Raw genomic sequence first — 142,253 nt, 5'->3', positions numbered from 1 at the left:
CTGCTGACAGCAACTCTCGTAACATTATTTGACTAAACATTTACCAGGCAATTTGACAGACAAGAGGGAAAGGAGAAGGAAACGAAAGAGGGAAATATGAAAGAACCCCAAGCGTTAGTGATCCTCTCTGCTGCTAAAACCAAGCATTTGGGTTTAAGAATCAACAAAAGAACATGAAAACAAAAGAAAGCCCCTTTCAAGATACTGTATTCTCTATTCATACTAGCACATAAATACCACACCTAATAGCCAGCTCCTACCTAGGCTGCTGTACTGGAAAGTATGAAATTATGGATTATGTCTATTCTAGGGCGATTATTTTTTGATGGTGGCAGTTACAACAGCATGCCATTACAATAGCCCCAAGGCAGGCAAGTGGGTGTGAAAGAGGGAGAGAAAGAAGAAGGAAAGCAGACTAGCTAGCTGAACTTGACATGAGAAGTTGAAAAGGAAATGTAGAAATCATTTGAGGGTGGGAGTGGTATAGACATGAGACTGTTATCCTCTCTTCAAAGTGCATCTAAGAAAAAGATGGAAATATAAAAGTGTGCTGCTTATATATTGCTCCATCATGCTTCAAGCTCTCTCTGGGCAGTTTACAATTTAATTATGTAGGCGACACATTGCTCCCATCCCAGAAAGATGAGTACTCAATTTACCACTCTCAGAGGGATGGAAGGCTGAGTCAACCTCGACCCACGTACCTGAGCCCAGGATCCAACTCAGGTAATGAACAAAAACTTGTGCTGCAGTACTGCCATTTTAACCACTGTGTTACGAGATTCTTATGAAAGACACCAGATACTTAATGAGGTCCGTCTTAGTGAATCATTTGAGTATGCCTAATGGTGTAGCACTGACAAAACTCAACAGGCCTATGTGTTGGATCAGAAGATCCCTGGGAGCCCCATGTAGGAGTGTGATACAAGTAATACTCATATGCATGCACTTGAGCTAAACAGACCCAACAAACTGCACCACCTTTTAAGATTTCCTTATGAAAAACAGCCTATAAAATCACCCAGAACAAATCCTCAGGCAGAACTGATGCCTACATGTTCCACCTCTTCATTCTCATTCTCTACATTTAAAGGTCTTCCAATTTTCAAAAAAGGATAAGAAACGTTTTTATTTTTAAAAAGTATGGAAAGAATCCATAAATGAACCCATGATGGTAGAGGTGACTATGTAGTAGAGGACAGCTAATCTCTTTTCATGCACGGCAAAGCCAGAGGCACATCAAAGACCCTTTCACAGTGCAAACTTATGTACTGAGATTCAGAAATAAGACCCACAGCATAACGTGGCTGACGCCGTTAAGTGTGTACACTGGTGGGTCCCCAGATGTTTTTGGACTACAACACCCAGAAATCCTGGTCAGTACAGCTAGTGGTAAAGGCTTCTGAGAGTTTTCTTCTGAGAGTTTTAGTTCAAGAACATCAGGCCACCCAAGGTTGAGTAATCAACATATTTGTGTCAATTTCCTCTTTGTGGAATATTCTGATTAGGGGTGCAACACTTAATCCATTTTTCAGAACACTTGATTACAAAACACTTAAATGAATGAAAAACTGCCAACCCCCTCCAATATTATTTTCAAAAGAAGCACTTATAAAACCTGTAGTGGTAAACTCATATTAAGGGGTGTTCTCCTTTCTTCCACACCACGGAAGAATGATTCTTAAGATGTGGCTTTCCAACATGCATGTGCATTGGGTGAAAACAAGAAAACATGCCCCTTGCTTTAGAAATATTTTTAACCAATATACAATTGACTGACAAAGCTTGTACAATGGCTGACTAAAATTTAGTTGCAGCCCATTTTTGAATAGGATTTTCATCCACCCCAAACACACCTTGCTTCCTACTCTAAGGCAGCCCATGTTAACAATTAAGTCAGTGGCACTCATTACAAAAGAAGGAGCATACTTCTGTATCCTTCTCCCTACAAGCAGTTCACAGTTGCATCGGCATTTCATTCAATTCCTTTGGACATAATAGTCAATAACCCTTCTTAACATTTAATATAAAACCATATCCTATGTGCTATCGAACATTCGGTTAGGACTGGCCAACAAGTCAGCCAAAAGTTACGGACAAACCGATGCAACATTCTATACTTCATTACAAAAGTTAGTTGAATTACTAGGAATTCAGACGTCACAGTGTATACTTAGCAGTTTAAATACATTGTGTTTACATAAGGTTCTTCAAGAAAACAATACAAAATGTGCAGAAATAAATGGGCAATGAGCATATGGATTAAGGCAGCAGATTGCAACAGGGTCCTTGTAGCCACAAACGCTCCTACACCATTAGAGGGTGGCTGAGTTGATCCGGAGTGCAGGAAGCCAGCATTATGGCCGGGTGTACAGAGAAGCACGGCAGGCACCTCATGCTGTCCACACCACAGTGGGCGGCACAGAGTTGTGGGCCACAACTTTTACTGTTGCCGCAGGTGGCACCAAGGCAGATTAGAGAGGCTATGGCTCAACCCAGTGATGTTTTCTGCTTGGATGCTAGAATATTTGACTACTGGCCCAAAGGGACAATCGGCCACCTCCACCACTGAACGCTGCATTGCTAAAGAGACTGCCCGATACACATAAAGAGGGAATAGTGAACAGGATGGTGGTTGTACTTATTTGGGTAGTTTACCTGAATATTGATGTTATTTCAGAAGGATCGCAGAACAAGATACAGTAGGACCCCCGTGGAGACCGAAAACTGTGGATAATGGCAAACGTAATACATATCAGTCTCTGGCTCCCTCTACTGGCCAGTTCTGGTAACAACATAGTGGAAATACCATATCTGCCGGTGTATAAGGCGACTGGGAGTATAAGACGGCCCCCCAACATTTCCATTCAGAATGTAGAGTGTTATATACTTGCTGTATAAGACTACCCCCTCTTCCGCATGCGTGATTCTGCTTTGGCTGCATCATGGGGAGAGTTCCTTTTGCCCCTTTTGGTTTCTTTTCGGAGGCGGCAGCCATTTTGGAGAGGCAGCAGCCATTTTGGAGAGGCAGCAGCCATGTGGTCGCATCTCAAAATGGCTGCCGCCTCTCTGCTGTTCCGACAGTCAGCTGTTCAGCGCTAGAGTCAGGCTGTTCCCAGGCTAGGAGCGGGGCTCTACTGGGTCTTACTACCAGGTAAGTGACTTCGCTGGGAGAGAGGGAGGGTTTGCTACACATGCACCTGGCGTACAAGATGACCCCCCCACTTGGAGGCATCTTTTTCAGGGCCAAAAAGTCGTCTTGTACGCCGGCAAATACGGTACGTGTTTCTGGGACTTTTAATATTTTCAGGCTGCAGGTAAGTGAAACCGTGCATCACAATCCCATGTGTTATGGGAATTGTGATCCACAGTTTCCTACTGTGCTGAAGGCAGAGATTTACTTGGTTTGGATTACGTATATCTACACAACCTGCAAGTTGGCCTGAAAGCCACATTGCAAAACAGCCACTTCATGCAACAGCCCAAGACTTTCGCCTGCAATAACAGCAATATTCAGGTAAAATAAATGACCAATTCGGGATGATCCATAAACTGATTATAAAAGGACAACACTCTTCTTGAAAAAGTGATTAAGACTATGATTTTTGTTTATTTTTTGCAGGCGGGTGCAAGTAGTTTTACAGAGTTGATCATCTCAACTTTGCTGTTATTACTTCTGCAGCATTACACAGATACTGAGGTACATACAGTGTCTGTTAATCATTTCAAAACTTCTGCTAGTGTAACCATGAGGACTAGAAGGTTGTATATTTTAAAATAAGGTTAATAGGTGGGATTTTCAGAATTTGAACAGTGTCAAGGTACACAAGAATTAAGGAGTACATGATGCATACCTAAATTTCATTACTTGTCATCATTGAACACCTTGAATTACTTGCCCTAAAAACCTTGAAAGTATCTAAAATCCACACCATGGATTTTAATCATGCATCTGTAACTGTCACTGTTCCCAAATACAATATGGTCCACGGTTATTTTGGTCCTGGGGGAGAAGGGGGGGAGGACATTAGGTAGCACACAACCCTGTTAGTGGTACTATTAAGAATGTGACATTTCTTTTTTCATTAAACGTTTCACTATATTCCCCCAGCCTCATACAACTTTGGGAAGAAACAAAAATCTACAGCACCATCTTCTAAAAAGGCACTTTGAAGACTGTTTTGCTTTTTCATAAATAAATCTCCTAATATTTAGATGGCAGAACTGCTTTGCTTTTAAGCGTCTCTTTATATCTATGTACCTGCCAGAGGTCATTCAAATATGATTCTAATCTGGAAATGGGGCTGAGATACCTGGAACTGGCATTCTCCATTAATCATCTCTTACCTCCTGATATTCAGCTCCATTTTCAAAGAGTAGCTTTTCCCATCCCTCGGTCCGCTTTCTCATCCAAAACCCAGACCCTAAAGGCTATTTAAACCATTAGAGGCAACAAAATTAAAATTAAAGACAATCTGCACAGAAACCACAATGGAGTTTTCTGTCTCTTAACCATCTCATCTCTCAAGACAGCAGAATCAAAATCCCTGCAAATGTAATTATTTACAAATAAGTACCAGAATGCTTGCAAATAAGCCTGGAGTGAATTGTTCAATTTTACAAACAGGTTTTAAGGGCTCAACCTATGTTTCGTCTCCATCGCAGGACAACCTGCAAACTGCTTTTCTGAGACTTTGCTGTACTAGAAACAGCAGAGAAAAATCTGCCTGGTGTTTAACTTGTGACAACGACTGATAACACATGCAAACCATGGCCTGATGTTGCATCAATCAAACAATCAGCACGCAGGTGTGAACTGGACTTCAGTGAAAAATGAGAAAAATGTAGATCTGTCTCCATCACTCAGGGACACAAGTAAACCATCCCCTTTTAATGCCAATTTTCCAGTAACATGCCTGGAAAGGAAGCTAGTCTGGGTAATGTGCTAGGTGGATTTTTGGATCAGTTTTACAAAGGCTTGGAAAAGTAATTTCCTCTCTGTTCCTTTTTTTTTAAACTTCATTCAGTAAAGCTCTTTTTTTTTAAAGTAGAAAATATTGTAAGCTTTCAGAGTGTTGCTGCCCATATGTTTACCCACAACTTGATTCCTAAATTCAGGGTGTCTTGGAGCAGACGGACACTGCTGGGAATGCAGCTTGCTGTTTGGGGGGTGCTACTGGGAGAAGCCTCCCAAACTAAAGCTTTGAGAAAGAGCCTCGCTGTGGGTTTTGAACACGATTCACTTAAACACTCCTGGAGGTTTGGTTCTCCTCCTTCTTCTGAATTGAAACACCATGGTTTGAAAAGACATAAAAACACAACCTGAAAAGCTCCCACAGGATGAACCTTGAGGACTGGAACCTTTAAAAGTGCACCTCTTGACAGAGCTGCTGCCGCCGAGCGCCTCCACAAGCCTGGCCCATAAGGTTGCCATGAATTTACTATTGCTAGCCATCAAAGAGTAGGAAGGATCGTTGCTCACACAAGTCTTGTTGAAAGGAATGGAGGTTGTGCCTGACAGATCGCAAGCCCTATGGCACCAGGGGAAAGCCGCTCTCCCCCTTTGGCAGACCACAATGCACCAGAGATGTATCGCTTCCGGAACCGGACTCTCGGCAACGCCAAGCACCTCTCGAGTAAGCCAAGCTTGGGGGAAAGAGACAGTGGCACTTGCAAGCACAAGTGGGATCCGGGAAGAGTTGGATAAAAAGAGTCACCGTTTTAGGCAGGAACACGCATACTAAAATCAAGGCCAAGCTGGACAGAGAAGGCCAGGAAAGAACATTAAATTCAAGAAAGCGTATTCTTTCTTTCTTTTTTTTAAACTAACAGCATGTACAAAAATAAAAGTCCATATACTCCTGTGAAATATATACTGGAAACTGCCACCACAGATGAGGTACCATTTATTTTACCCCCATCCCCTTTATCCACTGCAAACATCAAAATATATCTCTTTTTTTTAAAAAAAAAAAACACACACAAAGGAAGAGTCCCTGGCTATTTCATAACCTTGGTTAAAACAGCACCCGTTGTTACATCACACGATTAAATTGCTTTTGAAACAAAACCGAAGCCGGAATACCACATCTTAAAAAGAAGCCTGATGACCTGCCCCTAGTGCAGTAATGGTTCACCTTCCATTTAAATAAATATAGCAGCTACAGTATTGTAAGAAGTGTGGCCCTCAATGCCAGGTAAGTTGATATTGTATTACAATGTTTTATCGGCACTTTATGAAGAACAGCTTCCAAAGTAGAATATGTTCAGTTTTTTTTGTTTTTTAAAGTGACCAACTACTCTCCACATGAAAACTAACGCTTTGAACTCATGTTTAGAGAAGTGCTTCTCCAACGAGCTTTAAACTGGGTTTGCTTGCGCTGTGGATGAGAATGCTGAACGTAACAGAGAAGGCTGGGCTTTCTGAGCCAACCTTCTGGAGGGCTGAGGCAGGCAGGAAATAAATGGGATTGTGTGCCCTGATGTAAACATCTGAAAAGGGTGGGGGTCAAATTAGGAAGTGCTTTGGGCGTGAGGATGCCCACTAGAACCTCTAGAAATGTCAGTGGCTTGGAAGAAAATAAAACCACCCATGCCTCTTCGAGAATAACTGCAACAACTCTACAATGTGCATTCATGTTAGTACTGAAAAACCTGACCTAAGCTTCAAGGGAGGTGCAGCGGGCTGACTGGACAGACAACAAGAAGTGCATGTTGTTTTGACATAAAGGGATGACGGACAAAGGGGTGAGGTCTGAATTCATTCATTATTCTCTATTCTGGATTTCCTGCAGCCATTTAATGCAAGAAAAGCCAAGGTAAATGCCCTGGAGTGTCAAGAGAACCACAGTTTTCTTTCATTTAATATCCTACCTCCCAGCAAAAGAAAGTGATTTCCTCGCTGTAGTTCTTTTAAGTGCACCTTGATTCTTGCTCTGCAAAGGCTTCAAAAAGCACTGTACCATAATTTGACTGAAACCGAGAGTAAACTTTGCTACACTAAAGCACTCAGAGACCCTATGAGCAGCAGCGCATGCCTGCGCAAGAAAGTGTACAGTAGTACCTCGACTTACGAACATCTCCACTTGTGAACGTTTCGAGTTACAAACGGCTCCGTTCACAAAATGTTGCTTCGACTTGCGAACGGAGACTCGACTTATGAATGAAAAAACCTTTCCTGCCCTTTTTTTGACCTAAGTTCATCTTAGGTCAAAAGAAGAAAAAAAGTAAAAAAAAATTCTCCCCCTAGTGGTAGAGGACGGATGAACCAGCTTTGCATTAGTTCCTATGGGAACTAAAGGCTCTACTTACGAACAGCACCTCGACATATGAACGAAAAACATTGAAATGGTTTTCAATGTATTCCTGTGGGAAATCTTGCCTCAACTTATGAAATTTTCGACGTACAAACGCCGTTCCAATACGGATTAAGTTTGTAAGTCGAGGTACCACTGTATAGAAGGCAGTACTTTGTGTTTTTTGGGGGGGGGCAGGCGGGTGGGGATAGGCTGGGATGGAGAAAAGAGAAATAGCAAAGGCTTGTGTTTTCTGGAGCAAAATGGGCTCAGATTTTTCAGCTCAAAATACAGTAAAATAGGGCAAACAGTGGCTTGCTTAAAGACAGCGCAGAGTTAAGCAGGATGCTGCAACCGATTCAGTGGTTTTCATGTGGAGAATGGTTGGTTTATTTCAACAGGGCTGGGTTTACGAACAATGCCCATAGGAACCTCTCTGCATATATACTATAAAACCAGTGCAAATAAAGCAGTCAAAATGCAGTTCATGTGTTTACAAAGTGCAAAACAACCCCAAATCCCTGCTACCGAGTCAACATGCTCACTTTCCAACGTCTCGTTAAAACACTTTTGCTTCAGCTTCAAAGTGGAATGAAACAAAACGAGGTCCATTGATCTGATTCACATTTCAGTGATCTTCTTTAAGAATATTCCCAGCCCTCTGAGCTTTATTGGTAAATGACATGAAGCGCTCAGTTTCAAAAGGAAAGTCTAGACAATCCAAAATTGCTTTTTAACCGTTGTGGTCTTTTCCTCGTTTGCCCCAGTTTCATCTGGACAGAATTAAAAACCTAGACATCCTCTGTGCCGGAGGGAAAAAAACCTATGCCCACCAACCCCAAGAAGTGGCAGAGCCAAATACCTTAGGTTATAAGCCAGTATTAAAGCTTGCAGACTGGACTGCTAGCAGCATGAAGGGGCTCTTGGTTCTTGATTAAAAAGACTCCCCCACCCCAACCCCCAAGACTTTCCTTTCAAAATTAAGGCTAATTTTGTCCTCTTAAGTGCACGGACGTATCCATTCTCTCACTCAGAGGCGGTGCAAAAACACTGCTGCTCGTATACAGCAGAAACAAACCGTTTCTCTCCTTTGCAACAGCTTATTGCACTAAAAGATAGCAAAAAAACAAGTTGTCAGTTCGTTTCAACAAAACAGTTGCTTTTAAACATTTTAAAAAAATTGATGTTGCCAGTACACAGATTTAAATTAAAGCATTATTACTCTAATAAATATAAAAGAGAAAGCTAAACCTCAAAGTACATGTATATATAGACATAGATATATGCTATCACTTTAAAGTGAAAGGCAGAAAGTCAACTAATCTCTGTGCTGTCTTTAAAAAAAAAAAGAGAAATCTCAACTCTTAGTATCAGTATTTGAGTGGTGACATGCCACCCAGTGAAATGGCGGAATCTGGCAGCACGAGAAGCTCAGAAGATATACGCACAGCACGCAAGATGGGTACTAGCTGGACCTTCCAGACAAGGAGAAAGCAGCAGCTGCATTAAATTCATTGGGTTGCATCGCTAACTGCTGGCATAAAAGCATATGATTTAGTTTTGTTAGAGAAAGAGACTTGAACCTAGCAAATCCAAAATATGAAGACAGACACAAAGGGTAGCAGCTAGATAGACTAAATTGGGATGGGTGGTCTGTGTGAGCAAACCACCCATGTCCTCTCCCACACAGTATCCTCCGGGGCTGTTCCCTCAAATAGACACTTGAGGCGGTCACAGTCAAGTGCCGACGACCACGGAGCAGAAGCCGTCTGCAACCCACAGGGGTGAAAAATAAAACAGAAATGTTTTTGCACATTTTCCTTCCCGAACATCTGTGCCCACCCCACTTAACAATCACTTCTGATTGTTCCTGTAAGCTTTAATACCATAATAATAATTTTGCGCTTTTTTTTTTTGCTTTTGCTTTTCTTTCTTTCCTTTTTTTTTTGCAGAAAGAGTTGTGCTGCTGAGCAACTTGAGGTAAAGGCATAAAAAAGGGTTTGACTATCAGAAGAAATACCAACAGACAAAAAGGAAGAGACAATAACAATGAGGGCAGCGCTACCCATAGGAGGCTGCTTCGAAAGCAGTTGGCTGGTTTCATATTGCATAATAAGTGCCGTGTTCTTGGTGAAGTAAACAATCTTCCTTGCATCAAAGCAAGGATAAGGCCGACCACCCCCACCCCACCCCAGCTTCACCAGTGGCAGAGATATTCCCCCCCCCGCTCCCCACGAACTGACCGCTATGGAAACATACACTGTATGTGGCTTAATTCTGCAGTCCTTCCTTTTGTGAATACGCTCCGCTCTCACTGAATTTTTTTTGTTTTGTTTACAATTAGGCAAAGTACATGGTGCGTAAGGTGTCTTGGTGAATCTGTACAGCCTTCGCAAGCGCTTGAGGATCTCTTCCGTTGCTCTGTCCTGAAACATGGCTTCCTTCGGCACTGCAAGGGTTAAAACAGAGAGAAGTGTCTTAGCAAACCTCCTGACAGCTGAGGAGGAGAAGGGGACGACAGAGAACAAGATGGGTTGGACAGGGTCATCGAAGCGACCAACATGAATTTGACCCAACTCCGGGAGGCCGTGGAAGACGGGAGGGCCTGGCGTGCTCTGGTCCATGGGGTCACAAAGAGTCGGACATGACTTAACGGCTAAACAACAACATGTATAATGGCCACGAAAGCCTTCACGAATACAACATGTATAATGTTGAAGGCTTCCCACGACACCTCCGCAGAGACCTGGTGCAGGCTGACGAAAGACATGCGTATTATCATTGTAGGAAACTCTGGTGTGCCATGACTGAGCCTCAATTCTAATTTTAAAGCAAATGATGGCTTTTGCAAATGAGAATTCAAACTGGCTCCGAGCAATGAGCGTCACATCACCAGCGTTTCAGCGGCTTCCGCTCTGCCCACTTTGAACCACGTCCACGTAATGGTTTGCTGCTTGGGAAGGGGGAGAAAGGGAGAGTGTGGTGCCCCGGAGGGTGGATTCTACAGCTGGTCTCTATGTCACATGCAGATCTGTACATGGATGCACTCACACTCCCTTCCCTAGAGTGCCCAGGGCTGCTAATACATAATTTGTCTTTCTATCTACATTAAAATAATAAATACGAGCACTGGGGACAAGCGGCCCCTCCCCCCCTTTTGCAGACACTGTTCTTCTTAAAGGAGCAGAAAAATGCCTAAACAGGATAACCTTTGAAATCACAATGGGCTTCAGAGTTTATGAATACTGTAGGCTAAAGGGGGGGGGGGGGTTAAAGACGGAAGACACATATATGGGGCTGCTAATTACTTTTCAGAAAGTAGGAGGAGGCCAGGAGGCAACACCGCACAGGGGAAGACATGCATGCTCAATAATCTCACAAGAAGGTCAACCCTCTGGGTTTTCATGCCCAGACCTCAAAGCAAGCCACCCAGATGGCTCTCGTGCCCGACCACGGCACGGCGGTCACTGACGCAATCCTCACCTGTCATGTTCCTTGTCCACGAGGTGGTATCTTGCTCTGAACGCCACCAGGTGAGCATAATAAGCTGGTGCAGGGATAGACACGGACCGCGTGCAGCGTACATAGGTGTGGCAGAGCTGGTAAGTTAGCAGCTGAAGTTCATCCGCAGTAAAACAGTTATCATCCCACAAGACGTGATAATGGGAGGGACGGCTGGTACCCTACGGGAACGCAACAGGAGGCCCAAAGGACCAATTCACCACATAGGTACTACACATTGTTGTTTTTATAAAAATCTAACATTATAGCAAGGACGTCTGCTTGTTGGAATAGGCAAGGGAAAAAGAAGCAAACGGTAAAAGCAGACGTCCAGCCATTTTTAGTTTCAGTAGGTATAGAAGGACAGGATACTTACCTGACCCTGTGGTTCTTCCGAGTGGCCATCTGTGAATTCACACATTTGGGTTTCCTCTGCACCTGCGCAGAAACCTTTGGAACATTCGAGAGCCTTAAAAAGTGTGTCTGTCCACACTCTGCCCATTGAGCTTGATGCCCACCCTGTAGCTAATCCTCGGTCCCTCCAGCTCCCGGCTGATTGAAATGTGAACTAGCGTGGCTGGCTGAGAGAAGGATGAGTGGGATGTGTGAATTTACAGATGACTCCTCAGAAAACTACAGTCACAGGTAAGTAACCCGACCTCCTCCTTTGGGGTCTCTGTGGATTTGGGTGACGGACAAGCTCAACTACTGGCTTGTAAGGATGCCATACAAGAACAGAAAAAAGTGACTGCTCTGTAGAGGAAACCCCAATGTGTTGATTCACAGAGACCACAGAGATGCACTGGAAATGACCACCCTTGCTTTTCTTCATGGGGGCCCGACACCAGCTGACTTCAGTTTAGAAAATGCAACCATACTGGCTGCTATTTGTTTTTTGTTTTTTTCCTGCAGCAGCAAAATGGGACACAAATAAATGCCAAAGCATAAGCTGAAGCTGCAAATGGATGGACTGAGGAAGTTTCCTGCTGAACGGCTTAAAGCAGGTCTTGCCTGCTTGTCTTTTTAGCCTGGGTAGTTCAAGGAGTGTAGGCTTTCCACTCCCACCGGGGGCAGTGTCACTAAGTGGTGCTAAAGATCAGGAGCTGAAGCTATGTGTTTTGTTCCTTACCTGTATTCCTGCATGGCTACAGAGATAAAAATCAAATTCGTAAGGATGTGTTATATCTGTATCTACTGTTGTTCCAGCTGGGATGTTCCCACTTCTTCCAACCTAATGAGAAAAGAAAAGTAAAAAAAAGTAAAAATGATTAGCATGTAAATTCTTATAACAATTCTTAGAAATGAAAAAAGGTGCAGCAAAAATTACTTCCATTTGCACCAATGTTGTGAATTCACTTCTCTATTTAAGAGAAAAATTAGATGTAATCCTTATATTACACTTAAAGGGTGCTGCTTCTATACCTCCCTCCCCAGCAACCTGGGTACTCAGTTTACTGACTTTAGAAGGATGGACGGCTGAGTGTACCTTGAGGTGGCTACCTGGGACTAAACCTGGGAGTGAGTAGAGTTTTGGCTGCAGTACTGCAGTTTAACCATTGTGCCACGAGGCTCCTTTAGCAGATCATTGGCCATCAGTTAACACAGAAACATCATTTTCAATTGTCAACAATGCAAGCTTACTATCCATATAAACAATGCTGTTCTGGCAGTTTTATTAAAGGATAGGCTATAAACTGTTAAAATGAACTGTAACTATATTTTTAGAAAACATTTAAAAGGTTATATGGAGTTTAATGAGCATATTCTACATTTTATATCAGACAGCTTTTCATTTATTTTATTTATATAAAGTGTAGGGTGCCCTTCATGATGAAGTTTTCTACACTGTTTACAGATGCTAAAAGTACCACAAAACAAAAGAAAATAAACACCATTTTCAAATAAAAAAAAATACTTTCAAACAGAAGAAACCTGACAGCAACAAACCAATGTAAAAGTGAAGTGAAGCTGAAGCTGAAGTGAAGCCAGAGGATTAAAGAAGTATGAAAGCATAATGTTACCTGAAAAAGTCATGACAAAATAAAAAAGCATCTTTGTTTGTTACCAGAACACAATGGCCACAATCCTGCGTTCACTCAAGGTTTAGGCAATTTACTGCTGCTAATTCTGGCTAACGGATAAGGTGATTAGCCAGGTTGATTGCGCAACCCAGATCTAACAGGACACCTTGTCGATTAGCAGCATTTAGCCACAGAGAGTTAGGCAAGCCTTATGTGCAAGTACCAACAACATTCCACACACTGCATTTCTGGAAGAAGGCCAATGCAAATCCAAAATGCTGGTAATTAAAACTTCACTCTTCCACAGACACCCACCATACTTGACTAAGTATGAGTGCTGAGAGAAAGGTCTGAGATGATGATTTATTCATTTCACCACCAGGGTTGATGCATGTGGGGAAAAGTGGGCAAAGTGCAACCCTTCTGGCCGCCTCTGGTTCTTTCCCTGGGTCCTATTCCCTGCACTCATGTAGAGATTACAGTACACAGAATTCTGCAGGATTTTGCAAGAACTCTAAGGTGCCATTTTAAAGGCTAAGAGTGATAATGATGGTTACTGTAGGTTTTTCAGCCTTCAGAGGACAGGAGTTAGAACAGGAGCTCTAACTCCTGTCCTCGGAAGATGTCAGCCACAGAGATTGGCGAAACGTTAGAAAGAACCACCTCCAGAACACAGCCAAACAGCCCGAAAAACCTACAACAACCATCGGATCCTGGCCATGAAAGCCTCTGAGAATACAATGATAAGGATATTTTCTTCGGCCATCTCTTTGAAGGCAACACCACTGCAAAGGGACTAAAGCTTACCCTTTCTGTCCTGTCAGCACAGAAAAGCCTCGTATGATGCCTCTTCTGAACCACAATATATGTGATGCCCGGCTGGTAGTCCTTCTCCAGACTGATACAGGCCTCTCTGATTGCTAGCAGCTCATAATACAACACCTATAATTCAGATGCAAAAGGGTGAGTTTACTCTCAAACAGCAAATACGCCAAGATGTTTACATTGTTTTCATTCTGAGAAGCCCACACTTGGATTCTCAAACTATGGTTTTCATTACTGCCCATAAGCAAACATAGTAGGTACAGTTATCAGAGAGGGATCAGCAGTTAGAGAGAGAAATGTTGTTGAGAGCAGGAGTAAACAGATAACTGCCACAACAGATGGAAATAAGATCCACAGTCCACTAAAGTTCATTATTCAGATGGATGCATTTTAGCTTATTCAAGTACCATCTATAGTTAGGGCTGAGGTGCCCAAGTCTTCCAATGGTGTCATATTACCCTGGATAAAGGAATAAACAAAGGAAAATGCTGGGAAACTCCTTTTTGAAAAAGCAGCCCAAGGGGCCGTTCTGAGTTTTCACAGGCTTTCTCCCCCCCCACCCCAAAATTAGGTGTGCTCCTAAAAGATAGGTAGCTATCTCATACACTATGGCTGCTTTATTACACAATGCTATTTTTACATTTCCCGTTAGCTGTTCCAAAGACCTTTCAAGATCAAATACATGAGCTACACATTATACAAAGCAAGTAATTAAGACCTGTCGAAACTGTCCTTCTGATACTCCGTCTCGGTAGAAGATGATTCGTGTGGGTTTGAAACGTGTTGACTTGTAGAACTGAATAAGAAGCTCTCTAACCATGGAGGCCAAATCTTGGATGATCTCTTGGCGGGGTTTTTGAACTCTCACTGTGGCACAGTACCTGCTTGGATGGGCATCCATGCTACCTACAACCTAAAGACAAGAAAAGGGCACAAAGACGGTGATTCCACAAGAATAAGGCTTACAAAATGCCTCCTGTCATCAAGGGAAAGAGATACGGTTCTATCGTAAAGGGCATCATTTCAGCCTTTAGAAAGTGACAAAGAAATGACTGCAGGCTGTTGAAAACCATTTATATTATGGCTTGTTTTCAGAATGGATTGTTGTATATTTATGTGAGAGACCTTAACAGATACTATGTACTTGCTAGAATCTTCAAAACAGAATTTCTGTTTGCCTATTTTAAGTACGCTGGTGAAAGAATGATAGAATAATGTGCTACTTCAAAGACTTGCAGTTTCATTTCAGTGTCGGCTTTTGTGGATCAAACTCCAACAAAATACAAGAAAGTGGATTTTGACCCACAAACATTCACAGTGAAATTAAATTGTGAGTTTTTAAAGTGTTGTGTTATTTTTGCCTTCCCTCCCCCCTTTTTGCCAATGTACTTCCTCTGTAGAAAAAAACTCAATGGGCTGTCCTTTATCACTCCTTGATAGTTAATCCCCTCTTATGGCACAGTAAACACTTAACCTCACAGCACTGGGGATACTAATGCATGGGTGAGTGATCTTGGTAGGGCTGAGGCCCATTTTGTTGGACCCGTCAGCAACCCAATTACAATCCTCTGACCAAGAATGGGCTAATGGGAGTTGTGCGATCAAAGGAGGTCGCTTGCACATTGATGATGACGATGTTGGTAAAGGTTCCTGTCATTGGTTTCTATCTGCTGAAATCCTGCTGCTCAGTGTAGCAGTTTTGTGGACCTTACAGAGGAGGTGATGTGCTGAAACCCCACTGCTCTACTTGCAATGCACTATGCAAAGCAACAGAATTTTGGCCATTAATTGAAAAATGGGTTTAACTTTAAAATTTTTTTTTAAATCCATTCTGCCTTTCAGTGACCCAGATTTCAAGAACTGAAAAAATGAAGGGTGTGCAAGGACCTTTGGGTGCTGATAAGCTATCCAACCATGGCCAAACTGCCTTGCTCTCAAACCTTCTAATGCTCAGTGACACACCACCCCCTTTTGCAGTGTCAAACCAGAAGGTGCAGGACTCCAGAGAATCCCCTTTTCTGACACAGAGTTTCCAACCTTCCTTCTGTTGTCAGAAACTGTTCTGCTTGAAATCCACCCACGAAGAGGGAAGGCGGAGCCTGTGCAAACACTGGGCGTGCTGAATAAACCCAGCTGGTTCATAATAACACCAATGCACCTCTTCAGCCTAAACCACTCTGGACATCTTTTTATATCAGGGAATAGATACAACATCCGGAGACCAACTGGAAAGGAAGAATGACTGAGGCAAGAGTCAGGGACCTAGTTAAGGAAGTCTAACCTCCCAAAGCATGTCCCTCTCCCCGCTCCCTCAGCCAAGCATTTTGACAGAAAACAAGCACAGTAATATCCATGCAACTTACAGCAGCAATGGAGGGCTTCTTTCCATCCCCAGCGGGCGGATGGGTAACATCTGCTCCCAAGAATATCACTGGTTGTTGGAACACAGACGGTCTTTAAAAAAAAGGGACAAGTCAACCTCAACCTCAGTATTTGTCTACCTCACTGCTCAGTAGGTCCTGCGATTATTCACCTCGTGTTCTGGAAGATAAGAAAACACTCCTGCCATGTCCTGACAGAGCCTAAAAGGTCTTCATGGCTACAATCAACCTCCACATTCCTGTACGCGACCTCTTGGAATACTCTGACTTGTAGTGGAAACTCTACGAAAGGAGAGTTTATAGTAAAGACTCTGCCCTTGGCAGACCCTATGCAAAACCCAGGCTCACATAGAACCACTGGGAGTCACAATTATCGTATTTTCCCGTGTATAAGACGCCCCCATGTATAAGACGCCCCCCACTTTTCTAATCCAAAATTAGGAAATCTAAGTGGGACTTGGCAAGGGTAGGGAGAAAGGGATCAAAGCACTGCAGGATCGCTTTGATCCCTGCTTTCTCCTCCACTTGTTTTTGGTTCTCTCCTCAGCTTACTTCCATGTATAAGACGACCCTCAATTTTTATTCTAAAAATTTTAGACAAAAGTATAGTCTTATACATGGAAAAATACGGTATGTACTCTGGGCAGCCTTTTCTGAAGTCACTCAGAAATAATGTTCTAGGTTCCTCAAAAACGACACTTCAAATCATCTTGGCAAGCTTGAAAAGGAGGCTGCTAGGAAACAGGAGGGGCAGCAGAATCGTCTTGTGTGACCCAATACCAGATGAAATCCTAGAAGACGTCCTAAGAAATGGAGATGGAGAATGACTAGAAACAAACTATGGTGGCCCTGCACCGAATAGGTCAGGATGACTCCACACAGCTCACTTGGCCAGGTCTCAATAATACACATCAGCTCTGTTTTATCAGCCACAAAAAAATCATGGATGAGCACGGCCTGACATTTAACAACAGAACTGCAAGGCTAAAAGGCACAATGGATGAATGACGGGGAACCTGAAAAAAAAGGTGAGAAATATTTTAATGCGAAGAAGGCATTCTTACCGTTGATGAGGTACAAGGATATTGTTGATTCCTCCCAGTTTTACATTTATCTTTAGGCACAGGTTTGATAGAGTTTGTGGAGATGTTTTTATGACATTCTTGACTTGAACGCACTGCGTGGCCATCCCCAAAAGGGTGTCCCCCACACGCTTCACTTCCGCTGAGAAAAAAAAAAAGCATTGATGGAAAACGACTTGAGTGCATGGTGGGACAATCCTAACTCATCCTGCTGGTTTATCTAAATTATGGCTACCGTTTTCGGAGGCCGTTTCCGACATGAAGAAAGCAGCCCGCTTGCATAGACTAATATGGCTACCTCTTCTACATCTGGAACAAACTTAAGTCACATACAGCTTTCTGATTATTTACCATACACCGGTGTCTTCCCTGGTAGAATAACAATGATGAGCTGGAGCCCAGAATAGGTGTTCTTGAGATGCCGGAACATGGGCTCCACGCTGTCCGCACCTTGTGCATATTTGCAGAAGCACGGCTGGCCCTGGATCGGCATCCCCGCGTCCTTGGAGATTTTGCGCAGCTGGTCTGTAAAACCCCTGGCAACAAAATGAGATCACTGTGAGGGAGAAATACGACAACCCACGCTGAGAGCCTCTGCATCCAACAGACCTAAAACACATGCACCCACCACCCTCCAGCATATTTGACTTGGGGACTAACACGGTGATTCTCAACCTTGGGTAACCCCGGGGTGTTCTTCACCAGAAGCTTTCGCCACTAATTGTGCTGGCCGGGGTTTCTGAGAGTCGCAGCTCAAAAACATCTGGGTAACCCAATGTTGGGAACCCCTGGACTAAGAGATCACATCCTTCACTCCTTGGTCTGCAGCTTTCATCTGGGCTCAGGATTGCAGTGCTATTGCAACAGTTTCCAAAATATGTACTTGCCAGTCTGTTTTGTGTGTTCTGTGGCATCAAGTCAGAACCAATTTATAGCAACCCTAATAGGACTTTTAAGGTAAATGGGACATTTAAGGAGTGGTATTGCCAGTTCTACTCCCCCAAGTGAGTTTCCTTGGCTGAGCGGGGATTTGAACCATGGTCTCCAGAGTCCTGGTCCCTCACTCTATCCACTACACCACACTGGGAATCCCGAGTCTGTTTTAGCAAAAAGAGTACACTGGCATCTGTAACACTAATAAATTAATTTTAGTACAAGCTCTTCTGGATGACAATGAAATAAGTAAGGCATTTTTGCTATTATTTATTTATTGCAAGTATAATTAATGCTCACAAGGACGTATTTTAACTAAAATTTGAAGTAATCTCAAACTGAGGCTTCAAATGCCAATGAAAGGTGATCACAAGCTGCCATTCACCCTGGTTAGCAATGCCACTGAGACCTAACCATAGAGAAGGCTAGTTGATATGCCCAATCAAGAGGAAGGGCTAGGGTGATGCAACATGCCAGATGCAGGGAAGTGGGATCAGGAAACAGGTATCTAGTTGTGTGCTCCCAGAGGCATTTGGTGGGGCCACTGTGAGATACAGGAAGCTGGACTAGATGGGCCTCTGGCCTAATCCAACAGGGATATTGTTATGTTCTTATGTAACATGTTGTCACATGGCCCATACCCTTGGGCAGGTATCAGGGATCAACCATTTAACATATGTGTAGCATCTTACACCTGCAGTCAAGAACTCAAGAGGACAGAGATATGTCAGTGAAAGGCCTTGAGAACTCTTTGCTGTACCTGTCTGAATTGTAATCATGTCTGGAAAATGACCCAGAGAACTTCAGGAATAAACAATGGAAACAGGCAAAATGGACTATCAGAAGGGAAACAACTTTGGGTAGCAAACAAAGCACAGAACTCACACTCTTCCCCCACCCCCAGTTTTTTCCAGTCTGTGATCAGCAACGCCATGAGAAACACACAAGATGAGGAGAAAAACTCACTGTCTTAACACCTGGCTTACTTTAATATTTCTTCACGGCATTGTCTCTGCGTAGCAAAGCAAGCAATGGCCCACATCTTGATTTCCACACCGGTATGGAACTGCTTCCCTCGCATATCCCACACACCATGGCTGGGTGTCGCCACTGTCCGATTCTGAGGAATTTAAAAAAGAATCAGATTTTGAATCAAAAACCATACAGTGATCCACACATGGGAAACCCACACCCTCTGCATCAGTAGGTTATCCCACAGAAGTATAAGCCCAGACAATTACACCAAGGCAGAGCTGTTCATCAAGAGGAGCCAAATTTACAAGCTCATCTAACACTGCACCAAGATAGAAACAAACAAGGGTGCCTTACCCGCCCTCCGTACTGTAGCATGGGAGCTGGGAGCACACGGCCGGTCACGTGAGCCATTTCATCACGGACTTTAAACTGAAATTCCTGAACAAATGGGTCTGCATCGTAATTTGCACTTCTCACCTGGGATATATTTTTTTAAAAAGGAAGAAGAAAAAAACCAGCCTTGTTGAATAGAGGAATTTGCAGCTACAGAAGATCTAATACAGGTGTTACCACTTTAAGCCAGAAGTCAACATTATATTCACCTAGGAATCCCTTGTCACATTTTTACTATTTCACTCTCCACATGTTCATATATAAGACTGAGCACTTGTAACAAGGCCCAGACAGCTCAGCGATGCCTATTTCCTAGACTACGATTACAAAAAGAAAGCAAACATCTTTTACTGGGCTCCAAAGAGATCTGATTTTCCCTGCAAGAGAACATACCCAAGTGCTTCCAAATTCAGATATCCCATTAATGTAGGAGTTAGAGATATCTAAACCACAGACTAAGGCATCTAAGGCAAAATAATTAATTAATTAAAAATCTAATGGGAAATATAAATTTTGGTCCTTCGAGGTTACTTGACAAAACCCTTTTCTAATTCAGGAATAAACTAACCAGCCTGCTGATTTCTTCCTGTCGATCCGGAGCTGATCTCGCAGTTGCTTTGATCATAGTTGATGTCTGATTGTCTGTTAACTTCTTGATGCATCGCTGGCCTGCCACGATATTACAAACCTGTAACAAATATGACGCGTCACTCAAACAATACAGATTTCTTCTTTCACTGCGGAGCCATGCTTCTGTATGCAGTGGATTTGTGAACTAAATGAATCTAGCTTGTGTCGTGCTAAAAGGTCCAGTTACAACACTGGAAACATATGCACAGAAAAGAGCCATTAGTGCAAGAGATCTAGATTTCATTCTTTATAGGGCACATTCTAATGGGTAAGTGCTCCAACTGAACATGGAAAATAGTTATGTCCTATAAGCCTGACTACTATCTGGCATGAGCTGCACTGCAAAATCTTATATAAGTTATGGGAGTCCTATAGGCACTATTTCTCAAATCAGTGTGGAAAAGCCCTTGGGAACACAGTCATTACAGAACAATGTCCACATGGCCATTTGCGTTTCACACTGCTTCAAGTGGATGTTCTGGAAATGTCTGTCAAACACCTCAGGCTTTTCAGAGAACCAACGGGTAAAAATGTAAAGACCAAAATCCTATTCAATATTTATGTACATACAGAAAGACCCACAGAAGGTGCCATGGCTAAGTGCAGCTAATTGCCAATGGGCAAGGCATGGGCCAGCTTCATGACTGGATCTGAAACTGACACGTGACCAGCACTTCATCAATTAGCAGCAGCCTTCTCCTACGTGTGTACCTCCCCAGCAAGATCCCTATTCATTATTATCATCATCATCATTTTTATTAGTATTCACAAGTGTTTTATACTCCTCACTGATTAACACATCCTTCTTGGTGTAAGCTTTTGTGGACCTGAGTTCACTTCATCAGATGCACAAAGAACAGAGATACACACAAACATATGGAGAGATCTGTTTTTCAAAGCATATACGAAGCTTGAATGTTTCCAAGCAAAGAATGATTATCAAAGGTTTTATAAAATCTTCTGGGCTAAAAGAAGACGAAGAAAAAGGAGAAGAAAATAAAAGCTGAAAGGCTCAGTACTGTTTGGTGCACATGGAAAAAAAAAAGAGTAACAGAAGGAGGTCAGGTATAAATTACTTCAAGAGGCAGGTAGGTGTGTTTCTGCTCCTGGCCCACTTGCAGGCAAGGAAGGTGAGGGTATTTCAGTTGCAGGCTGTACTTCTCTCTGAAGTACTGTGCTACGGTTCTCTCCACAGTCTGGCCATTTTCTAACTGCAACGGGAAACTGAAAAGACAATGTATAAGTAAATCAAAACAGAAGCAAGAGCTTCTGTGGTGTTCTTTTCTTCTACACCTTCATTACTACAGCCAACGCTTCTAATTTCAAATGACCCCTTACGTTTGATGACTAGCTGGTCTCCTCGTCACATTACAGACACGGTACTTCCGTCTCATTGTTCCACAGTGAGTCACTTCAACCTTCAGACCTGTGTGAAAACAAAAGGCGAAAGTAACATTGACAGAAAAGAAGGGCTAGATCCATAGAGGCTGTGCAATTGAGACAAAAACAGTAGGACTAAAAAAAAAATTCCTATAAACAAAGTATATGCAATAACAAAATTTATTTTTTCCTTCAGAAAAATGTGTGTGTGTAGATGTTACACTACACACCACAAAACTAATAAAAATGGTCCAAATGATATTTCAGGTGTAGCTAATCAACTCTATGGCTTGTTTTGCTAGGGCCCTGAATACCTGAAGGACCGCCTCCTTCCATATGAACCTACTGGGCAGTAAGACCTAGCCAGGGGGCCCTTTTGAAAGAGCCGTCCCTCAAGAAGGTAAGAGGGACGGCTTGCAGACAAAGGGCCTTTTCGGCAGCTGCCCCCAGACTATGGAACGCCCTCCTCCCAAGGGAGATTCATCTGGTGCCTATGCTGATGACATTTCGGCACGAGGTCAAAAACTTCCTGTTCCAGAAGGCTTTTAACTAACATAATATCAACTGTGGGTCTTGATGATGGCAATTTTTAGAGTATATATTTTAATTATTTTATCTTTTTTACTGTAGTTAAATTGCTCTAAGCCGCCCAAAGACCTTTGGGTAGTGTGGGCGGCATATAAGTTAAATAAATAAAAATAAATAAATTAAAAGTGAATACAAAGAGATTGTGTTACATGCCAAATAAAAGTATGCTTTCACTATAATCTATGCAGATTAGCTTGCAAACTATGGAACTTGTTCTTGTCAGGAACCAGAATCGAAGGAACAGGAAGAGAACATTAGAGGTAAGGAGTGGCAATACTGAGATAAATTAGCTAATGAAACAAAGATGCAAAAGGAAAAAAAAGGCTTATTTCTGCTCTTTGGAAGCTTCCAGGAACAATGGTTTAACTTAAACAGTCCCTTGAGCTCGCTCATTTCTGCCTCAGACTACGGAATCTTTTGGGAACATTTATTCAATGTGAGGCATTGCAGAATGCCTCACATGGGTTGAGGTGAAAATTTTCAAAAATTCAAATTCATTCCCAGAGTATCTATTCTACAGATACAGATACATATGTGGTACAAAAAATGAAGCATTGTGGTAGGCAGTTTTAACTAGCACTCCTCTGAGATTCAGGATGATTCAGCACAAGAAGAGAAAAAGCTTCTAAAAGCAAGACGTGCGCGCTATTCTATCTGGCTGAGGGCTCTTTTCTACTCACCTTTTATCTCTTTGGTGAATTTTACCCGGTGAGAATCAGTTAGAGGCCGTGGCTGCTCATCAATGTTGTGAATATCAAGAACTTCACACATGAACTGAATTACAGGTTGTGCTTTGTAGAAGGCAGTGGCAGAAACTAAGAGAAAATGTAAAAAAAACAGTTAAGAAAATGCAGGTTGCCAAGGCTTTTGAGAGAAAAGCTACCTTTTTGAAAACTAAAAATGGTCTACATCACGCAACAGTCAATTCTGCAAATGGGTTTTCAAAGCTAACCTGAAATTTTGTTAAGTTTGGGAACACTCTTCTATCCCACACTCCGGATTTAAATTTGACTCCATGTTTTCATGAATTCAGGGACAAAATACAGCTTCCTGGTTCCTCAGCTTTTAGTTTAATTTTAAAAAATGTTTTTGACCATCAGTTTTCAAAAATGTCCAATAATATTTCCAGATTGTGTGAAACCTCCAGCACACAACTCATCAACTCTCTCCATGAGAGAAGTAAAAACAGAACTGTGCAAAACAATATACTTTTAGCACAAGCTATGCCAAATAAGGACAAATATACATTCAATAAAATATGATTAACTCCAGTTCCAATTAGATTTAGCTTTGTTCAGTTTCTCCCTGGGAGGCAAAGGGCACCCAACATGCAGAAACATATTCATTACCATGCAAATGTCTTTGTTTGCCTGTTGGCCAACGGTCTACTCTAACACACCACACAACCTATTCAGATTCTACAAGCAAGCAATTCAGCAAACCTGTTAATCCAGTGTTCTAACAATGACTTACCAGGTACCCAGAAAAGTTTAAACAATTATTTGTTATGCAACTGTCTTTCTCTTCCATTCCAAACCAAATTTCACTGCACAGACAGGTGCTTGAGCAGTATTTACAGGTATTTGAAGGCTTGGTAGGTAATAAATGATTCAACTTAGTAATGATGAATTTTGTCCCCAGTTTTTTCCAGCCCTAGCTGAATGCACGGCAGGAAAGCAATACGTTTCAAGTGCTTTCCATACAGCAGGATTACTAGACTGTGAAACAGTTAATGAGGCGTTTCTGAGGTTCCCAGGCCTCAAGTGCACCAAACAGAATGTCCCCATACAAATGCAACAAAACATTCTTCAGACATGCGTCACCACCAGGAGCCGGCCAACTTCACATGACGCATGTTAGTCAATGCCTACAGATACAGCTTCACTGAATGAGTACAAATAGTTGCACACCCACTAAACCCCCCCCCCATCTGCTGCAGTTTGTCACCACAGTAACCATGTCAAAACCAATTAGAAAAGATCTCATAAGTACCTAGCATAAGATGGGCAATAGTTAACTGTTTTAGAAGACCTCTTGCATACAGTATTTCATCTTCAAACTAGGGGTATGTTGTCTGTGCCATGGTTTAATTCCTCAAACAAAATGTTCCCCATAAGCATTTCATCAACTAAGTATCAACCAGCCTGTTTTTTTGCTGTGTTTACTGTACTTTTGTTTATTCAGAGCAACAGGTTAAGAAGTAAATGTTTCAGGTCAGAGACTGGGGTGAGGAAAAGGATATTACTGTTAAGAATTATGAGCATTGCAAATATCTCTGTTGTTAGAACTCCTTCCCCATCCAATCATGCTGAAATCAGGGGCCTATATTTGAATCAAATTACTCCAACGTCATTTGGCTTCAACATGTGTCATGCATGACATGCAAAGACACTCTGTCTTGGAAAGAAGGATTTGATTTAGTAAAACCTACTTTTACTTCTATTAACATACAATACTCATAGTTACTTTTATCATATATATTTTTGTCTGTGGTGCCAATCTGAAAATTCTTCATTTTCGTCCCCTGCTATTACGTATCAGCATTAGTTAAATAAAAACTGCAAATATAATTGAAGGAAGTCATTTTGTGAAAGTGAGTATCAGAATAAGGAGAAAAATTACAGAATGTCAAATTCAAGTCATTGCATATCCAAAAGAGAAGCACATCTAAGGCAGAAATCCAATATAGTTGACTGCTGTCCACCTTGTTTAAAATGGACAGAACGTCCCATAGACCAACCGTTTAGAGCCCAAGACTGTCTTGCAAAAAATGCTGAACTACATCAACCTTGGCTTGTTCCAGTAATCCACTCCTTAAAGTTGTTCCAAGTATATCATTAGGATCTATTCAGAGTGGGAAATTCCATCTTCGCTTTTATAATACCCCTGGAATATATCCTTGCTTTCTTTACTTGAGCAAGACTGATTGACCACAACTGTTACAGTAAAAGAGGTACTCAAGTGAAGACATTCCACTCCTGATTTAAGGAAGGGTCATCAGGATTGGTTTAAAGATCAGCTTGGGAAAGTGAAGTGAGCAAGACTTGCAGACTGGATGAGATTAGCAGGGCTTAGAACTGCAATGATTTAAATTCCCATCTTCCCTTGCTTCCACCTCTCCAAATTCAGTTGCAAATTCTTCTTCTGCCTCTACTTATGCATCCTTGATATTTACCATCTTGAGGCTAGATAGTGTGTAGACTGAAAGTTGATGGGCTTAGCTTTGTTTGCACATTCAAAAAGGTTTGTGTCTGAGAGAGAAAGTGAGGAGAGAATATTTGCAATATTGCAAACCTGTTTACTGTGTGGGATGGGAAGGAAAAAATAGATTTTTAAAAAACACGGACACTTGCGGGAAATCTATTCTGATTAAATAAAAAAAATTGCTACAATGAATTTTACACACACACTATTTCACTCGAATACAACTGCCATTATTGGTACATTACAGCATTCTGGCGCATGCCCTCTGTGTGGAACTTTTTGCTTACCATCAATATTTAGCATCATTTTCCACATTGCAGGTCTAACAGATTGATGAAATCCAAACCAGACTTCCCTGCCGCCTCCCAGGGGATGATCATAGCCTTCTGGAGCAGAGAAAAAGGAGCGGCCTACAGGGGTATACCTATGTTTAAAAAAGAAGTCAAGTAACGCTACTTCTGTCTGCACAGATAAATATTCTCTTGCAAAAGGGGGTCTCCAAGCCTACCAAAAACATTCTGGTATACAATGTAAGCTCAAAGTATTTTTGCTGTGTGAAGTGAAGGATTCCATGCACCCTACACCTCATCTGAGGACAATACATTCGTTTAAGAGGCACACAAGCAGGTCATGCACCCAACAGGGCCCAATGGAGAGTCATTTCCGGGCTTTGTCACCCTTTCTTTTCAACTATCACTTTGCTCTCAACCATACAAACCTGATAAAAAAGAAGGGAACCCACTTATTATAAGATCCAGCTTTTAATACAAAAGGAACACAGTGTTCAAATTCCTTAGAAGCTGACCAGTTTCTTAAAAGCAGGGACTAGGAACAACCAGCATTTCTAGTTTAGTGGTTTTGAAACCCATTTTAATACCACTTAGAATATATTTGTAGCTGCTTGTTTGTAGCTTAGCGTTTTCAGTCCTTGACATACGTTCTTACACTCAGACATACAGCCTCATAAAACATGTCGTTTATTTTCCCAGCACTTGGATGACTGAAATGCAGAGAGAGGTGACTTGCCTCAAGCCACCTAAAAGCTTCACAGCAGACGATGAATTCAAACTGAGCGCTTGTTTTTGTGCCTCAGACTCTGACTCATCCTGAAGTTTCATTTTCACCTCTGAAATCCATGTCTCACAAGAGTGGCTTTGACATCATTGACCAGAATTCTACCACTCTTGTCGGCTAGCACTACAGCCTCACTGCATATGAAGTCAGCGAGATATGCCAAATGGCAAGAGATTACACACCACCCACTTATGAAAGTGAAAGTCTCATGGTTTCCAATCGGTCACTCTGCATATCACAATCCAGCCGTTCATTAAATTTATACTGTCTATCACCCGTCTAGGAAACCGCTACTATGGGTGATGTACAACAAAAAAATATAAAACATAAATTAATACAGTTCCTATAAGGACTAGACAATACAAACTCAAAGATTGCTTGAGAATAGCAGAGTGCTCCACCCTTATGAATAGGACAGTGGCTGTCATTTCAGTCTGCCTTATGAGCACGCTGAAATGACAGTGTGCTAACCCACAACCAACTTCTAACACTCTCACGGAGATCATAACTGCACCTCAGTTTATGGTCAGTGACTGTAAAGTCACTTGCACTGCTTAGGTTCATTCCACACGGAGGCAATCTGGCATCAAAATACATTTCATAAAGCAACAGGATTTTTTTAAAAAAGAAATGGAATATTCTCTGCTGAAAAATTAAGCACGGAAATATTTTCTCGCGCCCCCCCCCCCCCATTGCTGCTGTCAAGAGAATGTGTTCCAAGCACAACAGATAACCTACTTCATGGAGGGTAAATGTCGTAGCACCACATCGACGGCATGTACAGGGTTAGTGCTGATTGGCTTGTCTAATTCCAGAGGCTCAGGTAAAGTCCGTCCTGTAAGCACCTCATGCAGCAAGTGCCAGCTCACCCGGGAAACAAACTTTATTGACACCTTGAAGGGACGATCTTTGCCTCCTTCACCCGGCAATGTTACATCCAAATCAACCTGTTCGGAGGGAAAAGCCACAGGACAACACCCAGAAAAGAAGAATCCAAAAGTCAGCCTAAAAATGTACATACAGATTTAGAAATTGGACAACTACATGAATGACAATGAAATTGCACTGCAGGTTAAGTTCAACCAATGGCAAAAGGTAATAAAAAACAACACAAGGTCCAACGTTTATGTCTTGAATTTTAAGTGAGACTGAACGTGGAGTTTTACTCTAAAAATTCTGTTCCTCAAATTTTGAACTCTTTGTATTCTCACACCTTGCGTGTGATTTTCTTGCACAGTTGGTCTTACAGAAAAGATGGCTTTGTTTATCAACAACTATCAAAAGAGATCACATTGTTTTATTAAAATGAAGATGTGTTGACAGGCAATTTATCATCAAATGTTTGACCTCTTTATGGTCACACCTTAGTGTGAAAACAGCCCTGCACAGCTCAGTAATTTTGCTCATATTTCACACCATGGGTTCTAAAACAAGCACTAGCACATCCAAAGAGCAGATCAACCAACGGGCATGAACAAAAGCCACCGAGAAGCCATTACCTAAAGATTCCTACAGTCAAATCCAAATGTTCTGCCTTCAATGTTTTGATTAACAAAACGGATGTAGTCAGCTACCCCTCCATCTCCCGTCAGAAAATTTAAACTAAGTGTGAACACTTCTAGATTCTGCACTGGAGATTTGGCACAACTGCAAACATGAAAATCTTTAAACATATTCATCCCACCTCTTAGGACCACACTAGTCAATGCATGAAATGTGTGGTTACATTTAATCTATGCCTGTGGTTGTATTTAAATAGCAAATGGGTTGGAGCAATTAGGATGACAGTGTGCAGAGTGAGATTAGATGTGTTGCTTGTCAATGGCAATACCTAACAGAAACTGCCCACTGCGAAGTCCTGGCGTGTTCAGAGAATCAAACTGTTGGTGGTGCTAAAGGCAACGTCTACCTTGGGAAACAGACACTCTGGGAAAACACTTTTGGTCTGGACAGGAATAACTCCATCATCCCACAGTCCTCATTCCATTCCTCCAGTGTGGCTGATTTTTTTTAATGAAATGTACTCATACATTCCATCAATCACCAAACTTAGTTAGAAGACATGATTCAGCCAGCATGCCAGAACCCACACACATTGAAAGGGCTACATCAACCATGCACACTGAACAAATTTTACAGAAAGTTCCATGTGATTTCTACTGTATGTGTTAGTGGCTCATGCACACTAGACTAATCATTTGAATTCTAAGAACGTGGCCAGGTAACTGTCCTGTTCTCCTTATAAACATACCGAACCCTTTAATTCTTAGCCTAGAGTAAAATGAGCTGAACTACATTTATGCAGCTTTATCTCATTTACTGTGCTTCTTCCACCCTACCCCCAATCACTTATCCTCCTAGGTCTCCAGCAGCCCTGGAAATGCAATCCTAACTCAAAGATGCACTGGCTACACAGGGTTAAGATCAAAGACAAGCCACTTTGGATGGCAAAAGTGCCTTCTGCTTGCAGGATCATCTTCTGGCTGATTTCAGAGGTCTGCTGAAAGACCTAGATGCCAGCAGAACTGCTTGGCTTACTAACTAAAATGTGTGCGCAGAGAAGGGGTAGACGAAGAGGAGCACAAAGGAGGAGTTGATTTATCATGGATCTAAACTCCCTCTAGGCAAATGAAACATCCATGCCTCAAAGTTAGGCCAGTGTAAGAGGAATCGAAGATAATTTCCAGAATCCCTAAACTGGAAGGAATATGGATTCAGCACAACTTCAGCTGATTGAACATCAACTCATTTCACTCTTGGCTATTCTGAGTAGAGAGAACTGAAGTCTTAGATTGCAAACTCTTCTAGGAAGGGATCTTTTCTTCTAAACTTGCTTTGTAAAGTACCATGAACAGCCATCAGATTAAACAGTATTGACATAAATTGACAAACATCCTAGGAAAGGAATTCCTTTAGCTTATAAACAATTAGACCTTCAGCAAAGACAAAAGGACATTACCCCAGTTGTTGCCACAGGGAGTGGGTTGGCTGTATAAAGGCTTCTTTTACCATCATAAACCGGTCTACGGTCCCCAAATATTGTCACTTTAAAATGCTGCACCATTGAATCTACCACTTCCCTAAGAAAACAACAAAAGTTTGTTTGAATTTAAACAGCATGGCTTAAATAGGAAAAAATCAAGTTTAAAAATCTGTTACATTTCAAGATTGTTCAGCTCAACCTTCCCTAAATATTGTCTTCCAGAGGGGCTAGATAACAACTCACACCATCATCAAATAGCATAGCCACCAGCATATGATTATTGGAGTTAGTCAAATACTTCTGGGGGTACCAGGAGAGGGAATGCTGATTTAATATTTCCCCGATGGTTACAGAGCTGCCTAATCACCAATTAGCACAAGGAATCACCCCTGAAATCTGTAACTGAACAGTTAATATAAAATAAAGGCTGGATGTGCAAATGTTGGGAGAACAGTTGTTTCCACAGTACCAACTGTTAATTTAAAAAAGAAACTCAACTAGCAAATAACTTGCAGTATGTGTTCAAATGCTGCAAGAGACATACCACCTCCCAGTACTTTCCAACCGTCTCTTTATTCGCTTGTGCAAAACAGTGGACATTCCTGTTATTTAGACTAGCCAGTAAGCACTCGCTGCTATTTCAACCGGATGTGACAGACCCTAGTAACATCATCACAAAAAATATCTTCGGAGGCCTTGCAGCTGCATCTTATGCTACTGTGAGTCACTGTTCTCTAATACCACGGAAAATAAGGTCTACATAGGAGAAATAGCTTATTTTCATCAAATTTTATTGTCATGTTACTGCAACAAAAGAAAAAGAGAAACCACATAGCTTGCATCATGAAGATTTTCCCAGTAACAGCATGCACAGACCAAAATTAAAAAAACCCGATTACAACAGTAGCAATGTTCATGCAATCACTTCTACCGTCACAAACACTATAACTAACCTAACATTTTCCAAAGCGGTACCCATATTAATCTATTGCAACAAAATAATGAAGACTCAAATAGCACCCCCAAGATTTAACAGAGCAGTCATCCACGCCGTAGTCGCATCACACACTGACTACTACACAATAAGGTCTGCATAAGATTTATGCTTAAAGAGCCTCCACGAGCTTTTGCTGGTGCCCAAATGAGCACCTCACCTGCCAACTGGCTTGTGGCATTCAATTCATATTATTCTGATAATCAAAGTTATGCCACAGTTGCAAATTGCTTTCTGAACCCAACATGCAAACGCTACCTGATGAAACTCTTTAGCAGGTATGAAGTCAGCTGGTTCCAAAAACATGAGTTCACAGCAAATGACGGTTGTAGAGCCTACAAGGGCTACAGCGGAAGTCATCTGCCTTTCCAGTCAGTTACATGAGATTAGTTTGCTTTCTACGTGAACAAACACATGTTGTATGAACTACCAACAAACCTGGTATCTCAAACGATCTGGTATTAAAACAGCCCCATCCTTAAGGACTTTTAAGAATTACTTGACTTCCTTGCAAGTTCAGGGGCAGTCACCTTTGTGACCTCTTGTCAACCCAGTTGATCAGAAAAGAGTTCTTGCTTATCTGGATGCACAAACTTCCATTCCATGTGAGTAAAGGTACTGATGTCTGTAACATGTAGCCAGTTTGACTACAAGGATCAGAATAAATAAATGGAAAATAAACTAAAGCACTGCATGAAACAGGCTTTTCTTAATATTTTTTCCTATTAGTTAGGGAAATGATGAAGATAGGAGAGTATCTGTTTGCATTGCCATATTTTAAATACCATTTCAATAGTATGTTGAAAGAGGAGATGGTGGGATTATCTTTCACACCAGAAGCAGAAGGAAGATTTAGGTTTAAGTGTGTTAAATACATTTAATCTAAGAAACTGACTACACTCCCCTATGAAGAACTAGCTTAGGGTCATTGATTTTATAAACTGCAGTTCACAGACAGACACAAACCAGAACTAATATGAGACCACTTGATTTTCTCCCCACAGAGCCACAATCCTCAGAAATAAAGGACCCTGCTTATGAACTTAATAAAGCCAGACATAATATTACAATACCCAACACAGATATAATAGCCAAAGCAGAAGGAAACGAGATCACTTAGAGGCCTGTTGTAAAAATTTAGGTATAAAAGACTGTTGTTGGTAGAGATAGTTTTAGATTCACACTGAAATGCTAATTCTTAAAAGACTGTTTTATTTTCAGATTAAATTCCAGGTATTCCCTATTTAGCATGCTACTTGCCTCTAAGAATAATAACTTACACCAGATACCACCTTTATAACAAATACATAACTTTCACAATGGATACTTAATATACTTATTTAATGAGTTTGGAGTTTCCATCTGAAAGAATACATATTCTGTCCACAAATGGCTCTTTGGCTTAGTATCTTATCCAATATTATCATTTCCAGATGCAATAATCCAGATGAAAAGGTACTTTAAGTATCAAATAGATGGAGTAATAGCAACCATTCGGGCTTACCTGTTCACTCTCCGAGGACACTTATCTGGCTTAATATCTACCTCATAGAGGTAGACGTCAATCTTTGGGATTTCAACTTGGAAGCAATTGGCCAGCAGTTTAATAGGTTTGCCCATGGTGCCATAGCCAGGTCGTCTGGGCACCATGAGCAGGGGCTGAGCCCCAACGGGTCCTGCCAAAATAGAAGCGCAATTTAGAGACACAAACAGGGAAGTGATATCATGTTCAATTGCTATAGATACATTGCATAAAACACCTATGAAGCCCATATGTCATGGAAAAAGCTTGGCTAGTACTGTATCCTATTGGCCCACTCTGTGCATGTAAATCACCACCTGTCCACCTCCACAGCAGGACCTCTTCTCAGCTGACTGTGTCGCTAATGGCTGGCTTTGAGGGCCTTCAGGACCAAGAGCTTGTGGGAAGGATAGTCGAAAATACTCCCCTTGGCTGCACCTTTCACAATGCCTCAATCCCAAAGATCCCTGAAATCAGGCACTGTGCACAAGTTGGCTGAAAATCAGCTGCTCTCAGGAAGTGAGAAGGTGATGACAGGAGGAGGAAAAGCACCAAAATCACCCTCTTCCACACAGAAAGAACTGGAGAGCTTCTTACAACACAGGATGGGGAACGAGCCTTGATGGTATTACAGCACTCATGTTCTTTCAGTTCTTCTGCACTGGCTCCTACATCAAATGATATCCTAGGGTTAGAAAGCCAACAGATAGCCTGTTTCTCTTTTCCCCTCACTATATTCTCTCAAACACTTTCTCATCCCCATCCTTGTGCTTAAATCAAAATTAGTGCAGCTTAAGCCCTTCCCAAGTTCATTCTGCATCTCTGTTGTCCTTTTGCTTCTTAAAGTGATTAGCTTTAAATTACTGCTCTCTGATTAATATACAAACTGAATCAGAATACACATTCAGCAAGGATCAGAAAAGTATTGAACTTTGAGGCCTCTACAAATGGGAAAGTCTTGGTTTTAGTATTCTGGATTAAGCCTCCACTACCGAACATAGATTTTTGTGGATAAGTCATCTTCTACTGACAGTTTTCAATCCTTAAACCTGAGTGCCACAACAGCACTACCACCCTAGTAATACAAATGGACTAAACACTTCTATTTTGTATCTGCTACTGGGAACATCAAAACAAGTTGCTTTGGAAAAATTCTGCTGCCATTGGAAGAGAATTTTCCATGAGACTGTACTCCAGTGAGGATTCTACTTCTTCTGACCACCAGGTATGGCCAGAACAAACATGCAGGGTTAGTGCAATACCAAAATCCATTATTCTGTTTTGCTGAAGTAAAGACTGACACCAGCTCCACATTTTTCTAGCTTACCACAGAAACCCGAGTGCTCAGATATAAAGACTGTATTGATTGTTTGGCAGGGGACTCACTATTTGTTTCAAGCTAGCCATGTTTTTACTTCTGTGAATGGGGAAACCATGCTGTATTCAACTGTTCTATTTATGTTACAAGTTCTGTTCATGGATGAGTTACCACTGGATCCAACCCCTCTAGTTTCTCAAAGCAAACTGGGCATGAAATGGTTTCACAAATTATCGTCAGTCACCAACGAGAAGAAAAAGAATTACTACATTCTAGCCAACACTTGTTTTTGTAGGAGAAGGAATTTGCCCATTTGCATCCAATGAAGAAGGAGAATAAGTAAACCAGATATGAAGTGTTCCAGCTAAAACTGAGGAGGTCCAAATGAGATATATCATCATTAATGCTGGTGAATTTCAGTGGTTTAAGCAGTTAATGTGAGGAAAGGAAATACTATCAAAGCAACAGGAGAACACATTCTTCTCACTATGCATAAAAAAAGCTAAAGGACCTGAACACTTTGTGCTGTTCTTTTTTTGTTTCCAATATTTTGTTTGCACTTTTGGTAAACGTATCTGCACAAAACATAGACAAGTACTGACAATCACATTTCACTGTCTTTGTTTGTCCTAAACAAAAAGGGAGAGATTAGGAAAAAAATATACACTGAGAAGTACTCCGAAGTTCTGGAATGACTCAGACGACAAGCATCATTACTTAAGAGACATAATGAAGTCAACTGCTTTCCAATCTTTTCTTACTCCTACTCAGTGACAGAGGTTGTATTATATTCCCACCTACCAACTTCAGCTGTCAACAGTATCACATATGTGCAGAGAGAATACCAAACGGAAGAAGACAGAATTATATTTCTCATTCCCAACACTGAAATGTGTTGTGCCCAAGATTTAAACAATTGTATTCAAGCTACTTTGCGAAGAGCTTACAGAATACACACCATTAGTTAAGACCAGTATCATGTCATGTGAGAAAATGCTTTTGCATCATGATTCTGCCTGGAAACAATGATGATTTACTCACACACCAAGATTATCAAAAACTGTAAAAGTCAAGGACTCAAAAACAGCTGTATTTGCAAAGAAAAATAATTCCTGGAAATTTTCTCGCCTTCTTTATAAGCTGGGTTGCCACTGGGTTGATTTGCTTGAGTTTTCGAAATTGCTACACTCTTACTTGACTTGGCACTTTAAGCATGATAATCCTTGCTCACCTCTGATTACTCCTACTGATGAACAAGCTGGATAGAGGGGCAGTTGGTGCTGGAATCTTTATGTATGGTGTAGAGGTGGACTGATGCATGGAGAAACACGCCTTACTATAGAGGGTTGGACTAATCTTTGAACTAGGCTCTAGAACTGTAGTCAAAAAACACACCCAAGACATCACATCAGTGGCAGGAGTATCCCTAGGCTGAGTTCCTAATCAACTTGCATAAACCTGCAGAACAAACGGAACTTGCTTTCCTGATCAAATCCTATCAGTGTACAGACCTAGTCAAGCGAATGGTTGAAATGCACAGCCTTCCCTCAAGAGAATAATCGGCCTGCATTTTAACAGGAAAGGTCAGCCTATCTGTGACAAGGTATGTGTCAACTGTTTGTTTGTTTGCTTTAAAGAAGGTATGAGAGTCCTATCTTTTTCATGAGGACCCCAATAAATCCAGTGACTAAGAGGTTTAATCATTTTTTTCTCCAGCCATGACCCTGAGTGTGATCAGGAACCACACCACAGTGTTGTTATTAGCCTTGCTGCTGGTGGTAGCGGGGAACCTAAGTCACTAAAAATGGAAACATTTCCCCTAATAGCGGCACAGGAAGGGTGATTTACATGAGACAGGCAGCTGGGGAAAGGGAAGCTGCCCACAAACACACATGCCAGCCCTGGTGAACATGAGGGTTCCAAGGCCTGCAATTTTTTTTAAACCGCTGACACACTTCCAAGTGACGTGACCACACTCACTTGTGGTATTGCCTCAAAATTCAGTATGTGATGGACCAAGTCACTATATTCAATATATCTAGTAGAGATATATTGTTATGTCCTCCGCAAAGGAGGACATAACAAGGGTCCAGCCCCATGGGGCTGGACGGTCCACTCATTGATCCACCACAGGCACCATGGATCCTTCCAATAGCTCTGAAGATTGCGTTTGGCTTGCCACTTCTGGAAGGAGGCGGGACAACAATCCTCTCTGCTAGGTTTGAATAGTGGCTCACCAAACGTGATCTCCGGAGCCATTCTTGAAAATTAAAGGCTATGGCTTCTTTTACTGAGTGAACCCTTCTCATTCCAGGTGCACCTCTTTCCCTACTCCCTTCCACTTTTCCAAGTTGACGAATATGCATTTAAGAGATTCAACACTGAAAGCACTATACAACTTTGCCACCTATCTTAGCCAATGGTAAGAAAGGTTGCCAAGAACAAGAATGGGGGCTTCTCTGCAGTGGTACCATCCCTGTGGAATGCCCATTCCAGAATGTACACATGGGTCCCAGTGATGGCTTTCAAACCTGAATTAAAAACTAAGAATTTTCAGGCATTTTTAATAGAATTTAAAAAAACAAAACCTTTTTCTGCTGTCATGGGATTGTGGTTCTTTTAAATTTTGTTTGTTTTTACAGTTTTACTCCATGAATTGACCTGGAGAGACACTGCTTTTAAAGGCATACATTTTGGAAGGTTCAAAAAAGATAATACAAAAAAATCCTGTATTACAAGGCTAAATATGCCTCCCAATTGCTGTTTTTAACTGCTTTTACAGTTTCTGTGCTCTACCCACTGTGAACTAGAGACTAAAAAGAGAAATAATAAAACTGACAGATGCCAGCAGTTTAGTTTTTTTAGTGAATAAAATTGTATGGTCCAGAGGAACATGAAACAGCAATCTCACTGAAATTTAACAAATCTGGTTAGTGCTTGGATGGATGATTGTCTCACAAACCTATGCACACCATCTTAAATTCCATCAAGGAACACATGAAGGGCACAACTGCAATCAATTTCTTTCTTTTTAAAAAAGTAAACCACTATGTGGTTGATATCAGACTATGATGCCGTCCGCCTACAGCAGCAAAAATTTTTAAACACACATTAATGAATAAGAAAAAACCTTTTCCATGTACAGCATAGAAGCCAAGTAAAAGACAACCAGCCCACTGATATATTTTGCATCTTTCACCACAGACATGGGTCTGGCTAACTGTTTATCTTAGGCAAAGGGCTGACTACAGGATTGATACAGAACACAATCTCTTGTTTTCATATACCCCGGAACTTAGCCAATGAGCACAAAAGGACATCAGGGGTATCCAGACCAGAATTTAAGGAAATCACTTCTCTGGACTACAACATGCTGATTCAGGGTTTAGACTTACAGTCCAAAAAACATCTTTTACAGACTCTTGTTCCAGACTTTCAGGGATAGAGATAGGAAGGCCTGGAAAAACCCCGGAAAAATTTCCAAACCCATTTTATATGGCTTCAAAATTTCCAGAAATTATACATCTCAGTTCAGGGATAATTTCACGCTTATGTGCACACCTCTGATTTTCAGCCATGTGTTGTCCCATTGAAAACATGATGGCACAAAAAATGGGAAGGCAAATTTAGCAGAAAACTTCAAATTTGTAACTAAATGTTTCACAGAACAAAGAAAATAGTAAAGAAAAATGAACTGTTCTCTTTTTTTACTGCTTGTCAAATGCACACACTGAAATTTTAATGTGATATGCCACCGCCTGAACCACAGGTTCTTCCTTACTACTGTATCTGATACCAGAGCAACAGCTTCAAATTCTACAGCATCCTAACTACCTGTTCTGTGCAAGGATATGGCACAATGAGAAACAGAGAACTGACAACTAAGAGTTACTTGTGTGTATATTTTCTTATTACTTATATACTATTTCACACAGGACTTTAATAAATGTTGTCCAGACATTTGTGTCTGAAGCTTTACAGTTCATCAGAATAAAATAAATTATTTTAAAAGGCAGGATTACTGGAAACATGTAATTTTATCAGTGACTCACAAAAGTCGTCAGAAAGTTAAAATCAGAAGTCTGCTTCCTAAGCTAGATCCATGCATGACAGCTCAAGCTGTAAACATCCTAAAGGCTCATGAAACATGTTCTACTAAACTTGCTATGTTTCCTCAGTGGCTTCCTCTTCATCACATTCCTCCTCTTACTTCTGTTACTACGTGCATACTCTGTTGGTTTTACATTCTTATAAGGCACTGCAGTATGAGGGGACAACAGAGGACAAGATAGCTGGAAGAGTCGGACACGACTTAACTAAACAACAACAACACACTGCCAGTTTTTGAGAAATATTATTCTAAGCACAACATGGCTCAAATGCATACATCGGCCTGCAACAATTGAGTTGTTCTGAGAAACAACAGATATGTAAGCAGAGGAGAACATACTCACTCTGTCCCACTTGCAAAGAAACTGACACCACTCACCAGGGGAAGAGGAGGTAGGAAACTCCATTCTTGCTACATGAAAATTACCACCACCCAATTCCAGCACTGATGCACTTTCATCTTCAGTCTCTCAACTTGTACAATCAGAACTGGCATTTGGGCCAGTGGAGGAAATGAGAATAGTTTTAACACCTCAAGCTTATACTTAGTCTTCCAGAGTTCCTCCTTAATATTAAGATACTTGCTCTTGTTGTTTAGCAGGTCCGAGTGTTAAATGAAGCTATTGTGAATCAAACAAAGAGCTACCTGAAAAACACATAAAGTAGTTCAGTGTTCAAAACTCACAGGGTTAGCTGTGAAAACAAACACTGAATGTATAGACCCACTGGGATAGTAATTCCACTCAGGATCCAACTTCTTTCTAATTTTCTAGGAAGAGAAAGTAGACTCACTCACCACATACGAAACTTCCATTTTCAACTTTCTACTCTACATCTAGAGCACTGCTTCTCCCACAAGCATCTGAGTTCCCATGGCAGAACAATAAGGCATTATGCTATCTCAGATCTTCCAGGATGCAGGCAGCCCCAAACAGATCTTATGACCCTTCTATTGAAACACAACACACACACACACACACAAGGGGTGTGTGAGAGAGAACATGAAGGTTGTACTACAGAGTTAAGAACCCCGAGCTCCCCAACGGATCCTATGAATCCCACAAAACACACACATACAGGTACAACGCCGGACTCCCATAAGCTCCACTGAAACCCTAGAAGCATCCGAAGCACTTTCAGGATAGCCTGATTCAAATGAATGGGGCTCCTCCTTTAAAGAAGCGGAAGGATCAGGGCAGAGAGAGAGAGAGGCATCCTAGTGCAAGGCAGGAGAGAGGCGGCCCTATCAATGAAAACAAAGACAGTAATTAAAATATAGAGGGCTTCGAAGCCAATCAAACCCAAGAGTTAAGGAGACAAGCGACTGAATTCGTCCTGGCAACCAGCAGCCTCGGCTTCCAACCCACCCCCCCCCCCCCCCCGGCCAAAGGGCTCAACTCTCCAGAAGCCGACAGGACCACCCTGCCTCACAGCTCCATCCTTCCCCCCCCCCCACCAGCCCAGCCATTCCTTCCAGGCGGACTCCCGGATTGTTCCCCACCTCAGACCCGAGGGGGCTTCAGGGCGACCCCCGGGCAGCCTTCGCACTCCGGGGCGGCGCAGCCCCAAATCCTGGTTCGAGGGAGGGAGGGAGAGAGGGACAGGCTGAGGGGGCGACCGTTGGGCCTGATCCTGCCCGGCGGGGGATGGGCCACGACGGGGAAAGGTCCTCCTCCTTTCCTCCTTCTCTTTTTCTCCCGGGCCTTCCCGCCCAGGACCTGCGGCTCCGCTCGGGATCCCAACCCCGGAGTCCCTCCCGCGCCTCACCTGGGCTGCTGGTTTCCATTCATGGAGCTCGGCGGGGCCGCTCTGAGGCGACGGCGGGGGGGAGCGGGGCAGGCCTGGCTCTTCTCGGGCGCCGGACCGGCCGGGCCTGAGGAGGAGGAGGCGGCGTTGGCGGCGGCTCCTCTTCTTCTTCTCGCCCGCCCGGCTCGACGCCCGGCCCTTTCTCTCCGCCCGTCGGTTGGGGCTGGGGCTGAGGCGACGGACGAAGAGGAGGCCGGCGTGGAGTGGGTGGGTGGGCAGTGGCGGCCCCCGGCTTCCTCCCCTCAGCCCCGACGGGCGGACTGGACGGAGCCGCCCGACTTTCCCCTCAGCTTCCCCTCTCAGGGGACCAGGCTCCGGCGCTCGAGAGGGGCGCGCGCATGCGCAGGAGCCCGCTCTCCGCTCCTCCTCCTTCTCCCGGAAGTCTCCCCTCCCACCCTCACCCCGTGGTCCAGCAGATTCACAACCCCCCCATCACTCCGGGAAGCCACTGCGCGTGCGTCCCGCCTCCCCGACCGCTCTCCTGCGCATGCGGAACTCTGGCCTGCCGCCGCCCGGAAGTTCTTTCCCGCTTCAGCCTCTCAGGCTCTCGCTCCCTCAGCGCGCGCAGATTGGCGCTCTTTCTCAAACGTTCCATCTCAACTCCTCCCCCCCCCCCACTCTCCCTTCACCTCGGTCGCTCCCGGCATCAAGCCCACGCGCGGCGCATGCGTATTACTACCAAATCGCTCCTCTGCGGCGTATGTAAACTAAGGGGCGGGGCTACGACCTAAGAAGGCGGGGTCAGGGAAGGCTGGCCGCGCGGGTTCGAATCCCGCCTTGTGCAATTAACCTGCCTTGCAGGGTTGTTTTTAGTTATTATTATTAACGCTATTAATAATGTTAACAATAATCCATGATAGATCACCATTTTCAAGGTTGTGCAATGACATTCTTGACGGTAGTTCCAAACTTATGTGCTGTTATTAATGTCCCAAATTTGCAGAGCTGATGATGTTGACACCCAGGTTGGCTTCTTGGGGGAAATGACCGTAAGATCCAAGTTGCTACCAAGCTCCTCCTTAGCTAGTATTCTGGAAGGCATGGCCCACCTCGTAAAACAGAGGACAGCTACAGGCAATCTGGGTTTCCTCATCCGATGAGGACTGTGGCTGGATTTTAATTTGAACCGGGCTCTCCTCTGTTCTAGCAGAACACATCCACCACTACACCCTGCTTTTGACCCTTTGCGGATGATGGCTGGGATCCGCAGCCATTACTTCTGTCCTTGGTACCGGACTCATAAGCCTCCCCTTGGTTCCTCTTCCAGATCATTTTCCCAAGGAAAACCCAAACAGTTTTAGAAATACTGTACACTAAGTGAAAAGAACAGGGCAGTCTGAGCAATGCAAAGAAAGTAAAAAAATAAAATAAAAAAATCAGTGTATTGCTGGCAAACACAAAAGCTACATTTGTAGTTGCCTTGAACCATGTCATCCTTTTTTTAAATCTCCCTCTTTCCCTCACTTACACACACACACACACACAGACAGACACACAAAATCAAAATGTGCCCCTGAAAAAAAGCAGACTCACTTGAGACACCGACCCACAACTCAGAAGCAAAAATAAGAGGAACGTTCCAGCCACAACTATGTGTGGTCCATAAGGGACAAGCAATCAGGGTGATGGATATGGGATAGCCTGGCTAGCAAAGGAGGGGGCCCAGCAAAATCTATTTTGTCCCTCAAATACCACAAAGCTTACATTTTCACGGCTTCCTCTTGGTCCCACCATCTTCACAGGTGTGTTTGGTGGGGACACGGGAGAGGGCCTGTTGTGTGGCTGCTCCATTAGACTCTGGAACTCCCTCCCACTGGAGGCCAGCCTGGCCCCATCTTTGCTTTCCTTCCACAAGCAAGTAAAGACATTCCTCTTCAGGCATAGTAACCAGCTACCTGATGGATTGCTATGCCTTACTGCTTGGACTATGTTTTAAGTACCGATGGCATTTATCGTTTCTCAGGGTGGCATTTGTTTCTTCCTTTTTAATTTTTGTATACTTACCGTTTCTAGCTTTAAATATTGTCTTCTAATTATGTAAGCTGAATGGGGAGTCTTCTATCCACTACCCCACACTGAATCTCTGGTATCGCATATAGCAATGTTACAGACCAGCAGTTCCCAACCTGGGGTCCCCAGATGTTCTTGGACTAAAACTCCCAGAAGCCTTCGCCGCTCGCTGTGCTGGCCAATATTTCTGGAAGTTGCGGTCCAGGAACATCTGGAGACCCCCCAGGATGGGAAATGTTGCCTTAAGGCCGACAAAGGTCTGGGCTAGGTACAAAAACAAGGGGCAGCCACAACAGATCCAACCCATCTTCTCCAAGGTGGCTCTGGACAGAGGCAACATCAGCAGCACCGAGGATGATAGTAGGAGATGCTGGCTGACTTCAGGTCCACCTCCCTACCATGCAAGGAGGCAGCTTCAAAGGGAGACCACTCCTGACGGTACATTTGGGTGGGTTGGTTGGAGCTTCTGCAAGCAGCCAGCCCCGGCGTTCCAAGTCCCGGACGCGGTGGATCATGTTCAAAGATTCCAGGGCAAGACCACTCTGGAACCTCAGACATGAATGGGCTTGCAGGTTTTGGATGCCCATTGACTCCTTCGCCTCCCAATCCAGGGCCGGCAGTCAAGTCCTGCGTCACATTCCTTGAACAACAGTGACCAGAGGCTAGCTTCCGAAAAAGGTAAGCTACACGACATTCTCTGTTAAAATAAAATTAAAAAGCGACGCGTTTGCCTCTCTGGAGAAGAACGACGCGGCAGTAGTTCAAATCTGTTTAATCAACAGACCGTACAACGTTCAACTTCAAATAAAAAACACAAACAAGAAAACAAAACAAACATTAACCCAAAAAAACAAGCCAACCGTCAGTGTGTTGTGTGAACATTCTCTATTTACACTTCCTTGTAACAGGTTTCGTTTTTTTTAAAAAAAGGAAAACAAAAACAACAGTTTTGAACGCAAACCCGATTTGCCACCAATTTAAAACTCTCACAATTATTTGCAAGTGCAAAATTACATGCGCAGGTGCGATAACAGGTTTCGCTTTTTAAAATTATTATTGCTGTTCTGCTGTGTTTGCCCACCATGCGGGAGAAAACACAGCACGTTGGCGCTGGGGGCTGCCAAGATGCTCCATAAACGAAACGCAGAAGGGGGGAAGAGGAAAAATCATCATCATCTTTGTGGAACTCTTCCAAAGGTGATGTTTTTGTACAACACCCAGTTTCTGGGCTCAGCAGCTGCTCTCTTGATCCCCAAAGTTCTATATATATTTAAAACAAAAAAACCCCAAGTATGATTTATCTGTTTCAGGCCAAACTCTGGCAGTTGAAAACCATTATGCAAGTTTCAGAGTCAAGGAGGTGAACAGACAAGAAAAGCCGCCCTTCCTCAAGACAAAAGACAAGCCACTTTTTCCATAAAGATATTTCCACCCAGCTTTTATGATTCCAGACATTTGCCACAGTGCCCGCTTTCGCCGTCTGTAGAGCCAAGGGCTTGATCTACACTACCTAAAGAGTGCTGTGTAACTTTAAAAGCTTGCATCCATTGAACAAAATGAGGGAAATGTTCCAATACCTCTATTTTGAATTGGATAAAATGATATTTTGGGTGTAAGCCTTGGGCCACGGGATTGGGAAAAAAACATATGGTTCCCCCCAAGGTGTCCCATCAACCCCAGCCATGTTGGCTGCAGGGCAGGGACGATGGGAGTTGTGGTCCAACAGTCTTTGGAGACCCATAGGTTTCGATACCTTTGCCATTCACAGCCGAGGGGCAAAGAACCTTCAAACCGGTTCCAAAAAGCCCCGCTGAAATGTAGAGACAGTGCCTTTCGATCCGTGATAGCCCCCTTGCCACCCTGTCCTGCCAAGTTGCTCCTGAAACAGATAAAAATACGTAATTTTTTTTCCCAACAACAGTCTATGGCCTGGTGCCACAGCGGAGACCTCAGCATTTCTCCGGCCTGCCACAAAATTTGGGGAGGCAAGCCTTCCCCTTTGTAGGGCCTCCGAGTTCTTTCGAGAAGCATCGTTCTGCTTTCATCATCCTCTTCCACCCAACTGTCTTTCCAGCCTTCCTTACCCTGGTATCCTCCAGAGGTTTAACGGCTTTGCGGCTCCTATCATCCCACCCTGGACCATGTGCGGCCAAGGGAGTGCTGATTGGATTCGAGCCACACAGCATCCTTCGCCGCGTGTCACCAGCGGTGTGGCTTGTCCGGGGTGGATAGAAACACCCGCAGGACACCTCTGAAGTTCGCCAGGCTGCAGAAAACTGCCTTTTCCATTTTGATGACATCCAAGCACGAAGTTGGAACTAACAGCAGCACCAGTAAAAAAATAAAAAAATATATATTAATAAGCCAACAAACTGATAAGCTACATCATTATGGTGCCTCCCCTCACAGGCACAAACGCACACATCCTGTGGGAATTTAACAACATTTCCAGCTGCAGAAAAGGAAGAGGCACAGAAACAAGACTAAGGTGCTAGATGGGAGGGTGGAACTCGTTCCAAACAGATTTTTACAGCGCTTCTTTGCAGGCTAGCTCGGCGTGGCCAGAAAAGGCCACGGGGAGACTTCGTGGCCCAAAAGAAAACCAAGAGGGAAAAATCTTCCTCCGTTCTGCAAGAGGACAAGACACCGTTGGGCCAAAGCGAAGCAGGAACGGGAAAGGAATTCTTTGTCGCACGGAACATGCAGGCGGGTCTAATCCTTTAAAAAGAATAAAGAATTTTTTTTAAAAAAGGATCTAATGCCAATGAAAGGGGGGAAATCAGAACAAACTAACCAAAGAGGGGAAGAGATTCCCCAACGCAGAAACTTTGTTCTAACGAGGGCGCAGCAATGACGTCATTGTACGGCACTTAGTGAAAACTGCATGCACCAGGTGGGACGTGGAGGAGAGTCGGACCGGGGTGTGTGTGTGTGTGTGAGGTTAAGCACTTTGAAAAAGCAAAGCTGCTCCGAGCTGCTTCTGTCGTGCTAAACTCCCCCCTTCCCTTTGAAGCAGCAATCAAACAACGGAGTGCAAAAAATCCAGACAGGGGGCAGGAAAGTAAAACTGTCCAGCACGGGAATAATTCAAGTCTTGGAGGTTTGTTTTGTGTTAAAGCAATTTTTTCTTTTCTTTTCTTAAACCAAGCAGCAAACTTCTCCGAGATGTGGTGTTGTCTGTTCCATTTTCCCATTCTGCAAATGCCCGGGTTGTTTTTGTGTTGTTGTTGTTGCTCAAAATACTTTGGAGCTCCAGCGCAAACGTTGCAGTGGGCCATGCTGGCAGTCTGAACGAAGAAACGTGATGCCAAGCAGAGAAAGAGGTGGTCAGGGTGAAGAGACAGCAAGAAGACAGCTGGAGATGCATGGATGTGTTCTCACTTAAAAGCCCACCTATGTGTGTGTGTTTGAATCCCCTTTGCGGGGAAAGTCGTGGTAAGACACGCTGGCCCCTCGCCAGGAGATGTTTACGCATGACCCATGCAGGCACTTGGTTAAGCCATTTTGTCTCTCTGCACAGATGCTTTTTGCTCGCAAGACTGCGCCTGAAACAAGAGAGGTCCCAGTTCTGTAGGAGACGGTGCGACCGAGTGAAAGCAAAAAATGAACAAGAGAGGAATCCGTACTCCAAAGAGCCTCCAGTAGATCGGACTTGTGCTTCAAAAGAACAACAGGCAACCACGTATGCACCTTCCCCGAGGGCTGTAGGAGGAACCATTTTACGATCTGGCGAAGCATCCAAAGTCATTTGCAGTATGAAGCGGAGATGCAATACGAAATAAATCAGCCGTCCCGCCAGCTGGAGCACCCAAAGGGTTGGTGGATCCAGACAATCCTTGTGGGTGAAAACAGGAACGGAAAACGCCCGAGTTGTACAAAAGATGATCTGGCTACGTTCTTAGTGGCTGTTCTTTGCATAGCGTTGGGATGGGTGAACACTCTGCCCTGAAATGGCATCATTGGGGGCAGGGGACAGGTGGCGAGAGAGGAAAGGAAGTTAGAATGAAACCAAATGGGACCTTTGACTGGATGCCGGAAGCACAAGGGACAAATTCCGTCCGTACTGGACAAGGTGCGAAGCGTTTCCTTTAAGGGCAATGTGTTTATAGGAAAGTGGCACAGTTAGAAAGAGCCCCAGCACAGGCTTAACTTTGTGGGTTTTCTGAAGGCTGACTTTGGCAGTTTAAGAGAGAACTGCAGAGAACATAAAAGGTCTTTTGTTCTTCCGCCACACAACTGCTTTTGTATTAAAACCACGTCAACCAAACCTGCTCGTTAGGAGTAAAGCTCAAGCTGAAAAACTACCAACCTAGGGGAAGTTAATTTTGGGGACTTTTAGCTCCTAGAAAACCTCAGCCAGGATGACGTGAAATATTCCAGGAGTGACCGTCTCCCATAGAAAACAAGATCTCCCATCTCTGCCCAGACCTTTCTAGGGCAAGACATCGGAGGCAGAGAAAAGGAGGTTGAAAGGCTAGAGGGGAAAAAAAGATTTCTCATTCAAACCCCAAATCGCGAACTACTTCTATGTATTCTGCGAAGTGCAATCGATGCTTTTGAGTGGAAAGAGGTTGGTAGATTTTGGAGGGACATGAAAATTTAAGGAAGATTTCTCTCCCGCTGCAAACGCTTACAAGGTCGTATGCGTGCATGCGTATATATGCAAAGGCAGCTAAAAGGGAAAGGTTCTGGGGCAAATAATAAGAACTCTGTGGATTACAGTGCAATTCATTTAAAAAACCCAATCTCATCCTACTCTTCTCTGCATCCTTCAGATTTCAGGATATAGATGCATCAGCAAAAGTAAGCATAAAGAAATTCGCCTCGTGTTTACGAACACTGCGAATTCTTGGCAGGAAGTGCTAGTGAGAGGGGCATCGTAAAGTAAAAGCTGAGGAATTATGTACGGTTCGAGTACATTTTGGCAACAGACTCAGTATTCGTATAAAAATAACACTCAGTAACAAAAATCTCATCGGTATATATATAAAAAAAATCAGTTGATAATGGAGTTCTCTTTCGCTCCGATGGGGGCAGGCACCCCCATTTGTCAGAAATGAGAGTGGCATTTTTTTTTGTTCCCCCCCCCCCCTTTAAATTAAAAGGAAGACACTCCCTTCGAGAAATACACTGGAAACAATAAAAGATCAATAAAACAAAACAAAACAGGTTTTATCATCAGCAGCTCTCTTAATTCATATGTCATGGTAAAAGTGCACAGGATTTTAACCCATCGTGAGGCCGTGAGCTAATGTGATACTGCAAGCATTGGGAACTTTTTTTAATAAAAGAAATTCCCGGCACCTTCAAAGACGGACATTGGGACCACTGCAGTCTTGTGGGCTTGCTTTTCTCCTTTGAACGGTGAATGAGCGTCAACGTTTACAGTGTTGAAATAAGGCACTTGCCCGCGGATAAGGATGTGGCCGTTTGCATTGAAAGGGTAGCAGTGAATCCACTTTTTAAACAGATGGAAGACTTTAGTTTCATTTTACGGTTTGTGGTAAGTGCTTGGGGGGGGGGTGCCTTACATTATTATTATATATAAAGGGGAGAAAGAAAATCCTTTTTTTTTTTTCCGTTCATGGGGAAGGGGTAACAGTGTTAAAATCCATCTATAAACTACTGGCTTTTTCTTCTTCTTCACCAATTAAAGCATTTTGTATCCTAAAATATTAGTTTTTATAAATCTAGTCATCTGTGTTTTTTTTAAGGCTCTACAAGTCCCTTCGAGTGTCCCACCCCTCCCCCACCCCAAAACAACAAGAAAAGAACATCTTACCGGCGTTTTGAATTGGGCGTCGGAGGACCAGAAGAGCTAATTTTTTTTTTCACAGTCGAACATCTAAATATTGCATTTCCAACCCAACCCACCCGAGAAATGAAAAAAAAACAAACCACTTTTGCTTGGATAGGAAGTGAGATCCCGCTCCGCCCCGCCCCACTTCCGTGGTTTAAACTACTTTTGTGTTTCGTTTCTGTTGGCCGATCGGAAAGTCTGGGAAACGAAGGCAATCTCTCTTGAAATGCAACCGTGGCACCTTCATCTGGAGAAGTGACTCCCTTTTCTTCACCTCAGAGGGTCGCTGGTTTTCCTGCCTCCACCGCCATCCATGCCCTGCAGCTTATTTCGCATTGGATGCCCCCCTCAAGGGGGGGGTCACCCAATGCTTCCTTTTTCTTTTCTTTTTTCCTGTCTGTTTTTATTTTTTCTGTATGGCTCCTACAAATATGAAAGCTTTCTGGAGTGAGGTAAAAAAATCAGGCTCTCAAGCAAAATACATGGTACGTAAAGTGTCTTGATGAACTTGAACCGCCTTGGCCAAGGCCTGAGGGTCGCGGCCGTTGCTTTGGCCAGAGATGTGGCTGCCTTCTCCACTGGAAGAGAAAACGGGGTCGGGGGGGGTCGGAAAAGGGGGGAAAAACATAGCAAAAACGTGAGTTTGTAAGATAGGAAACCACAGCTGTGGCTTCCCATACGGGGGAAACAAGCCTACAAAACACAGGGGCTGGAATCCTGTTGCACCAGAGTAAGCCCATTGAATCACTGGGGATTTGGTGGGTCAACTCCTCCATACGTTCCACTGATTCAGATGGTTCTCCTCCAGCGCCACATTTCAAATATATCATTTCTTGCTTGCTATAGCTTTCTTTCCTATCCAGCTTTCACACCCCTACACGGTGATCTAAAATACAAGAGGGTGGATGATATCTTGGTCTCCAATGACACATCGTTACACTTGATGATCTTTTCTAATTCCTTCATGGCTGCTCCACCGAGTCTCCACCTTCGGATCATCATACCTACTGCTACTACCAGAGATGGGCACCCATCATGGCGCCCATCGGTTCGTACACCGACCACCAGAGATGTCGTGCGTTTTTCTTCCCAACACTGAATCCAGTGTTGGGAAGGAAAAGGTACCGTATTTTTCCCTGTATAAGACTATACTTTTGACTAAAATCTTTAGAATAAAAATTGAGGGTTGTAAGCTGAGGAGAGAACAAAAATAAATGGAGGAGAAAGCAGGGATCAAAGCGATCCTACAGCTCTTTTATCCCTTTTGATCCCTTTCCCCCTACGCCTGCTAAGCCCCACTTAGATTTCTTACTTTCAGGTTAGAAAAGTGGGGGGCGTCTTATACATGGGGGCATCTTATACACGGAAAAATACGGTCTCTATCGCGTTACCCCAGCCCGGCCGCTCACCTGTCGTGCTCTTTGTCCACAAGATGATACCGTGCCCGAAATGCCACCAGGCGGGCATAATATGCTGGTGCTGGGATAGAGACCGAGCGGGTGCAGCGAACGTACGTGTGGCAAAGCTGGTAGGTGAGGATTTGAAGTTCGTCTGCTGTAAACCGGTTGTCGTCCCAAAGGACGTAGTAATGAGACGGTCTGCTCGTACCCTGGAGGAAAGGAAGACCTAGTGTGAGTTTCAGAGGGAAAGAAGCAGGATTTCTGCTGGGAGGCAGGAAGGCAAAGCACAGACGATGCCTTTGCGGCGCAGAAGGTGAGAGCACCCGAAGAGCAGCGTGTTTTTAAGACAGCCCGATCCGAGGGGATCTCGGGAATCCTTCTTCCAGCATTCCTGCACCTGTCCGAAGTACAGCAGATCAGCAGAAACGGAAGGGGGATTTTTTTCTTCCCTGGGTGGCTGAGTTTCTGCCAAGATTGCTCTGCCTGTTACCTCTGAAATCATCATCCTGGATCTGTAAAATTTGCTTTAATTTAGTTCTTTCACCTAGTAATAATCTGTTTAATGCCTTATTCATGGAAATTCCTGGGCAGGCGAATCCCAGGCTGGGATGTTTGCATTTCCTGGCTGGAAACGTAGCCTGGACCAGTTTGGGGCCAGTTCGGTTTCTCAGGGCTGTCTCCACAACGAAAGGCGTTCCAGGCCCTGAAACTATTGCAGAAGCCCCCTCTGGCTTCCAAGGAGGCAGAAGGAGAAACTGGAGGGGGAGGCCCTCTTTCCTGCTGAAAGGAACCAACCAGGGATGGTTTGTGGACCAAGAGAGGGCGATGGTTCTTCATCCCTGCCCTAATTAGGAAGCCCTCCCCCACCCCACAACCAGCACCAGGATGCAGAGGACTGACTCCCAGGGGAAGAATGGCCATTCGATCAGTCCCTTCTACGTTTCCCCATATCCATTATGGAGGGTGTGGGTTCCTTCTTAACACAACCAGTAGCAACTGGAAGGGCCCATCCTGGTTTCTAAAGAGATCGTTGTCAGGGTTGGGGGTTCGAGTCACGGGACTCCCACCCGTGATTCGACTCAGACTGACTCAAGAGAAGGGGTTCAATGAACCCACTTCTCCCTCTTTTTTTTCCCCTGGGGGGGAAAAGCTTATTTTTAATAGGGACTTAAGACTTGGCCCTTGGCGTCAAAAGACTTGGACACGGTGGCAAAGACTCGAATACAGGACTTGGCACCAAACACTCAAAACTCAGGACTTGGACCCAAAGATTTGCCAACGTCCATCCCTGGCGGTTGTTCTAGTGAAGCGGTGCGGGTGGACGGGCAGTTTTAGAAGACAAGGCTTTCCTCTCTGGCTTCTTGGAAGTATAACCCCCCCCCCGCCAACCCACCCCCCTGAAGAGGTGCACACAAACACCCTGAGGCTGCCGAAGGCGATGGGATCCGCACCCTCTGCTTTACGGCCGCCCTTAATAGGGAGGCGACGGGACTGGGGGAACTGAAATGTCTCTAGAAGTACGGTTATATGAATCGGCACTTGAGCGCTCTCTGTGAAAGACAAGTCACCTGAATGCCAGCGTGGCTGCACAGGTAGAAGTCAAACTCAAAGGGGTGAGTAATGTTCGTGTCCACCGTCGTCCCTGCTGGGATGTTGCCACTTTTACCAATCTGCAGAGTTAGAAATGACAAAGGCAATAAGCAAAAAAGAAAGAAAGAAAGAAAGAAAGAAAGAAAGAAAGAAAGAAAGAAAGAAAGAAAGAAAGAAAGAAAGAAAGAAAGAAAGAAAGAAAGAAAGAAAGAAAGAAAGAAAGAAAGAAAAAGTGTGAGCAATTCCTAAGGCTACGGGGCAGATTTTTCTATTAATCCCCATCAAGCGATCTCTTTAGGATCTTGGAACAAGCCGTTGCACACATAATAATATACTAAGAAAACTAAAAATGGAATTTGCATCTAAACTTGAATACACCATCTCAGCCGAGTCCTAGGAGGAAAGACTGAAGAAAAAAAAAAACAGGCATGTTTAGCCTTCAGAAAAAGAAGACTCAGGGGAGGCAGGATACCACTTTTCAAAGATTTGAAAGGCTGTCCCGTAGCGGAGGGGCAGGATCTGTTCTCAGTTATCCCAAAGTGCTGGACACGTAATGATGGGCTCAAGAGACAGGAAGCCAGATTTAGGGTGAATCTCAGGAAAAACTTCTTAACTGTTAGAGCAGTACGACAACAGAACCCATGACTTTGGGAGGCGTTGAGCAGTGTTCCAGCACCAGAAGCCTTCCAGAGAACACCTGGCCTCAGGCGAGCTACGCCATCCCAGAAGAAGGGAACGAGAAACCGTTCTCTACACGGAAAAACCACAAAAAAGGGCCGTCGTAAGTCAGAATGGACTTGACGGCACACCGTTGTTATGACCCGACTTAGCGTTCCAGGCAAGGGAATCGAGACGGCTTTCTCTAGAGATGCAACAAAAAGACCAACAGACGAGCCAGCTCTCCCTGAACCTCACCCTTTCGTTCTTATCGGCACAGAAAAGGCGAGTGTGGTGTCGTTTCTGTACAACGATGTAGGTGATGCCCGGCTGGTAGTCCTTCTCCAGCTTGATGCAGGCGTCGCGGATGGCCAGGAGCTCGTAGTGCAGGATCTGGGAGGACAAAACAGCCACCGGGCTTTATAAAGAAGGAGCCACACAAAGGAATAACAAGGAAGCTACTTCTGTGACCCCCCAAGGAGAAAAGATAGGGTGCAAAGCCTCAGTAGAGATGGAACCAGATTAGGGATATTCCACCCGGGGCAGTGGAAGCCACCAAGAAACAATGACTTCTTTTCTCTCTTCTAGACAGCCATTTATTCACAACTCTGCACTGATCACGTTTAAATTTCTCCCACTGTCCAAAGGGCATTCGTTGCTCTCTGCACCGAGAGGAGCCTCTCGTCTTATCTGACCTGTGGCAGTTGTCCTTCCGGCACCCCGTCGCGGTAGAAGATGATACGGGTGGGCTTGAAGCGCGTGGACTTGTAGAACTGGATGAGGAGCTCTCTGACCATGTACGAGAGATCCTCAATGATCTCCTGCCGCGGGCGCTGGACCCGCACGGTGGCGCAGTAGCGACTCGGGTGGGCGTCCATGCTCCCGACCACCTGCGGCCAAGACAAAGCAAAACGGTGACCTCCCCCACCTTCACTGAAAGGAGAGAAAAGGGAAGAACAGGCCTGGCTGGAGGCGTTCAGCTCACAAAGCCTTGCTCTGTCATGCTTGGGGGGGGGGAACAAGCCGATACAGCTATTAAAAAGGCTGGTGGCAATTGGCACCCGGTGGTTGTTGAAAGGAGCTGTCCAAAGTTCCAGATCTTTTGTGGGGAGGGTACGGCCAAAGACCTTAGCACCCTGGATAGCTCCTATAAGGTTCGGATTCATAGACCCCACATTTTGAGAGATAGCAGCCTGCCCCACCACTCACTCCAAAATACCTTCAGGAGCAGTTCCCGAGGACCTACAGATTTGCCAATTTATAACCCTTTAGCTTGGTCCTCAAGGCAACCCCTTTCGGATGCCACCGTGCTGCCCTGTCGCCCCTGCGTAATGGTAGACCGGCAGCTTAGAAATGGCGTCCATGCACGACACCCATCTTGGAGGCATGACAGAAACTAGCCTGATGATGACGCCCCGTCCCGGAGCCATGCAGGGAGACAAGGGGGCAAAGACATGCAGCCAGATCTTGGGACGGAAAGTCAAGGCTTGGTCAAGATTCACCCGGTCTCCATCTTTCCGTCGATCACCAAACCGTTCCGAAGGGGAAACTTACCGCTGTTATGGAGGGCTTCTTTCCATCCCCGGCGGGCGGGTGAGTTACATCAGCACCCAGGAATATAACCGGCTGCTGAAAGACAGCAGAGCTGGGGAGAAGGGAAGGGATGGAGTGGAAAATTTATAAGGAAGTACAGTAGGGCCCCATATGCCCTTGATTCATCACCGCATGCATGCTTAGCGGCTATGCTGCAGTTCCCAGTGGGGGAAACCCAGTCTACCTGCTCTATGCCAGAGCCGGACAAGGTCTGCAGGAGATCTGGGTCCCGGTTTACTCACTCTGCATTGGAAGTAGACCAGCCCCACCCCACCCCATCCCCCAGAAGCTCAGCCCTTTCGGCCCCCTCTCGCCTCCACCGCCCCGGCCGACCTACCGCTGGTGGGGCACCAAGATATTGTTGATCCCTCCGAGCTTGACGTTGATCTTGAGGCAGAGATTGGAAAGGGTCTGCGGGGATGTTTTCACCACGTTCTTCACCTGCACGCACTGAGTGGCCATTCCCAGGAGTGTGTCTCCCACGCGCTTGACCTCCGCTGGGGGGGGGGAACAGGAGAGGGTGTCAGAGCCAGCGCGCCAGCCGCTGCGCAAACTCCCCCCAGGAAGGCCAGTTGGGACTAGAAACTTGGGAAGTGGGCCTTTTTTAGGGGAGCTTTCCACGTCAAAAGATGGGAGTCGTAGGAGGAGCCTCCCCGTAGGGTGGGAAAGCCTTGTGAGTGCTCTTGGGGGGGTGGGTGGTTCCCCGATCAAAGGCAACACAGCCGGCAAATCTTCCCCTTCCAGAGGCATTGCACCAAACCCACCTATTTCACAGACCCCCCCAACCCACGGGTGTTCTGTGATCCTGAATTAGGAAACACTCTGATATGAACCGAGAAACATCTCAAAAGCCATAGCTTGTTCTTCCTCTTTTTTGACATTTGACAACTGCTGGATTAAGAAGCCTTTGGAAGTAAGAATGACTTCTTTTTCCTCCAGCACCGTCCCACAGCACATACCATACACTGGCGTCTTTCCCGGTAGGATGACGATGATGAGCTGGAGCCCGGAATAGGTGTTCTTGAGATGCCGGAACATGGGCTCCACGCTGTCCGCACCTTGTGCGTATTTGCAGAAGCACGGCTGGCCCTGGATCGGCATCCCCGCGTCCTTGGAGATTTTGCGCAGCTGGTCTGTGAAGTTCCTGGGGCCAAGGGAGGAAGCAAAATCAGGTGCCAGAAGAACCAGCGTCTCGCAAGAACTGGTGGCCGCATCGCCTCCAAGCCTTGGTGGCTGTCTTGATCGCTCAGCAGTGCAAAATCCAGATCTCAGAGCTTGGGGGGGCATTACTTTAATAGATGTTGATTCTGAGAATTTCCAAGCCAGCGTGATCCAAAGGCTGGCAGACCCTAGTTGGCATCTTTAACCGTCCCTACGTGTCGCAGCGGGCTGCCTTAGAGGTCACAGGAAAGGCTCTGTGGCACACTTTTTTCACTCTTCCCAAATTTTGCTCCCACCTCCTACCCTCTGCCTTAGGATTCTGCCTCCCTGTGTCTAACAGAAGGGCCGGCCCTACGGAAAAGTAGCTCGTAAAGGGAGACCTGGAAGGGGTCTATTTTCATTGCACGCCTTGGGGAGCCAGTGAAGGGTGGCTTGACTGCAAACTCTTCCTAGCGGGGCCAGGGAGCTTCCACAGGAAGCTAAGGTGCAGGATCTCGGATCAGTAGTGTTGCAAGACAGGGAGATGACATCCTGAAATGAGTCACTATTTGTCATCTCTTTGTTTTCACTGTGCTTTAAAGAACTTCCTACCCCAGCCTTTCAAGTCTGGTTTCATTTACACCCATGATTCCCAACCTTGGGTCTCCAGATGTTCTTGGACTTCGACTCCCAGAAGCCTTCTCCACGAGCTGTGCTGGGCCAGGATTTCTGGAAGTTGTGGTCCAAGAACATCTGGGGACCCAAGATTGGGAACCCCCCATCTACACTAAGCTACTCCAGAGGTTCCTACTGTTTCTAGCCTGCCAAGGACAAAACATCTCCCAGGTTTCTGCCCAACACAAGGTGTGATGGAAACAACTTGTTTCAGAGGAGAAGGGAGCTCCTCTTTAATCCCGCTGCCCTCCCCTCCATCCGCCCTGCGTGGGCCACCCACTTACTTCAGAACCTCTTCCCTGCACTGCTTCTGAGGGGCAAAGCAGGCGATGGCCCAGACTTTGATCTCAATCCCGTTGTAGAACTGCTTTCCTCTCATGTCCCAAACCCCCTGGTTTGGTGTGGCGATGGCACGGTTCTGCAGGAAAAGCAAATACTTTGGTTCAAAACAACAACAAAAAGTATGTCATACCCCCCCCCCACACACAGAGTTTTATCCTGCTTACCAAAAGAGTTTTAAGAGAACTGTTGTTTAGAGATGGGCAGAAACCGGTTTGGTGGTTCGTGCTGGTTCGTTTACTGTCCGAACAGATGTTTGGCGTTTCCTGGCCCTGCCTCCTCCAGCAGGTGCCCATTTGGAGGCAGCACACAGAGGAGGCGGGGCAGGGAAGCTGGGTTGCTGCCTCTGAGTGGGCGCCCCCTGGAGGAGGCGGGGCTGAAAAGCCCCAAACACCTGTTTGGCCATCCCAATGAAAAACTGCCAATCCAGCGATTTGTGCCCATTTCTACTGTCGTTCAATAATCCGGTTTCTGTTTTGGGCTTTGTTACTTCCTTTTATAATAAATATCAATAAACATTCTGCTTTTCAACCCTCCCCCACCCTAAAGCACCTCACAAATGTCAGGTAAACATTGGACCAAGCAAACAAAAAAAAATCATCCCAAGCGCTGTATTAAAAACCAACAGCTAGCTAAAAACAGTAACAGCAGAGAGAGAAAACAGAAATCAGAGAAACAGTAAGTTTCAGACAGACAGACAGACAGACAGACAGACAGACAGACAGACAGTTGTGCCTTGTTGCTTTTAAATGTGTTCTTGGTGTTGTTGTTTTTATGGTTACCTTTGTCTGCTTCTTTTTAAATATCTGTATACTTAGCTGTTTTTAGTTTTTAAATATTGTCTGTTAAAGATGTAAGAGACCTTGGGTCCTTTCTAAGGAGAAAGGTGGGGGTCAAATGTTTTTAAAAGGAGATTACCATGGCAGTCCTGAAGACCTCCTTACCACCAACATCAGGCTAAAGGAACAGCACCCAAGAGTATCTTCACGGCTTACCCGGCCTCCGTACTGTAAGATGGGGGCTGGCAAGACCCGCCCCGTGACTTCGGTCATGTCGTCCTTCACCTTTATGCCAAACTCCTGTATGTACGGGTCCAGGTTATAACTGGCATTCTTCATCTGTAAAACAAGAAAGGGTTAGATTCCTCTAAACATGCCCATGACTTCCACCAAGTGTAAACTTCATACATTTTTTATTATTATATATAAAAGAAATACAATACATGAGAAATATTTAACAACGAGATGCCGGTCAACAATTTGGAGGCCAGACCAAACCTGGAAATTGCTGATCCTGGCTATAAACAGTAAAGTTTTCCAGAGTCTGAAAATATTATTTAAATAAAAAAAGAACAACGCTGTATTTTGAAAACCTGTCACAGAAGAGACTTTATTTATTGTCTGCCGATTTTATTCACACTCTTCCATTCCGCTTCAGAAACACGACAGCTGGAAGTTTGAGGGTTTTTTCCCCCCTCAAACTTTTAATTATAAGGTTGGAAGGCAGGGTGATATGTATTGCAAGCACTCTAGAGGCAGGAAGCTGAGTTGAGCCTACTTCGCAGTGAGTTGATCGGCAACCCAAGATTTAGGCCAGAGAAGGTCCTGAACTCCTTTGTCAGCCTCTCTAGACCACGAAGCAGCAAGATCTATCACTTCTTCGGCTCTTGAATTCATAAATCACTCAAAGTGACCAACGCCCAAAAGGGGAAAAAACTCACTATTCCCTTCTTCCCTTCCTATGACAGCAAGGGCATGAAAGACACTTACCAGGCGGCTGATCTCCTCTTGTCTGTCCGGAGCAGACCTCGCTGTTGCTTTTATCATGGTGGAGGTCTGATTGTCCGTTAGTTTCTTGATGCACCGCTGGCCGGCCACGATGTTACACACCTGGCCAAGAGATTTTCAAAAGAACCATCCTGACCTTCGGCCCAACGCAGAACCCCCAGCGGCAACCAACGCAAGATGTCTTAAACCCCTTGCCGGAAGGGCCAGGGGAGGTAACAGACTGCAGTTTCAGGACAGCAAGACCTCAAAGCGTCCTTGGGCACCCTTCGCGTTCCCCCAAATCGGCTTTTACCTCCAGGGGCAGGTACGTGTGCTTCTGTTCTTGGCCGACTTGGAGACAAGGCAGGTGGGGGTACTTCAGCTGGAGGTTGTATTTTTGCTTGAAGTACTGGGCGACCGTGCATTCAACCGTCTGGCCGCTCTCCAGCTGCAAGGGGAACCTGTGCAGGAGACAGTCCGTCAGAGATCCATAACACACTCATTCTGGTATCCCTGGAGAGAAAGCTCCAAATTCCCTATGCTTTCTTATTTTCCTTATTTTACCATCTGTACCCAAGAGATGGAAAATTTTAAATTGTTTTAGAAGTGGCTTCTGCAGCTGTCTTTTCTAAATCCCCACTTAGAACGCTACCCAACGAGGGCCAACAGACAGAAAAGAAAAGGCTTCCTGGGCCTCCGGGCCCTTCCGCAAGGGCCCCGATCCTGACTTACGTTTGGTGACTCGCCGGCCGCCGTGTGACATTGCACACACGGTATTTTCTCTTCATCTGCCCGCAGTGCGTCACCTCCACTTTTAAACCTAGGGATATATGTGAGAGAGAGAGAGAGATTGCTTGAGCCGACCAGGAGCTGCGCCATCTTCGTTCAATCTCAACATGGAACTTCGCCACTTTCCCTCTTGTCAGAATTACTCGATTCTAGGCGGCTGGGTTCTCGGACACAAATTAAAGAGCAGGAATCAGGTCAAGTCTTCAAATAGCTATGGCAGCACAGGGGGGAGGGGCTAATAATACCAGCTGGCGCTGCAAAGCATGGGGAGGGAAAACCAGTCCGGGGCGCTCAGTCCTGCCCCCCCCCCCCCAAAAAAATCGTGTACCTTTGATCTCCTTGGTGAAGCGAACTCTCTGCGAGTCGGTCAGAGGCTTCGGCTGCTCGTCAATATTCCGGATATCCAGGACTTCGCACATGAACTCAATCACAGGCTGGGCCTTGTAGAAGGCCGTGGCTGACACTGTTATTGGGGGGTGGGGAGTAGAGAGATCAGAGACAAGGGTTCAGTCCAACCGAGGCAGCGGAGGTGCCAAATCCAACATTAAGCCCTCTGGCTCTCTGTGCAACAACATGACAGGTTCACCCAACGAGCAGGGGACACGCCTATTCCCTCCCACGGAGTTGGCTGATAGGTTTTGTCAGATGCAACCCAAACCCCATCATCTCGCACCCTAGATGCTCAGCTAGGTCGTATTTAAGTATTTTGATGACGATGACGATGACGATGACGATGACGATGACGATAATAATAATAATAATAATAATAATAATAATAATAATAATAATAATAATAATAATAATAATAATAATAATAATAATAATAATAATAATAATAATAAATACAGTAGGACCACAGTATCCGTGGGGGAGCAGAAGCCAAAAAATGTGGGTATAGAAATGCTAAATAAGAGCATAGTCTCTGGTTGCCTCTAGTGGCCAGTTTTGGTAATACACCTTGGAAAGGCGTATTTTTATTTTAATATTTTCGGGCAGAAGGTAAGTGAAACTGTGGATACTGATCCCGTGGATACGGCATTCCTAGTGTAATAATCACATGCCTTCAAGTTAATTCCGACATGGTGACCTTTGTTCAGGGTTTTCCAGGTAGAGAATGCTCAGAAGTGGGTTTTACCATTCCCTTCCTCTAGGGGGCGCCGTGGGACTGTGCAGCTTGCCCAAGGCCACCCAGGCTGGCTCTTCTCCCAGGAGGCGCCCAGTGGGGGAATTGAACTCCCAACCTCTGGCTCTACAGCCAGAGACCTAAACCACAGACTGTTCCAGCCAGTATTTAAGTATTTTACTCCACATAAACCAAATGATCAGAAAACTGCTGCTTGCAGTTCTCGATACAAACTCGAATGTTACCACAATCTTATGCACCAGTGTTCGGGGGGGGGGAACAATTAATCTAGACCTTTCACCAGAAGCAGTACGGAACACTAAAAATAATTAAAAATATGGATTTTAAAAATCATCTGCAGCTCTCCTATACGGGTTCAGCACTTTTGAGATTTTATCATCATAAAGGCTCTGAACAAAACGGCAGAAGTATACACAAGCAGCATTACCATCTATGTTGAGCATCATTTTCCACATTGCCGGCCTGACAGACTGGTGGAATCCGAACCAGACTTCCCTGCCGCCTCCCAAGGGGTGATAGTATCCTTCAGGGGGAGAGAAGAAGGAACGGCCCACCGGGGTGTACCTGCAGAGCCCAAAGAAAAGGGGGAGACGTTAATCGTGAAGCCATGCAAACGTTCAGCACACAAAATCCAGGCGGAGACACAAAACAACGTGTTCCCCAAAACTCAGATCTCTGAGAAATCTGACCACCTGCAATTCAGCTCTCTTTTCCTATCTAGTATTTTTATCCCACCTTTCTCCTTAAAAAGGACCCAAGGCAGCTTACATCCTTAAAATACAATTTTAAAGCTAATAACAGAGAGCATGCATATAATAAAACTGCTACCTTTGCTCGCAAGCGTTAAGGCCATCAGTGTAAATCTCAGTGGCAAACTGCCACAAGAAGTCAGAGTAAGCATCGGCTGCCACACAGCAGGCCCATGACTTGGTGTGCAACAGCAAATGCCTACACTGACTTAATTTGTAGCAATTTGCTACTGAAATTCACACCAGTGGACTTACGCTGGTGTAAATTTTCAACTGGATCCCAGCCACTGTTTAAAAAAGAAACTTTCTAAAAAACACAGAACCTTTCCTTACATTCCAGAAATGTAGACATCGGTTAATGTACAGAATCTCAGGGCTTTAAAAAAAAAAAACTTATTTGCCTATGAATTCTGGACCACAAAGTTTTGTCATGAGATTTGTCTGCCTTACAAAACAGAGAGAATAAAGGCGAAGACGTGGTTGCACCCAAAGTCAACTGCATTGCTGAGAATCCTTTCATGCTAGCTCAACAGATATTATGTGCACGTGGAAGTGGAAGGGGGGGGGGGAAGCAAATGTAGCCTTAAGTTCCTTTGCACCCTCCCCTTCAGGTTGACCAGTCAGTCGCTCAGAGGCGGAGACCCTCAGCCAAGAAAGAAAAAGCTACCTCATAGAGGCAAGGTGCCTCATGGCGACGTCCAGAGCCTGGACAGATTCCAGAGGAACCGGGATCTGCCCGCTCACCAAGGCCTCGTGAAGCATCCGCCAACTCACGATGGCGATCCACTTGATGGAAACCTTGAATATCCTGTCTTTGCCTTCTCCTGGAATGGTCACCTCAAAGTCCACCTGGAAAAGAGAAAAGACCAAGGAGAAACACAACTTTTTGAGCTCCTCAGACAGCCTTAAGAGACACAGACAGACACGGGAGACACATATAAGACAGCCGGTCTGTTTCAGTCAATCTGTCGCTGGATTGACTCCCAGAGTCCACTGACCTGAGTTCTGTTTTATAAAAAAAATGACCTTCTAATCTCCAGTCGTCTGTTTCCAGGCATTTGCAATGGGCTTCCAGTGTTCGCTCGTGGCATAAACAACAAAACTTGGCAACTTTGAGGCTAAGAGAGTCACTTTCTAGATTTTCATCAAAGAAAAACTGTTTTGCTTCAGTTGTCGCTCAGACAGACAAACCACCTCTCTTAAAACCACGACATAGGTGAATTTTCAATTCTTGGTTGTTTCTTGACAAAAGGGCCCGACAGGAGCGTTTGCAAGCGCTCTCGGCTTTAAAAAACAAAAAGGCACACCCCCTTCTAACCTCCTTACCCTCTCATTCCCGATCGGCAGGGCAGTGACTGTATAAATGTTCTTTTTCCCATCATATACCGGCTTCCGGTCTCCAAAGATCTGAGGTTTGAAGTGCTGTACCATATATTCCACCACCTCCCTGCAAAGATCAAGAAGGGAAGGGGAAGGAGGGGAAGAGAAAAGAACAGATGTGATTTGTAGGGGTTGCAGTTTAGAGAGGAAAGGCGGTCCAAACAAGGGCTGGACTGCAGAGAGCAGCATCTATCTCAAGGAAGAACCCGTCGCCTCTCAGGGGAAGAGACAGAAAACTGGCCTCTTCACTCTGGAAGCAGGGCAGCATTTTACGTTTCTTTCAAAAAAGACAGAACTTAAGATTCCCCACCCCACCCCAGAAGGCCAATTTGAGAGTGGTCATTCCTTCCACACTGAAGACAGATACAGACTGCCCCCTGTCCAGCTCCCTGATTTTGCTGCTTTCGGGACTGCCTCTTGGCCTCGGCCTGCTGAACAAGGGTCTCTTCAAATTGGGAGAGGCTGTGATGCAACGCCTGCCTGCAGGGTGAGTGGCTGGGTGGGTGGGTGGATGCATGGATGGATGGATGGATGGATGGGTTAGTCAAGGATGGATGGATGGATGGATGGATGGATGTTGTCCCCTCTGTTGTGAGCCGCCTAGAGTGGTCAACCGACTAGATAGGTGGGATATAAAATAAATAAATAAATAAATAAATAAATAAATAAATAAATAAATAAATAAATAAATAAATAAATAAATAAATAAATAAATAAATAAATAAATAAAATTGATGGATGGATGGATGGATGGGTTAATCAATGATGGATGGATGATGGATGGGTTAGTCAATGATGGATGGATGGATGGATGGATGGATGGATGGATGGATGGATGGATGGATGGATGGGTTAGTCAATGATGGATGGATGGATGGATGGATGGATGGATGGATGGATGGATGGGTTAATCAATGATGGATGGATGATGGATGGGTTAGTCAATGATGGATGGATGGATGGATGGATGGATGGATGGATGGATGGATGGATGGATGGATGGATGGATGGATGGATGGATGGGTTAGTCAATGATGGATGGATGGATGGATGGATGGATGGATGGATGGATGGATGGGTTAATCAATGATGGATGGATGATGGATGGGTTAGTCAATGATGGATGGATGGATGGATGGATGGATGGATGGATGGATGGGTTAGTCAATGATGGATGGATGGATGGATGGATGGATGGATGGATGGATGGATGGATGGATGGACGGACGGACGGACGGAAAGACAGACAGACAGACGGAATTTCCACTAGCAGCTGCTCCCATCTGCCCAACTCTTGTTGTGACTGCCGGAATTCTTCAAGCAAAGACCACTCAGGAGAAATGTGTCCCACAAGCACGGAAGAGAATGCCGAATTCTCATACCAAGGGAGCCGGGTTGAAAGAGCCTTACGATCGCCAAAAGGCCTGAGGACAGCTATTTTAAAAACCTGGGACCCCAGCCAACATCGCACAGCTGCTGTAAGCAGAGCAGCGTAGGAAAACACCACCACCCCACGCAAGGTAACACTGGTGGTTGGAAGAGAAGAGATGGTGCAAGAATCAGCAGGGTTCAGGCAGAAGGAAGTGGTGGGGGAGAGATGGACGGACGGACAGAGAGAGAGACGGCACCCGAAAGCCATTTCTCTTGGCATCTCAATGCCAGCCTGCAGTCCGCTCTCTCACCAATGTGGAAGCCGTCACTGCAGACACAGGCAAAGCCGAACAGGAAGAAAACAAGCCGCCCTAACAGGTGTGCTCAAACAGTTCTCAAATGTCAGCGGCAAAGTGTGAAAAAAATAAATACAGGAGGACCCCCTTATTCTTGGGATCAGTATCTGCAGAGTCACTTATCCATGGTCTGAAAATATTAAAAATATTAAAAGAAAAATCCTAGACATACACATTTCTAAAAATGAAATTACCAGAATGGGCCATTAGAGGGAGCCAGGGACCACATTGCGTATACTGCTGGCTCTAATCCACGTTTTCCAGTATCTGTGTGTGTGTGTGTGTTTGTGTGTGTGTACTACTGTAAATAAATACATACAATGAAGCACCAAGCACATTTTCTCTTGGGATCTCTGGCTCCTTTCCACTCAAGGGGGGGGGTGGACAGTATAGGTCAGGAGGGGTGGGGGAGGGAACGGCGAAAGGCTAATACTTGCCTTACCTGTTGACTCTACGAGGGCACTTGTCCGGCTTGATGTCCACTTCATAGTGATAGACGTCGATCTTCGGGATGTCCACCTCAAAGTAGTTGGCCAAGAGCTTGATCGGCTTTCCCACCGTTCCTATCCCGGGCCGGCGGGGGGCTTGAAAAACCTGCTGCAGGGGGGGCAGGTAAGTGCCGGCAGCAGCTGCTGAGTGGAAGAGAAGCAAAACAGACGGGAGGGGGGAGAGCCGTCAAAAACGCCGTGCCTTCGAGCAGGGGCTCCCAGCTGTGGTTCACATTCTTGGACTGCAACTCCCAGAAGCCTTCCCCGCTCTGCATTCCCCAAAGCACATCGTGTATGGCCCAGTGATCCCCCATCCTTGGGCCTCCAGATGTTCTTGGACTACAACTCCCAGAAGCCTTCACCACCACCACCTCTGCTGGCCAGGATTTCTGGGAGATGAAGTCCAAGAACATCTGGAGGCCCAAGGATGGGGACCACTGATGTACGCCATGCAACTAGAATCCATTCTCAGCAAGTCAGTCCATCTGATCGCGGATGTGGGAACCTAAGAGTGGATCCCCGGCTCACACAACGCCCCTGACCTCCAACAAGCCCAGGACGGAAGCCAGGTAAGACTCTGGCTCTAGTTATCATTTCCTAGACGTGAAGCCATCTAAAAGAGGCCTCCCGTTGGCACAGCCACGTGGAAAGGGGGAGCGGCATCGTCGTAGCAGGTAGCCAGGATTTGGCACACCTAGTTCTGCCTGGCTACTCCACCAGCCTTTTGGCCCAGGGTGCTAAAAAAAAATATTCAGAGAATATTTAAATGTGGTGCCAGCAAGTTGCGGCTTTCCTACAGGTATTTGTTGCTGGAAGGATGCAAACCTGCCTGTCCCAAGCCCTCATCTTATACAATCAAAAGCGCCTTTACCCTCATCAAACCGGTTCCTGCATCCACTGGGCAGTGTTTGTCTCCCTTTTCATGTTTGCAAAAATAACTTGCAGCAGAAATGCCGGTGCCATGGAAAGAGCCTGGATTAACAGGAGTGCCCACACACAGTTTGCACACAAAGTGACCCACATACGTTTTTTGGTACCTCCTGAGACCTTCCTGCCTGAACCCCTGCAGAGTAAACACCTAACTAAGCTGGTCTCGCCTACCCAGATTTACTTATATTGTAATGGCCAGAATCCTACCGGTTTGTTATGCCCCATATTGTGTGAAACAGCACAGATCTGCAGAGTTCAACTGGTTGCATAAACTGCAGAGTTAAACTGATGCTTATTTATGAGCCGCCACTTAGATCCCTCACCATGCATCCTATTAGGATCACTATATCAGTTCTGATTTGACATCATGCAACATCACAACAATGACAACAACAACAACAGGACAGCTCAGTGGCTTAGATTTCTGGTTGCGGAGGGAGTTCAATTCCCCCCCCCCAATGCATAGGGTCCTTCGAAGCTCTGGAGCTCTATAATGATGATGATGATGAACAATAACAGCAACTAATGCACAGGATTCTGGACCCTATGTAACTGATGGGAACCTGGCCATTTAAAAAATAATACACCCATTTTAAGAACCCATCAGAACAATCAATATTTGGGGTGGGGGGGTGGGAGAGGTTTGAGGGAAGGGAATGTTTTTACCAAGGGTTTCCCGAGATTCTTCAAAGAGTGTGGTCAGTGGTCTAACAAAGCCACACGTCTTTCATCCAGGACTCCACTTTCAAACAACTCTGCAAATTCCCCCACAGAGTGATGGCGAAGATCCCATTTTGGTTGGGGGCCAAAATGTCCTGCATGGGAAGGAGGATCTTACTCAAGGAATAAAAACTACAAGAACAGACCTTGACGGCAAGCAGAGGTCCGCACAATTTGCAGATAAAAGCAAGCTGCTTAGGCTCTGCTCTGTTCTGTCTCCCACCCGACCCTGACAAGGAGTCGGGCCTTGATGGGAGCTGAAGAGCAAAGGGGAGGGAACTGAAGTGGGAGACGAAACCCATTTGTCTCCGCACGGCAATCTGAAGAGATCCAAGACAGAAGGGAAGAGGTCGTCGACAAAGCCAAGAGGAGTCTCAGAAAGAAGGCATGGGATCGCCAAATGGCGCAGTGCGCAGAATTCTGCACCTGGGCTCCCCAGCGCAGAATTCCATCTCACCAGACTACAAACGGCAGGTTTCTATGGAGCCACAGGTACGTATTCAAACTGGGGCTCCAACTGCAGAATGTAGACACACTCCATATGTCAGGTGAAGAAACCAGGAGCCAGGCTGTTTTCCTACACGGCACATCTTGCTGAAGTTTAAGCCCACCTCCCTTTGGTAGCATTCAGAATCATTCAGTTATTAGCCCATGACTATATTACGGGAGGGGAATGATAAGCTGTGTTCCCATCCAGGCATGAACGGATGTCCATACTAGAAGTGAGCAGCTTCGTATTCTACAACTCATCGAATTCCCACCAGGAAAGGACTGAGAATTAAGCTCCGCTGAGTCACGTATGGTGAAGAGCAGAGAACGGGCTGAAACCTCAAGAAGGTGGGGACGCTGAAGAGTTGGCACACGGAGGGGCTAGGACGGTGGTGCAAATAAATTGGGTGACAAAGGAACAGCTCTCCAAAGGGCTACAGCAGATGAAGACGCAGAGTTAGGCCCATGGTTTAGATCAGTGGCTCCGAAGCTTGGGTCCCTAGACGTTCTTGGACTGCAACTCCCAAAATCCTGGTCCGCGCAGCTAGGGGTGAAGGCTTCTGGGAGTTGCAGCTCAAGAACATCTGGGTGACCCAACGTTGGGAACTGCTGGCTTGGATCAACACATGACAATCGATGAAAAAGAAGCCAAGACTTCATCCGACAGAAGAAGTGTGAGGCTTGGAAGGGGAGCTACGAAGGACCTAAAAAAGATCCTTGACAACGGTGAAGATTGTCTAGACTGTGGTGTTTGTTCCTGACTGCCATGTGCAACTGGGAAAGCTGATGGGGGGGAAAATTGATTCATTGGAAAGGGGACACAGGAGGAGAGCTTTATGCACACCACACTCCTCCAGAAAGACAATGAAATGGGTTCTAGATCAAATGAAGTCTGGACTCTCCTTACAAGCAAACATGACTAAACCTAACCTATCATATTTGCAGTGTATCATGAGAAGACTCACAGAGGAAACAACGATGCTAGGAAAAGCGGGAATCTGTAGGAAAAGAGGAAGACAGGACAAGAGATGAACTCACTTCACAAAGGACGTTACGGTCTTGGGTTTGCAAGGCCTGAAGAGGGCCATTAAAGACAGGAGCTCTTGCTGGGTCAGCAGTTTATCAAGTCATAAGAAAGCAGAAGCCATCGGACAGCCTGTAACCTCAAGAATCCGCTTCCGAAGCTAGCTGCCTCCAAACCAATCCAGCATGATGCACTCCCACAGAACGAACCCAGTTGCTCTGGATAGCCCTTGTCTTTAGGACACTGGTCCCTGGTCTCCCACTGAGCCTCTGGCTATGCTATGAAACAGGGGCAAAAGTTTAAAAGTTTAGTCTGCACGCAGGGAACAGGCACGCCCGGAAAGGTTCTTTCTAATAGCCAGACTCTCCGGGAGCTATTTTTAGTCCTGTCAAAATCCAAAGCTTCTGCTAAAACAGATATCCTGAATGCACCTGGAAGGTTTGTGGACAGAGATGCACAGAGGGAGTCACTGAAGTCTCTGGAGCCTGGACAGTTATCCTCCGAAGGCAAACGCTTAAAACCGAGATTTGCGATGCACAGAAGAGAAAGGACGCTAAAGCATCGCTTTAAAGCCAAGTCTCTGAGAGAATGGCGAATGTTTGCTTATACACATGGCTCCAGAAGGAAGCAATTAGAAGTCTTTGGCTTATTGCGCAACACTCATTATGTGAAGAAAGAAGGTTAAGGTGTTGGGGTGTGTGTGTGAAATGTAATCACGGACGTGACAAAAAAGAAATGTCATCATGCCATCTGAGGTCTGATTCAGCCCATTCTGTGACCTCATGTTGCCAGCAAGCCTAAATTTGGGAAAAGTGATGACTTGAGGATGAGTCAAAGCCGGCGCCTTTGTACAGGACAATTGCTTTTCTTTGGAGTTTCTTTTTTCTTTTTGTCCAGGCCTTCCCCAAAGGCAGTCAAAAGGTTCTCTCCTTTTGCCAAACACCGTCCAGCTTCCCCTCTCGTCCTTCAACCCCCCCCAACCTGATTCCCACCTCCCAAACTGGGAATCTGCTTCCTTCCAAGGTCAGCCTGGGGCCAGCGTCCCTCCATCCATCTCTCCCGTTATCGGACACCCCAGGTCACTCCAAGGTGATTTACAAGCTTCAACAAAGAGGGAGGTGGGGCCGGGCAGAGAAGAGGAGGGTGGGGAAGAAGGGAAGGGAATCGCCAGACAAAGGGACTTCCGGAGCTCCAGTTCAATCGGGCGCCCCGGCTACGCGTCCCAGTCTTCTCTGGTGAATTCAACATCCCCTTCTGTGCTTCTTTTTATTGCATAGGTCCGAAGAAGTGGACGTGATCCATGAAAGCTCACATTAAAATATCACAGTTAGTCTTTAAGGGGTCCACTGTCTTTTCTTGGTGGGTGGTTCAGACCACCCATTAGTCTCTAGGCCTAAACACAGCGATTTGATACCGTTCCAGAGGCTGAAATCCTGTTTCTTAGCGTTAACTTAACTTTAACTTGAAGTTGAACTGTGCCCAAAAGCCAGCCATGTGAAATAAACAAGATTAAAATACTGTACAATGAAGCATCAACAATTTGCACTCCAAACAAATTCGGGTTACAACTGAGTGGAAATTCGCAGTCCAGTCAGTGCAGTGATTTTGTGGCCACCTGTTCCTTCATTCCGCCTGCTGCTGCAGAAAATTCTGCAACCTGCCCTGTGGCTTCACTTGATGAATTAGAGGGGAGGAGAGAGAAAACATCTGTTGGGTCAACTTGGACAATATTTTAAAATTGGGGAAAGGAATCGATCTCTCCTCAGTCTTAATAACGCTGGTCATAAGACTGTCATTCCATGTATCCTGTTTGGCTCGGAGTCCGCCTACAGCCATATAAGCTCTACAGAGACGTGTAAATATTGCACTCCATGCATCTGAGAAAGCAGGCTGGAACTCGTGAAAACTTGTGCTAAAACAGCTCTGATCCTCTTGCAGGTGCTGGAGGACTCTCTTGTTATGCCACTCTGTAGATGTTCTACAGAAGCCAAAAAGCTACCTCGATCTGGGAGTCATGAACGGAAAAGATGCAAAGCAAGCGTAGCACATTACTGGCTTAGCTGTGCTCATGTTTCACCTTAAATGCCCTCTGACTGCATTGCCCTAGAACAGCGCTTAGGAGAAAGCAGACAAATCCTCTTACCCCAAGCCATGATACACAGTGACTTCTGGATTAGTGCGACACTCCGCTGTCAAAAAACGAAACAAAAACTGCTGCTGAATTTACTTTTCAACACACTCAGTTCCCTGGAAATGGAACGGGCTGACATACTTATCTGAACGCAATACAGCCGTTGAACTGGAAGGGGACCCTTGGGATCATCCAGTCCAGCCCCTATCAAGGAGGCACAGTGGGGGGGATCGAACTCCCAACTTCGGGCTCCGCAGCCAGGGACCCAACCCACTGAACTATCCAGCAGTTCCTAACATGCAGCATCCCACAGCATTAAAGCAGTATTCGCCAAGATTGATAGTAAGTGCCTTTCAATACATCCAGAGGGCCACACGTCTGTGGATGCTTGAAGGCAACTTTTGCATCATTCCCAACCCTGGGTCACCCGGGTGATCTTGGACTACAACTCCCAGAAGTCTTTATCACCAGCTGTGCTGGCCGGGGTTTCTGGGAGTTGCAGTCCAAGAACTCCTGGATGACCCCAAAGTGGGGTTCCTCCAAAGCCACTGGAAGAGGGTGATCTTCAGAATTGGTTCTGTGCAAACATCTCTCTGCCTTTCTCGGTAAGTCAAGAGGTTTCCACAGTCAGTGGGAATCCAGGAGAGCCCCATCCACCAGGGAGCCCAACAGGCAAACGCCAGAATCTCATCGGATCCGAATCACAGTTAAACAGTCCGTTCCGCACCCGTGCTTTTTACTTGCTCAAGGCGATGTTCGTTTAACTCCCTGCAGAAAAACCCATTGTTTCGAACTGCGCAACCTCCAGCTTGCATAAACTGCCAACTGCAAGATTTTGAGGTGGACAAAACAGAGCGCACGGCCTGCGGAGGCGTTATGCTGCATGTCTGCATACAGGATTCTGCCCAAAACGTTGAAAGGGTATCACACATTCATTCCATAAACTCCAAAGCGATGCCGAGGGTGATCAATCCTGCACCTAGTTTATGAACTCTTAAAACCGTCCTGCATATTTTATAAAAAAATCTTTCTGGAGTAAAACATGGGCTTCCGTCGCAGGTCCTTTGATGCTGAAATGTTTTGCATTCTACAAAATCTTCATGAAGCTGAAAGAGTTGGCCATCTGGATACGTCAAGGCCAGCGTTGCGGTCTATGTGAGATGGTGCCTTCAGATATAAGAGATGATCTCAGTAGGTTGGAGTACTTGGGCGCAGAGGCAGGCAGCTGGGCATTGAAATCTGCTAGCTTCATTTTTTTAGGGTGGAGTTGAGTTAAGTCAAATCGATTTAAATCATGATTTAGTAAGCATTTCATTTTTAAAGTCTAATTTTCTTTAAATCAGTTTTTAATGGTATTTTTAATCAATTTTTAAAAAATAAAATGCTATTTTTTGCATGCGGTGCCCTCCAGCAGACCTCAGCATCCTAGTGAAAAAAGGCAGCTGCCACTCCCTCCATTCCCCCAGAAACAGCTTAAATCTGTGCAATTCCTGGTCTAGCAGGCCTTGAATCTGGAAGGTCCTTCTCCTCTGAACTCCCAGATTACAGACTATGCCTTAACTGTTTGCAGAATCCCATCTGGCGGTCTGAACCCCGTGTCCTTGAATCTCTAGCAGATTTTTCCATACTCTTGGAGGGACACAGAAAATTAAGAGAAGGATCTTTTCTACTCCTCAAAGCTTTGATGGGGTGGAAGAGATCCCAGCCCAGTTAAATGCACTGACATTCCACCTACGTAAGCGAAAGTCTGGACAGCTCAGCGAGCTGAGTATCCAACTAGGGAGAGAGAGGTTGGGAGTTCGATTCCCCGCTGTGCCTCGCAAGAGATGAGCCAGCCTTTGTGGCCTTGGGCAAGCTGCCCAGAGGTCCAAAAAGAAAGTATGGGTAAACCATCTCTGAGTACTCCCCTACTATAAACTAGAGTTGACTTGACCGTATTTTGTTTATCATCATCACCATCATCAAGTGAGAGGAGAGTACTAAAATATCACTTATGGTGACATCAGAGTGAAACTGACCACAATTTATCTTGACACAAATAAAGTATGTGGTTTTTTTTTTCCTGCCAACAGACACGTTTAGCTGAAATCAAAGACAAAGCAAACCGGGTCTTCCCTGGACCCCGAAACGGAAGGCTTCTCTCTTGCACTGAGCTCGCTCTCATACACTCCCGACAGCCGCTCCTCGGAGACAAACAGAGGTTCGCCGGCACTGCCGGCGGCTCCGATCTCGGGAGGCTTATGCCAAAGAAAACCTGCAAGCCTTTTTGTCCGGGTGGCTGCCAAAAGAGGGACGACGGGCTCTTCCCCCACCCGCCCCTTTCCCCACGCCGGAAATTCTCCCAGATTCAGAGACGGGGCTGCCCTCTCCTCCTCCTCCTCGCGCACCCAGGCTGTGAACCAGACTCTGGACTGCTCCTGCCGCGCCACTGCACACGTTCACAAGACCGAAATGAATGGACAAGGGCACAGCTGCAGCGCCAGAGCGAGGCAACAAAGGGCGCCCCACTCACCCAGATCCCGCCAGCTCTCTCCCCCCCCCCCCAGGGTTCCTGCCTTTCGAGGCATCTTCACCCCCGCCCCGTCCTCCCCAGCTGCAACCCGGATCGAGGATTAGCAAAAAGAAAATCAGGAGAAGCACTTTGGTAAAGACGTTCGAAGGTCGGATACACAGCCGCGCACCGAGCGAAAGGGAAGGGCTACGGACGCTAAGACACCCAAGGGCGGACCGGCTCAGGTTTTCGGATGGTGGCCAAGTTCTCTCTTGAGAAGCTTCTGGGGATTAATGACTGAAGTCAAGGAATCGAGGCAACCCACAGAGAGTGGTGACTCCCCCCCCCCCGGTGACCCAAGAGAGTTGGCTGGAGAATTACGGCTGGACTGTAGAGCGAGGAAGGTTGACCGCGATGCATAAATTAAACCTCCTCCACGTTCCAGCTGGCAAAGTGGCGGCTCGGGAATCAGGCACGGATCCTTGCTCCTTCCTTGGCGCTGTTGATCGGCAATCTTGCGGGTTTCCAGGTCCTTGCGCTCCACAATCCAGGATGCCCACGGTGTTCAGCGGCACCTTTATGAGGCCATCACAACCCACCCAAAAAGCTTCTGAGTCTCCTTCGGATTTCTTCCTTCAGTAGACGATTACACAACACCAGACAAAGGTGGGGGGAAATGCAGAAAGGCTGAGAATTGATCCTGGCTAAACATTATAGCCGTGGGAAGTATCAAGTCGCTAAAGGAAGATGGCAGGCGTGAAGGGTCAGCTTGAGGTGGGATGCTATTGGGTTATACCTGGAAAGATGCCAAATCCTCCGGACAGCTACAAAGAAAGAGCTTCAAATGCTCAAAATAATAATCCATAGCCTTCTAACGATTTTGTTGATAGACCCCACATGGCCAGGTTTCTCTCTTCCGATGCTGCAAGGCATTGTGAGGCCAACATTCATTCAATACCAACATGTCTACCTGGCCTGGATGTGAGTCCAAAGCAGACCTTGAGAGTGACCTCCTTTGAACCGTGCCTCGCAGATCTTCCTATCAGGGCAGCCAATGGGATTCCCATCTTCCAGCAGATCTTGAGATCCGTCCAAGTTCAGATCAAGTGCATCCAGGCATTCCGATCTGAATATTGGGGGGGAAAAGCTTCTTAACTGTTAAGAGCAGTATGACAATGGAACTCATGGCCTCTGGAGGTGATGAGCGCTCCAACCCTGGAGGCCTTCAGGAGGAAATTGGACCAGCCTCTGTCTGATCTGCTTTGATTTGGGTTCCTGCCTTGAGCTGGGGGTTGGATTAGATGGCCTTAGAAGCCCCTTCCAACTCTGTTATTCTATGATTCTAAGTGTGGCGAGGACTGCCACCGTCACAGAAAACACCACCCCACAGGGTATGTTGGGGTGAGAAAGCCAGCCAAATTCGCATCAGGGCTAAACAAGACTTTGACCCCCAAGCCTCTTGGGGGGGGCTTACTCCAAGCCTTATCACGGCATCACCACCAGTCCCAAACTTTGAATGTTGGGGGGGGGTGTCCCAGATCCACCAAGTAGAAATAAAATAAAATAAAATAAAATAAATAAATAAAGTAGAGGCACAGAAGAGCCAGGGCTAAACATTGCCCAGAGGGCCATACCCAGCCCCCCCCAAGAGATGCCCCATTCTGCCTGGAGATGGTGTGGGATGTGTGTGTGTATATGTGTGTGTGTGTGTGTGTGTGTGTGTGTGTGTGTGTGTGTGTGTGTGTATTGGGGGGGGTGGAGGTGGGGGGGGGACAGCCCCTCTGCTTACATACCTCCACTCACCATGGCAAAGTTGTATTAAGTTCTCACTTTGTCATGCAAATGAATGAGGCTTAGCCGAGGGGCACCAGAAAGGGAGATGGAGGGTTTTTTTTAAAGGGGGGGGAGCCTGAAGCATCCTGTGAGGGGAAGATGAAACCCAGACTGCTTTTATTTATAAACACAGCCGAATCTCAGCCATGCCCGGACAGAATCACCCAAAGGGGGGGGGGGGGGGAAGGAAGCTGCGTCCGATCTGTTGCAGTGGAAAAAAAAAACTCCAGCCCAAACTTTCAGGGGACCTGGAAGACAAAGACACCGGCTTTTGGGGGTTCCCCAGGCCACCTCTCCCGATGCCTCCGAAGGACGCCGGCTGCGAACTGCAAACACTGACAAACACACACACATGGCAACCGAGCCGCAACACCACAAAAACCGGCCGGAAAGGAAACTCTGCTCTTTGGGGGAGGGTGGAAACCGGGGGGGGGGGGGCGTCGAGAGCCTCTCCGTTTCATAAACAGCCCTCCTGCACAAAAGGGTTTGTCTGAACAGCTGTCGGCCGTCTCCAGAAGAACATCTGCGGGATGGGAATGGCCTCGTTCAAGGAGGGCATGAAATTAATGTGCCTATTTAGATCCTTCTGCCCCTAATAGAGAGAGGAGAGAGAAAGCAGGAGGGGAGGGCAAGGATGCACAAGGGGGGGGGGGGGTTGTTGTTGTGATCCCAGACCCAGACACACAAGATGATTGGGGGGGGGAAGAGAAGAGTGTTTGGAGGGATCAACCGCCGGCCGCGCCTTCACCCTACCCTGTCCTCTCCCACATTCTCAGGCTGGTCCCATAAATTAATGGCAGGGAGGCACAGAAGCCAGTTCCCAAAGGCGGCCGGGGGGGGGGGGACAGGGAAAGGGAAGGGGGGGAGGGCAGGGGAGACGCATAGACGGACAATTGCTTTAGAAAAGGCAGCTGAAGCTAGACTACGGGGGCCACGCATGCCATTAATCACCCCCGCGGATGGAGATGGCCCTTCATCGGATGAAGGGATCCCAGACACAAAGGAGAGAAGGCCAACTTTCCCACCCATAGAAAGGACACACACACACACACACACACACACCAGAACCCTCCCTGCACAACCCCCTTATGGTACGGCCTCCCCCAGAAGCGAACAGTCCTAGCCTTTCCTACGGAGTGGCATCGGACTTTCCGATGCCAAGCTCTGCCTTTCCGACGCTCTTGCTTCGCACAAAGCAAGAGTTTTGAGTAAGCAAAGAGCCAACCTTCCAATTTTTTCCCCCCGACGGCCAGGGTTGATTCAAAAGACAGGCCGCGAGTGGGTTGTTTGAGGGCGTCTCAGCCACGGCCCGTTCAGAGGGGTGTGTGTGTGTGTGTGAGGTTGGACGGTTTTCCAGAAATGGCACCATCCCCTTGCATGGTGGTTCTTGAGTGCCAATACGGTCTGGACCCATTCTGAATTGCGTATCCCAGCTGACTTTATCGAGCAAACACACCGCGGCTTCACCAAGGCATGTTTGCAAACACGCCGACAGATATAAATAAAGGAACCCATGATTTGTACGGAGGTAAACGCCCCGCCTCACCGCACCACAAAAACAGTCCAAAGTTAATAAAATCTCTGAATGCCACAGGCTGGATCACACCACGCCGTTCCATGGAGCACGGAAGCGACTGTCGCGGGAGGCTGACGGTTGATCTTATTTATGCGGCATTGCCATTTCGCCAACAAAAGCAGAACAACAAAAAAAAACAGAAAACCTGCCCCTTAAAAATGAATAAATCAAAATTGGAAGAAAAAAAAACCCAACCTGTCTGGCTCAATGAATTTTATGATTCATCAAATAAATGTCCCTCTTCGTAATGCAAACAAACAAAGCCAAAAAAATTAAAATTAAAAAGCACTACATTTTTCCAGACTCTTTTCATCCCACTTTTCTTCCACAGAACTCAGGGTAGTTTAGCACCCAAGAATGTACAGGGTAAGGAAAGAGTCGCATCAAATGCCCTAGGAAGCCGCAGGTCCTAAAGTTGCTAACCGCAGAAAAAACGACATGGCGGGTCAGACCAAAGACGTATGCTTCCCACAACAATCAACTTACAATAACAATCATCATGTGCCACTAAGTCAGGGTGGATTTAATCTTAAAAAAAATTTAAATGCAGATTTATTTATTTTGTGGACCTTTTAAAAATATTTTTAAAAATCATTTAAAAAAATTAAAATCATGATTTAAATCAATTTGATACATTTTTTTAAAGTCATTGATTTTTATCAACCCTGCGCCAAGTCAACTCTGATTTACGGTAAGCCTTTCCAGAGTTTTCCAGGTAGAGAACACTCAGAAGAGGTTGATCATTCCCTCCTTCTGGGGGCAGGTCTAGAACGGTGCAGCTGGCCCAGGGCTACCCAGGCTGGCTCTTCTCCCAGGAGATGCACAGTGGGGGGGAATCGAACTCCCAACCTCAAAGACCTCAACCGCTGAGCTACACGGAAGGGACTGACCGCTATCTTGACCAAATAGCTTCTGCTGGCCTCATCTTTCCAGGAACAGCGAACCCAGCTTTTATTTCCTGCCTCGGGAAGGAGGCTATGGGGAGCAAGAGCGTCCAAACGAATAAGGGTCGGTCCCATAAGGTTTCACACGTCTCGTCTCAAAAGAGGGTTTGGTTTTCAGAACCGAAACGTTATTTGCTCCACCGCAAAGCCCGCTGTGTCAAAATGACTCCGTGAGATGATTTAATCCAGAAGGACTTTGGAATTCTTTCATTTTCATGGATATAGCTGCTCTTCCATTAAATTCCTCAAAGTATAGCATACTCCTTGCTCCCTCGGCTTTCCCAAACCACAGGACTCAAGAGGTTTTACACACTGGGTTGGTTTCTAAGATGATTTTTGGAAAGGGGAAAAAAAAGAGACATCTCAGTGTTCAATGAGTTCAAAACCCATCAAGCCCCTTTCTACCCTGCTCCCTTCTTCTGTGCTCTCAGCGAAGTATAATCTGCAAAACATTATAGAGTTTTTAACAGCGTCTTCTGTAGAGGCACTAAAAAAAAGTCATTTCAACGAGGCACTTGAAAGTAGAAATCTGTGCTGATGGATAAAAGCCAAGTTTTTTCCTATTTTTTTTTCCAAGCCTCGAGGAAGCACTTAATGTGTGCTGATAATTCTTTGCGTCGCTACAATTAGAAGGGTTGTTGGTTTGTTTGTTTTTTTGCTATGGGTTTGACACTGAACCATGCAGGATCAAGACAGGGCTATACAGTATGACATCAGATTTTTTTTTAAAAAAAGGACCCCAAAGTGATTTTCGAGGTGCCTGAGAAGCCATGGAACTTGGGGAGAGCAGAGAAGGAAAAGGTCTCAAGAGATATGTTGGGGTACATCGAGCATCTGAGGAGGCCCATTCAAATAAATATGACTGCACTGTAGGGGAGTGGACTAGGCATCTGGCTGCAGAGCCCTTGACTGGGTCTGGACACAAATACAGTAATAAAATAATGATTTTATTATTCAAGCAACCAGCTTGCACAGCTGAAATCAGCGAGGCAACGGTGGCAACCAGTTTTTGGGAGATGGTGGATTGGGATCGGGTAATGCACAATGTGAACTAATTCAGACAGGAACCAGTATAGACCACAGTGGGGCATATGAATCAATGATCTGATTTGGCGTAAGCCAGCTTCCTTTACTCTCACCCTGAGGAACCACTGGCCCTTTCTACCAACCAACACAGAAGAGTGGAAACAGGAAAACCTGTGGCTCTCCAGGCATCACTACAAATTCCATCGTCCCTCACCATTGCCTACTGTGTTGAGATTCAATGAAATCACTTAAGGCTGCAAGTTTCCATCTCTGCAGGAGAGGAAGACTAGGGGGCGGAAGACGGAAAGAGGACAATAAAGCCGCTCTTCGGAAAGCTGTCATAACATGACACCCGTCCTGCCAGGCAGCATGGGAATGCGGCTCTTTGCAGTAGAGGTAGCAAGACTGCAGACCTCCAGATACTGCTGGACTGTAACCCCTCACCGTTGACTAGGCTGATGTGGGCTGTACTTCAACAGCATCCGGAAGACTCTGCTCACGGATTTAGGAGACTTTAACACGGCAAAACAACACTGGATTTTTCAGCCGTGCGAGGTATCTCCTCTGCGGTGTGAGGATGACACACGGAGCTCTTCCCTAGCTCCCCATCCAAATGTTCACAATCTGCACGAAACTCATATGCGTTATGTAGAGCAAGCAGAGAAGGACTCGTGATTGTTCAAAAAGATGCAAGCAACCCATCAAAGGCTTCTCGGTCTTAACCCTATGCAAGGAAGCAGCAGCTACAGGTTTGCACAATTTCTGCAAAATTCGTTCTTCGAAATGTGGAAAATTCTTATCAAGACCGAAAGAAAACACTCTGCCCTCTTGCAGACAAGGAGGAAAATCCCACAGCTGCATGTGAGATCCAGACAAGGGAGGATTTACTTCCTTACAGAGCAGCCAACGGAGGCTAATTGTTCCTGCAACTGAAGGAAAGAGGACCACAAAAGCTTATGTCACCATGTGTTGGTCTAGAAGGTGCCCCAAGACTGTTATTTCAAGGAGAATTACACGACGATGATGCCATCTACCTCCTGTGCTCAGAGTTCAGTTTCTAAAAGCAGATGGTCCTCTCTCAAAGAAGCGTTCTTCCCCATGAATTCCTGGCTGGAACCCAGGACACAGACATGCTACGAGACACCACCTTCATCCATCCATCTGACCAGCTCTGAACCCAGTTTCAAGCAAGCATGCGCCCTGCTTCCAAGGAGATACCGGTACGAGCTCCTCCAACATCATACCTTTCGCCATGTCCGCATCTTCTAGATGCATTTTTGCAAAACCGAAACTGAAACAAGACGTTCTTTGGTCTTGCTCTCCAACATAATTGAGCGTGCATGCGCAGCCTTCAACTCAGGACATCACTTTTAGGAAGAACTAACATACGGAAGATGCCGTTGAGTCGGGCATCAAACCCCTTCTTCCGCTTAGCGTGACTGGGAAGCAAGTGGAAAGATCTGGGGCATGCAAAGCCCCACTGTGCGTATGCCAGAAACTCCCTGGAGCTCATTCGAACAGCATGACCGGCTGAAATTCTAGGGGGAAGAAAAACTCTGGCTGGCCATTTATGAGACACCTCGGTGGTAAAACACGGGCGCTAACACACCTCCTCCCATCCAGTTTTAGGAGCTAAGCAGGGTCAGACCTGGCCCATACAGGGATGAGGGACAACAGGGAACCCCCTAAGAGCTCCAGACCTCGGGATAAGTCCTGCCCGAGGGTTTCTGCCAGCCAGAGTTGACAATATTGGGTTAAATGGACCAATATTTTATATGGGGTAAGGCAGCTTCCAGTGGCTAGATCGCCCAGTAGTTTCTGTCTCGGCCTCTGTAAATTCAACTCCAGATTGTAAATCATGCAATAAAACTTTTCAAAACCCACATCTAAAGGGGCTTCCGGATGTTGTAGGACTCCTCTCATTGCCCTCCAAGTGTGGGGCACGGTGGCAGCGAGGAGGGGGGGTGTAGAATAACCAAGGAGAACCCATGGAACAAAGCCCAAACAGTGTGTGTCTTACGGTTGCTCCCTGAATATAATGAAGGGTAGAGAAGATGCCCTCCTCCATGCGCTCAAAGCGTACGGGGAGCGCATGCCGAGGTCATCATCTGTCTTCCCCTCCTCTAAACCCAGAGACCCAAACCGCTCCTCCTTGCCTGCAGTAATTTGGGGGGGGGGGGGGAGAGAGAGAGACCAACATCCAGCTGCCACAGATTCTCCTTGTCCTAAGCAAGAGATCATTTCCCTTCTGACCTCCCTCCCTGTTTACCGGCTCTCCATCATCATCTTCCTTCTGATTGTGCTGGCAGGGTGTGCATGTGTGTGTGTAAGAGCTATGAATCAATGCATCGCCTGTATTTCTCTTCTGTTTGGAAGGCAAATCGTTTTCCCCCACCAAACCCCGGGGGGGGGGTGTGCATCCTGACACAGGAACACAGCAAATATTCTGCCACCCCCCTCCAAAACGCCACCCCCCCTGCCTAAAGGGATGCCGGCTAATCATTCACCCACCTTTGGCATTAACCCCCCCCGCCCTGCAAGCGAAGAATCAAAGAGCCATAAACTCAAAATTCATTTTGCTTCTAAATCATCCAGATTTGAAACTCCAGCGGTTTCCCTCCTTAGCACAGGAACGCTCCCTTGCCGGTTCGCAGATTCGTGGAAAGAATAATTTCTTCCCCTTTCATATTTCTTAATTACAATTAAATGCATCCCTATGGGAGGCTCCCCCCATGCAACACCCTGCACCCCTCCATGTCCAACCTCTCCTCCCCCCCCCCCCAAATTTCTCCACCTGGCTCTTTCCGGCTTCTGCACCTCCTCGGTGCTTGGACAAAGCAGTCCCCCGACCTTCTGCCGCCTGAGCCTGTCACCACATAACCCCGCCACGCGCACCCCTCCAAATCAAGATCCAGCCCATACTGTATTCGTCCGTTTCCTCTGAGCGCGCGCACGCACAGCAAAAGCTCCGTGGGTGTCCCTCGTCCTCCCAGGCGATAAAAAGCACAGCAAAAAAAGAGGGGGGGGGATAAAAATAAATGAAAATCAAGATCTGTTGTCCTATTGTGAGCCCTGGGACCGGCCGGCCCCTTCACCGCAAGGGAAGGTGTGAGAACCCAGGTGCTCCGCGGCCCTGATCCGGCGCGGGGGGGTCTCTCTCTCTGTCTCTCAGCCCCCCCGCCTCCTTCTTCACCCCAGATGGCCTTTCCAAGCTGCAAAGCAAACCCCTCCTCTCACTTTGTCCTCTGCCTCACACCCTGCTGCCCCCCCCCACTTTTGAGGGCACCCTCGTCTGCTCGGGACCCCCCCCCAGAACAAGATCAGGTTCCCCCCTCCCGGAGCCCGGACTTGGGGGGAGGCATAAGAGCCCCCCCAAGCCCTCCCTTGCCCCCTCCCCATCTGGCCAGGCAGGAGGGGGAAACCCCCCCAGCATCTTCCTTGCCCCCCCACCTTCCTGTTCCCTTTGCTCCTTCTCCACTCCACAGCCCCCCCCAAGACCCTTTGGCTGCCCTTTAGGAGGGACCCCCCCCAAACCCCTCGGAACTCACGTGACTCTCCTGGACCCCCCCCAACGCAAAACTGGTTCCCAGGGCTTTGTTTCCTTCCTCCCCCTCCCCCACTGACACCAAGCCCCCCCCATGCAAGGCATACGGTGCTCCCCGCATGCAGGGGGGGGCTCTGCTGCCCTTTCCCCCCCTCCCACACACACACACACACACACTTTGCCCACCCCCGGTACCCCTCCCCGAGGGACCCCCCCGCTCGCCCCTCACTGCCCCTAGCCTTGCCCCCCCACCTGCCCTTGCTCCCCCCTCCCGCTGTCAGCCCCCCCCGAACCTCTTGCATCCCCAGACCCCCCCAGAGCTCCAAGGGCCCTCCTTCGCCCCATTGTCCCTGGGGGAGGCGTCTGCATCCTTAACCCCCCCAGCCCCTTCCTCCCCCACCTCGCTAGTGGCCCCCCAGGGCAGAAGACCCCCCCCCTCCCCTCCCCTCCCCAGCCACGGCTGAGCCCCCAGGGGCTGCCCGCCTTTCCCCCCCCGAGCCCCTGAACCCATTGGGACCCCCCCCACTTCCACCCCCCCAGATCGAGCCCCCCCCACTTTAAGGGTACCTGCACCCGAGGGTCCCGCTTCCATCCCATCCACGCGGGCGTCGCCCCGATCCTAGCGGGGGGGGAGAGGAGGAGGGGGGAGGGAGGGGCCTCTGGCCGGCGGGGTGGGGGGGCTTCTTCTTTGGGGGGGCGGGAGGGAGGGAGAGCCAGAGCCGGGAAACCGGGGGGGGGCGCCGCCGCCGCCGCCGCTGCCGCAGCCTCTGCCCGGGACCAAGCAGGCGGCCGGGCTGCCGGCGACTGCGCCTGCGCGGCGGAGCAGCCGACCGGCCTTGCGTCACCGGAGGTTCCCCCCCTCCTTCTCTGTCCTCAAGAGACCCAAGTCCCGGACCCCGGGCTTTTCTTCCGGCTCCCCTTCGGAAGCTCCCATACCAAAGGGCACAGAGAGAGCGCCCCGGACTTTTCTTCCGGCTCCCTTTCGAACGCTCCCAAGTGGAGGGGCAAACGCGGTGATGCTCTACACGTGTTAACTAGAAGCGTCTCTGCTTAAACAAGGAGTTGCTCTTCTTTCTCCTTCCTTTTTTTCCCCCTCTCTGTCTCTTTCCCCCCTCAGCTTAAACACTTTCCTTTTCTGGAAGTCGCGAAATCCACGGCCAGCAGATAGCCTGCTGTGGGGATTTGGGGAGTTGTAGTCCCGAAACAGTGAGGTTCCCCCCGCTTTGCAAAGTTCAAGAGGAGAGGGGGGGGTCTTCTGGGCGAGCACGTGTGTGTGCTGCGTTCACACGTGAAGCTCCCGCCACTTTGCCCGCCCTAACCCTCTCCCCGCGCCCCGCACGCGCCCTGCACGTGGCCGAGCTTCCCGGTGGCGATTGAGGACCCGAAGTGGCGAGAGCTCCGCGCCAAGGAGCCCCGTTCCCCTTTGCTTTCCCTCTGCTCTCCTGCGGCCAACAAAGGGGACGGGGACGCCGTCGCCCGGAGTTGGGCGCCCCCTGGAGACCAACCGGGGGTACTACAAGCAGCCTCCGGGCAAAGGGACCTTTTCAGGACAACCCCGGAGACACGCACTAGTTTAGAGCCCAAAAAGGGACTCGTGGAAAGGGAGGGTCTTGGTGATTGGCAACAGCCTGGTGGGGCTGAACCCAGGCTGGGGGAATCCATGGTCCTTCCAGCACCCTCACCCTTCAGCTGGACTGCCCAGCTGCAACAGGAATCGGAGACCCATGTTCCCCAGTTTTGTTGCAGTGACTATGCTTGTTCAAGTAATTTCTGACCTCTAGGGCCTCCAAATGTTCTTGGACTACAACTCCCAGAAGCCTTCACCACCACCTCTGCTGGCCAGGAGTTCTGGGAGTTGAAGTCCAAGAACATCTGGAGGCCCCAAGGTTGGGGACCACTGCTCTAGGGGACCCTATACATAACTGGCTTCCAGGAGGTCTCGTCATTCACAGCCCCCCTCGGAGGTTTCAGATTCAAGGCCGTGGCTTCTTTGATTTAGCCAGTCCATCCCACATGCCGCCATCCTCTTTCCCTACCGCCTTCAACATTCCTCCCATGGTTTGTCCGAAGTACGACAGCTTCGGTTTAGGCATTTCAAGTTCTAGTGAGATCCAGGCTTGATGAAGGCCGGCCACCAACCTCCTTTTAGGGAAGACAGCTGTCCGTTCACAGAGCTACGGGGGGGGGGGGAGGGCAATCTCTCTTAGGAAGGCGGCCACTCTCGGGAGCCCTTTGAACCTCCCTCCGGCCAGGAAGACACATGCCACCCAAAAGGAACAGAGAAACGATGCTGCCCCCTTTTCAGGGGCCTGCCAAACATTTTCTTTTACAGCCATCATCCCACAAGCCTCTTAAAGATGTGGAAAGGGATTTGTGCCGCCCGGCACTCTCTGGGTGGCTGCCAGGATTGCCCACCCCATTCCTCAGTGCCAGCTGATGTCTGGCGGCGGCGAAGTGTGGAGACGGAAATAGAACCACACCTGCCTTCCCAAAGACCAGAAGGGGCAGCTGAATTGTTCTCCGACAGCCGTTTGCTCCGGGAATCTCTCCGATTTGCCCACAGTCATAGCGATGCCTGCTTAGATCCTGCCAAGCCTCTCCCTGTGGTAAACTAGGGAGCTAGTCAGATTTTTGATCGGTTGAGAGAAGGGCCCCCAGGCATCCCTGTTCCCACACTGGGGGTCATTTCCTATTTCGTACAGAAGTTCCGACGGCAATATTAATTGTATATCCATGGGGGTCAGGTGCCGACTCCTCAGATCTCATCAGTTTTCAGAGGCGAGTTTTCCTACAGTTTGGGGCCTCTGCTAAGGAAATATGGTTGGAACCTATCCAGTATTCAGTGGGAATCGGAGTTCAGAAGTAACTAATGATATATGCAGAAGGACTGCAGAATTTGTGGGGGACCAACTCCAAGCCCCCATAATAGTGAACTCTGTACAGAGCATGATCTCTGGCCCCTTCTAGTGCTCAGTTCTGGTAATTATATCATGGAAACAGTACTGTACTGTATTTCTGGGTCTTTTCATTTAATATTTCCAGACCACGGATAAGTGAAACAGTGGATACTGATCCCATAGATAAGGGGGTTCTACTATAACAAGTTGTTTGCAGCTGATTCTTCCTCTCTGTCCTAGAATCCCGTTCCCCCTAAGATCTAGGGGCAGGCCTTTTGTTGTGTCCTAGAAGGGACGGGGCGGACCTATGATAGCAGTTGCAAACTAGTGGGTGTGGGTGTGATAAACATAAGTGTGTCAAGAGGCTACGACGAATTTAAATGCCGGAGTGTGCAGCCCCATGAAAACGATCTAGGTGGGTGAGGGGCACTGGCCTGGAACGACTTCTGTTCTGGGTAGGCAGCGGGCTCCTGTGTCTTTTGGCACCCCTTTCCTGGCCCTGCAGATGCTGACAACATAAAAGCACAATGCAGGGAAGAGCATTTAGCACAGTTCGCGGTTCCTTTGGTGCCCTCTCGGTTGTCAATCTTCGTCAACTGCCATTTTCGGTGTCTCTTCCACCTCTACAAAATCAGGGACCAGAAATAAGACACAGCTTCCGTGTGGGCTTTGTGCACACACTGACTTTCCTTCCCCTACAAACACCTACCATACATTTGACTTTGACTGCTGGCGCCCAGCTAACATTGAGTGGAGCGCTGCCCTGAACGGTACCGTTGGCCTCCTGCCTCTTCCAAGTCCATTGCTGTGTACCTCAAGTGCTGCCTGCCATACTTGGCCTCACTTTCATTTAACTGGCTCCCCTCAAACCTCTTCCACTCGCTTACGCCTCTGCTCTTCCCCACCATATGGCTCTGTGCTGAGATATTCCAAGTTCTGCAACTTCTTAACGATCTGGTTTACAAGCAAGCCTGAAAATAATGACAGTTTGAGACTCAATATTATACAAACTGCTCACTCACTGGGTTACCCAGAAAAGCAAATTTTAAGCTCTAAATAATGAAATGATGCTCCATTTACAAGCAAAGAAAGTAAACAGCACACAACTTTTTTTATTATTATTATACACCAATAAAGAAAAAACATTTGGCACACAAATGCCTTTATTTTTTATTTCTTTTTTTTTTTTGGACACATGAACACAAAATCCCTGCAGGCTAAAAAAAAAAGGAAAAAAAATTGCAATTTATACACAGCCAGCATATCGCAATAGGGGGGGTTACTGGCCCACCCTTCCCCCAAAAAGGGGTTTTGTTTTTTTAAAAAAGAAATAGTACCTCGTATTGCTATAGACATACATCCAGTCCAATTTTAATAAAATACAATTTAAAACATTACAAGTCTAACAATATAGAAACAAAAAAACAAAACAAAAAAACCCAAAGAAAAATACATCAAAAGTCAAAAATGAACAAATGCAAACAAGTTTTACATACAAGTTTTCAGGCTCTAGACATAGAAATATCACAAAAGTGTCAATAGCAAGGTAGAAAGAAACTCTTGAGTGATATTCACACACGATCTTTCCTCAAATTGCACAAGGGGAAAAAAACCTTGCAGTTTGAAAGAGTATTGATACAATGCCCTCCGGGCTCCACTTTCTGAAAACGAAAGCCGAGCAACTGCCTTGCTCTTGAGCAAGAAGGGAAGGTCTACTCTACAGCGTACCCACACACGGAGTTGGGTCTTCTTGTATTTTCTTCCTGGAGGGGGAAAGGGAAGGGGAGCTGGGAGATCCGGCCACCTGTCAGAAGACTAACCTCGCCTCGGTCTCAGACTGACCTAAGGTCTTTGATATGGGGCGGAGTGGGGCTGGGGAGGAGCGAAAGACACGTTTTCAGTCCCAAGAAGACAGAACATCTTTTGCATCCAGTTGGACCCTCGTTTTGGATGCCGTCGTTCTAATCCCAGGGGAAGACACAGCCCGCCTGCCAGCCCCCCCCAGCGTACAGACAAGTTGATCCTCTCCTGCATCTGCTACCACGGACGGACGGACGGAGTTTTTCTGTAGCCTTTTCACAATTTAAGTGCTCATAAAAAGCCGTTCTGGGGTGGGGAGGGTGGGGAGAGCAAAGTGCTTTGCTGCTGTAGAAATTGCTACTTGCTGCTTCTTTTGATTCTCTCCTTCCTGGCCCCCCCCCGCAACCCCCCCAGCCCAAATCTGCTACATCTGAAAATCTTCCACAACATACAGCTAAACAGTAGCCATGAGGCTTTAGTTAAAGAAAGGAAGGGGGGAAAAAAGCTTTGGAAACAAACCGAACACCTTAATACACTAAAGCTACAGAATGCACGTCTTCCCATTGATTGACACATGCATAACGATTCAGGGCATGGGGGGGTGTGTCTCTGTTCTGATGAGCAGAGTCACACGATTCTGCCACACCCAACAGTATTGCTGCAATTGCCATAATCAGTCTGAAGACCACTGGTGAACCACTCACTCGCTCACTACCGATACACGCCCCCATCAATAAATCCTCAGCATTGGAACACCCACGGCAAACACGCCACTGCGCTTTTCAGTGACTCAAGAGATAAGCGAACACATTTTTGCACTGAAAATTGCCACCGGGGAGGGGGGGGAAGGAGAGGGAGATTCACAAGAAATTCCAAAAAGTGCAAACGTTGGCAAAAAAAGTAATCTTCTCTATAGATTTTTTTTCTTTTCTTTTCTTTTTGGATGATAGAATTCACTGTGAAAATAATGCACTGGAAAAAAATCCTGCTTTTTAATATATATAGATATATGCATTTAAAATACAGACTTCAAAAGATACCTGTGGTTTTCGTAAAACAATAAAAAATACAACGAGCAGAAGAATATCTCTTTCCTATGATAAAAGACAAGAAAAGCCTTTTTTTTTTGCCTTAACCCTGGCCTCATTTCGTGACAAGGCCGCCAGCAAAGCTGTTCCAGTGATCTGAAAGGTTCTCCTTCGCAAAATCTGGGACAACCTACACGCTACTGTCCATGCAGTTTAAAAACGGTGTTAATAGCGGATCACTTTATTTATTTATTTTTAGGCAAATACAGAACCCAAGAACGAAACAGGCAGCAAATCACCATTGGCAATCAATTTTGCTGGGGCTTTGAGGGCCAAGACTTGATGGGGAAATGGCATGGGAAAGGACAAAATCCTTGCCTCCTGCACCTTGATCTTTGGGAGCAAAAGCCGAACAGGAGAAGCCACACCCAAAGAGCATAGTTAACAGGTGCCTTGGTGTCCAGGAGAGTGACTACCAGACAGACCAAAAAACAAAAAAATCACCAAAAAAAACCAAACCCACACCACATGCTGCTGCTCTCTGCTTGACCTCGGACCAGTCAGTGCTAGGATAACCACCCATTTCGTTTATGGAACATACTGCTTCTTCCCACCCACCCCTAATCTGTGAATGTTTCTCTCTCTCTAAAAACATGCCCTTTCCTCACAGCGGTCACACTGCCTTTCTAATCTTATTCGTCAGTCCACTCACTTCACAACCACGTCCCCGGTGGATTCCATCGCCGGCAGAACCGCCCGGTCCAAGATCTAAAAGCCCAACTCAACAGTCGATCGTGCTTCGTGACGGACAGTGGGGTGACCATGCCTAGTGCAATATTTAAAAAAACGCGACACACTAAACAGGTGCTCAAATGCTCTTCAAGGTGCCTCAGTTCTGTATCTGTTTGGGGCCAGCAGGAGCTTGATTCTTGCATTTTCTCCCTGAACAAATATATATAAATATACATATATATATATTTTAAAAGGTGGGGTGGGGAGAAAAGCAGCAGACTAACAGAAGCAGCAGTGGTCACTCTCCCTTCTCCACCTCCTGATATTTATTACCCAAGTGAGGTATTCTTAAGGAAAACAAAACGAGCCTTAAATATATTTAAAGTAATTCAGTATCTAAGCCTGGCCACACTGCGTGTCACAGCCAAGGACGCTTCTTCGCTCTTGCTTCCCTTCCGAGTGATCGGCAGGAAGCTTCTGAAGCTGCTTTTCAAAGACTACCTTCAGGTGTACCCTGGTACACCTGAAGGACCGTATCTGGAAATGTAAACTTTCCAAGTTTCTACAAGCTTTATTTCAAAAGCCTAAAAAAAGGGAAAAGTCAAAATCGCATAGCATCTTGTTGACTTGGAGGCCTAGGTCTGAAGGCCCACAAGGTCCGGGGACTCTACAAACTACCTCCTCATTTCAGAGACTTGAAGTGCAATTCCTGACAAAATCCCAATTTTTCACAGTGGCATCATGTCGTCTCAGTTTTAGCAACTAGTCATTTAAAGCATCTTGTGCTCACACTCACAAGCTAGTCTCAAGGCGACACAACTGCTGTCTGAAGGTTCCCCCACCCCTGCCCCAGTTTTATGCATTACATATTTAAATCGAAGACAGCCAAGCAAATAAAGGAGTCCAAAATCATAGAAATGGGGTAGGGATCTACACTCCACACATGCTACTGAGTGCTGCTGTACATGCAGGCAACCTAAATTCCCGAAGAAATAAATTTTTAAAAATGCTGGTTAAAGTATTTGATTGCTACGGTCACACTATACACAGCTGTACATATTGGCAATGCCTTTCCTTTACATAACACCCACTTTTGAAGCTTATAAAAAAAGGGGCAGACAGACCAATGGTGAATATAAAACAGCTAAAAATAATCATTTGTAAAAGGCATGAAGGGAGCCTTTTCTAATGTTTTTTTTTTTCTTTTTTAAGAACTAATTTCCTCTTCAGCAAAGATAAGTCAATCTACGCAAGAATACTGGCTGTAACTCATGTAAAGTATTTGCTAGAAAAGTTACAGTCAGCGCATTAAAAAAAAAGTTATTGCCAAAGTTAAAACCTCCTATGAAAAACAGTATTAAAAATGATTTCAATTCATCAAACACAGCAGCATAAAATGGGCACTTTTGTAATGTCAGAAAAATATCTAAAACTGATCTTTGAGAAGTTCATCACCTATTTTAGAGGGGGGAAAGAGGTTCAGTGCTCTGAACCCTAGGATGGCAGTTGCGCGCAGCCATAAGGACTGGATGGTCTCAGACGTGCCAACGGGCGTTCATCGCTCTCCACTGCCATTACACATTCACAGAACCACCTAGCTGAACGCGAAGCTGTAGTGCAATTGCTCCGCAGCCCATGGACTGCAGAGAGATTTACAAAAAGAGAACGAGTAACACCTGACAAAGCAGGGAGAGGGGAAGAAAAAAAGAAACCGAAATCAAAAAACCAGCAGTACCTCTGAAAAGTTAATGGTTGTCGAAAGGCGTTTACAGTAAAAATTTTGTTTTTATAAAGTCTATATGGCCCCACACAGAAGAGCAGTGGAGTAAGATGTTTCTGTCATATCTTGAGACTCGCTCACTAAGCGGCGTGGAGAAGCCCAGGATAATTCAGCTTCTTGATAAGCTTAATGGGGACAAGGAGGTAACTTAAAATTGGTTAGCAAAATATTTCAGTAAAAACCTTTCATGCCAAGTCCTTTAAAAATTTCTTAGAGGAGGATCAGCCTTTTGCGCTTTGAGGTAAAAATTCAGTCCAATGCAAAGACTGTCTATGAAATTCTATCTACTGAAAATCACAAAATAAAAATGGCTCAATTGCGTCTGCATCTGATGTTGCTGTAAGCGTCGATTCAGTGCAACCATCCCAGCTGCTGGTGGTGGGCAGCCTAAAATTGAACCGAGCCCTAATAACCACGGTTGGTGGCAAGCCCAACCAGGCTACCGCGTTCGGCCTCGTCTTGCCGGATTCTCGTCAGGCAAAATACATCGTGTGCTGGGTGTCGTGGTGGATCTGTACCGCCTTGGCCAGTGCTTGAGGGTCACGTCCATTGCTCTGCCCTGAAACATGGCTGCCTTCAGCGCTGAAAAGAAATTGAAGAGGAATTTACCAGGCAAATATATTACCACAAGCCAAGCCCATTACACAGTGGTCCTTAGCTACCCATACAGTATGTGCTTAAGGCAGGACATAAGAGTCTTGGTTAAAAGTTGTTTCTAGCCATACTAAAGTATTAATACACGCTGGAAAATGAACCCCCATTTTCTACACTCGAGGCATGCTCCCTACCCTGGCTTCCTCAGAAATACCTGAAGGGTTCAATAAGATAGTTTTAGTACCAAAAACAGTGAACTGGAGTCACCCCTGTGCTCTGCTCCTGCAATCTGAGGAACTAACCACAGGCTGTCTGGCAACAGCTTTGAAGCACACACGGGCCTGAATCACAGTTTATTTTCAAACCCTTCTGTGACTGGCCACTATGAAGTCAATGATCCTGTCCACTTGTCAATTCCCTCTGACCTCACTGTTTACAAGTCTTCACTACCCAAACCTGTGTGTCTATTTGTATCTACCAAGCGAGCAAAACAGTTCATTCATCACCACAGTCTACAGAAGCTTATGCCAAGGTGCCATAAGACTCTTTTTTCCCACACACACACACACCCCAAAACCCAGACTACCACATAGGGAGGCGATCCCAGATAGTGATTTACAGCTGAACTCCGTATGTTAAAAGATGGAAGGGAAAGGCGAGCTGGGTGGTGCTACCTGCCATTCCCACGAATTCCCCATCTCAGCGGGTCAGGCCCTGAAGCCCTGCAGTCTGTTCGTTCTGAGGGCTGCTCACCTGTCGTGATCTTTGTCGACAAGGTGATACCTTGCTCTAAATGCGACCAGCCGCGCGTAGTATGCAGGTGCAGGAATGGAGACCGAACGGGTGCACCGGACATAAGTGTGACAGAGCTGGTAGGTCAGTAGCTGCAGTTCATCGGCAGTGAAACAGTTGTCATCCCACAAGACTTGATAGTGAGAAGGGCGGCTTGTTCCCTGGGAGAAAAGACGGCAAGCCAATCCAACTCTCAGACGTATAAAAACATGCAATACGAGACCGACACGTTGCCCGTCAGGAAATTTTTTTGTCCTTCTAAGAATAGACCATCTATCTCCAGGACTGAGAAGCCTTTCCGTTCTTCTCTTCTCCAGAAGCCTCGCTTCCTCTCCCTTCAGATACGGATATTCAGCCAGCAAAAGAGGAAGCAAGACATTTCTCAATTCACGAGCGAAGGCTGTGCACTGAGATCGAAGGCTGAACTGTACCCGGTAATGCAGAGAATTGCAGCCTCCTACAAGCCCTATCTTAAGCCAATACAGTTGGCTACTAAGAGCAGTGTCCACCAAATGAACCTCCAAACAATCACGGACACTAGCAAAAGGGCACGGCTCCCGCTCAAACAACAATGCTCAGTCCTAGACGTTTCTGAGTCTCCTTGCATATGTGCAGTTAAGACCCACGTGTGTGAGTCACAGAGACCACAAAGAGGAACCCACACTACCTTGGATACAGACTGACACACTTCCTTTTTGCAAACTGTAAACTAAGCTGCTGATTACCTGAATTCCTGCATGGCTACAGAGGTAAAAGTCAAATTCAGAGGGATGTGTGATGGTGCTGTCCACGGTAGTGCCTGCTGGAACATTGCCACTTTTCCCCACCTATCAGATACATCAAATTAGTGAACATCCTGACTATTAGCACATTCATTCATGTCACAATTTCACAGCTTAACATCACACAGATTCCGTTTTCTTGCCTGTTTAGTCCCCTTGGAACTGCTCTTTTATGACTGGTCTAGAGCAGTGGTTCTCAAATATGGGTCCTCAGATGTTCTTGGACTGCAACTCCCAGAAATCCTGGCCAGCACAGCAAGTGGTGAAGGCTTCTGGGCGTTGCAGTCCAAGAACACCTGGGCTACCCAAGGTTGAGAATCACTGGTCTAGAGCAGTGGTCCCCAACCTTGGGCCTCCAAATGTTCTTGGACTTCAACTCCCAGAAATCCTGGCCAGGAAACGTGGTGGTGAAGGCTTCTGGGAGTTGTAGTCCAAGAACATCTGGAGGCCCAAGGTTGGGGACCACTGGTCTAGAGCATGATGGGTTGGGAATCAAGACAATTGAACTCTCTCTCTCTCTTGTGGTTTTCATCCTAGCTTGATCCAGACGCACATAAAGCCATACTCAGCGTGGTTGCAGTACAAACAGAGACTATATTATATGATGTCCTTATTACCTTGACTCTTCTTGTGGCAAAATACTGCACAGTACTGAGATCTCTAGGTGATGCCACAAGCTCCTTAGTAGGAAAATGGGATATAAATGTAACTATTTGGGGGGCTGTTGTGCAACCGTTTTTATCCTTGTTTTTCACGCTACATTTTCAGAGTTCAAGGCTTTTACAATTAGGAAAAACTGCTTTCTGTTTTTGGTCAACAGGAATTCCACCAGGTTCCCATTTTAAAGGTGTTTCACCTTTGAAGGCAGCCTTGCAGTACAGCCAAGAATTGAGTCTTCTGTGTCTAAGATACAACTTAGATTTCACCGAGGCCTAATATTGTATCTGAACGCTTTGTTACTGACAAGAAATGTACTCCAAGAAACTAAACAACATCTCTACGGTATTTTGTAGATATGTCTGGAAATTTCACTGCAGCAAACAGACACCGCATCAATATGTGAATGGGCTTAAGGGTCTCTTGTTTCTAGTAGAAGACTTTTGGCACCCTCAAAAAGCAAAGGAAACACAAACACAGCATATTACCTACCCTTTCCGTTTTGTCAGCACAGAAAAGCCTTGTGTGGTGCCTTTTCTGCACAACGATGTAGGTGATTCCTGGCCTGTAGTCTTCCTCTAAACTAATGCAGGCCTTCCGGATGGCAATGAGCTCTGGCCAAGCTACCTGGGGAGTGTAAATGTACAAGACCAAACACCAATTTAACCTCAGCTTAACCTGTGAAACAACAGGTTGGATTCTGAACAGGTCATCTACCACAAACAGTGAGACTGAAGTGAATCATGCTTATATCCAACTGATGTCAATAGCTCTACGCATGACTAGGTCTACATCCAACCAAGCATTGTCTCCAGACTCCCCAAATATAATTTCAAAAATATTTAGATTTGTTAGTCTTCCTTTCTCAAAGAGCAGAACTCCATTCCGGCTGCTGGTTGGCCTAAGCTCCTCCAGCCAGAGAGACACAGCGAGATTTCTTTGAGTTTCCTAAACTCAGACAGCTGACCCTCCCTCCCTTCAGCATGAAGATGGCCACACCAATACCTGTTTCATTTGTCCTTCTGACACCCCTCCCCTGTAGTAGATGATCCGCGTGGGCTTGAACCGAGTAGACTTGTAGAACTGGATCAGCAGTTCCCGCACCATGTTGGTCAAGTCCTGGATCACTTCCTGACTGTACAGCAGCTCTTGGGAAGTCTCCTGGCGAGAGGTCTGCACTCGCACAGTTGCGCAGTAGCGGCTGGGGTGGCCATCCATGCTGCCCACTACGGCTGCAATGGAGGGCTTCTTCCCGTCCCCTGCAGGAGGGTGAGTGACGTCTGCTCCCAAAAAGATCACCGGCTGCTGGAATACAGATGGCCTGTCCAAAGGAAGAGAAGTGGGAATCAGCTGGAAATCAAGGAAGGGCAGAAATCATTACATACCTTTCTGGAATCTAAATGCACGGAAGAGTATGCGGTGGGAATGCACGCAGCAAAAGCAGGCCACTTTGGTATGTTGTTTTGTTTGTTTGTTTACTTGTTTTGTTTTTTGTTTTGCCTCTGAGGGTCACATGAAGGGGTGAGCAGCAATTTGCAAGGACTGCCTATAGGCCGTGGATGCCAAGTGGCTGCACTGCAATCATAGCTTTAGGGTAACTGCAGAGGAGATAACACCTCATCCCCCTTGCGATCTTGTCCGAACACAAACTACTGTCTCTGTGCTTTCTGGAAATGCAGGAAGAATAATTCTTTCCTGCTGCTCAGGTGATGGCTAATTCGGAGGGCAGTGGGGACTAGGTGGGTTTCTGGGCTGCAGGTCACCTAACATGTGCTATATAGAGAATAGCACCCTACGTGCAAGCATGGAGCCATTAACATGACAGAAAGACACTGGCCATTTATATCTGAAACAATTCAGAGCTGCACATGCAAATTTTCATTGGCTATATGAATTTCTGCAAAATTACAGATTTTAGATAATGGCAACAAACAGTAGTCTAGATTTTATTAATACTCCCCCCCCCCCCGAATCATATTTATCATCCAGGGCCTCTCCACACCCCAAACTCTGTCTTCCAAGAGACTCAAAGCACAGACCTGAATGTGGGCTTCTCCTCCAAACCCAGATCTCCAAGCACTACACCACACAGTATAATCAATTCCTGTGACTTAAGATTCTGTTCTCAATTCTCTGCATTTTAGTGTGCGTAACCACTGGACAAAACTAGCACCGCTTCTCACACACATTAAGGCAGCACATATAACCTGTAAAGCCATTCTGCATCACCAACAGGGAAGTGAGGTGCATAAGTAAGTTTTACAAAGCAGATAGTGGTCCTTAAATATATGGGGGAAAGTGGTGGGTGAGGAATCTGCCATGGTGCAAAGAAGAAACAAAGGGAGGAACAACCTGTGGGTGGCTGCAGGTACGTGTCTTAATAGACACATCCTCTAAAGTGATTCAAGTTCCTTTTTGCAACCTCCCTCCTGCCTTGAAAGGCATCATGAGCAGCTGCCTCCTAAAGCTTGCCACTGTGACTCATCCTCATTTATTCACATTAAAGCCCAGATGCATGTCTAATCTCACAGCTCTTGGAAACCATGAAAGCCATTTTGACTCTAGGCCCCCCCCCCCCCCAAAAAAAAAGCTTACACGAGTATGTTTTAAAGCTCCTGTACTGGAACTCCTGTAGCTTCATTTGATTTAAATGCATCTACCAGGACCAATGACTAACTCAAGATTGCACTGGTATGCCCTTGTAAGTAAGTTTCATTTGTTCAGAAATGAATTTAAATTGTTGCTTCTGCCTTGTGTGGACTGAACCATTCTGCTTCTCCTGCGCTTAAGTTACCCTTCTCTTGTCCACAATGTTGACATGACTGTTGCAGAACTCCCTGTTTCATCTACCTGAGAACTTAGTTCTAATTTTAATATTTGCTTTGTTCAGGGAAAATGCTACTTAGTGAATATCTACGCCAACCTTGAATAAAATAAAGAAGTAAAAACAGTAAATCGATAACACCAACATTTCTGAACATAGCAGGCATTTGCTATTTCCAAACACCAAGTATGCAGAAATTGGTCTTACAGTGGGAAATAGATGTAAACCTGAATTCTGGTAAAGTTGCCTTAATATGTGTAGAACCTAGCACCTTAAAACGGAGTTGTAGAAGACCTGTATAGTACAAACAATTTGTAGACAACAGCTTTGTCATTTAGAAGTATGCGCAAGAAATAACAAGAAGAATTCACCATTACTGGGATCTAAGTCTGAACTGGGCCCACAGCACATGTTGAAGTTTTTCACAGATGTGTACATTACACGTAAGAAATCTGGACCGGTTTACAAGCTGGCAGATGGTCTAAAATGAATACCCTGATCCTGAGTAACTGCCCTTTGTTTCGCTCCTCGATCAGTCTGCATGCCTGCTACAGTGGGTCCCAACAGGTAATAAGCGGAATCTAACCTCTGATGTGGTACAAGCACATTGTTTATTCCACCAAGTTTTGCATTGATCTTCAGGCAGAGGTTGGACAGAGTCTGAGGAGAGGTTTTGACCACGTTTTTCACCTGGACACACTGGGTGGCCATGCCTAAAAGGGTGTCCCCAACACGCTTGACTTCAGCTGTAAAGGGGAGAAAAAAAGGATTTGCTTGAAGAAGGCTTAGCTGATATGCAATACTGTCTATTATTGCAGTGAGTAAGATTTTTTTAAAAGAAAACACTAGGTTGCATAGCAACATTACAGAGGAAAGGGGGGTGGCCAAGAACCCAAAAATACACATGCACAGGCATTAGCCATGATGATTGTGCTGGGGATTTTGTTAAGTCTTGCCTTACTTACCGTACACAGGGGTCTTTCCAGGAAGAATCACAACAATTAGCTGCAGACCAACATAAGTCAACTTCAAGTGTTTGAACATGGGCTCCACGCTGTCCGCACCTTGTGCATATTTACAGAAGCACGGCTGGCCCTGGATTGGCATCCCGGCGTCCTTGGAGATTTTGCGCAGCTGGTCTGTAAAACTCCTACAGATACAAAGGAAGTGTTTAAAGCCCCTGGTACAGCAGCCCTACGACCTGAAATCCAAGCTCTGTTCTGCTGAGCTAAAAAGGTGGGGAGGCTGGTGCCTGAAATGGCTTTGGGAAAAGAACCAGATCCATTTCTGGAGAGATGTGACTGTGTCACAATTAAACACATTAGCTAAACAAAGTCATCCTGAACAACGACAATGAGGATAAACGGGAGAGAAATTCCCTTTATATCTTAGCAATCATTCAAGAGGAGTTTGCTAGGCTACTATTGGAAACTGATTCCTGAACCAAATGAATTTGGGCATGATGGAACAAAGCAGTTCTTATGACATATCTAACTACAATAAGTGAGCTAGATTGGCCATTTGTATCTAGGGCATGGGGAATATCTGTCATGATACTTTTGGAAACCTGAGGCCCCGTGCGACATAGTGACTTGTCCTGGCCTTGGGAGATCCAAGTTTATAGACCCACTGAGCCATGACCTTGTACGAGTCCCTCTCACTCAATCTCACATGGTCATTGTGAGGTTAAAGCAGGGAGGAGAGAGTTTTGTAGCTCTTTGGAGGAAAACCAGGAGATATGTGAAACTTATAAACAAACAAACAACGTATTCCCGTACTTATGTACTTTCTGTTTAGTCAGTTTACTGCATCCAAAGGTCGGCATGAAAGCAGAACACAATACGGCTCAGCAGGGGCGGCTCCACTATGAAACTAATAAAACTTAAGCTTCAGGGCTCCTAATCCTTTAGTCCACATTTTTAAAAAATATAGGATACGTCATGGAACAATCCCATTGGAAAAGGTAACAATGGCTACCCAGACCTCGCTGCTCATGGGTCCACCACTGCTGGTCAGAGAATGACACAGCACCACCCGTTTGGGGAAAAAAAAAAAGGAAATATCGCTTTGTTCGAATCGAGAAGCTACTTACTTCAACAAGTCCTCTCGGCACTGCTTCTGAGGAGCAAAGCAGGCAACGGCCCAAACTTTAATTTCAATGCCAGCGTAGAACTGCTTTCCTCTCATATCCCAGACACCTTGGTTTGGTGTAGCAACAGTCTTGTTCTAAAGGAGACCAAAAGCCAAATACATTCTTTCACATCTTCTTTTACCAAAAAAAAAACCCCAAAAATTTTAAGATAAAATAAAACTGAAAACTCTCTCCAACATTTTGGTAATCGCAGGTATTTTAGCTACACGTTTAGCACAGTATTCCACTTTCAAATAGTTCTACCTCCTGCATCTAAAAGCGGTAGAAGACTACAAACTTGGCTAGCAGTTAAAGGTGCGTTTGTGTTACCTCAAATTCTGTGGAAAACGTAGAGAGCTTACCCTGCCTCCATACTGCAGCATCGGTGCAGGTAACACCCGGCCTGTCAGCTCCGTCATCTCATTATGGACGACGATTCCAAACTCCTTCAGGTACGGATCAGGTCCCCCCACCATACTGTTACTCTTGACCTGGAGACAAAGAAAGAATGCCTTCAACACACAGGATGACAACTCCTGTGGAGATTTTATTTGTACAGGTAAGATCTGAGTCACTCATCACTTCCCCTCCTCAGGGCACTGCCACGCTTGAACAGATTCACAGCCGTCTCTGAAGGTTTTACAAGAAGTGGTCCAGAAGTAGCTGGATGTTGTGTCTCTAGATCTGAACTTTTCAAAGGCGTGTGCAAAAATAGTAAAATGTATAATATACACATTACCCCAAATTAACACATATTAAGTTGAACTACACAGGGAAGGCTGACACAGACAGATAGGTGTTTCAACATATATCTCAAACTAAATGTGGTTAGAGCATGTTGAATTTCAAGGAAAGGCATTCACAAAATGGACGGCACGACACTTCATGCCCTGCTCTGAACAGCAGCAGAGTGGATTTTAGGAGCCTGCACAATCATCAGAAGGGCCGTTCTCAGGGGACCTCAAAGGACCGAATGGGTCCATAAGGAAACAGACAATATTTCAGATACTAAAGTATTTATCGTTATACTTCTTGTGCTACGTGGCCAGAGATCACACACATTTGGGGAGCCAATCTGACAGTAGCTGAAATGGCCGACTCAACAAAATGAGTTGGAAGGCCGTTACTCTCTGCACACGGTGAACACCCTTATTTGCCACTGATGTCTTTGAAATACCTGACTCCAGTCAGAGGCACTCACTAGTCTACTGATTTCCTCCTGCCTGTCGGGTGCAGACCGCGCTGTGGCCTTGATCATAGTTGATGTCTGATTGTCTGTTAGCTTCTTGATACAACGCTGGCCTGCCACTATATTACATACCTAGGAGCAGAAGAACAGCATTGTAAACAAGCATGCTGCAATACGAGAATACTGGGAAGTAGAACGGCCAGGTTGTTTTACCTCAAGGGGTAAATATGTATGTTTCTGCTCCTGTCCCACTTGCAGACATGGAAGATGGGGGTATTTCAGCTGCAGGCTGTACTTCTGTTTAAAATACTGAGCTACTGTGCATTCCATAGCCTGTCCATTTTCCAACTGCAGTGGGAACCTGTGGGAAGAAGCAGATACTGTATTTTATTAACTCTGTAAACCTCCCAGACTAGAGGGTTTTCACTAATGGGGCAGAATAACACCCAAACAAACAAACAAACAAACAAACATCCTGCTTTCTATTGTTGGCTCTGAACTGCCTTGCACTGATCCTGTGATTTACAGATTACTCATCCTGTTATCTGACAATCGAGTATGGGGTAGCTTGCGAGATGCTTACTGCCAATTCAGCCATCCAAAAGCTATAGTGAAAAAGTATCCAAACAGACGGTTGCAAAGCATGCTACAAGCATACTATGTAAGGTGCTCCCACACGAGCCTGCCAGGCAGCATGGATCAAGAGGGCTCCCCCAGCTTCTCATTTGCAAAGGCAAGGTGGATGGCTATCAGACACAGACTCCTCTGTTGTTATACACAGACAATAAACTCTCTCCCAAGTCTCTGAATAGCTCAGAGGTTATAAATGTAATAGGACTCTTTTTAAAGTTACGGTAGATATACAGTTGTTTTTAGCGTTATTATCTGTGCTGAAGAAAGAACGAAAAGTAAGTCCCATAGGCCGGAATGTTGTTGCACAAGGGACAGAGAGCAATGCTCCACCTGTACAATCTCTAGCTTACCTATTGAGTAAAGTGGAGGATCACTCCATTGAAATGAGTGAGGCTCATGTCTGGGAAGCAAAGGTCCTGGGTACCTCCTTGGACCAAGCCTGGAAAATTACTGCACCTTGGACAAACGGTTCAAATAACAAGACCTAGCCCTTCAAGCTTCTCAACAGGCCTCTTTTAACACAAATATACTTTCAACAATTAGCAAAGAATGGGCATACATACGTCTGGTGGCTGGCTGGTCGCCTAGTAACATTGCAAACTCTGTATTTTCTCTTCATCTGACCACAGTGTGTAACCTCTACTTTTAGACCTGCAGGTCCATAAAAAACACAAATGTGAAGGAGACAATGCAAAGCAAGAGAGGCAGGATCAATTTTTCATGCAGAAACCTGTGTTCACATCTTTGATCTCTATAGATAAATTACTGTAAGTTGATAACTACATTAGACAACTGCCTATGTTATTTGGTTTGGAGCTTCAAAAGCTCAACAAGGCTTATAAAAACCTGTTTCAAATTAAAATATATGCTGATTCATCCCAACAATTAAAAACTAAATCTTTCGATTTTATCCAAAACTGGGCCAAGGTAAAAAGTCCATGTGCTTCCTTTAGCCTGAATAGATTTTGCTTACGGTGAAGAGTTCCACAGTACCAAACAAACAAACAAACAAAAACCTAACACAATGCAGGATGGTTTCAGGCTTAGTGGTATTTGGAGCAGGTCCACCAAAACAAAAACAAAAAAAAGGGACTTGGCAGTGATGCGAGATTTTCAAACTGGGAAAATTTCCAATATTAATTTTTCCATGTACCATATTTAAAGAAACATCAAATTCATAGGCAACAAAGAAACACAGGACGTTATTTTATAGTCAGACCACTGCTGTGCAAGTATTGTTCATGTCCCCTAAATGGTAAATCCGAATCTTGGGGAAAAGGTCTTCTTCAAAAATGAAGGATGAATTATTATTTATTTTATTATTATTTGTAAATATTCATGCCCAACTGCTTTGCTTCCAATAACAAGACAACATCAGGTATGTTCCCAGTAGGATGGTGGTACAAGGATGGATACCGAAACAGTAGAGATGAGCACGAATTTTGGTTCGGAGATTCATATCAGTTCGTATACATGCCACCACAGTTGCTACTTGTTCCCTTTTCCTGCCTCTCCAGCCAATGACCCACTCACCAGTCGGAGAGTGCTCCTCTCCTCCTCCTCCTCCTCCTCCTCGCTGGATGTTTGACCAGTCCTTGGCAGGAGCATAGGTTTGCCTGTCCTGCCTCCTTGTCTGAGTGGGTGATCAGTCAAGGAGGTGGGGCAGGGAAGCCCATGCTCCTGCCAGACTGGTCAAATAGCCGAAGAGGAGAGGAGAGGATCACGTGCTGGCTGGTGAGTAGGGGAACCAGCCCGGGAGGCGGGGCATGGGAATGTGCAGCGCTGATGGTGTTGTGCGTACAAATAGGCATAAAGCTCCGAACCAAGGTTTGTGCCCATCTCTACAAATCAGCCTTGATCTGAAACTGAAATACATGGTAGAAGCAACTATACAAGCAGTGATAATCAACTACATAATGGAGTTTTAATGATCCTAGTGGAAAGGAGTTAAAAGAGCTCACTCAGTGAGCTAAAAATTGAGTTTTCAGTATATTTTCCTTCAAAATGTAAACGGCACATGAAAGTTAAAAGATAAGGATTTTAATTACAAACAGCTTCCTCAAAGTTCTGAATGTATCCGAATATATATTTATGCCACCTTTTCCCCCTAATCAAATATTTCCATTCAACAACATATGGCCTTTGGAACACTGAAAAGCTTTATTCAGTAAACATTAATAAAATAAATTCTCTAATTAAGTTCATACTATAGAGTGTTCCAGAAAATTTAATTAATTAAGTTACTTATGACTAACTTATTTCCTGTAATTTCTGTGCATATTATTAAATCTGACTAAGTTTAAATCTAACCCTGCTATTTAAAAAAAATGCCATAAAATGTATCCCAATGGCCCAGACTGTCCTATAATTTTCCAAAACTTGGAACACAATGAAGAACTGTTAAAAACCATTTTATCAAAAGTCAATATACACGAAAGGAAAAAAAATCTGTTTATTCCAAAGATTTACCTCTGATTTCTTTGGTAAATTTAACACGCTGGGAATCCGTAAGGGGTTTTGTTTGTTCATTGATGTTCTGAATATCCAAGACCTCACACATGAACTCAATAATCGGCTGGGCACGATAGAATGCAGTAGCTGATACTAAAACAGAAAAAAAAACACCACCAAGTGAGACAAGACTCATGTGAGAGGTTCAAGATAATTTAACCAAAAGGCTTTCTTCCCATACCATCTATGTTGAGCATCATATTCCACATCGCCGGCCTGACAGACTGGTGGAATCCAAACCAGACTTCCCTGCCGCCTCCCAAGGGGTGATAGTATCCTTCAGGGGGAGAGAAGAAGGAACGGCCCACCGGGGTGTATCTGATGAACATGTGAAAGTTTATCAGTTTTGTTTTCCTTACATAATTATTTCAGTTGAGAAACATTTGTAGAACAAATGTTACAAGTATTAAGCATTAAATAAGTGGGATCTACAAGAGCGTTGCAGGACGAATTTGCTCCAGCAGCTTACTGTATTCTCTAATGGGGGCAGACTGTTCCATCTTTCTGGTACTCACTCCCCGCAAGTCTCAGGTAATAAAAATCTGCACTCACTGGATACTCAGTCCTCATTAAAGTGTTTGGGTTTTTCTTCCCCACTCCCTTAGGGTTCTTTTCAAAAGTTTCCCTGTAATTCTGCAAATGCTGGATTTTCTCTAACCCTGCCAGTGCCTCCTCCTATGCTGTGTGGTGAAATTTTAGTTACAGAAGGAAAGGCATGGGCTCAGCATTAGTGTATATATGATGATCTATCATACAAATGTTACAGCTTGTTCAAGTCTACTCAAAAAGTATTAAAATTTTGCATGTTCATTTGGTATTTCTGCAGGAGCAGTGTAGAATTTAGAAAAATACACTCAAGCAGTATTTGAATTAGCCTCCCAGCCGCTCACCTCATAGAGGGCAGATGCCGTGTGATGACATCAAGTGCCTGTACAGAGTCTTCTGGGACTTCATTTAGATGCCCCGCCAAAGCTTCCAGGAGCAGCTGAAGGCTGACCACCGACACCCACTGAACGGACACTTTAAAGGTTTGGTCTTTCCCTTCCCCTGGCAGCGTGACCTCCATATCCACCTGAAGTGTCAAAGACAAACATCAGTCATGCAACTGATACTTGCACCTTTTTCTTTCAGCTTTGATAAGCTATTGTCTTTAGGATGACTGAAACTCTAAGAACAGTACTTAGAGCCCAGCAACAGACTATTTTAGCTACAGCAGATATTTCTGCACCAAATGGATCTGCGGTAGGCTCTTTAAAAACATTTTGAAGCATTCAGAGTAAAGATGTGAAGCGTAACGCAACACTGCCCAAGTGGAAGTCAGTTCCTGCAATTTCACCCATGGGCCCTTGACAAGGGGGAAAAGGCAATGGATTGAAACCATAAGAACGGCACAACAATCCTGGCTCCAAAATTCCATAAAGGCATCTTCCCACAAGCAAAACAGCCGATCACTACTCTCTGGAAATACAATAAGGTCACACTCAAGAAAGGATTCAAAGCCATTTTAAAGCACGCCTACATTTCATGTTACAACTGAGCCATGTGAAAAGATCTCTTTAGGCAACACCACCATGCTACTTAACAAGTTGTCCTCTGATGACAAAAGAAAATACTGTAGTTGAAGATACAACAGAGTGTTCTATCCAAACAACAGTAGTTTAAAACTTAGATTAACCAGCTACTTATTTCTTTGTATTCCTGTGATATCGTTAGTCAGACTGAACATGCACATGCAGGCATCTTTTAGATGTTGCCCCTGGTCCACAAACAGCATCTTCCGAAGGACAATTATGAATTCACTTACCCTATCCCTACCAATAGGCAGAGGATGCGCAGTGTACATGTTCCTTTTACCATCATACCCAGGTTGCCGATCCCCAAATATCTGCATCTTGAAGTGTCTCACCATAGTATCCACCACCTCCCTGAAAAGAGCTGCATGTTAAACTGAGGTCACAGGAGAAAAGAGGCAGAATTTGTGGTATACAAACTCTGAACAGCCTCATGAACCTTACGTATCATTTAAGCTGCCTATACAGCCACAGTTAAGAAAAAAATAGAAGAAAATGTGACGTTAGCTCAGGAACAAACTCCATCAGATTATCATCGAATCTGCTGCTGAGAGCACAGATGCAGGATTGCTGTATTACACATCGAATTTCAGCATTCCAGTAATCAGGTGATTTTAGTTTTTACTCAAATAACCTATTTAAAACTGCAAGCGATAGCAAATGGAAAAATGTTGAAATCAAGCTGGCTAGGGGCTATCCAGCTGACCTTACCTGTTCACTCTCCGGGGACGTTTTTCTGGTTTGATATCCACATCGTAATGATAAACATCAATTTTAGGAATCTGCACTTGGAAATGATTAGCTAAAAGACGGATCGGTTTTCCAACAGTTCCCAGGCCGGGGCGGCGGGGAGGCTGAAAGAGGCTGGCTGGTGGCCCTGTGAAGAATGGAAGGTTTTAGAAGATGCATCAGTATCCCATCTACTCTAGCCATTCCAATTCCATTTAAGGCACTGACCCATGTAAGAACAGAGCCTGAATTTCTCTACATAGAGGTCATGAGGTTTATCACACACGTCTCCGAATCAGGTGGCAATTCCTACCAATAGTCACTGCTAGAGTATACAAAATTAAGAGTGTCAACATGATCCCTCTCATTGTGCCATGTCTCATTTTACATTCTTTTCTACAAAACCAAAGACTGGTAAGTGACTTCTATAGTTCTGCACAATTTCTTCTCACTTCACAGCATCAATAAGAAATATATTTCAAGATCACTTTCTAACTTGAAAAATTATTTGCTAAGAATTTAGAAATTGGGGAGAGCAGTTTTACTCCAACTCATATAGCTGGTGTGAAAACAAACAGGCAGGGAAAAAATAAGGGGAACTGATTTACAGTTTTTCATTTCTTTTAATCTCATGTGTCGGGGTGTGACTCCAGAGAGAAAAGCCAGCCTGTGTGGGCTTGGGCAAGCAGCGTAGTCCCAGGGCACCCCCAGAAAAAGGGAATGGGAAAACCCTTTCAAGTCTTAGAAGACTTATGGCATGACAACTTTTTTAAAAAATAAAGAACATTCTTAAGCATTTTTAAAATTGCAAAGCAACTGAGAAACTGAAGATTGTTTAAATACAAAGTTTTGCACACACAGAAAGATTGTGTCAACATTATACTGTCTTTCATTGGTTCCTAAGAATATTGTTCTCAAAATAATCATAAATTTTAAACTTCACAGTCTGATCCATTCACTGTGTTACTAACTAATTTTATGGAATGATACATTTTTAACCATGGAAAGATTTTCAGTGGAAAAATATAGTTGTGAAAAGCTTTCTGCTACACAAAAGTTTCCATTGAGCACCACTGTTTTCCTCTAAGCTAAAAAAAAAAACCCAAAACACCGCCATACATACAAAAACACCTTTTCTTCAGAGGGAAAATGTTTCAACCCTTTGTATCCGGTACTCGTGTTCTTAAAAGGTCACATCACATGCAATAACCCCAAGATGCTCTTGGCTGTCACGGAACAAGGGCAATCAAAGTTTACTGTGCTTGTTTGGAGGCGCAAGAGAAGATGATCCTATGCTAATTGGTCTGAGTTAGCATAGCTTTGTAGACCACTGATCTGCTCAGAAAATTACTTGGAAAATATATTCATGCTTTCCAGCATGAGCAATCTTTTAGAGCCAAAGTTTACTGCTTATCAGACGAGCTCAACAGCTCCCCAGCATCTGAGAAAACTGTATCTTCATACAATATTGTTTCCTCTTAAATATTTGAAATGTATTTCCCCCAGTAACAAAACCCCTGCAAAACCAGATTTTCCACTATATATCAGACAAGGAGCCAAGACTTTGGTAAAAGCATATGCCAAAAAAGTATTCAATTAACCCACAGCTGATCAGCTGATATCTAGAACAAATATATTCAGCTCTCTTTATCATTCAGAAGAATAAGCATATTTTCCACCTGAATCTAGATCTTCCCCTATTTCAGGTACATTCCTTCCTTTCAGAAGATCAGTTAGAGATTGGTGGGAAGCAGAGGAGACCTAATGGACAGCAAGATGGGTTTGATCTTGAAACTCCCAAGCTCAAATATCTATCCTGAAAGGATCATCGTGATAAATAACTTTAGGCAAGGTGACACACCAACATCTTGTTGTAATGACGAAGATGAGAAAATACAAAAACTGACAAAAAAACAAGAAAAGTAATTTTCCAAAGCATAGCATCAGTAAACAAGGAAGGTCCAAAATGGAAATAAGCATATCATAGTAAAAAAAAAAAATTAGATATTTGGCCTAAGCAAACCCTATCAGAATTGGAACATATCCAGGTTTCAATGGGCTGACAACTTTCAGATGAACATCACCATGTGGCAGTTTGATTAATATGGTTTCTGTACTACTCTTCAGTATAAACCTCATTAAGAGGACAAACATAGATTATAACAGCAAACAGAATCAGTCTATTATATTGAATGCAGACTGAGTTCATCATGCTTTAATCTCAGCTAAATCATGATTTACAGAAAAGAGGATCATTCTAGACTGGATCCAACTCATTACCTTGTGGGAGGGTTTTGTGTCAGTTTTTGTGTTTTCTCATCTTTGTCCTTACAACAGGATGTTGGTATGTCTCTTTGCACAAAATTGATTATCAGGGTAGATATTTGAGCCTGGGGTGTGTGTCTCCAAATCAAACCCATCTGGCCACAAACACGTCTTCAGACGCAAATCAAAGAATCGGCTCTAATTTGAAAAGCCCAGACTACTTTGGTCTCAATTAGGCAACATCCTATCCCACATGTACCTTCCTGACCTGCACACTCTTCCAATGAGGCCAGCAAGGATCTGCTTTGAATTCTACTTTATGACAACCATCACCTAGCCTCCCAATAAAGGTTTGGTATTGCAGACCCATTACTTAGTAAAGGGAGATCCATACTGAAATTTCCTTGGTGGACTTTTGCACCCCATTCTCAGGTTTTCCCTGAAAACTGAAGGCCATATTTTATAGATAGAGTGGATCTCTTTGGTCAGTCGTGGATCTTGTTTCCGCTGTGTAAAAACTATATGAATAGCAGTATATAAATTTTAAAAAAATTAATCTTAGCATAAAACAGTCAAGAACAGCAACATTCAACTGTGAGGATATTTGTGCATATTTAAGATTTTATGAAAAATAAAATTTTGTGTTTAAACTAAAACAATGTCCTCTAATTCATCAACAGAATTGATAATGTGAAGTTTTAACTGCAGATAATTTACCCTGTTTACTACAACAGTTGCAATAAAGAGGAATTATGAGGCTGGAGATGGTCTGAGGCATGTGAAAACAGCACAGATATGCTAGCTCGCTTCTTGTGGAGAATTTGAGTTTTTAAACTGTTAATATTTTATTTAACAACACGAGCTGCAAGCAGCCTACAGCTCACAGTGCTGGAGGCCACCTTTAAAGCCCTAATTATTTGGCACCTGGTTATCTGAAGGCTTGCCTTCTACTGCACAAGTTCTGCAGTTGTCATTGTGGGGGTGGTGGTATGTGTGCTAATGGTATCAGGTCAATCTTTCTTTATTTGTCTAGGCATTCAAGAGTATTATGTACCCTTTTAAACTGTGATTTGACCCATTCTATGGAATAAGCACAATTTCACATAATTAAACTGTATGTCAGACATTTTAATAGAAGACGGTGGTTTAGGGGGGAAACGCTATGTCCCAAAGAACAAAGTTCATTCATAATCAATTCCAATTCATTACTTTTTCTCTGATCAATTTAAAAAATCTCTTTACATTGAAGCATCTATCCATGTACCTCACAACATGCTTTTCGATGAACATGTTAATCAAAAAGTGCCAAAATATCTGGCATAGCACTTCACAAGTAAATAATTAAAATTCAATACAATAAAAATAAAATGATTAAAATACAATTAAAATACAATTAAAATACAATTAAAATTCATGCGTTCCTATGGGCAAAAAAAGTCAGAACAAAGTCCAATTTGGTTTACAAAGGGTTTATTAAGTGCTCTTTAAAGCTATAGATATTGTGCAGATGATTTTAAAAATTTCAATCAAAATTTTTTAACTTTTTAAACATCATAGAAAAACATTTAAAAATCAGCAAACATGAGGCAGAAACAAAAAACGGAAAACATTCTTCTTGTGAAGCACGGCCATAGGAACATTTGTCTTGTGAATCATCAACCCCTCATTGCCAAAACCATTTGTCTTGCAAGTTTTTTGTCCTGCAAGGCATTTGTCTTGCGAGGCACCACCGTACAGTACAAACAAATCTGCATGGATTCCATAGGGAATCCCTATTATGTGAACTCTTGCGTTCCTTACAGGCCTCATGTGTGGATCAAGTTGCATACACACACTACCCCTGTGTTCTTTAGAGGAACCTACTTATGAAGTCCCGCAACCTGCTGTTCCTCTTTTCTGAAAGTGAAAAAAGGAAATACAAAAGTTCTGTTAAAAGTAAAGTGTTACCACTTCAATTAAGTTCATCTCAATCAATCTTTAGTTATATTTCATAATATAGAAGTTAGGAGATTCCTTTCAGTATTCACTATCATTGGGACTGTTGAAGAGGAGAATATAATTCCATGGCTTCCTTTTTTTAACTTGTAGCAAAAGGTTGCCACCTATGCTTTTTGTTAATAAGGAAGGGGGAAATGCTGAGATCTGCTACTTACTCTATATCGAAATGTACAGTCTGCTTTTCTGTCTTGACAGATACCCCAGAAGGGGCTTACTGAGAATGAAAGCATAAACTAAATGACAAAAATGTAAACACAGGTTTGCTCACTCATTAATCACCTTCTTCCAATTCAAAATGACGCGTGTATGAGCCTCCAGTAAGTATTAAGCAGAAATATGTCAAGACACACTCTCTTGGATCCACACCTTGCTTTGGTGAGTATGTCAGAGAAGCTGAGAACAATACTGTCAGGAGGCTAGACTTGATAAGAGTCCAGACTCCTAATTCACAAAAAAGTTGCCTTCTGTCAGAAATTATTGGATAGCACATAATAATAAAACCTGGTGGCAATAAACTCAAGAGTCCCATCAGTTACGGAGTCCTTGGTTCAGAGACTTAAATGCCCCAAGAGTAAAGGTCTGGAGATCTTAAGTGCCACATCCAGGGCTACCTCCATAAGGTTACTCAGGGAGACTGTGAATGTATGACAAACAGCACTCTACTCATTCTGTCCTGATTTCGCAACATTAGGTATACACATTAAACAAAAGTCATTTCATAAGCAAGGAGACAGTATCCTCAAAGACCACCCCTCCTTACCCTGTGATTCTACAGTACAATTAAGAGTAAACCCATTTGGCAGAACCAGAAACTGGAGGACCTGGCCTGCTGCTGGAAGACACGGAGGAACATGTCAGCACTTCATTTAGCAAACCTCTGCTACCTAGCCTTTTGCTTCATTTCATACCTTGTGCCTTCATGTGGACTCACTTGGCATTTAAAAGAAACAAATGAAAAAGCAAGGGGAACCTAAACAGGTTCCACAGTAAAGCCAAAGACTAAGAGAGTGAGTTGCTGCTCTAGTTCTTCCTTTACTACATTTTGCCTCTCCATCCAGATAAAACAAATCAAGACCATTACTTCCTACATTTTAATTCTTGAACCACCGGCACTAATTTCTGTTCAATGCATCCACATCTCAAATACACCAGATAAGAAACAGAAGAAAGGAGCTCGGAGTTGGGGGGAAGAAGAAAATTGTATCCCCGATAATCCCTCAGTCATAGTCCTGCTTGTAACAACATATGTATATATTTTAGATTTATATACTGCCCATCTAGAACGGGTTTCATAAAACCTGGAACTTTAAAAGCATGAAAAAAGAATTGGCCAGTTGTTTAAGCAAAGCGACCCCTAATAAAAATTTCAAGCCTGCTGTCCATTCTTTTATTACAGACCTGCAAGACAAACCTTTTGATGCTGTCCCATATACATTGACCTGCCTCTAACAGATGCCTCAGGTTACTATTCCCCCAAATATAACTATGTCAATGATATACACAGCATCATCTGGCTTAAATGGCTTCCACCACATTTCTAGGAGAGGATCTGATGCAGGGATGTGCAACCTACCATCCTCAAAACGTTGCCCCCACAACCCCTATCAGCATGGACAGTGGTCAGGAACAATGCGAATTTAATCCAGCAAGTTTGCCCCTTCCCAAAAAGAGAGCCTTCATGCCTTAAGCGTCCTGCCTGACCGAAGATGCAGCATGACTACCCTTGCTCTTTTTCAGTGAGGAGGGGAGAGGCAGGTACTGAAAAGCTCTGTGGGCAACAGTGGCAGGTTCTTGCAGGCTTGCTACTGGTCAGTTTGCCAAGTGCTTTGTTACTGGCATCCAGCCTGGTGCTGAGGAACCATCTCCAATCCCAAGATTGGCTGTCTTCCTGTTTTCTTCATAAGCACCCAAGAAACAAATACTCTCTGAAGCTGTTGACTGCTAGAAGGCAAATAGAGAACGTGGGGAGGACTCGAGGTGGCAACGGTCACGTTTGTTCACCAGGTGGATCTAAAACATGACATTCCGTTTTATTTTTATGTACTTTATTACTGTGAGGAAGCTTGCGGGGGGGGGGAAGTGTGATGGGGGAAGTGTGATGGATTGAAAAGTGAGATAAAAATGGAAAATGCAATACATAAGTGACTCATCCGACACCACTAAGTAAGAGCTTTTAGCATTCACACCTTTCAGATGCATGTCAAAAAACAGTATGTTTAGCACTTTAAAGGTTCTGCAGCTACAAATAATGAAGAAGCAGGTTAAGAGTGGCATGCTTCCGATCAGGAATTTAACACGTATACAAATGAGAATGCTAGGCTATCCAAGCCCAAGCAAGAATGTTTTATTAATCATATGTAATTGTTTATCAAATGTCCAAACACTCAGGTGCTGCAGAAATTGCTATTCTACCACTTATGGGGCAAGCATTCATTGTATGATAATGTATATATAAAACTGTCTAGGCTGTTGCTCATTTTATTCCATTTTATAATTTATGCAAAGTATGTCGTTATGTGTGCATATATGCACTGCTTTTGCATTCTGGTCCCTTCAAAGACAAGAACATGATATAAATGAAACTACAAAAAAATAAAGAAAGGCCTTTTCCAGTGGGCTTACAACCCAGCTCAGACAATACATCTGAAATAAAACTAACAGCAATTAACAGTTGGGCAGCACAAAACAAAAGGTTGGTGGGAACAAACAAAACTTTTTTTTCAAATAAATAATAAAATATTATAAAGCAGATGCATTAACATGCAAAGCAAAAGGCCCCAAAGAAGGCAAGAATATCTACTGCATCCCTAAAACTGAAAACCAAAGACTAACTTCACTGCTGCCTTAATAAAATTTTTTTTTCTAGGTTCCATCTATAAAGCATGCTGGTCATGTCATTTGGTGATGCTCCACAAGATCACTAAGACATCCCATCATAACAGTCAACCGGTGTCTTTTGCAACTAGCATAAGATTTTCCTGCATGCCTCCAAAGAGCCTTTGTGAGCTTGTCATTCTCTTTAATGTCAACGAGGCATTCAGTTCCTCACCACCTCCAATGGCTACCCCACCACTACCATTGTGAAAGGTACAAAGGGGAAAAAAAACAGACAGGGTTCTACCATGCCACAGGTTTGCCCACCTTTTCTTAAAATCTGTAGCAGAAACCATCTCTTTACATGCCTGAGCATTGCACTACGTATGTGTGCTCGGCATTTTGCAATTTCCAGGCACACAAGTAATATATTTCTTGCTAAACTCAATATTATGAAATGAAAATATTATAAAGACACCCTGTGCTAAATTTTTCCATAACACTCTCATGTGGGTACACACTCAGCCCAGAAGTCATTAAATGGTTGGTCACTCAATAGCACACCTAAAAGACTCTGGGTGGCAAAGCCAAGCCAAACAATGCACCGAAAAGCTCTCAGGTAAGAAAGACTCGAGTCCACCTGCTTTCAGGCGTCCTCCGAAGCACAAAACTGGTCATAAAGCATGTTTTCCTCCTTCTCTGGCTTCTGATGACCAACGTCAGACACGCCACCTGGCACCTCTCTCTCTCTCTCTCTCCCTTTCCAAAACACCCTTCTAAAGCCATTTCTGCAGGCTGCCCTCCCTGAAATCCCACTTCCACCCACCCCCACCCCACGGAATCCCCTTCCCAGTCCCCACACCACACAAAACAAGGCATGCCAGGGCAGAGACCCCCCCCTTCCCCTCTCTCTCAGCTCCCCCCACTCCCCATCGTGAGCTCCTGCCCATGGGGGGCCTGGGCCAGACCCACAGCACGTCCCCATCCTTTAAAAAGAAGACACCCCCACCCACCCAGCCCCACACACATACCCTACTGTACCTCCAGTTCCCAAGGCCCCTTGGCCACCCTGACCCCTGACCCCCCCTCCCCAACTGGGGTCCTCTCCCTGCCCCCCCTCCTCAGACCCCTCTTGGCTCCTCCCCACCCACACCTGAAGGCCCGGCCCGGCCCCTCCCTCCGACCCACCCACCCACCTGAGGGGGGTTTCTCCCCCCCTTCCCCCCTTCCCCTTCCCCTCCCCTCTCACCTGGTCCCAAGGCCTCCATGGCGACGGCGGCGGCGGCGGCGGCGGCGGCGGCCTCGCTGCGGTCCCCCCCGGCCCCAGGCGCCACGGGCCCCGCAGCTCCGGCCGCCGCCGCCGCCGCGGCAGCAGCGGCGTATCTCTTAATTTCGGGAATATTGGCTCCGGGGGGGAGGCTCTGCCCGCCAGGAACGGAGGGGTGGGGAGGGGGGGAGGCGGAGGAAGGGGCGGTAGCGGTGTGTGTGTGTGGGGGGTTCTCTCGCTTCGCCTCACAAACAAGACACCCCCCCTTCCCTTCCGTCCCTCAGCAACGGCGGCGGCGGCGGCCCGCCCGCCCGCCCGCCTCAGCAGCGACGACCCTCCCTCAGGGGCCCGAGCGCGGCCGCACCTCCCTCTCTCTCTCCCCCCCCTCACGTTCGCTCGAGCGCGCGCCACAGGGGGAAGCGAGGTGTGTGTGTGTGCGCGCGCGCGAGTCTGTGAGGGGAAGAAGTGCGTTTGCGGCGCGCCCCCGCGGAGGCGCTGGCCCGCCCGCCCGCCCGCCCGCCTGAGAGAAGGAGCTCTCCCGGGGCTTCAAGAAGGACGGTTGAAAGGCTGGCTGGTGGAAGAAGGGGGAGGAGGAGGAGGCAGGCCCGGAGGGGAGGGGAGGGAGGGGGAGGGCGTGCTCGCGCCCCGCGCGCGCACACGCGTGGAGATTGAGAGAGAGAGAGAGAGAGAGAGAGCTCGCGGGACGGGGCCGCGCCGTCGTCGCCTTCTCGGCCCCCTTCAGCTGTCACTTCGGGCGCGCGTGCGCAGGCGCCCCACGGGGAGGAGGAGGAGGAAGAGGCCACGCCCACTCGCGAGCGACCTGAGGGAAAGAAAAACACTGTACTGGAAGGCGAGGCGGGTGGGGAGAGGGGAAGCAGGGATCGGGTACGCGCACGCGCGGCCCCGCCTGCCTTCGTCCTCCCCTCGCCTCAGATGGGACTGCTGAGGGGGCGATGCAAGAGCTTGGGAACGTTACCTCTCTCTCTCTCTCTCTCTCTTTGTGTCTCTCTCTCAGCAAATGTGACTTTAATACCAAGGCTACTACTGTATTTGGAGCAAACCCATAAGTAGACATGATTCGCTGGAGAAGACAATATCGCTGGGAAAAGCTGAAGTGACAGGAAAAGAAAAAAAAAGGCCAAATGAAAGGTCGACTCAGTCAGCAGAAGGAGCCTCACCTCACACCTTGGGGTTCCAAAACCTTACAAGTCACTCCCTTGTAGGGTTGCCATGTGTTGGAAATGACGTGACAACATTAAGGAGGGTTACATACTTTTATATTCAACACAACGTACTGTATTGGTTTTCGTGACAGCTTAAAGAACAGAGAGAGTTCTGTGCCAACTTTTTCCTGTTGGGGCCAATTTAAAGGAAACTCGCCAGTATGGCCTTACTATTGAGAAGCTCTATGTATGACATCCATGCCTTTTCTGATACTGAAGGGAATCTCCATCATGAAGAGCACTGAGGGATCCGTCATCTAGGCAGTGGTCAAACACCCACACACCTTTGAAGCCAATCGCACTGGTGGCAATCCTCATATCTCGGGCTAGCCAATTCCATATTTGAACAGCGCTCTGTGTTAATCTGAAGACTATCTTCTACGTGCTATCCTTACCACCTTGCACTACCTGCTACCTCACCATCTTATCATGAATTCTGCTCATGAATTTATTTATTTATTTTCCTATTGACCAATTCTCCTTGGCTTATGACAACTTCGTCAAATGCCTTGTAATTCTTACTCACTTTTCCCTAGCTCCTGAAGTGATGATTAAAACAGAAATCCTAAAATGAGATCTACCTGTATGTCCCACTAGAAGAAATCTCCACACATAATATGGCAACTGCTTGATAACTTGATTAGATCTTCTTAGAGTTCTTCCGCCCATAACCCATTATTGTACCTGAATCATTATTGCTGCGGTAGCCATAATATGTTACATCATTTTTAATATGCAGACAATCATGTACAATTGTACTCTTGTCAGTACAGAATGTCAAACTGAGAAACAGCCACTTTCTCTTCACTCATGCTGTTTTCTCCTCCAGTTTGCTTTCCCACAGTCTCTTCTATGTCTGTCGATTCATTGCCCAGTTTCCTTTAATGTTCTTATACCAGCATGTACAGAAGCCTGCAAAGCCTCAGGCTGCGTGACCACGTGATGCCATAACCAAATTCTTTACAAGAGGCTCTGAAGGTTCATGCAGTCATGAAATATCACCTATTGCTCCCATGACATAGGAAGTGGTTACGAATGCTGGGTTCTTGACAACGGGTAAACTGGAATCAGCCTTGTGCATTTATTCTTTTTCTCATCTTCAGATCATTGCAGATTTCCAAAATCCACACTATGCTGTCCCTCGGCTTTGCAACGGCAGACCCTTTTAACCAGCGACATCAGTATTTTTGCTTGGCCCTTCTGCTTTAAGGCTTCCCAGAAACAGAACATCACAGGAACTAAATTCTCAGATCCATACCCCACTGGACGGCAGGAATGGGTTTAAGACCTTGAAAGCATTTTCTTAAGTTAAATGTGACCTAGTAAAACAGAAAATACACTCAACAGCGCTACCTTCAAATATTACCTATATCATAAACTCGCACATTTAACAACTCATTGTCTCTCAGACTCATCTCTTTCCAGCGACCCTGTTAGGATAATAAATAGTAAGTAGTAACAAGAGTAGTTGACTTGCCTTCTATTATTGCTGTAAGAATTTGAGAAGTCACATAACATTAAATATTAAAGCTGAAAGACACAATGTCAATATGATCAATATCTCCTTGCTTTTCTAGAGAGGTTCCATGATCACCCACATTCTAACTACAACATGACATGCTAGTTTGACCAAAATACTGCCCTATAGAACCCTAGAGGCGGAACTGTTACAGTGATATAGGCCAATAAAAGGAAGTGGTCTGGGGGGATTTCCTGTCTCATTATAAACTTGTTTACGACTATTGAGTCTACGCATATTTACCTGCTTTTAAGGCCTACTGCAGATTTACTTCAAAGTACGTAAAATTACTCACACGCCATTTATAGAGATGCACTTGCAAGCATACTCAATAGGAAGTAGCTTTACTGTTACTAAGACTCAAGTAAGCCTTCAATGGCTGATGGTGCAACCCCCATCGCCCATTTGATCTATGACCCCTAGGATCATAACCTCAAATTCTTTTCATTTCTAAACATTTCACTGTTTGTAATTAACTGAATTGTGCCTGTGTACGTGTGTAGATTCATAATCCACTGATAAATGTTACAGCTCTTCTCACTGGCATGAATGATTGATTAGTACCCAGCAGCTAATAGTTAACATGGAGAGCAGAGATCAATAGCAATCATGGGATGTCACTCAGAATTTGGAAGGAATGAGAGATGTTGGTAGAAAGAAAATTAGCTGGTATCATTAGCCCTTGAGCAATTCAGCATGCAGTAGTTCTCAGTTCTGAAAAGACACCTCACATGTACCTTTCCATAACACAATTTGTTCTTAAAGCTGTGATTCTAAATATATTTTCCGGGAAGTAAGCACCACTGAATACAACAGGCCTTTTTTTAAAATTCCAAATAAACACATAGATGAGTGCACTGTAACCATCTGGAAATGCAGTCCTGTGTTTACTTCAGAGCAATCCCATTAATTTGAACAAGGGGACTTTATAACTGATGTCCACCAGATTGCAGAAGTGTGGACGCTTATTCTATTATATGCTGTTTGGCTTCTTGCATCTTATACTGTTTATACAGTGGACCCTCTACTTACGGAATTAATCCGTATTGGAATGGTGGCTGCAGGTCGAAAAGTCTGTAGATCGAGTCTCCATTGATCTATAGTACAATGCATTGAAAACCGATTAATCCGTAACCGGCCGTTTTTGTTCTGTTTTTGTTCCATTTTGGTTTTTTTCTGGTCTGTAGGTTGATTCTCCGGCTGCAAGTTGAACCTAAATTTTGTGGCCAGAGAAGTCTGTAAGTCGAGCTGTCTGTAAGTCGAGGGTCCACTGTATGGGCATAAGATAACTGGGCCAGAATTCAAAAGAACCATTCAAAGTACCATAGTTGAACATTTGAGTTCTCTGTTTGTTTATATGTAATAAACTCGGACCTGATAGATTTTATCTCATACCATAGTTAGTCTACGCTTCAGAAACAGGAAACAGTTTTGCTCCCATATGCCTCTAGTCTAAAGGTCAGCAACTTTTGGCTCACCAGATGTGCTGGATGCAACTTCCAAACACAGGCCTAAATATCTGGAACATGACATGTTCCCGACCCCTACTCTACTGTACAGTCAAAATGGTTCAGAGGAATCCAAGCCATAAGGTAAACAGCAGTTTCTGTATCTGTTTTAGCCAAGCAAATTTCACTATGTACCATCTCCAAAGCATCCTGTCCTCAAATGCCCTGCTCAGCTCTTTTGAAATCAAGCCTTGGTTTCCTTTAGGGAGTCCATCTTGTATTTGGTCTTCCTCTTTTCTTGTTGCCTTCCACCTTTCCCAGCATTACGGTCTTTTCCAGGGAACCTTGCTTTCTCATGATGGACCCAACATAGGACAGCGTCAGCATCAACATTTTTGCCTCGTTCCAGCTTGATGTCAACTAATAAAGAGCAAACGGGTATAATTATAACAAAACCATGCATGGCTGTGAACTTTGAGAACCATTTTAATGAATACATACTGCAAATGATTACAACCAGAAAATATTTCTGCACCACCAGCCCATCTGCTACTCTTTCCAGATGCCATATTCCATGTCAGCTCTAAGAAGCAGAAACAATGGTAGGGTGTACTTGGTCGAGGGTTATTGCAGTCCAACAACAACTTGAGGACCACAGCGGCCCTGCCCTCCTCTATGCAGAGCTCAAAACGAATGAGGCACTACCTAGCAAGTATACATTTTGCACTGCCCTTGCTTCAGATTGCTGAGGGTCAGGATCAAACATCCTTCCCACAAGGTTTATCCTGGGAGGTCGATTAGACTAAGGTTGGCTGGGCTTTTCTCAGATTTGACTGGATAGCTCAGTAGTTTAGGTATCCGGATGCAGAGCCAAAGGGTTGGAGGTTCGATTCCCCACTGTGCCTCCCGGGGAAGAAAAAGCATCCTTTGTAGCCTTGGGCATGCTCTACAGTCCCAGGGTGCCACCAGAAGAAGGGAAGGGTAAACAACCATTTCTGAGTACTATATTCTTCCACCTGAAAAACCTTGGAAAGCTTTGACATAATTCAGAGTCAACTTGACAACATACAGTTGTTATTATGAAGACAGTAAGTGCTCCCATATCACTCACTCAGCTTTATGGATGAGTGGGATTTGAACTTTCAGTTTTCTTGTGTATTCCTCTTGCTGTGAGTCAGCCACTCTTAGCCAAAAACAAAACGGACCAAACCCCTATTTATTCCATGGGGCTTCTTGTAGTCACTTCGCAATGAAGCAAATGGATGTCTCCTCTTTCAAAAAAAGTCTATGGTCCTTCGGCGTCTCTAAAAGTCAGCGGGGCGGGGGGCGGGGTTTGAGACGCGAAGGTGGTGCCTTCAGGAGCAACCCGGTTGGTCTGGTAAAAAAAAAAAACAGAGGGATGACCAATAGCAACGCGCATAGGTCATTCTGCGAGGGAAGGCGGGCTCCGCGATTGGCTAGTGTCGGGGAGGCGGGCTCAAGCGCGGCGCCAGAGCGCGAAGACTCGAATTCCGCCTCTCCGGAGCGGGTCGGCGCGCGCTTCTTTCCCTCCGCCCGCCCGCCCGCCGTGTTGGGGCTCCGACGCCATGGCGGCGACGAGGGAGAAGGAAGAGGTGAGGCTTGTGTGGGGCGGGAGCCCCGTTCTGGCGAGGAGCCGAGCTTTTGAGGAGGACCCCGGGCTCCTTGTCGGTGGTCGGAGGTCCCGCTAGAATCGCCTCAGAGAGACTTCGGGACTACCTTTCCCGGCGTGCATTGCGGCCCCGCTCGGGGTCTCCCGACATGCACCGCGGCCCTTGGTTCTGTCCCTCCTGGGGGGGTTCTCTGAGCCTCGGAGGGAGGGAGAAGGAGAAAGCTTGGAGACGTTACTTTTTTGGGGGAAGGGGGGCTACGAGTCCCAGACTCTCCCTGCCTGCCAGCTCACCCGACTGGGGGATTCTGGGAGTTGTAGTCTTCCTGGGGGGGGGGGGAAAGGAACCTTTCCCAAGGCATGAAACTCAGCTGGTGGCAGGCCGGATAAATGACCATTGATATAAAAAATCGATTTAAATAGAGATTTAAATTTTTTTTAAATCGTAAAAAAACCCCACCCAATTTAAAAAAAATGTAAATTATGATTTAAATCGATTTTATTTAAATCGAATTCACCCTGGCTGGTATCATAGGTCGCTATCATGGGCCACTGTCGTTTGTTTTTGCTTTGTGGGAATGTTGTATTTGACAGAATCATCCTACATGGCACTGCCTCACCTACAGTCTGATGTGGGACAAGCCCTGTGAACCGCCCCAGAATTCTGCTGCATCATTTGGTTGTGTTTACATAAATCACAGTCTCATCCAGCTTTTAATTATGTCTGGAATTAATTTGTAATTCAGGATTATTCTTATCCTCACCTTGGAGAGAAGGGAAGGTGTTGAAGCTGAAAGACCATTTGTTTGTATAAGGCTAGTAAGTTCTCAGCAGATGCACAGTTGAAACCAGAAATACCAGGGTCTCCACATAATCAGGAACACTGGAATACACGCTGCTACTTTCAGAAACAGAATCTGTATATAAAGGAGACTTTACTTTTTAGAAAGTTAACCCTTGTAGGTGAAGAGCTATGGAAAGAGGACAGGTCCATAATTGTTTGACTCTGATTTTTGAATGGAAATAGTGGCAAATGTCATTAGAGTACTGATTGCATCGTCTTTATTCTTTGGACAATCTTGTCATGTAAATTGTGGTTATAGAAAGGGATGCCCAGAATGTGGCATATTTTAACCATCCTTTGTGCTCCCTTTGTGAGTGGAAAAAGTGTGCTTGGACTGGCTTCTGTTTTAAAACCCAGCTTTAACATATTTACATGTGTTTTGTTTGTCTTGTCGCATTTACAAATATTTTGGGATTGTGGCTTCTTTTGGATGTCCGGAATCTGAACTCTCAGAACCCCCTTGAAAATGATTCAGACAGTGGACAAGGCAGCTGTGAAATGAACTCTCCTGCACAGTTAAGCAAGGGAGTTGTACCTGCTGATGACGGAGGTCAGTACTTCATTCATTCATTCCAGTTAAAATCCCTTGGTCTTGCATCATGTACTATTTTGAAGAAGTCCTTTGCACAGCCCAAAAACATGGTAGTTTAAAATGAAAGGCTTAAATCTTGAGTTGAGAACCCTGCAATAGAAAGGGATCATTCCCCCTCCCCCCGAACATTATGGACAAACATTTTCCAAAGTTCCTGTAAGCTAGTTTGTTTGCTCTGCTAGTCCTAGCCAACAAAACACAAGAATGTTGCTAGTTAGTCTCTTTCCTCAGCAGTTCTCCATGTACATCCACTCCATCTCCATACATAAATTATAGGGCTGCTGTACTGAAGCTGATTTAAAAAGGAAGGCCCAGATGAATGGATTTGGCTCTTGCGCTCCTGTGAACTGTAGTAGTTTTTGTAGATTGTAGCCAGAAAAGGATCTGAATTATCTCCTTATCTACCTATCTGTTGTATTATTTCCTATAGTATAAATTACTTGCCTAAATGATCTACATGTTCTAGTAAAGTCAATTTCAGTAATATTTAGTGTGATGTAAGCTATTGTAGAAAATGTATACCAAAAAATTAACAGCGCTTAAAGAAAAAAGAAGGTAGAACGTGACTGTATTAATTGCCATCAAAATAGGTATGTTTTAAAAAGGGACACAAGGTATAAGACCATGTAATTTATGTTTTTATATCTATTTCAGCAGATTCAGATGAAGAGATTTCTGTGAGCAAGAGAGTCAAATGCAAGAAGGTGCTCCCAGATAGCGATAGTGAAGAAGAAGAAGAAGAAGAAGACCTTGTCCCTGAGAAACCGGGGGTCGGGACTCATGATGTGGAAGGTGGAACCGCAAATGATAAATTTGCTGCTCGAGAGAAGAAATCTATCCAAACCTTTCCAGTTGTGGAAGACAGTGAAGGCAGTGATGCTGAGAACCTGTCACCGAAGGTTCTGTTGGAGAACGTGGGAAAACCTGAACGAAAGCCCAAGAGTCATAAAACGAAGCAAAGGGATGGAACAGCAAAGGACAGTCCCAGGAAAAGGAGGACGAGGAAAGACAAAAAACTGAAGTCCCTTAGTCAGATGATTAAGAAAGAAAAGCCACCAGAAAAAGAGGTATGGCTGGAAGAAGGAGGGGAATATTTAGAAGGGAAAAAAAAAGAATTTTCTTGGAGTCACTTGGTGTTTCTGCAAATGATAGAAATAATCTCTGGTGCTTTTATGTTTGATGGCTTATGCCATGTTGCATTAGGTGGCCTATGAAGAATGGCCTTGCTAGCTCCCTTCCTGATGTAAAATGCCCATACTGTAGCCCAACTCATTGCTACAGTAGGAGAAGATAAAGTCCATTCTTGACGAATGCCACAACTAGTTTGCGTCACGTCAGATAGGAAGTACAATGGCTTCTTCTCTTAAAAAAAAACACAAAAACCATCAATACATACTGTCGTACACATGGAGAAATAGATAACATGTGGAAGCAAATTGGCATGGACCTCTTCCTGACATGCTGGTTTTCCAGGTATAAGAGACTGATGAGATGCATCATCTATTCATGTGAAAGGAAGCAAGAGCTATTGTCTGGCTATGTTGACACCTGTCTTAAGCACATCCCACCTGGATTACTGTAACATACTCTGCATGGGTTTGCCTTTGAAGAGTGTTCAGTAACTTCATTTTGCAGCCAGACTGTGGGCTGGGGCCAGTTACAGGGGGCAGATCACTCCCCTGTCATATTAGCTCCACTGGCTATCATTCCACCCCCCCCCCAAGCCTTTAAGGTAATAATCTTAGAACTGGAAGGAGCCCTGTGGATCTTAAAATCCAGCTCTTGTCAAGAAGGCACAGTGTGGAATCAAACTCGCAATCTCCAGCTCCGCCAAAAAGACCTAAACTACCGAGCTGTCCAGAAGATTTTTCGGGGAGTCTTTTCTCTCTGTCCCACCAGCTTCACTGGCACGTTTGGTAAGGACTCAAAAAAGAGCCTTTTTGGTGCTGCTCCCAGACTATGGAGCTCCTTTCCAAGGAAGACTATTCCGACTGTTTTGCTTTTTAAAATTGTTCTAAGTTCAATAATCTTTCATCTACGTTGATTTATGTAGATGTTGCTTCCCCCCCCCCCCCCGCATTTTGTATGGTGTGTTAAGTCCTGGAAGGAGGAGAAAGGTGGGATGGAAAGGCAATGCAATGAGTGATTCAGGTTGTCTTGTTCTACTTTGGCAGGAGAACGAGGGAGAGCTATCGTTCAACGACAGTGGGTGTCTTCTGGCCGATAAAGATCTCTTTGAGAATGGTTTGGAAGAAGAAGAGGATCTGCTCTCAGCAGATGAAGAGTCCCTTGAATCAATAAAAGCTGCTGCAAAGCAGAAAATGAGAAAGCAGAAGGTAAGATGCATTAAACCTTTCCAACGAAATGTTGATTTTCCTTTGGCCCTGAGGTGAGGGCCAGGCAGTGTTGGACAAACATAGACTTGAGGTGGGTGGCATATGGCAGGCAGGCAGTTTGTCTGCCTTGTGCTCAGTTCGTTATTCTTTGGGATCCAGCACTCAACTCGTTTTTTTAATAGTGTGGTTCTTAACAACAATTAAAATATCACTTTTGTTCTTAACAGTATGTTTTTTCTTTATTGTACTGTGTTTTGGTAACTCCTTGTGAACTGTCTTGGGGGCTTTGCTGAGGAGCACGTTTATACATTTAAATAAAATTAACTCTGCTCTTATCTGTAGAAAGTGGAGGGAGACCTCCTTCCTCCATTTTATAACGAAACAATTTGATAAAATTGAATCTCCTTAACATTTTATATCTTTTAAATAATTTGTTCTGAAACCTGGCTAGACTTCTGCAGTCTGTTTACTTTATGATACGGTATGGTTGAACTGTATTATCAGATTAATCCAACTTTCATTTCACTTTAAAAAAAAAGCAGTCTAACATTGCTTGGACAAATTGACTTCCAGTTTATGTTGGCATCTCAGACAGGATTTCAGACAGTTGTCAAGGAGATGGAAAGAGAGAATTGTGGTTCCTTCAGAGCTGTAAAAATGTGATCACGGAAGCTAAAATTGAATGTGACAGTTCCGGGAGTGATTCTCACAAAAGAAATATTGTAAAGAAGACTGAATTTGACAGACTCCCCTTTCTGTTTAAACAGCTGTTTTCTGAGAGTGAAGATTATGTATATACAATGGATGAAAGTGAGAAGTCCCTGTTAAAGGAACCTAGAAAGGTGAATTTTTCAATGCCTACTTGATTTTAATTGCTCTTCTAAATATGGTTCCTCTTAATTTTAACTATTTGTATGGTACTTAGGAATGCTCTAACTTCCTCCCTGAGCTTGCCTTATTTTCCAGTCATGTTTAAGCAGCATGCTGGGTTACTTTTTTTTTCTCAAAGCTACCCTACATTTCCAAAGTGATCTATTTTCATTTTAGGAGAGGAAGGCAGCCAAGTTAAGTAAAGAAGCAATGAAGCAGCTGCATAGTGAGAGCCAGCGGCTGGTTAGAGGTAAGACGTAGAAGTATTGGCAAAATTCTGAAAAATGTCTAGGCCTGTTGTCGTCATGGTTTATACAGCACAGGAGACCACTAGTGAGGATGGGCCCAGAAACACAAGAGGGTGGAAACCTCTCTTCATAATCAGGCAAGAGAGAAAGCTGGAGTAGCTTAGACTAATTGCTCAACTACTAGGTGTTGTATTTCTCCTTTTTAAAATCTTAGTGTATCAACCTGGAATTTCAACAGGATGGAAAGTCTCGGCTTATAAATTTACTGTTTGTCTATTAAATAAGCAGATAGGGAAATATACATGAGAATTAAGTAACATTCATCATGTGGCGCCTGCCTTGAGGGGCCTTGTACCCCAGTTTAAGAACAGTTCTGGGGGCCTTGCCTTGTCAATGAGCCTTCATGGGGGTTGAAAATCCTGTGGTTGGGTGCAGCAGCTCCTGGTTCTAGGAGGGAAGTGCAGTGCCTTCCAAAAGACTGTTGTCAGTGCCGCTGCTCTCTAACCCTTTCTGTCCTACCCCTTGGTTTCAACTCCAGAAGGAAGTCAACTGCTGCCAGATACAGGAGAAGCAAACATGCCATGAGAAATCTAGCTAGGGGCATTTTGTAGGCATACGTTGCAGAAGTAGCAATTTCTAGCTGTAGTAGCCATCTTGGCCTTTCTTAGTCTTTTGTTTGTGGCGAGGTCCCTTTTCATTCTAAACTCTAAATATTGCAGTTTTAGATTCTGCCCGAAATTCAAAGTCTTTTGGGAATGGGAATCTTGTAGCGGTCAACTTAGAAAACTGATGTGTTTGCTTTGAAAGCGTGTTGATTTTTATATGAATTTCTGGAGTGGCTGCAAGTTCAGTTTGAGGCAAGAGGGACAAATTGATTCCTTCAGTTACAAATTCTGAGGGTTACTGAGAGCCGTGTGCTGTTCAGGTTTGCTTGCATGTTCCATTTGTAAATATAACAATTGCTTCATTGCAATGGAAACCGTTGCTAAGTATGCTTTGCATATAGAAGGTCTCGGGTTCTGAAACCACTTAGAGGAAAAAAACTGGAACCTTAGAAGTAAAACTTTCAGCCAGACTGGAACGTATTCCATTAGAATGATAATCTGACTTGTTTAAAAGCATCTATTCATTTTCAGATACGGGCATTTTAATCATTAAAATTAAACCAAGATAATATCAGTAAAACTCTCAGTCTGTTTCTGCATTGCACTTAACGGAGCAACGTAACCTCCCCATTTCTCCCCTGGCAGAAGCCGCTGTTCCTCTCCCGTATCACGTGCCCGAAGCCAAAAGCGTTCATGAATTCTTCAGGCGTAAACCTCGCCCTGTTTTCCAGGGAAGTGCAATGACTTTGCTAAGGTAAATCAAACCTGCTTCTACCTACATTTTTCTTCTACTGTCTGTCACTTGTCCTGGTATTGACTCCTGCTGAGTTGCAATGTCATGGTAGAGCAGTAACAGCATGTGGGCTGTGGGGTCTACAGCAGAAGACAGACTTCCAGGAACTCTGGTTTTGATTATGGAAAAGGAAGGTTTTTCAAAGCTTATGGCTTCCAAAGGGTGGCTGATGATTGTATTTCAGAAACTCAGTGAAGTGGCTGAACAAGTGTCCCAAAAGCTAAGAGCAGAGTTTTGGTGCCTTGCCTGGCTCCTTGTATTTTTCTTTGAAAAACACAAATGTTTCATTTTTTAATAAATAATCTTGTACATGTTCCCAATTTGGGTAATTTGCTCAGGTGCCTCAGCAACATTTAAATTTCTGCAGAATTCTAAATTTTAGTGCAAACTACAGAGTGAATGTTTTCTTCCATTTCACTCTATCAGCATTGGCATTTGCTTACCATTTTAAAAAATGTTGGTATTGATTTCAGTGATTTATTGGGCTTTCCATTGTTTATGTTGCTAGGGCATGTGTGTTAGTAAACAAGCCAATTAATAAGTGTTGCCACTATTTGGTTTAAAGTATTCTTCAATGCCATTCATTGATATATTTGGCCCTTTGAAATGGGTGAACCCAAACACCCTCTTTGTTTTTGAATTATGTAGGAAACTGTGGAACAAAAAATGGGAAGATTTGCCTGTCCTGGCCTTTCTTCTTGCTTGCTTTACATTGAATTGATTTGAAATAAATTTAATTTAAAATAAAATGGTACATCAGCAGGAAACATTGTGCAGCTTCCCCCTCTTACGTCGAACAAGGGTGCCTTTTACACACTGCTGTGTTTGGACGTTCCTAGGATCGGCAGTAACTCTTTTGGGGCTGACATACTGTTTTTTTAAGGGTGTTTGTCTTCTGGCCTTAACTTCCTCACATTTGCACACGAACATGTTAAAAACAGAAGAAGGTGGTTATTATTTTATTCTGTTTTGCTTGACAGATCCACTAAGAATCTGTCTGGTCTAGAGGCAGAAGGTGCTGTTCCAAAGAAGGCCAGCGCCATCTGCCATGAGAGTGACCAGTTAGCAGTGAAGGAATTGGGAGTCAGAGCCGACCCACAGGATCCGGTCCCCCTGAATCCTGCATCTGTCAGCACAGACCGTTCTTCTTCTGAGAGAGTGAAAAATGGGATAGACTGCCTTGAACAGAACGGACAGAGCAGCGATCCCAAAAGCAGTTGCCCAAGAGCGGAACTGCCTTCTGAAAAACAAGACAATCCTGATGAAATCACTGCTGAACGCCTCCAATCGCCAGAGACCAAACAGGAAGGAAATGGACTTGAACAGGGAGAGGAGCCTTCTTTGGACTTGCACGCAAGGCCCAAAGAACCTGATCAGCCGCTGGCGACGGCCTCTCGTGGAAAAACGAAGAAGTCCAAACTGGCTCAGCTTCGGGAGCTGGGAGTCGATCTAACCATCAAGCCCAGACTGTGTTCCGGGGATGTTTCATTTATAGAGCTTGACGACGTGAAACCTAACAGAGGTGTGGTTCCAGCTTCTAGCCTCTTCCTAGGGCTGGATCCTTATTAGCTTTGGCCACTTAGTATGATTTGGGGAGGGGGGCACTGCGGGGAGCAGCAGAGTGTTGGGAGTGTGTGCCATGTTTTCTTTATGAAATACTTCACCTTTCAAAATGCACAGGTGGGCAATACCTTTACTTTGTCAATTTAGACACTGTGCAAGTCTGCAAGTTCTTCACAACATCCGTCGGGCTAGAGAACTTAAAAGCTTTATATTTCGTGAATGTATGGTTGATCTTAACAATGGTGTTGCCCACGTGTGGGTTTTGGATTTGGATTTTGTTTGTATGGGTCAGGGTAGCTGGTTTCCTTTTTTTGGAATTCCCTCCGCTTCCAATGTGTGGCATAAATTTACTGAACAGTTTTGCATTCGGTATACAATCATTGTTCTTTTTCTCCCTATGTATCTTTTCCTAAAACATGGCAGTTGAATATGGTCAGGTGCTATTTGCTGCTTTTTGTGCTGCAGGCTTCTGCTTGCTGGTCCCTGATTGTTCAAATCAGGCTGCTAGACCCACATAACTTACTCCCTTAGCATCTTCTGTGGAGACCTGATTCATAACAGTGATAATAACAATCTTAGAACTGCAGAGCTGGAAGTGTCCCTATGGATAATTGATTCCAGCCTCTGTCAAGGAGTCAGACTGGGAAATCAAACTGACAACCTCTGACTCCACAGCCAAATATGTAAACCACTGAGCAATAATTTTAGTGTGCTGATTTACACTTCAGGCAAGGATATTTCTTCACAACCTTGTGCTGTCCAGGGTCAGATATGTGGCAGGCCAAAGAGAAGGAACAATGGAAATAGCATTTTTCCATTGTACAACTGCTTTTGCTATCACAATGCTTTCGTATCATGCCTGGCAATTTTTATTCCCTTCAAGGGGGAATATTATGGCCTTCTCCCTTGAAGAAGAATGTAAGGGACCTTAGCAGATCCCTGTTTGATTCTTTACTGGGAGTTCTCTTCTTGTTCAGTTTGTCAAATTCCGATGAATTGGGGCATAGTTGAAGTGAAACCAACTTACTTTTTAAAGTAAAAGTAAGAAAAATAAAACATGTGGTCATAGTACAACTTTTCTCTCCCCCCTGTTTTAAAAAAACAAAACACCACCACAGAACTGGAAGCACTGAAAGAGCGTTTTGTGAAACATGCACTTCACACGACCAAACCAAAGTCAGAACGAACGGTGAGTTTGAATATCATTCGTAAAGAGACAACGAACGAGGGCAAAGAGGAGCTGAAAGCAGACGTGGTGCCCGTGGTCCTGCCTGCAGAGGCGATAGAAGAGGTGACCCACATGAAACCAGGTATGCCTGGAATGAGGATAGATGCAGGATTTACTGTCTGGATCCCTTTTTGACCCAGAGATCAAATTCTAGCTTCTGAGTGGTTGTGAGGGGGAGTCGGTGGGATTGAGGGTGTCGGGGAGACCAGATGACATTTGTACCAGTTCTGCCTCAAGAAATACACAAAAGAAAGTTAATTTCTGTGCAGGTAAGCCCCAATTTAGCAGCTTCCCAGTCTGCAAAGCAGAACTTGGTTCCAAGCAATAGTTTCCCAGCTTTAGCAGTGCTGGCTGTTCTACAGTCTGACCATCCCATTTCTCTTTCAGACTGTCGTATGAGTGTCTTATTGCAGGGAACCTTTGTCTTAATAAGGAATCAGATCAGTTTGATTTGTCTTGTTTGCATATTGATGGTGTTCTGCCTGTAACTACGTGGATTAGATTGAAGTCCCATTTTTTTGCAGCATTCTCAACAAACTTACTCTAAATGTACTTTTTTTACTACAGTATTTAGTTCATAAGGAAAGGGGGAAAGGGGAAAATCTGTTAAAAGAGTAGTAAGAGTCCCCTAACTGAGGATACATACAGAATTTTTAGAAAGAATGAAAGATTGGTGCTCATCTGATGGATTCTGTAAGTGTGAAGTCCAGACCTGCTTGTTTTACTGAGCACCACGGGGCCCGACTGGCCACGGGAAGGTCCGTTTGGCAAAATCCCCTTTTGGCTTGGCCTTAACAGTCAGTGGAATGGAGCAACCCTGAGAAGCTGTGCGTGTTGGGCAGGCATAAGCACAGAAGTACCTCGGTCTGTGTCTACAGATTTGGCCAGCGCTAGCCACAAGGCCCAATTCTTGGTTAGCCTATGTGTTAACGTTCTCCCCATTTCAGAGATCTTGCCGGTACTTTTACAGTCAGTTGTGTGTAACTTCATTAAACTCTTTGCCTGAGGGCACTTGTAAGTAAAACTCTGGTTTTAATACGGGTGCTTCTTTGGCTGTCCAGGTGAAAAGCTACGCCTGCTGAAAGCTAAGCTTCAGGAGGCCATGAAGCTGCGCAGGACGGAGGAGCGCCAGAGGCGGCAAGCATTGTTCAAACTGGATAATGAGGAGGTGATGGAGGAGGAGGAGGAGGAAGAGGAGGAGGAAGAAGAAGAAGACATGACCGATGAATCTGATGAAGAAGAGGAAGGCAATCAAGAGGTCTCCCCCCTGCTTTTTTTAAAAAAAAATTATTTGGTGACTGCACGTTTGTGTTCCTGTTCAGAACTGAGAGCTTTGGGAATCTATGTTGTGTTTAATTCTGGCTTTTTTGCTAAAGTGAGACTGCTCTTTCACACACACCCACGCAGACCTCTGTCATAATTTGATATCCTAAAAGCTTCCAGTGCTAGAAGCCATGGACTGAAATGTGGCTTGTTTTGTTTTGTCTTCTACATCCAGTGGCTGACTGGATCCCACCGGGCAGCCTGTGTCTGCAGGGCAGAGACAGCTGAGGGGGCCAAGTGGTGCTTCCTCATTGGCAGTCCCGGTGTGGCCCCGGTGGGTGGGGGTCCAGTGCCTCCCCTGGCCACCATGGGATTGCCCTTCTCTGCTTTACCCGGCAGGACCAACACTGAGTTCCAGAGCAAAGATAAGGCTTGATAGCAATATTATACTCACTTCCCTGAGACTAAGCCTTACCGAGACTTCTGAATATATCCTATACACATAATGTATGCACCTGTGTGTGTCGGTCTTTCGTACGTGTAGATATTGATGCTCCTGTATAACCTCTTTCAATCAAGAGCAAGCTCGCGGGATTAACTTTTGTGACCTGTTTGCAAGACTGCAATAAGAGTTTTCGCTTGTCTCGTGGAAATAGTCTCTTTAAAGGAATTGTTCTTTTTCACTCATTGAATTTCAGTATCTCTGTGTGTGTTCCATTAGGGCATAGAGTATCTTCTTGGTGAAGCAGAGGAGGAAGTGGAAGAGGAGGCCTTAGAAGATGGGGATAAAGAATCTGTTGATGAGGAAGAAGCGACAGAGGCTGTGAATCGCCGCGCTGTTCCGAAACCTTCCTCCACAGAATCAACTTTGCTGCTTTTCAAGGATAACTCTTCCAAAACAGGGTAAGCTTTCACTTCTCCCAAGTTATTTTTAATTTTGGAGTACACTTGCAAGACAAATACTGTGAGCCCCCACAAGATGTCTGTTGAAATACTATTAAGTGATACTAAGAGAATCTCACCAAACAGCAGTTTGTTTGTTTGTTCCGTTTATATGCTGCCCATCTGTCCAAAAGCCACTCTGCGTGGTTATAAAACAAAAACTAAACTAGCAAAGCATAAAATCATAACAATAACTCAGCTATGGGGGGGGGAAGCATAACAACAGTCATCAAATAATTTAAAATGCATTCTAAAATAAATAGTGCATTTAAATTGTCAGTAATCAAGTGTCATTAGGCTGTCAGCTACAGTTTAAGTAGGCTCTGTATTTTGCAGTTGAGAGCATTCCTTTTTGTTAGCTTCTTTGTTTTTAAAGTCACGATAATACCTTTGAGCTAAAATTGTTTCTTGCAGATGTTTTTTTCCGAGCGAAAAGGCTGAAATAGAAGAAGCCACGGACAAAAGACCAAGCAAGCCCGGTAAACGCCTGCTTTTTGGGACTTGGTTCTCCGCCTCGTCTGTCTCATGATGTGTTTTTCTGGTTTTGAGCTTTGCGTTGTGTTCTCGAGACTTTTTTCTTGAGTAACATCTCATGACTGTTACATTCTCAAAATGCAAAAATGACGTGTGGAACTTATTTTGTGTTACTCCATGTCTGTAGAGACGTGTTGCACTATAGTTTGGTTAGAATTTAGTAAGGCCCCTCGGGAAACCGTCTTCAGGATGCATTGTGCCCACCGGCGGCCCTGCTCTAAATGATGTTGACCTTTGGATGGCTCAGAAGTCCACTGGATTTGCTAGGATGCAGAGTAACGATTAGAAGCCTATATCCGCTGGAAGTATCTAAAACATACATGCTAGTGTTTAAATAATGTTTTGGAGAAGACTCCTATACCGAAGCTATGGAACTTAGAATGAGAGGCATGAGATACAGACGCCGGGCAAATTATACCTGCCTAAACTTCTAGGATGAGGAAAAGACGATGGTTTTGAGCTTTGGAGGGAGCTGATGCTGTTTTGTGTAGTCTGAGTTGCTGTGACGTATTACTTGCACGTACTTTTGCAAGGCTTCCTGTCATCCTCTCCGTGTGCTGCTCCAGGAGCTGTGTTTGAGAAGCTGCATCGTGTTTCAATGAGGCCATTCTTCCCTCTGCTCTTCCAGGCAGTAGCTTCTTGGCACAGCACTTGTCTTGACTGAAAATAGGATGTTTGTTTGGTGGGATCAATTTGTTCTTGAAATCTGCACGCCCCATTTTTTATTTCACTAGATTAAGAGCACTCTTTAAAGAACACACTCCGTGGGCTGGGAATCTGCTTTGCTGCTGCAGAATGTCAGGTTTTGATTGTACGTGTGATTTAGCACGGGGCAATTCAGTTCAGCTGCTGCCCAGTTCTGTTGCAGATCTACCAGGGCTGAATTTGGCTTACAAGGCAACATCTTAATTGACTGTGAGCTTAAGAGCATAGGAAGTGGCCTTATACCAGATCACATTGCTGGCCTTTACCTATCTCATTATCATTTATACCAGTGGTTCCCAGCCTTGGGTCCCAAGATGTTCTTGTACTAAAGCTCCCAGAACCCTTCACCACCAGCTGTGCTGGCCAGGATTTCTGGGAGTTGTAGTACAAGAACGTCTGGGGACCCAATCTACTACACTAACTAGCAGCATTTATCCCTGTCTCACATGGAGATATACGGGGCCTTCCACATGCAGAAGGTGTCGTCTCTGAACTAGTTAGAGAGACTTCCTTAGTCCTGCAGTGGCAGCTGTTAGAGCTGCATATAAGGAAAATGCAAAATAAAATTTCTGCTCATCTCTGCAGCTGAATGATTTTGTTAAGTTACTGGTTCTCTGCTTCAACAGCCTGTTTTTTATGAAGCCGAAGTATTGCTTTTTCCTGCTTGCAACTGGAACAAAAGTAAATAAGAGACGCACAACCTTAAGCGGTCGTGACAAGAGATGGCATTGAGCTAGCCAGCAAGAGGAGTTTGGTTAATTCGGATTACTGGTCTGGCAACCTGAAAACACCCAGACCTGAAGAAATATCAGCCAGCATTTGCAATATAGTGGATAATTCATATCCTTATTCTGTTTGATGTCTCTAAAACCAGTAAGAAGTGTTTTTTTTCTTTTCCTTCTTTTAGACGACGAAGATTCATTTTTGCTGCCAAACCTGGCAAAGGAGAACAGTCACAACAGCAGCTTTGAACTTATCGGTTCCATGATTCCGTCCTACCAACCCTGTAATAAGCAAATGGCATGGAGGGACGGCTTCCTGTCCACCCCTGCAGCTGTCCGCTCACCTTCCCCTGGGTTTTTCAAAACAAGCTTTATCAGCTCTGCTTCAAAAGTAAGCCTCTGATTCTTAACTGATTGCATCCATTCATTAGAAGAATAATTGTGCAATGTTTTGTAAGAGTAAGATTTGGAGCTTCCATTAATATGTTCCCTTCTTCTTCCTTCTCATTCCTTTTTATGACGTATGTTGTCTGTTGCTTGATTAAACAGTCTCCTTTACTTTGGTAAATAATCCATAGTATACATTTATGAAGTATGCATTTTACACAGAGTATTTCCCGTGTTGGAAAACAATTATCTATGTTGTAGACACAAGATACACAAACCCTCCTGGTTGTTCAGAGGGATATCATGGTTGATGGCACCGGAAGTTGCCAAAAAGTCTAGGGGTCGGGGGGGGGGGGCAATGGACAGTTTTGCACTCCTTTTTTCTTCTTAGGTCATCCAGCAGGGCATTTAGTGCCCCTATAGTGCCAGAATCACTCCATGGATCCAGCAAACGTATCTTCTCCACTGACGAGTTTCTTGGTAACAACAGTAATTAGTCCCTCTGACCTACTGTGCTGATCCATCTTTTGAGTTTTCTACTTTGCAGGCTGGCAGGCCTTTTTGCCTTAACCTTCCATTTCCTCAGAACTGATTCCAGTCTCATGGAGCTTTAGTTTATATGTCGCATTTTCTTCTTCTGCCTTACGTCTTTCCTTATTACTACCCGGCTGAATTTTAGTCTTTGTATGGGGAAGGTCGGCCTTCTAGTCTGCCATTCCTGGGCCTGATTACGTTCTTTTTGGCATCTGCTCAGAGTTCGGGAAAGGCATCCGAGCCTTCTTTACCTATAGAAGATTCCCAAGATCTCTACAATGGCACGCCAGAAGAGAAAAGCCCAGTTCGAGTAGCTGGGAGCTTCCCATTTCAGTTTTCCCTGGAAGATGACACTCAGAGTCAGTTGCTTGATGCAGATGGGTAAGTTACTGGTAAATGGGGAAAGTGGCTTCCTGGTCCAGGCAGTGCTTTCAGGATTGCACATCAGTGGTGCAATCCAAAGCCTACCTCCTAGAGAATATGTTGCGTTAAAGACAGCAGGACTTCCTCCAGCTAAGCATGCATGAGACTATGTGGCCTCTCGGCCTGTAAAAGCCAACAGGGTGCTAAAATACACCCATCCTTCTGTAATCTGCTGCTTGCTCTCAAGAAGCAGAAATGGATTGTTCCCTGTTGCGAGGCTGCTGGAAATTGAACCCAGCTGCTACTATCAGCTTCACTGGTTGTGGAAACACTTCAAGACTTCACACTCTCGGAGGGTGTGTGTGTAGGGAGAGAAAATGTTGATGCAAAATGCAACATATTTAGCCCTTTTTGTGGAGACAGGCATGGATCCTGAAGACTGAGTAGAAGGGAAGCTATAGAAGGGGGGATTTTCCCATCCTCATTCCCCCTGCACCCCCCCGTGATGCAACTCCCTAAAATGCCTCTCCGAGTAAGGCCAGGGGGCTACTAGGTAAGGCATGAATTAGCCGGATTCAGGTAGAGGCACTTGACATGACCAGAGCAAGGGAAAGGGTCCCTTCTCTCTGTTGAAGGTTCTCAAGGCTTAAGCCATGGGATCTTCAAGCCTTGCTAGGAGTTGTAATCCACATGGGTCACCTTTCCAAGTGCTGTGATCCTGCCTGTGGAACCCTGTAAGCCTGCTGTCTGACAACAGCAGAGGAATCCTGACCTTGGCTTCCAGGTTTCTGAATGTTGGCCACCAACGGAATAAATACCAGCCGCCCAAGGACCGCCTGCCTTTGGCTAGCATGGACGAGAATGCGATGGATGCCAACATGGATGAGCTGCTGGACCTGTGCTCTGGGCAGTTTGCCTCCCAGGAGAAGCACGCCGGCACCGGCAGTGGCAAGAAGCCGAACATGGAGGAACTCCTCAACCTCTGCTCTGGAAAGTTTGCGTCTCAAGGTGAGGCCTAAGAGGATCGAAAAACCTGCGTACAAGTTGGAGTTAAGTGCCCTGCAGGTCTACAGAGCTTGATGATAAAGTCTCTGTGCCAGGTCCCTTATTCAAACTCAGATGCTTGTAGGAACTACAACAGCCTCAGGGGTACCGGTATCCTTAGCTCTTGTCTGTGTTTTTAAAAGTAAATCTTGCTTTTTTGGGGGGGGGGGATTTCCTTTTTTAAAATACAATGACCCAGACAGCTCAAAGCACAAGCAAACTGGCTTAAAAGAAGAGGTGGACAATAGATTAATAAAAGGATCTAATTAAAACCACCAGATGAAAACTTAAGGAAGACTGGATGAAAGAATATTTTTATGCCGTGACGGTAGGTCATCAGCATGGAAGTTCCGTGATATGGGATGTGAATGCCGTAAAAGCCCTCTGCTACATCCTATCCAGATAGAAATCAGCTGCGGGTGGCATGTTGGATAAAGGGCCTGGGTAACAATGTGGACGAAATCTCCTAAAGATGAGAGGATGCTCTTCTTTAAGAATTACTATTTGTAACCTAATTTCAAGATTGCGTGTTCTAAAACTAGCTATAAAACCATAGGACAGTGGAACACCAATAGACCCTGAAATGGGGCAGTTCACAACATCTCGAAGCTATAAACCCTAGAAACAAAAAGCAGGGTGAAGTCTGAGCAGAAACGTGCATTTCCAGGAGGGCCCCCAGATGCTTCTTTCCATTTAATAAGAGTCAGGGTGTTTCAAAGTACAACACTGTATTGGAGAACGCTTTTATCTGAGCCCCTCCCTCTTCAGGCTTACTGGGAATGTGCAACTAAGAGCACAATTCCATGGCATGATTCCTTCTTACCATGCCCCTTAAACAGTGTTCTTGCCACTCCTCACATTTGATCTTGACAAAATCAGATTGTGCCCATAGGCATATTCCTCATAATTTTTTTCCCCCAACCCCGGTTGTTTTCTCAGATTCTCCTATTCAAGCTTCTTCAGCCACCCCTGGACAAGAGAAAGAGCAGAGCACAGATGACCCCATGGCCGAGGCACTCGCTCTTTGCTCTGGATCTTTTCCAGCTGACCGGTAGGATATGGGCCAAATTTCAAGTGGCTTCTTGCTCACTTGAAGAGCTGGTGACACAGGAGAGGGTGCGGGTGTGGGTCCATCTCTTGCATTTAGGTTTCCGGTAGTCGGACGTGTCGCACGCTTCACATCCTGAGTCAGACTTTGTTCCACCTGAATATAAAAGGTTTCCCTCGTCCCTGACAGGTGCTGGTCCTTTTTTGCTATTCATATTTTCTCTTCCTCCAAGTAAGTTGGGCATCTGGCTGCCGAACAAGATGTTGGGAGGTGGGTTCCCCTCTAAGATTCCTGGGAACAGAGCCAGCCTGTGTAGTCATGGGTAAGCTGCAGAGGCCTCCGATGCCCTCAGAAGAAAGGAATGGGAAACCACTTCTGAGTACTATGTATCTTAAAAAAAACCAAACCAAACCAAATTGACTTGAAGGCACATGGGTTGCTATGATTTCATAATCCATAAGACATGAAGATGTTGAGAGTGGTAGCACCTTGAAAGCTATTCATGGAGAAGAGGTCAGCCTCTAAGCTGCCCTTTCACTTTCGCCTCGTTCGTCCTGTTCTGTCCCGGCGAACGAGGTGAGTCAGGCAATACAATGACTAAAGCTGCTGAACATTTATTTATTTAAGATGTTTTTACCCTGCCTTTCTCTTTAACAAGGAGCCAAGGCGACTTCCGTCAAAGTTGTCCGCCCTGCAGTAAGCCCAGCGGCTCAGCCAGTGTCCTTTCTCCCTGCCCTTTCCTTGTAGGGAAGCAGAAGACGAAGAAGAGAAGGAGTCTGAAGACTTCAAGCTTTTAGCCGATGACAATGCCTTTGATAGCGAAGAAGTGAGTACTGGACACTTCTGCAGTTTTTCCCAAAATGCAACATGAAGTATGTGTATGCATTATACAATGAAAATGCCATTTCCGCTGGAGGTAAGGAGCCTATGATGGTTCTCCTCGGTGGATCAGCTCCATTTCTTCCATGGTGGTCAGTTTGTTTGGCAGACTCAAAGCTGATGAGCAGAGCTATGGGTCCCCAGGGTAAAACGATGTTCATTTGGCACAGAGCCTTCTCCGCAACCCTTTGTAAATTAAACATATTAAGCAAATTTTCATACGTTTTTGTGTAATGGTACAATTGATGCTGAAACCCCACCCTGAAATACAGTAGGACCATGGTATCTGTGGGGGGTTGGTTCCAAGCCCTCCTGTGCATGTCAAAAAAAGTATGGAACATCGTAAATTGCATGGACTATTTTTCTTTTTCTCGCTAGTGGCCAATTCTGAGACGTACACCCTGGGAATATGTAGAACTATTTCTGAGGGTTTTTTGATTTAGTATTTTCAGACAGTGGGTAAGTGAATCAGCGGATACTGATCCGGCAGGTAGGGGAGGCCTCCTGGACTGACATTCTTGACCATTCACCCTGAGGCTGATGAAATTTCAATAGACTTTGCCCACGTTGTTCCAAGCCTGTTTCCTAGTGAACAGAGCTAACAGTGCTACAAGAATTTCTGAATGCATGTTTTTGTGGGGTTTTTTTTTATTTTTGATTGCTAGGAGGAGGAGAGCAAAGGGGAGGAAGAGGAGGAGGAAGAAGAAGAGGAAGAACTGGGTGAATCAGAAGTTGATGATGAAGAAGAAGTATTGAGACGAAGAGAAGGGCTGAAAAAGAAATTGTAAGTCAATCCTGCTGGCATGGCTGTCGCAGAACAGTCGTGTGTGTTCCATATATAAATTAACGTATCTGAAATTAAAACAGCTAAAAAGTCTGCACTTAAGGGATCCAGGCAGCAGAACTGTCAGGTGCTTGGTGAAGAAGACAAATTAACTTTAAGCGGTGAAATCAGTATGGTGATGTAGCAACTAAGGCTTCATAGGGATCGTCCCAGCCGACAGCTCAGCTTAAAATGTGCTGGATGTTAAAAGGGGCACAGAAACCGAGCCGTAGGGAGATCACTGCCAACTTGCATTCTTTAACGAATGGCTAACGGAGGCTAGGAAGTGTTTCTCTGGGCGGACATGGGTGAGCTTTATTGCAAAGCTGACATCATGTCAGAAATGTCTTTTCAAGCTTCCCAACATAGGATTCACTCCAGCTTGTAAAGATTCATGGATTTAGGCTCATGTTGTGCCTGTGTTAGGTTTGGATCTAAGACATAACTGTTTGCTCATAGCAGGTGGAGAAACAGGGTCTTTTTTGAAACTCTGGAGAGCTGGATCTAACCCTTCTTGCCAGCCATGTATATTCTTTGGGGGCAAAAGGAATGATGAGGCTACTGTGGTGAATATGAGTTCCTTAAACCCTGAGAAATCAACTTGTATCTCCTCCCCTTTCCACCAAACCATTCAGCAAATTGCAGGACTTCATGGAGGAGGAGGCAGAGCTGTCAGGGAGCGACATGGCCAGTGAGGATGAGTATGATGGCGAGGAACTCGATGAGTACGAAGAAGAAGAACTTGATGAGGTGCTCCCTACTGCGGTGGAACTCCAGGACCAAGTCAACAAAATACACATGTCAGTATATTATGACCCACATTGAAAGTCTTTATGTGTCTTTTCTTGGCCTATGAGATTTCCGGAGCAATGGACTGCTACAAGATAAAAAAAAACTTCCTTAAAAAAAGATTAAAAGCCATTTAAAAACTGGAGTTAAAAGTCAATAATTTTTAACAACTAATCAGCCACTCTAAAAGCCAGCCTTAAAATACCAAAGGCCGCATGGAATGGGACAGTTCTGGCTGCCCATGAATGGGATCACAGGGGATAGCGCCAGCCTGGGCTCCGTTAGGAAGGAATTCCAGAAATTGAGGCGTTGTTGCAGAGAAGGCTGGGTCTTGTGTCTTTACCAGCCTAGCGTCATGGGGTGGTGGGATGTGCCAGGGGGCCTCTGCTAAAAACCTCCAGCTGCCAAGAGCTGTAGCCGGAAATGCATTCGTGCGTGTGTTTAAATTTGTGTTGGTGCTTTTCCTGGAAAGTGCAGCCTCTGTCTTGAACAAAGACCCGTTTGTGTATTACTTCAGGAAAGTGACGCTGGATGATGACAAACGGCAGCTGCGCTTGTACCAGGAGAGGTACCTTGCCGATGGAGACCTACACCATGATGGCCCCGGACGGATGAGGAAGTTCAGATGGAAGAACATAGGTATGATTTTGGCATCTTAGAACCAGAAAGGTTGAAGGTAGCATGCTTCCCTAATTAAAGCACAGCTATGAGCTGTGCTTTAATTAGGGAAGCAAACTGTTCAGTTAGTAATCAGTCACCAGCCTCAGCCACCGGAAGTAGTAACGGCCACAAATGCAACAAGGCTCAAAAAAAGAAGAGGAGAATGATTTGTTCAAGATGAGCTTCTCAGCCGCTGTTCAGAGGATGCTGGGACATCTATACGAAGGATCTGGGTCATGATAACAGATGTCCAGGGGGCAGTTCTTTATACGCTGGTTCTACAAGGTCTACGCTGGGTGCCTTCAAAGTTCTGCCTCTTTCCCCTCCTGATCACATCACGGAGGTGCGGTTTGAACTCTGTTCGAAAATCACACCTTCTCCTCAGGCCGCGACTCCTTTCTGCTTGTTTGTTTTTGAAATAGAATGTTCAGCTATGATGGTGAGAAATAATTCCCTTTCTGCATCTGTCATTAGATGATTCATCTCAGATGGATATGTTTCACAAAGACGCTGACGACGAAGAGAATGAAGATCATCCAGACGAGTCGGAAGCCACGTGGAGGAAGGAGCGCTTTGAACGGGAGCAGTGGCTTCGGGAACAGGTGACCTGCTAGCCAAGTTGGCTGGGTTCTGACTCCTGTCCCCTGAAGATGCCGGCCACCAAGACTGGCGAAACGCTAGGAAGAAAAACCTCCAGAACACGGCCAGATAGCACAAAAAACCTACAACAATCATCAGATCCCAGCCGTGAAAGCCTTCGAGAATACGTTAGGATGAGCAGTCATTTCATAAGCAAACAGCTTAACTGATACTGTTTTGAAGTATAATTGCCTGCGCTAGTCTTAAAATACTGCTGTCAGTGGCTTGTATAGTAAAATTTTTATTTTTATTTTGCAACTTGGTGGTCTATCAGAAAAATATGTCAAGGAGAATTTAGTCTTTTTAAAAACAAGTCTGCATCTGTATACTTAGAGGTGCATACTTTACATCTATATTTCTTTTGTACTGCATATGAGCAAGCCACAAACACATTTGGAAACATATTATTTGTTAAAGAAATGGGGTTAGCTGCAGTTCCGCATGGAGGGGGACCACTCAGTGACAGCTGGGCTTGGCATGGAAGTGTTCTAAATCCTGGGTTCTGTGGAGGGAAGGGTTCCATAATGGCTTCAAACCTGCTCCTACGATTTTGCTTCCCGCCCAAAAAAAAGATGTACCGTATTTTTCGCACCGTAAGACGCACTTTTTCCCCACAAAACAGGGGGGTTGGAAAGTCTGTGCGTCTTATGGAGCGAAGAAAACAGATTATATTTTCCTGTTTTCTTCTCCTAAAAAATTGGTGCGTCTTATGGAAAGGTGCGTCTTATGGAGTGAAAAATACGGTATTTTTTCTGGGGTAGATGCTTTCATAACCTGCATAGAGACGGAATCTTTGGGGAGGGTGGAGTTCATGATCCTCTTAGAACTGCAGGGCTGGAAGGGACCCTCTAAATCATCCAATCCAGCCCCTGTCAAGGAGACCCAGTGTGAGAATCGAACTCCCAACCTCGGGTTCCCCAGCCAGAGGCCTAACCTACTGAGCAATCCAGTAGTTCTCTCCACACACCATGTTTTTCAGCCTGTTCTCTGCCCCTTTCTTTCTTAAATGCATTTTTAAAAAACTAGAAAAAGACATAGCCACTGCCTGGTAAAAGGGTGTTTGCTTCACTATCTGCGTCTTCCACAGGCTTGTTTACTAATTCCTCCTTGTTTACAGCTGTTTGGCTTAATGAAGGTTCTGCTTGTTTTCAGTCTGAGAAAGGGGAGGAGGATGAGGATATTATCGACGAGGACAGCCAGTTCATGAAACTTGCAAAGAAAGTCACCACCCGGTCCCTGCGAAATAAAGGTACCTCTCGGGGTTTGAACGGGAACTAGCAGAGCCTTCGCAATGAAGGACGGGCGGGGGGGGGGTCGGAGTTGACGCAGGAACGCCCCTCCCTGCTCTACATTCATGGCTGTTCAAAACATTTTGCACATGAACATTCCTGGCTGATGGTTTTGCTTTAAAATCTCAATAAGCTAGAGAATGGCTTGGAAATAGAATGCACAAAGTACTAGGTTCACCAAATTGTAAAACTCATTAATACCGTTGTAAATGATCCACAGGGAAGCAACTGCAATGACGTAGCCAGCGTGGTTAGAAATAGAGATGAGGGGGAAAACTGCTGGTTTGGCAGTTCACGCTGGTTCGTTCTTCGCCTGAACGGATGGCCGGCACTTCCCCACCCCGGCTCCCCCTGGCAGATCCCCACTGACTTCATTGCAGTGGCACCAGCTCCCAGTGGAGCTGTGGTCGGCCCCCTCCTTGCTGACATTTAGAAGGCATCTCAAAGCCTTGGTTTTTAGGGAGGTCTTCCATAATGACCCTGCTTGACTTCATGGCTCAAGTCCTACCTGTCACAGAGATCATATGCCTTTTGGTGTCATTTGCTTTATTCCTTTGAATGTGTTTTTATAATTTTATTGTTCTAGGGCTGTTTATCTTACCATATACAAAATAAATAAATAAATACATACTTTAAACAACAACGACTTTCTTCTAGGAACCCCCACCGTTGCTGTTCAGGAAACCAAGTCACTCCCCAGAAATCCATTTGAAACTTTTTGTCCTGCCAGTAACCCAAAGGTTAGTTGCCGGGCGGGGTGCTCTAAAAAATTAATGCAATTAGAGCGCCAAAATAGAGGTAGGTAAGCTTTGTTTTTGGGTGTCAGAGGCGTAGCCATACTTGTGAATATGTGAGGGAGATTCATCAGATGTGCCTCCAAATAACACTTTCCCAATTTCCCAGCTAAAGAACGGGTCCCTGTTGAACCGGCCCAAGGCCGTTTTGGAGAAGCTGGCTGCCATGTCGAATCTCAACCCAAACGCCCCCAGGAACTCGCGGAATTTCGTCTTCCAGACGCTCTCCCCTGTGAAGACTGAGGCATCGAGGGAGACATCAAAAGCACAGGTAGCCCGTCTGATTTATTTGAGCAGAGTCAATAACCTCTGCTGGGTTCTCACATTTTATTTGTTACACTGGCTGTGCTTAAGGAGCACTGGCTCTGGATGGAGTTTTGTGTTCTTCGTCAGCAAGTGGAGGTGAGACAGTCGTGATTTGTACCCAGATGACACCATTGAAAAGAGAGCTTGGGTGTGTTTTTAGTGTCTGTGTCCAAAGACTTCTTTTTTATGGATATGTCATGGAATTCAAAGTCCCTTGTATAGGCTGTGAATGACAAGTGCACTCCACATGTTTACATATCCACATTCAATAGTGCTTCGCTTGTGTTAGATGATCTTTGGTAGCCATGTCAGGGATGTTCTGTGCCCAAAACAGAGGGTGGGTGCTGTGAACTAGGTGGGTTGCAAGTCTGCTCTTTGGCTGATGCTTGCAAAGCCTTACGGCCACCGAGTAGCTCACGGTTCAAAGCTCTGGTGGACTGACTTACCTGGTCTGATGGCTCCTGATGTCTTTTAGGTCATCAAGAAAAGGGCTCCCGTTTCCATTGCAATGCCTCCTCCCAAACGTCTACGTCCCGACAGTCCTTCAGCTCAAGGAACCCGGAGTATATTCCAGTACTTGGAGAGGTGAAAGGTGCAGAGGGGTTTCCCTGTGGGTGCCACGCCTGGTCCTCTTCCAGCTGCTTTCTGCACGGCCTGGGAATCAGGATTTGGCACACGCCGGCCTCTAGTCTGGAACAGCCCTGTATGGATAACAGCCACTTTAAACGTGATATGCTGGGGTGTATCACTCCACCTGAATCCTCAGATAAGAAGAAGGAGAGCAAGAGAAAGGATGTCCTTTATCCGTCAGATGCATCTTCAACTGTATTGTAGTATTAATTGGACCTGTATTTTTTTGTATTGGCCTCTTCCCGGACTTCTGTGCTGTGTGGCGCTCCTCTGTGTTGAGGTAGCCATGCTTCCATCTTTTTTTCTTTTTTTACTACTTCAGAGGCTGAGTTCCACATACCCACCCCTTCTTTCCTTAAGGCAGTTAGAAGCACCTTGATTTCATATCTTGGAAAGTTTCAGCTTACGTTTTTTTAATTAGGGTTTTTACACAGATATTGCTCTAAAGACAATTCCGTTTTGTAGAACAGGGTTTTAAGGTTTTTTTTTAAAGATGAAACCTTCCAGGATAAAATTAAGAAAGGGGAAAGTTTTCTTCTGCCAACCATGTCTTCATTTTAAATCGCCCATATAATTTTATGAGCATTCCAAAGGTCTGAAAATGAACAAAGGAGATCTAAAGAAAAGGATTTCGTTTAAAGCAATGAGGTTGGATTTTAAACCAGGAGATAAATAGAATTACACAACGTGCTTCTGACTCTGTTTGGAAGATCTTGCACTGAAGACTTTTATATACAGTTGCATCCTGCTGGGTTCTTAACATTCTCCAAAGCCATTCCGCCCGTGTTTGAAGACGGTAATCCCAGACTGTATATTTAGTGTGTGTAAAAATAAAAAAAAAATAAAGTGGTGTATATGGTGTCTGTAAAGGATGTGATGCGTGGGGGATCTTCCATCTCAGTAGGGCCACTTTTTGAGTTTGCTGGCAGGTCAGACGAAAAATGAAGGCAGAACAAGACATGCTATCAGGACAGAACATGTCATTCTAACATTTCCAGTACATCACAACCCCCGTAAGTACGGTAGGGGGCCCCTCTACGGGATCAGTATCCATGGATTCACTTATACATGGTCTGAAAATATTTTTTTTAAATCCTAGAAATATGTTTCTAAAGATAAAGTTACCAGTGTTGGACACTAGAGAGAGCCAGAGACCACACTATGAATAGCATTTACTATTAAAATATCATTGGTTATAATCTGCGTTTCCCAGCATCCACTGGGGGGGACTTGGAACTGACCCATTTTTGCCTAAAGCCCTATGATGCTGAAAACCTCTCTGTCTTGTGGCATCAGGAAGAACTGTACCAACGGCATTCATTGTGGATTCTCCTTCTGGACAGTGCTAAGCTCTTGCAGATGCTCTTCCTCTTTGTGTTGTGATTCACCCTTGTGGCTGCTTACAAGAGAGAGGGTGGTGTGGGAGGTATATTTATTTAAGAACAAATATCGTTTTAATGCATGCCTCTACACAGAGCTGGGCCATGCAGCTTTGCAGCACTGCACTGCAGTTCCCATCATCCTTCTCCATTGGCTGTGCTGTTGAAGGCTGATGGGATATGAAGTCCAACCGCTATCTAGAAAGCCCCACATGGCCCAATCTGATGTAGAAAATGAAAGCGATGTTTTTGTCTTTTGAAAACGAAGCATTTTCCTTCAACCCAGTGTTACAGAATTGTTAAAGATGGCAAGGCACCTAAAGTTCATCCCGCCTCAAACCCTACTTGATGCAAGGAATCCATAGCTCAAACACCCCTGACAGGTAGCAACCCAGCCCTTGCCTAAAAAACTCTCTGGGGAAGAACAGCCCATCCTCTCCTACCAACGGTCTCTTCCGCTCTCAAGCAGCTCTCGTCCTTAGCACACTTCCCCCCCCCCCGAAGTTTGTTCAAAATACTTCTTGCAATTTAAATTCATTGGTTTGGGCCCTACCGCTGGGAACACAGAAAACAGATTTGCTCCCGGTTGTATGTGATCAGCCTTTTAAAGGGGGCCATCAGATCACCTTTCTGCCCTCTCCGGGCTCAATGTAACCACCACCTTCCGTCGTTCTTCACATCGCTTGGTTTCCAAACCCTTTCCCATCCCAATTGCCTCTGGACATTTTCTACCTTGTTGGTAATTTTTTTAAAGCAGCGGTGCCCAGAAGTGGATGATAAATAGACCCACAGCTTTCAAGCTTTAGTATAGAGGCAATTCGGGTCCCAGCAACACCTCCTGCCAGAGACAGCAGCAGGAATGTGCAAGGGCTAAATTGTCTTTCTTATTAACATTTGCAGGCTAGTATTTATTTTCTCTTGCAAATATTTACAGATAAACTGCATTTGTTTGTCAGTGTGGTTTTTTACCTACACAAGACAAAAGGCATGACATTTAAGGTCTATCGGTTGGTTCAAAATTTAGCTTGGGGGTAGGGTGTCCCCGCCCATTTTCTGAGCTAGAGGACCACTGCTCTTTACCCTCTCTGTCCTTATGAGCCTAAATGCATTGCCAGAGAAGCCTGCAGCTGTGATGCTCAAGTCTCCCTAAGGAGCCTATGACGTTCGGGCAGGGAGTTCCACAGGCCACAAATCTACAACTTTGTGCTGAGGCAAGTCCTCAACCTCCAGCAGTGCATGGCATCTGTGCCTTGAACAAGCGAGATTCCCATAGGTTGTGAACAAGGCATGGAAGATGCTGCAGTTGTTGAGTGCTGCAGCGAAACATTTTGCAACTGTTCGGTCAGGGGAATGGTGGAAAACCAGAGAGGTGTGACTGCGGCCCTTCCTGGCATCACCATTCCATAGAAAAGGAAATTAAAAGTCGTTTAAAAGGCATGCAGGCCAGAGATGGCCTAAAGTCTACATTAAAGGTTACTATTGCAAACATGTTTTTAGTAATCTCTCCCCCTTCTGCTCCTCCATCCCAGCCTCCCGCCCCGGCTGCTGGGATGCGTTCTTGGGGTGGGCGAGTTCGGCTGGAGGCGCTTGCTGAATTAGATTTGCTTTCTTTTCCTGAGTGAGCCGAGTAGAAGCAGAAGCAAGCGGGGTGGGGTGGGAAGCC

General features: G+C 45.1%; 4 protein-coding genes across 13 annotated transcripts; 1 reads left to right on the top strand and 3 right to left on the bottom strand.

Annotated features, from left to right (window-relative positions):
- Positions 1 to 7,558: 7,558 nt before the first annotated feature.
- On the bottom strand, positions 7,559 to 39,128 carry LOC110087295 (protein argonaute-3). Of its 3 annotated transcripts, none has more exons than XM_020808856.3 (19): positions 38,977 to 39,128; positions 31,764 to 31,935; positions 29,242 to 29,362; positions 27,021 to 27,229; positions 25,496 to 25,632; positions 22,685 to 22,819; positions 21,375 to 21,462; positions 21,113 to 21,260; positions 19,975 to 20,094; positions 19,368 to 19,490; positions 19,025 to 19,158; positions 17,457 to 17,641; positions 17,088 to 17,247; positions 16,006 to 16,096; positions 14,361 to 14,555; positions 13,625 to 13,759; positions 11,926 to 12,027; positions 10,779 to 10,978; positions 7,559 to 9,744 (listed from the first exon to the last, which is right to left on the bottom strand). In XM_020808856.3, exons 1-19 carry the CDS (start codon positions 38,993 to 38,995, stop codon positions 9,636 to 9,638), a joined length of 2,583 nt encoding a protein of 860 aa, XP_020664515.1. In that variant the 5' UTR covers positions 38,996 to 39,128; the 3' UTR covers positions 7,559 to 9,635. The 3 variants fall into 3 exon arrangements, with proteins under 3 accessions (XP_020664515.1, XP_020664517.1, XP_078236191.1); XM_020808858.3 differs by lacking the exon at positions 38,977 to 39,128 and adding an exon at positions 30,518 to 30,657 and having other exon boundaries at positions 31,764 to 31,880; XM_078380065.1 differs by lacking the exons at positions 7,559 to 9,744; positions 10,779 to 10,978 and adding an exon at positions 11,064 to 11,246.
- A 6,980-nt stretch (positions 39,129 to 46,108) lies between these two features.
- On the bottom strand, positions 46,109 to 79,667 carry LOC110087299 (protein argonaute-1). Of its 3 annotated transcripts, none has more exons than XM_072980282.2 (19): positions 79,538 to 79,667; positions 62,217 to 62,403; positions 59,994 to 60,114; positions 59,335 to 59,516; positions 58,346 to 58,482; positions 57,103 to 57,237; positions 56,718 to 56,805; positions 56,299 to 56,446; positions 55,989 to 56,108; positions 55,215 to 55,337; positions 54,165 to 54,298; positions 53,025 to 53,209; positions 52,403 to 52,562; positions 52,027 to 52,117; positions 51,168 to 51,362; positions 50,731 to 50,865; positions 49,794 to 49,895; positions 48,235 to 48,434; positions 46,109 to 47,403 (listed from the first exon to the last, which is right to left on the bottom strand). In XM_072980282.2, exons 1-19 carry the CDS (start codon positions 79,560 to 79,562, stop codon positions 47,295 to 47,297), a joined length of 2,577 nt encoding a protein of 858 aa, XP_072836383.1. In that variant the 5' UTR covers positions 79,563 to 79,667; the 3' UTR covers positions 46,109 to 47,294. The 3 variants fall into 3 exon arrangements, with proteins under 3 accessions (XP_072836383.1, XP_072836382.1, XP_078236192.1); XM_072980281.2 differs by having other exon boundaries at positions 62,217 to 62,406; positions 79,538 to 79,653; XM_078380066.1 differs by lacking the exon at positions 79,538 to 79,667 and having other exon boundaries at positions 59,994 to 60,110; positions 62,208 to 62,346.
- A 3,287-nt stretch (positions 79,668 to 82,954) lies between these two features.
- Positions 82,955 to 110,043, bottom strand: AGO4 (argonaute RISC component 4). 2 transcript variants are annotated; one of them, XM_072980294.2, is made up of 18 exons: positions 109,947 to 110,043; positions 101,603 to 101,768; positions 101,125 to 101,245; positions 100,211 to 100,392; positions 99,502 to 99,638; positions 99,279 to 99,413; positions 97,373 to 97,460; positions 96,390 to 96,537; positions 96,165 to 96,308; positions 95,350 to 95,478; positions 94,949 to 95,082; positions 93,822 to 94,006; positions 93,443 to 93,602; positions 91,038 to 91,353; positions 90,525 to 90,659; positions 89,319 to 89,420; positions 88,555 to 88,754; positions 82,955 to 87,789 (listed from the first exon to the last, which is right to left on the bottom strand). In XM_072980294.2, exons 1-18 carry the CDS (start codon positions 109,963 to 109,965, stop codon positions 87,681 to 87,683), a joined length of 2,610 nt encoding a protein of 869 aa, XP_072836395.1. In that variant the 5' UTR covers positions 109,966 to 110,043; the 3' UTR covers positions 82,955 to 87,680. The 2 variants fall into 2 exon arrangements, with proteins under 2 accessions (XP_072836395.1, XP_072836396.1); XM_072980295.2 differs by having other exon boundaries at positions 96,189 to 96,308.
- Positions 110,044 to 115,626: 5,583 nt separating this feature from the next.
- On the top strand, positions 115,627 to 140,080 carry CLSPN (claspin). 5 transcript variants are annotated; one of them, XM_072979484.2, is made up of 25 exons: positions 115,627 to 115,767; positions 117,079 to 117,175; positions 117,875 to 118,284; positions 119,392 to 119,553; positions 120,321 to 120,395; positions 120,601 to 120,673; positions 121,922 to 122,030; positions 123,050 to 123,591; positions 124,751 to 124,942; positions 125,922 to 126,118; positions 126,845 to 127,026; positions 127,480 to 127,544; positions 129,212 to 129,417; positions 130,168 to 130,328; positions 131,095 to 131,318; positions 132,294 to 132,405; positions 133,150 to 133,228; positions 133,947 to 134,065; positions 134,740 to 134,904; positions 135,411 to 135,532; positions 136,028 to 136,155; positions 137,345 to 137,441; positions 138,139 to 138,221; positions 138,385 to 138,546; positions 139,057 to 140,080. In XM_072979484.2, exons 1-25 carry the CDS (start codon positions 115,741 to 115,743, stop codon positions 139,168 to 139,170), a joined length of 3,903 nt encoding a protein of 1,300 aa, XP_072835585.2. In that variant the 5' UTR covers positions 115,627 to 115,740; the 3' UTR covers positions 139,171 to 140,080. The 5 variants fall into 5 exon arrangements, with proteins under 5 accessions (XP_072835585.2, XP_072835584.2, XP_072835582.2 ...); XM_072979483.2 differs by having other exon boundaries at positions 117,872 to 118,284; XM_072979481.2 differs by lacking the exon at positions 115,627 to 115,767 and having other exon boundaries at positions 115,970 to 117,175.
- The last annotated feature ends 2,173 nt before the right edge of the window (positions 140,081 to 142,253 follow it).

This window comes from Pogona vitticeps, chromosome 9 (genome assembly GCF_051106095.1).
Source record: "Pogona vitticeps strain Pit_001003342236 chromosome 9, PviZW2.1, whole genome shotgun sequence".
In the NCBI taxonomy this organism is placed as follows: domain Eukaryota; kingdom Metazoa; phylum Chordata; class Lepidosauria; order Squamata; family Agamidae; genus Pogona; species Pogona vitticeps.
Note: the sequence above shows the minus strand (reverse complement) of the source record. Positions and strands in the feature narration are given on the sequence as shown.

Coding starts and splice junctions, on each gene's coding strand:
- LOC110087295 (XM_020808856.3), bottom strand. Junction 21,463..22,684: donor ATTCACCAAAGAGATAAAAG/GTGAGTAGAAAA, acceptor GTTTTCACACAG/GTCTGAAGGTTGAAGTGACT. Junction 17,248..17,456: donor AGGGAAGACACCGGTGTATG/GTAAATAATCAG, acceptor TTTTTTTCTCAG/CGGAAGTGAAGCGTGTGGGG.
- LOC110087299 (XM_072980281.2), bottom strand. CDS start 79,562: ATGGAAGCGGGACCCTCGGGTGCAG. Junction 54,299..55,214: donor TCTTACAGTACGGAGGCCGG/GTAAGCCGTGAA, acceptor CTTTTCCTGCAG/AACCGTGCCATCGCCACACC. Junction 50,866..51,167: donor CGGAAGGACAACTGCCACAG/GTCAGATAAGAC, acceptor TTGTCCTCCCAG/ATCCTGCACTACGAGCTCCT.
- AGO4 (XM_072980294.2), bottom strand. Junction 95,083..95,349: donor TGCTGCAGTATGGAGGCAGG/GTAAGCTCTCTA, acceptor GGTCTCCTTTAG/AACAAGACTGTTGCTACACC. Junction 93,603..93,821: donor TGGAAAGACCCCTGTGTACG/GTAAGTAAGGCA, acceptor TCCCCTTTACAG/CTGAAGTCAAGCGTGTTGGG.
- CLSPN (XM_072979480.2), top strand. CDS start 116,998: ATGTGTTTTGTTTGTCTTGTCGCATTTACAAATATTTTGGGATTGTGG. Junction 118,285..119,391: donor AAAAGCCACCAGAAAAAGAG/GTATGGCTGGAA, acceptor CTACTTTGGCAG/GAGAACGAGGGAGAGCTATC. Junction 138,547..139,056: donor GGGAGACATCAAAAGCACAG/GTAGCCCGTCTG, acceptor GATGTCTTTTAG/GTCATCAAGAAAAGGGCTCC.